The following is a 140,571-nucleotide window of genomic DNA, read 5'->3' as shown; positions in this document are numbered from 1 at the left end:
CTACGTATTTGATCTTATCTTGACTATCATATACGCCTAATCTTCATTAATCTTGAATTTTGTGGACTCATCATATCTCTTCACTCACCATGTCCTGAGCTGCACCTAGTTGGCAGTTTATTAGGAACACCGAGCTGATTGTAGTCTAATACAAGGATCCTGCAATAACTCCAGATGATTATCAGGTTTAATGGAAACAGTTTCAGAAAGATGTCCTGTTAGGTTTGTCAGGTGACCTTAACCAGACAGAGTATCGACTCCTCGACTCGTGCGTCACTCGTTCAGATTAAAGGTTTTCAAATTACAAGTCTAGAGGAGGGATGAGTGGGTGAAATGAATGGGGACTGGACTTTTCCGTCGCTGCCATGGGAACATCAAAGCGGTCCTAACTGGACAGGAAGTGAGCGATGGAGGTTGAGTTTGTTTGTTCTCAGCCCTGTTGTTATTACCACTCTAGTTAGGACTCCACGTTTCGTTTTCACCCATTTCGGTTTTTGACCAGGTCAAAGAGAAACCTCTATTCCTTTATTATATAATCAGATTTTTTGGTTTATCTTTATTGATGATTATAAAAATGAGATTATCAGACTAGGGATTTTCCAATGGTACAATGAACTACAAAAGTAGTCTGGATAAATACCTCAATATCAATATAAAAATACCACTAGGGCTGTGTTTTATTGGGTGTGACTCATTCCCCCTCATTCATGAAACATCCAGACGTGTTTACTCTGCAGGGGATGAGGTGTTGCATCCTCAGCTCCTCCTCATCGCCTCAGTAGCCTCGAGGACGTTTCCACTCTTTCGCGGTTAACTCCCACTTTTATCTGTAATTACTGCTTTTATCCTGCGTCGGTCTCGAACTCGGCGGCCCTGCCTGAGCCGGGCGCCTTCGGGTCCGATGAGACAGAAACAGACGAAACACCAGATCTCTTCACAGCAGCAGCAGGAAAAGACTTTAAAAGGCCCAGGAAGGCAGCTGCGGGTGCTTTCTACCTGCTGCCAGCTTTTTCAGGGTGACAGAGGAAGTGTGAGCTCCGGCCGAGGGGTGACGGGATGTTTTGAGGGCCCGTGTTCCATGTGTTGTGTCTCCGTCACGAGGAATAAAGGCTTAGTTGTTCCAGCTGCAGAGCTTTGAGGTGGTGATAATGGGAGATAACGGCGGCGGTGGGTTTCTCCCACCTGCATCGCCTCTTTCACCACTCGTCCACAAATAGCATGCAAACGTCTCGCTCGGTTTCCAGCCTCTAAATGTAGGAATCAAAATCAGGCTTCAGGTCCGAGCTTGGATTTTTAGCCTCCTGTTACAGAAAGCTTGCAGATTCAAGTTTCAACCTACTTCATATCTCGTGAGGGATTTATTCAACGCCTCTTCATTCAGTGTCTATCTAGATAAGGACAACAGCTATAAACTTGCAGGAATATCTTGCTGGCTCAGCAAACTGCAGCAATGAAAACACTGTCAATGTTATTTTTCTGCCTGGTTTAAACTGTGGCTTTGGATCATTGATTTATACGTATTGATCCAGATTCTGCTGCTTTAACAAAACATTTCTTCGGAGAGAAGGATTTTAAATCAGGTCAGAAGACAAATGTTTGGATATTTGCTGTATTTTCTTTTCAAAACTGTCTTATCTCACTTTATCTTCATTTTGATATAACACTTCAGGCATGACAAAGAGCCGCTTGTTAGATACAAGAGTCGTCCGAAGCTATAGTTTCATATAAACGTCCTGAATTATCCTCCATGCACTTGAATGCACAATCACAGGCCGTGGCGCCAAACAGAAAAGCTTTTTGTTTGCGACTGACAAAGCCACGAATCAGTCGATTTATTTCATTCTAGCTGACGAGAAAATGCGTTACAGTGAAACGTGTGTGTGTTCAGACAGAGCTGCCCTCAACCCGGAGCAGAGGCGACCCCCCATTGTCGTCGTTTCCATTCAGCCGGCGACATGTTTTGCAGGGAACATCCCATCGGTCTTGAAGAGCACGGAGACAGTTACATGAGGAGGGAGGGCTCTTAATCATTCCCACCACGGAGGCCGAAACAAGGCTCTGACACTCGTATCACCCTGGTGGGGGGGGCAAAGTCAGAGGCCACGGACCCCTGATTCACGCCGCTGTAAATCAGCCGAGAGGTGGCAGATTCACGCCCCCCCCTGATCTTGAACATGTCATTGTCGGTTTTGCACGTGTCAGTCATCAGGGTCAAAATCTGCAGCTTCACGCTTTATGAAGAGGTTTGCAGATCCTCGAGTGTCTTAACACAATGTTCAGTCAAAAGTGGCCATTATTAGATTTATTCATAGAGTGAATCCAATCTGCTAACATGGAGGAGGTAGGGTTTACACTGCAGACCGCCACCAGGGGGCAATTGGGATGCTATGGCCTCACTTTTTGATTTGAGATCCCTAAACAATAATCCAATAAAATGAAGAAGATAAAAATGGCCATAGGTGTAAAGAACCAAATAGAAAAAAAATGGTATTCAATAAAAAAAAAAAGTGTAACAGATTTAAAAGCAAAAAACCAGAACCTTGTCTCCAGTTTCCTCAGTTTATGTCGAGCGTCACATTCATTTTTCAAAGAGCAGGCTTCAGATAAATGATCCGTCTGATGATAGAAGCAAACTGTACACACAACCTTAATTTAACCTCAATGACAAAAACGGTAACTTGGAAGTGATTTACCACTTTTGCAATTACACACTATTTAGCAGCTGCTCCAGTGAAGCGCTGCAGGGAGGAAGTCTCATTCGAGCACAGGTGTGAGGGTGTCGGGTTTTTCTGCTTGTTTCTTCTTTTCCTGTGACACTTTGAAACATTCGCTGATCCTCGATTAAACGTTAAAACACGGACGATCCTGAAGAGATTCGCCTCCGAGGTAAAAGGGAACCTCTGTTTGAAACCTGATGTGTTGCAGGGACACAGAAGCTGCTCTGGATGAGCCTTTGTGGTGTTTGCCGATGTTATGGACAGTTCGTGCCCTCGAGTACAGGATCTTCTCGGCAGGAATTTCAAGGTTTCCCCTCGGCGCCGAGGCCTCACGTTACGAGGTCTCTTGCACTCCACTCGAATGTCAAGTCTCCTCAGACTCATGCTGCAAAAATGCACCTCTGACAGGTGAGATCAGCTAAAAGTTAATTTTCCTCTGCTCACAATTGAGGAGTAATCCCTTCGTGTCTTTCTGGAACAGGGCCTTTCATTTATTTTGGCGTTTTCTCACATTTTGAAAAAAAAAAAGAGCCACCACATTCAATTCCATCGCTGCCACAACAAATGTTCCCATTCAAAGGGGATTCTCCGCACAAGGAGCCGACTGTCTCGCTCCCATGTTGCTCAATTCAGGCATTGACGCTGGATGAGGGGCCGACAAGAGGAGCCCCTCGCCCTCTTGTCTGGAAAGGCTCTGTCTGTGCCAAGAAACACCCCATCTTCAACATACCGATATAAAGGAGGAGGGCGGAGGGAGGAGTGTCACGGGGGTTGATTTCTGAGGAGCTTCTGCCAAGATGCCTCACGGGAGACTTCTTCTTTGTCTTTTTCCTTTTGTCTTTCTGTCTCTTCGCTTCTTGGATTTGAAGAGTATGAGTGAAGTGATGACTGGAAAGCAAAGCCATGACAGATAGATTTCTATGAAATAAATAACAAAGAAACAATAAGAAACTGCTCTTTAATGCATATTAATACAGATTTTTTGCAAGGGCTCTTTTTTGCATGTAATTCAGACTTTAGACAGCAGGTGGCAGCATTTATTCTTTTTCTTCCATCTTATTCTTTGGCGGCTCCATTAAAACTGTGCAGTTTTTGGTTTTTAAATGGTATTTTGGATTAAAACATAATATATTAATATGCTTGTCACTCAATTGAAAGAGAATGACCAAATTGAGGATGATGAGATTTTTTTCAAACAAGGTTTCAGTGTTTTTTTTGCTTTTTTTATGAATGATAATACCTCAAGTGCGTTGTCAGAATTGGATTCAAACAAGTCGTTTTCTGTTTTTGCCCCTTTTCGTATAAAGTATTGTTGTGTTTCCAGCTGCAGGAAAACACTGTTTACATTTTACAACAAGGCATATCTGCAATATGACTAGAGAAATACATGCAGCTTCCAATCTTTGATTTCCTGGTGGAGTCGTTGCAAACAGTGAGATAATAAACCTCCTTTTAGATGGATACAGTAACTAGATCTGATCCCTGCAGCCTCTGTGCGTCTGCCATCTGCTGGTTTACCCAAGTACTGCAAGTGCATGAGTAGAAAACGACATTTCCACGCTCCCAACTCCCTGCTGACAGCATGTGTGTTCCCTTACCAGTGTTTTATGGTCAAACACATACATCCTAGCATGTGAACTGCGGGGTATCCCTGTGGCAAAACTGTAACATGATACCCCAATTAAACCCTGAGGCGTTGGAGCTGCCCGGCCTGGGAAACCCCAGCCGGGACGCCACACATGCACACTTGCTCAGATTGTCCTGCAACTGTACAGTTATTTAGATATAAGATAGAAAATGAGACAGTGACAGTGAGATGTGCAGGTTAAATGAGGCAATTGATGATGAATAGCTCTAAAAGCAAGTCAACCCTTAAGTGTCTGCTCCTCACCGTGTCGGAGAGAGACAGCATCTCAGAGGCAGAGATTTAATCACCTGCAAACAACTCGAGAGGAGAACTCTTTAAATACGAATGCTCAAGTCGTAATTTATCTGCATTCTGTCTCGGGAAGGATCTTGTTGCCATGGCAATATCTGATTAGCCGAGGTCGGGGGAGATTTAGTCCTTCCTCTGGTAATTTAGCACAGCTGCAACTCATACACTCCCTCCCTCTCTCTTTCTCGTCCACAAATATCCCATAATTCCGTGTGACGAAATGACACATCCTCCCTCACTGTTAAGACTCATTCACAGTTCTTCCATCCATCCCGCATGGCCGTAAGTATGTGGACACCCCTGGGCCTCGAGAAATCTGCAAGGAAAAGTTTGTCACGTTCCGATTTGTAACTATTTCCTTTTAAAAGTAGCGCCCGTGTTAGCTGAGAGTTCTTTTGGTCCTGGAGATAAGGATTTGGGAAAAAAGGAACACAAAACATCCCGAGGGGTTCCTTCCAAAATAAAATCACCATGTACGGGCCATGCACGTTTTCCTGGGGCACTTGAAAGGCATGCTGGGAAATGTGAAACTGGGCCGGTTGCAAAACTGATGTTATCGAAGTGTTTAAGAAGGAAATGCTTTCTTTAAGGAGACACGTTCCCGCCGGAGCTTTAACATGCAGCTGTAGTAGTATATATAATTGCATGTATATGTACATATTACTGTACCGAATGGAAAGCACCAGGTGGCCCCATGAAGTTACATTCACTGACTCACTGGAGCATGTAGCCGCGGTGTGTTTACTTACCCTGCTCATGGCCCTGTGCAGGTCGGTGCAGCTGACAGCTGATAGTGATGAAAAGGGCTGGAAATGCAGGGGGGGGGGGGGGGGGGTGAGCAGGGCCTTTAAGTTGATATATTAACTGGTATGTGTCGAACACGGTGTCGAGGGGAGAGCTTGCACGGAGGAAAAAGTCCTACCTGCGCTTTGAATCCAGATGTGTTTTTTAAAAAAGTCTACTTTGAGAAGAAAAAAGCAATTTTGTTTGACATGTTGAAAGCGAAAAGGAAGAATCCTCATGGCAGGATGAGCTTTGCTAAAAGAAAACAACTTAAAGGAAATCAATAACCGCATATTTACTAGAGATACCATCTTCCCCTTCCTGATACCAAACTTATATAACGTATTTATACAGCTGTATGCTACTAACCCTGTGTGGAAGTGAGGACTGTACCATTGTTGTATGACCTCACTCAGGCTTTTAAAAACAAACACAGAGAATGATGCTATAGAACTTCCTCTATTATCTAGTTTGACTCTCACAACCGAGGAAGAAGACAATCAAATCAATCAAGGAATACACAACTATTGATACATTTTATGGTACATGTCCCCGTTTTGCTTTTATTCGGGCGAAACTAATACTTTAAAGATGTAATATTGAATTGGTATATAGATTTGCACACTTGCACACAGTATCGGAGAAAGTATCAGTTTCCAAACATCTGTAATCTTTATTGAGGCACTTTTTAATCTATTTGATTTCTGTAGTTACCGATTGATACACAATATTCAATTAATAAACAAGTTTTTTTAATTGCACTATAAAACTTGCCTGTAATACAATGCAGATAAACCGTTACCACTCATTCATGTTCAGTTTTGGTGTTGCTATTTGATTTAGTAGAGTGTGTTGGCTTTGTTGTGATTTTCTGAATGGGCATTGTTGTGGTATCCCGATGAGATAATTGTAAAACGACCATTTTAGGATTTCAAGTGGAGATGCACTTGATCAAATTGTGCACTGAGCTTTGACTGGGATTGGTGACCTGAGCCAAAACTCTTGATCTGACACTCACACACTCACACACACACACACAGACACACACACACACACACACACACACACACACACACTAAAGCATGCAGTCCGGTTTCCCAAGCAGAAAAGAAGCCCCTCTTTCCCCTCCGTCCCGCTCAGCGTCTGCCTCCGGCTCACACGCTGACAGCAGGAGCGATGGCGGATGAATGCCCAACTGATCAAGATGCAGCCGTCTCCAAACCTCCACATGTCACATGCAGCGTGGGCGTGGGAGGTCTGAGCGCTGGAATGTGTAACAGCTGGATGTCCTAGCTTGGCAGAGGAGGCGGGTAGAGCTGGAGGATGGGGGCACTCAGGGCCGTGTTGAGGAGGCGGAGGAGAGGATCCCTTCTTCCATTATCTGTGAGAACTTGGAGGTGGTGCATTTTCCGAGGGTTTTTCGCGATGAGGCAATGGAGCCGGCCCCCCCCCCCCGGGAGAGAAGCTTAAGCTGCTGATCCAATCAGACGCGTCCTCCCTGGCGTCCCCGCTCCCTCAGCTGCTGTCTTTCATTCATTCCCCTCACTCGCCGTCTCAAGTTCACTTTTATCACACTTTTTTGTTTCGCCGTGTTTGCTTTTCTGTCTCATCACCGAGCTGTTAATCACCGAGGGGAACAGAGTATTCCAGTGTAGCAGAGAGTCTGAGTCTGTGGTGATGTAGTCGAATACAATATCGCTTGTTACTGTTTTGGTTTTTCCTCCGTTTAATAAATCAGAGCGACTTGTCATCATTGTTGTCACTGAACCTTTGTCTTTTTGTCTCTACTTGCATCTGCTGCAGGTCATTGACCTCTGCATTATAACCTGTTGGCTGCTTCTGGTGGTTTGGTATGTGACCCCTTTTCTAACAAAGCATGAGTTGCTCCACAGGTACAACTGCACATCAATTCAGTTGTACCTGTGGAGCTTTTCTCCAGGTACTTCCTCCCACAGTCCAAAGACTTGCTGAGTATGTTTAGGTTAATAAGAGAATCTACATTTTTCTCATATTCTGAAGACTGCTTTCCTGCATACAAACTTCAAATCCCTACAGATCATTCAATCCATGGGTCTGCTAGTTCCTGAACAATCAAATCTATTCTATACAGCATTGCCTGCTTATGCAGTCTCATATCTGTGGTGTCTAGGGAGTGAAGGCCTTTGACCTTCGCCAAGCACTCGCTCTTCCCCAAACACGACAGCCAGCTGCACTACGCCCCAGAGAGAGGAGAGGAGATAGTCTCCGAAGATTCCATAACAGTAGAGATAATGGGTGAATGCAAGCAAGCAAGCAGGGAAGCAGCCTTTCTACCTTCCTTACTTCCTTCCTTCCTTCCTTACTGTTCTGGTTGGTGGAGGCATACAACCGCAAAGCAGTAATTCTACTTTTATTTCTTATGAAACATCACATGATAGTTGGTACATGAGTGAAGAACGAGAACATAATTATAGGAATAATCCGACAGCTTTCTGTTAGCGGTAGATTTATGCTTTAAATGTCTAGCGCTTTAAAAAGTGTCTACGTCTAACGCTCATTAAATGAACATGCTGTATCTTGTTTAATAAACCTGGTGAGTGCGGCGTGGATCTTAATCTCATGTTCTGTTATTTTATTGTTATCTATTTAATGCTTATTATTGTTGATCCCTTTGCTATGTCTGCACAGAAACTTGTTTTTGCCTTGTGTGTCCGTGAATGTGACAAATAAAACTCTGGAAAACTGGATTTGAAGGATTGTGCCAGAACAGCTCGAGGTCACGTCTTCTAAACATCTTGTGTTTGACAGCTTGGAATTCAGACTGATCCTAATCCGAACCAAACCTGTTTATTGTGGTCAATTTATGTTTTTAAAAACTCCATATTTCTTCCGTGCAGGGTGGGGGGTGTGTCGCTGCGGTAACAGGCACGCTCGCACGCTTTCTCTCACATGTGGTCGTAAAGGGTCTTAGGGGAGCCGCTCTGCAGCTCACACAGGGGAGGAGTGTGTGTCGGGGCAACTCTTGACTAACCAATGACTTCCAGCAGCACCAGTATAACATGCCTCCCCCACACTTCTGTCCCCCCCCCCCACCCGTGCATGTAAGGGCTTTTTTATTTTATGAGAGAGTTTGCAGCAGCGTTGTTCCGAGTCCTGGAGGGAGGGTCTGAGAGTGAGGAGTTTTCCTGTCTCTGCTCTCGTTCAGTGGATGATCAGTGGCCCCTTGCACGGCTGGGATTGAACTGCTGACCGGCTGCCTCACAGGTGGAGCTCACAGGGGGAAACAGTGAGGACGTGAAACACTTGGACGGAGCGCTGCAGGAGCCGGCAGCATGTGGAGGATCCAGACGTGGCTGCTTGTCACGGCCCTCTGCGCTGGGAGCCTGGAGGCCTGGTTTTGGAACCGAGAACCAGTTCCCACCACAGAAATCCCCACGGAGACGACGGCAGTGACAGGTGCCGCCGTGACACCCAGTGGCACGGAGACGAAGAAGGTGGAGGAGGAGGAGGAAGACGACAACCTGTCCGGGGTCGGGGAGGAAATCATCAACGTGGCCACGGGAATCCGTCAGATTGTCGCGGCGTGGGACGGGACCCCGACCACCACGACTACTACCGCGGGCCTTACAGAGAAGGTGGCGAGCGTGACCCCGAACATGACGGGTAATACAGACAGGCTCAGAGGGGAGAGGGCGGAGGAGGGGTCTCGGGTGGGGGCAGGGGATGGATCTGGCTCAGGATCAGCGTCCACAGATGATCTTGAGACAGATCTCGAGTCGGTCTCGACAGGTGATAAAGTCCTGCTGCGCAATTTAACCGGCGATGTTTTAAAAGTGAACGGAACCCTCGGGGGTGCACTGGAGTCAGAGCCGACCCCCGCCGCTAGTCGCACCCAACCGTGTCTCCCGGTTCCCTCCGATTGGCCCGTCTGCTCGGGCAAACAGCCAAAGCTTTTCACGCTGCCCAACTTCTTCAACCACACGTCCGTGGAAGAGGTGGGGGCGGCGCTGCAGGAGTGGGCGTGGCTGGGGAGGGCGGGGTGTCACCACGGCACAGAGTGGTTCCTCTGCCTCCTGCTGGCCCCCAGGTGCCCCTCGCCCGGCGCCCCTCCGCTCCTGCCCTGCCGCAGCTTCTGCCACGTCCTGCGGGACAGCTGCTGGGCGTCCCTGGAGGACGGGCGTCTCCCGGTGGAGTGTTACCTGCTGCCGGAGAGGGCAGAGGAGCCCTCATGCGTGTCAGTTAGTAACTGGAAAGGTAACCCCGGCGGGTTAGAATGTATCAAGTGTGCTGATACATTTTGAATCCGATGTCATGTCACCTTTTTTCGTCGTAGAGGCTGCAGCGCTCGAGTCTGTGTGTGTTTGTGCAGTGTTTGTTGTGGTAACACACACGTCCAAGCATATGATTGTCACTTTGGAGATCTTTGCTCGTCACAAATGGGAATTTTGCATGTTTTTTGCCATATTTAAACACCACGCTTTTGCATTATAACTTATAAAAAGGCAATTTTTTTAAACCTACCATGGCACCTCCCATTGAAAGAGTCAGAATATCAGTCTGCAGGGACTTCACACAGGTGACCCACACTTCATACCTGCTTTTATACACAGGTATACAACACATATTTACCATGGCGTAGAGGGATTTACTATTATATCCACATACTGTGTATATCCACCTATCAGTTAGTTATTACATTAGTCCCACATGCAACTACATAAAAGATGTAATAAATAAAAGCAATTAGAAGGCTAGAAACAATAAAAAGAAGACTGAGATAAGATAATAGCCACAGTTTAACTTCATACTTCGAGAATAGCTTTTCTTGAAAAGGGGTAGAAGTTTTATGCAAAATACACTGAATATGAGTTTGTTAAAAGTGAAATGGCCCCATAATGTTTTATTATTGGATTGTAATTACTGATGCACTTACACAATGATGCTCTATGTCTTAAATCAAGCAGGTATCGAGTCTGCACAAGCCTACGATTACAACATTAGAAAGCACAGGATGCCTGGGAGGTAGAAGCACGGTGGGCAGAAATGTTAACGATAAACAATCTGCAGCTAATGGTTAAAACATGCAAAAAAACGCTCGGCGTAATCTTTACAGTCGCTGCCGTTGTGGTGTCGCTCTTTGTGTCCGCTGCACGTCCCGAGAAAGGCTCTCGTCGGCGCATGACGCAACACGGCGAACTCACGTCATTGTCCGCAGGATGCATGCGTTGCACGTTTTGGTGTGGTTGTCTCGTCACAGTGCAAAACCTCCTCGTTGTTGTGTGTGTGTGTGTGTGTGATAAACGTCAGTAATGGTCAGCAATGTTAGCTGCAGAGCTTCGAAACATGTCGTGAGTCGACCAAATGCATTACTCGGTGTTCCACTCACATTTTATAACTTTCTCCATGTACTCAGGGGAAGTACTGGTTCTAGTCCATTTATATTATGAAAAGTGCCCTAAATGAATATAATATATACAGTTTAGAAGAATTTCCCTGAGAGTAAACTCTTAAGACAGGAAATGCTCCAGGGGCCCTCGTCCAGTATGGAGGCTGAGCGTTAAACCCCCCTTTATCATGTTTTGTCCCGCAGGACTATTTAATATATGTTCCAAGTTTAAACAGGAGATAGTTTTGCTGCTTCCCATGTTCCGTATGCAGGGTTCTTGTTTGGATAACCTCTTAAACTGCACTTAAAGCCAAAGATTGGAAGCCTCTTTGCTATAAAACACTGATATGTGTGAGAAATGTGTGAGCGTTTCAGCCTGCGGGTTCGACCTTCTGCTTAAAGCCCAGCATGTGGTGCGGAATTATTTCTCCCACAAATCGTTTTCTTCCCCACAAGATACATTTGTTAGTTGTCAGGCGGCTTTTACTTTACACCTGCAAAGGAAAAGAAAAATGAGGGAATGAGATGTTTTTTCAGGGCCTTTTCTCAGGGATCCAGGATAAATGTTTTACTTCCATATATTGCGTTCCAGGATTCTCTTGTGATACCATCACTCTATTCTCTTGGCTGGAAAAGACAATTTATGGTGGTGCATAAAATCACTCTGTTCCGCTCGGGAACATCCTACCCCTGCATGCCGGTCACGCATTGCTACCTCCTTGTCATCATATTTCACCATTTCTGATCAGCTGGCGTGGAATGTCGTGTGGATTTAGAGGCGAATGGTGTCTTAGTATCTCCAGTCCTCAGGAGGGAAACAATCGGGCCATCTGTGGCCGCGATGGGGGGGCCGCAGGATGGCATTTATGATAGTGGCCGTGGGTGGGAGAATGCTCCGCTCCGGGGAAAGAGCGTGGCGATTGTGCGATGAGTTTGGGAGAAAGGGCAACGGTGTCTCGCCTGGTAACAAGAGAGCCTTGTGACCGGGGTGAGACAAGGCGGCTCGAGTCTCTGCCCGGGGTCAGAGGGCACAGCCAGTCGCCTCCACCCTCCGAGACCAGTTACACTTGATGGGTGGTAATTGAGCAGTTGGCCGACCATTAGAAGATACACAGAGAGTGGGACATGGTGTGAGAGGGACTTTCAAGACGACAGGGGAATTACCCGCTCTTTAACTCGGACTTCACATGCGCAGTGTTTCCAAAAACAAGCTGAATTTTAAGTTGCATTTTGGTCCAAGTCCAAGTTCAAAATCACCCTGAGTATTTTCCATTTGCCTTGTGATGAGCTGGTTGCAGTTCCTCCAGTAAATCCTCCAATTCTGCACAAAAGGTCACTTCACTAAAGCCAATGTAAGCAGTGATAAATTCACTAATGTCCGAATAGTGGCCTAATGTCTTCTGTGGTTGTAAATATCCTCAGCTCGAGCTTGGAGACCACACATTAAGTTTCAAAGTGTAGCTTCTGAAGTATTTACTGTACATAAACTATTTCAAATTAAGCTTTAAAAAGGACAACATCCACATGTTGCATATCTGCTGATATCTCAGCTTCCATTTCTCCCCTGTGGCCAAGAAACCCGGACTATTTCAAAATGTTGATCCTCCAGCGAAAGGGTTGGTGTGAAAACAAAAAAGTTGATCCACCCATCAGTCAACTTTAATTGGCTCTCAGCTCTCATCTCCTTCAGACACGGATTAAGGGTCTGACTGTGTGGCAGCTGCATCACCTCTCAGACGTGTGAAGTCCAGTTGTTTCGGTCCCAGGAGGACAAAGCTACAGCTAGGGGGGGTTAGTTCATGGATCAAGCCACCAGCCTAATTATCAGTGGGCTTCTCCTGATGGTCGAACCATTCTCCCGTCCCCTAAAGACACTCAGGAGTTATAGGCTAAACATCGTTTCTTTACATGACTTAAGATAAAGCAGCCGACTGTCTGCACTGTATAAATACCTCTGTTTAATTAGTTTGTTATTGCAGTGCTCACTTTTCCTAACAAGGACTGTAGATTTCTGGGTGAGGTAACGTGAGCTCTGGTTGAGGCATACTTTTATAATGGTGTAACTTTCCTAAACAGTTTGCATGCAACAAAATTGACAAATTAGAATTTGTTGCTCACGCACAAAAGAAGACCGACACGCATTTTGTGCATAAGGACAATTCAGGCCAAAGAGAAGACGAAAGTTATTGTAATTGCATCAAGTTAAGTTTCTTTAAATGCACCATAACAAAACTACTGCAACCGCATAGATAGCGACAGCACTCTGATATCTAGATGCTCCTCTTTGTAAAGATGGACGACACGTCTCCACTTCCTCCCGCTGTCCAGAAATGAAGCCAAAAGGCTGTGTTCATATTTGCTGTCATAAATTATGGTCTAGTGACCTTGTGGTTTTCAGGCCTCATTATTTTTAGCTCATCCTCCAATAAAATTGTATTTCTTATCCCTTTGGGAGTCGCCCTACCGCCTTAAACCTCTTGGAGGGGTCCATCTGTTCCACCATGACATTTCAGCCTGTTTTAACTGGCATTTTGACCCAACACAGATTCTCTCTCTTTGTGCTTCATCCCATCAGAGTCCCTCATGGTCCTTCTTTCCCATGGACATCTGACACACGTTTCCTTCCTGCCTCCGTCTGTCCGGGCCTCTCCTCACTGGCAGCATCTCCTTTTCCTCACACACTAAAACAGGCTGTGAATTTTCTCCATGGTTTCACGCTGGAAAATACACACATGAACAGAATACATGAGGTCATGTTTAAAACATTTTTTTTTGCATGCCACTGGTGTCAGGGCTGTGAAACATTGCCGTGCGTGCCATGCTGTTCCATGCAGTTGTTTCTGTCAGCATGGAGACACTGAGTCAGAGCGGAGACAGGCGCAGGGCAGGAAGCCATGAGCCGACATCTGGGTCGAAGCGATGATGCTCTCGCAGGCGAAGTTCCCACGTTTGGTTTTCGTACCAGCTTCCATCTGTTCCCTGGAGAACAAGAAGGAGCTGATCACAGATCTGATTGTAAATGAGCTTTTAATGGTCATTTATGCGTTGGGACCTAAAGTTTGCGACCGAAAGAGATCGCAGCTCTGATAAAGAAATTAGAAAAGTGTGTGTAATTGTTCTGTCAAGTTTTGGAAGTTCCCCTACTTGTCATTCGTCATTTGAAATATTTAGTCCTGCATACATAATCCAACCAACCTGATCTGTGCAGCAGCTGCAGCGGCTGTGTCAGGGTGAGATTAACCAATAGCAGGTGCCCTCAGTGGGAACTCGGCCACCCGGCTCGCGCTCCAATTGGCCGAAATCCCACAGGACGCAGCAGGTTGAGACAACACAACGTGCACCCTATCTTGCAGCAGGGACTGTGTATGTGTGTGTGTGTGTGTGTGTGTGTGTGTGTGTGTGTGTGTGTGTGTGTGTGTGTGTGTGTGTCTGTGTGTGTGTGTGAACATGTGTTTCGGATTACTCCCTAACCGCGTCGGATTGGCGAGTGCAGATGTGCAGTCGGTTATGTCACAGAACTATTGGGCCGTGAGAGTTGTGTGACTTTCCTCTCAGCAGGTAGAAGATGAGCAGCACACTCCAAACTCCTTCAGCAGAATTATACATTTAACAAGACGCACTAAAAGTCCAAAACACGATTCTGGATGACCTTTGAGATTGAGACCTGGATACCAGCTGCTCTTTTCTGAGGATTCGCTGCATGGGATAAACTAATAAGTGAGAAAACTAATCAGCTATTTTCACCCACAGCGTGTCTGTTTTTTATTTTATAAAGATTCCTGCATTATGGATTGGGATCTGATATGGGTCCTTCCCTGACCTCATACATTTTGCTTTCTTTGTTGAGAGGCTGACCAGACCTAACCAACAACTTGAAAACTAGTGAACATAAAGATACTATAGTATTATTTGTTAGTTAATCATTATAAACACATAGAACTGCAAATCAGTCACAGTGGGCTTATTTAGTTTGAGCGAGAACATTTTTCCTAAACTAATGATCACATGGATCAAAATCTCCTCAGTGTTTTAGTTTCATACTTGACTTTCACAATATTTAAACGACCAATGCAGCCTCCATTAGGAATGATGAATGATGTTATTGTTTTGTTCTGAAGGCGTCTCTGGTAGTTTTCACTCCGTAACCGTCTGTGACACTTTAACAAGCCGCGTTCGAACGCTTTCTCATCGTTTTTCTTTTCGGAAACGCGGGGGAACCCCCCACCACCGCTGACCTCCGTGACCCCTTAATGCACAGATTGTAATTTTTGGTCGGCTCCTCTCATGAATCTGCAATGACAGGCCGCCCTCAGGAGATCGCTGAGTCAAAGCGTCAGACCGTTTGTCCCTTGCGATGGAGATGTGTGAGAAAGTCATGGTAGCTCTCAAGGATGCCGACTCTTTGGGTATTTTAGTCGATGGGAACTGAATTTTCCATTAACTTGAGTCCAGCTTTATTCAGTTAGAGTTTAGTGGGTTTAATTTAAAGTTCACCCAAAAAGAAACAAAAACAGATTTTCTTACTTAACTCTTGTGAGGGATGTGTTCTTCCAGGAAACCAAACATTTTTATTTGGCTCATTTGGGAGAAAGGCAACTTCAGTAATCCAGTTTTGATGACGTCTCCAACCACATAGGACAAAGTTTTCTAAATGGACACACTCTGGGGGAGGAGAGGGAATGTGAGGCCCTTGCACTCCACAGTGATCACTGACTGAATCGGCGGTCAGCTATTTGACATTGTTTCACCTCTCACGGTTCAGCGAGTGTAGCCAGTCACTCGTTTAAGTCAGATTCCTGCTGTGCAGCATATATAACGTCATCTTAACGAGCATTAATGCACGCTAAAGTGTATTTTGTTTTGAAACTTTCCAAAGGTTCTTTAGTCAAAAGAAAATCCACATCTACTAAACATTCTGATATTAATCTGATTAGGACAATAATCAATAAACAGATAATAAACTGTATGTTCCCATAGCCCGATTAAGGTCATACTCAAAATTAAGACAGATTTCTACCTTGGTTGCATGATGTCGACATGTACAGTATACGGCTGAATCGTAAACATAATCGAAATAGACTCAATAGTCAGAATATTGCCGTCCATGTAATTGTGTTCAGTGATGGTGTCAAAATGTTTAACTTTCCAAAGAACTTGTGATTTGCTGATCATTTCTGTGCTTCAAACTGCCTCTGTCTTCATCCACTCATCAATTCAACATTTTAAGCAGACGTCACAGGATCTTTACTTTGCTTTTTTTGTGCTGCGCTGACAAAAGGTTATGAAGAAATGTTGTAGAAAACAGTTTCCAGCACTGTTTTACAGTCGTATGCAGTTAATTCTTATGTTTACAGCTGCACTTGAAGGCCGGTTTGTCAGATTTCTCTTTTAAAACTATGTACTCAATGTGTTTTTTTCCCTTCTGCAGAGGAGAGTGGTGTCTCCTTGCTCCAGCTGATAGGAGACCCTCCACCCAGTGAGATCGCCAGGGTCAACGGGCCGAGAGGGGAGGCCGCCTATGCCTTCTCCGCCGCGACGGTGTCGGGCCAGCCAGCTCTGGCCCACGTCCCCAACCCATTCTACCGCCACTTCTCCCTCCTTTTCCACATCAAGCCAACCACTCCCGCCGCCGCCGTCCTGTTCTCCATCATCGACGGGCCCCAGAAGCTCATGTACGTTGGCGTCAAGCTCAGCGCCGTGAAGGCCGGCCGCCAGATGGTGCAGTTCTTCTACACCGAGCCCGACTCGGAGGCTTCGTACGAGGCGGCCTCCTTCGACGTGCCCAGCATGGTGGACACCTGGAGCCGCTTCTCGCTGTCCGTCTTCGAGGAGCAGGTGACCTTCTACCATGGCTGCGACTCGGAGCAGAAGGTGGTGAGGTTTGAGCGTTCCCCGGACCCCATGGAGTTTGACACAGGGGCGGGGATCTTCGTGGGTCAGGCGGGAGGAGCCGACACTGACAAATTCCAGGTAAAGAAACTGTAAATGTAACAGGACTATAGTAATACAGTCCTAGTACATTGATCTAGCTATATTTACTAGTAATCGATTATCACCTGACCCAAATCCTTACTGATTTATTTGGAGGAGCCTTTAAAATGGTAAAGGACTTGAGACTTTATGATGCATTTTGGTCTCAAAAGTATTTTCCCAACAATAACTATAAAGCACGTCCGTCTTCTAACCATAAACTCCGGGGCACCGGCAGAGGAAATGCTCGAGTGCTGAAGAGATGTTTACTCATCGCATCCGAATGTCTCCCACGGGACCTGGAAGAGTCAGAATAATACACTGTGTGCTTAAAACACAGGTGTGTGTGTGTGTGTGTGTGTGTGTGTGTGTGTGTGTGTGTGTGTGTGTGTGTGTGTGTGTGTGTGAGTCTGACCTCTTTAATATCTCCCTGTGGCACCTCCTGGCAGGTTCGTGTGGGGGTCACTGGCAACAGGAAGTGAGCCCTCCTTTTCCCTGTAAATGTATTCCTTGACCTTGATCACCTTTGACCTCTGACCTTTAGCTTGTGACGTTCACAGGGCTTTTGAAGTGAAGCAATTAATATTATTCATGTTTAAAGATTCAAATTTTCTATGTTCGGTAGCACGAATTTGTCTCACCGGTTGAGCATCCTACATGCCAGCAGGCCTCAAAACTGTTTTAAATAGGAGGCCCCACACATGCCTGATTGCAAGTAAATAGTTTTGTCATCACGGTGAAGTAAAATGCATTTGCTGTGTGTGTGTGTTTAGGGGGAGATCGCCGAGCTGAAAGTAGTCGGAAGCCCTCGGGCTGCCGAGCGCTTGTGTGACGACGAGGACGACTCAGACGTGGTGAGTATTTGCGTTTTGTTACATTTTTGTCAAAGGTTCTGAAATATTGTGATTGACACCTTCTTTTTTCTCTCTCTCCCAGGCCTCTGGGGACTTCGGGAGTGGCGATGGCGAGAGGAGACAAACGGGACACCGTGTCAGGGTCAGTGCGTCTTTTCACTACACACAGAGGTCATTCAAACTGTGTGATAAACGTATAACATGACCCTTTCCACACGTTTGATGTAGACATAGTCCGTGACTCACACAGTCCCGGTCTGTAAATGAATGGCGCTTACAAATGCAATTGGATTCGGTCCAGTAGATCGTCTCCGCCTCGACACGGCTGCAGTCGCTAATGGAGATATTTGTTTTCTGCTTCATTCCACTGATTTTACCCCTGAAACTCAGTTTACTTATTATCATAAATCCTCCTGACCCTGTGGAAAGTTTAGATTTGGGGCTTAAAGTTTGGATAATAAAGAAGAATGCGCTGTCCGCTGTTATAAACTATGTTCTGATCCGTTTCCAGACCACCACTGCACCCTCCCGTCCGGTACCTCAGCCGCCGCTGATATCCTCAAAGGGAACCGGACTGAGGGAATCAGGTAAAAGACGTCTACATTACAAACAGTAGAATCAGTTAAAAGGTCAAATCTTCAGTAAACACGCTGCAGAAATGTGTAATGGAAGTTTTTAATCACACGGCAGCCGCTGCCAAAGAAACGTCATGTGTCATTGTCTCTGCTTTCATCCAGGAACATGTGCATTAGGCTTCTTGTCTGGACCTGAGTGTGTGCTGATTTGCTGCAGGGTTTGTGTGTTTAACTCAAGTCCAACAGGAGCCTCTTTAGCTCCCCCAGGTGGGAGATTAAAGAGCCTTGTTGGTTAGAAGCTAGGATTTGAGCATTGAACAAAGAGAAAATCAAATAAGCAGATTTTGACCTTGTGGGACATGTATCCAGTTGCCTCCTCCATCACGCCCCCCCCGTATGCAAGCCGAAACTTGCAGCCGCCGAGCAGAGCAGGTAACGGTGTGTTTGTGTTGACTTTAGATGTCGGGTATCAGTAGCCGAAGTCACGGCTTCAAGATAATTTCTGCATCAAAATCATCAGTTTTGATGCATATTCATAAATTATGATGCTTTTAATGAGATTACCAAAGCTATGGTCTCTCCCAGGTTTAGAAATTAAAAAAAATGTAATCATACATTAGATCTTGATGAAGTTGTGAAGTTATCGGCCCAATTGCTCTAAAAATATAAATACTGCCGTGATGGATGCACTGGCACTGATAGAGAAGTGTGTGAATGGAAGGATGAGGAGTAAACGAGCAATCTCAAAGATTTGTTTGTCCCCTGATGATGATTAATGAGCTGATATAGATTCTATAGATCTGTAATCTTGGATCCTTGTCACCGAACCATCCCAGTGCAAACACGAGTACCCGCCACTGTGGTTTATTAGCCGACAGGCGTGTGTGGTAGGATCAACACTGTATAATATTTACCTTTCTATGTAGTGCCTCTTTTTTAAATCATTTAAAATATATATTTCTGTTAAATTTCATAGATTGGGGACATCGAAGCTGAATTTAATAATCCTGCAGTTCTGGATGATTAAAATAAGTACAGGAGATAAATTCCCCCACAATCCATCGCACTGTTTTATAAATGAGGCCACTGGACACAAGCAGGACACCAAACTAGAGAAGGAGAGATTAATTGTCACCACATGTGAACCCGAGGTTGTCTTGCACCTGTTGTCACTTTCATTAGCACCGAAGCAGGTGAAATTGATTCTCAATCACTTGAGCTTCCTTAAGGGACAGATTGAAATCCCTGAAGTTTAACTGAAGATTTAGGTGTTTTTGAGCAATCGCTTCCAAGATTAGAACATAAGAAAATAAAATAAATCACAGAGAGGAACATTGTACAATTTTAAATAAATGTAAATGCGCAAACTTCCCATAACTAGTATGGACAGAAGGAGAGGAACTGGACCAAGGTACAGAGGAGAAATATGAATGAGGCTTTGTCGCCCTCTGCAGGACATATTGCTACACTGCTTCTATTGAGATTAGAAGCTCATTAGAGTGACTTTGGATCAAATGAGAAAACCTCATCTATGCTCTAGTATTCAGTCTCATTATCCTCTGTGCGGTGCATCAAAGCTTGGCCCAACGTATAAAATAACCCCACCATGGAATAAGTGATACTTGTTTCTAATTCATTTTCATGCAACATGTCCTTCAGGTCCCAGTGGTGGTCGAGGTGAGAAAGGGGACAGAGGAGAGAAAGGCTCTACGGGGGACAGAGGACCCTCAGGGCCAAAGGGAGATTCGGGGTCCAGCTCTGGCTCTGGTGTCTCCTCCTCCTCTCAGGGTGGAGGAGGAGGACAGAAGGTAAAAGACAACTTCTGATGTTTTCAGCTACATCACCTGACCTACTCGGATAAGTAATGAAATTACTGATTTGTCTTTTTCTGTGTATTTCAGGGGGACAAAGGTTCAAAGGTAAGTTCATAATTTTTCAATCCCAGAACTCAAAAAGAGTTCTAACCTCACCAGCTAACAGCTGATTTATCTCGTCTCGTCCCCACCAGGGCAGTTCTGGCTTCGGATACCCCGGCAATAAGGGAGAGCGTGGGGCTCAGGGGCCTGCCGGGCCCGCTGGTCCTGCCGGCCCTGCGGCTGAGGTGGTCCGACTCGGGGACGGCTCTGTTGTGCAGCAGATGTCCGGGCCCGCCGGACCCCCGGGGCGGCCAGGGTCGGATGGAGCCGCAGGAAAACCAGGAGACGATGGGGAGAATGTGAGTATTTCCACTACTGTTGACTTTTATTTTTTTTGGGGATGCACGTCTTTCACTGACTGTTCATCGTATTTCAGGGTGATCCAGGAGAGGATGGAAAGGCTGTAAGTTTCTTTTTTTAATTCAACACTTTGAAATATTGCTCTTTCTAAAAAAAAAACATAATCAGTCATATGTCCTTATTATGCTCCTGTTTCCAGGGTCCTGCTGGGCCACCAGGTTTCCCAGGAACTCCAGGAACATCTGGCCAAAAGGTGTCGTAGAGAATGGATTAAGACGAAATGTTGAAGTTCTAATTTAGTAGCGCTAACGTGTGGCCTCTGAATCTCTGCAGGGTGACCGTGGAGAGGGTCAGCCAGGACCCAGAGGATCCCCAGGTCCACCAGGACCCCCTGGACCTGGCACTGGTGATCGCCCAGTACGTGCACACCTCCTTTCCTTCCAGCATTTATGTTCTCAAGATTATTTCTGACTTTAATTTGCTAATTTGTGTTTTAACAGACGTTTGTTGACATGGAGGGTTCAGGATTCTCAGACAGGGTATGTTGATTGTCATTAGAAATCAATAAGATTTCACTTCTTAAAGTTGAGTGTTTACACAACGTTGTAATTTTGTGATTTGTAACCCAGACGGCCCGTGGTCCTCCTGGTCTCCCCGGTCTTCCTGGCCCTCCCGGGATCCCTGGTACTTCAGTAGCACTGGGATCCAATGGTCCTGTAGCCTTCGGACCCCCGGGACCACCGGGACAAGATGGAGTCCCTGGTCTGCCCGTGAGTAGTTTTACTCTGTCTGTCTGTGACTCAGTGGTGCCAGTAGTTATAATCTCATTAGTAAATAGATTACAGATTAATAAGAGTATAATATGAAATTGTGTCTGCTGTTTCAGGGCCCCGCTGGTCGTCCTGGTACTCCTGGTCAGCCTGGATTCAGAGGAGAGAAGGTGAGAATGAGCAGATTGAGGTGAACTGTTGAATGATTCTCACAGACACCGACTTAACAATGCAGAGGAGGGTTATATGAAAAGCCGCGAATAATATATTTAATCGTTGAGATGTTTTTAGGGAGATAACGAGTCTAAGAATTGTGTGTATTCCATTTGTTTTGCTCCAGGGTGACTGTGATCGGCTCGGTCTTTCAGGAGGATCTGGTGAAAAGGTGAGTCAAGTCTTTTTTTTTTATCCGTCAAACTCAAACACGTGACATGAAGGACAAACATAGATTCTCTCCTTCATTGTTTCTTGCTTTCCTCCAGCAAGAAACACAGGACTCCAACATTTTCACGGGCTTCTTCTCTTACTTTAAACCATCCCCTACGGTGTGTAATGGGTCTCAGGTACTGGGGGGGTGTCTCTCTGCTTTGGTGATTTCCTTTCCTTTTTTTCTATCCGTTTCCATTTCCCCCAACTCAACATGTTTCACATAATTAAAGTTGTGTTTCACTAGGACTTACTCTCCCTAGTTTAGTGAAATATTCTGCTGCTTCCTTTCACTTTTCAAACTCTCTCTGTATCTCATAAAGCTTCAACTCTGGTTTTCCAGCTCTGCATGTGTCTCTTGAATTCCTCCGTTTAACTCACTTATTATTCTTATTCTTATTATTCTGCAGTTATTTTCACTATTGCTAAACATATACACATTATATTTTTGTTCTCAGGGTTCTACGGGCGATCCCGGACACAATGGTGTACCAGGGCAGTCTGGGCTTGCAGGGCTTCCAGGTCCCATGGGACCAGTTGGACCTGCAGGGCCTCCCGGGCCACCGGGCCCATCTTACCGTGGCGGACTTGTGAGTATAGGTCTCTTAAAAAATCGGGATTTTTATATGTATGAATTTATAAGTCAAATACAGTAAATGCCGAGTCCTCTGAAGATGTAGCTTTTGACAACTACAGGAAGTTTAAAACATTAGTTATAAAGCCTATCATTGTTTGGTAAAGATTCACAAAACCTAGAATCTGGCCAATAACAAAGAACTCCTGTAGGAATCATCTTCCTCGTTTAAAATCTCCTCCTTACAGAGTGGCGGATACGGGATGACCGAGGGCTTACCTGGACTCGCAGGCCCACCCGGACCACAGGTACACATCTGCCCTACAAAGGACATGTCCTGTCCCTGTCACTGTACATGAAGGGTGTCTCACATTTCCTCTGTCATGTTTTTCAGGGTCCGAGTGGCATTGCAGGTCTCCCCGTAAGTACAACAAAGAGTGTGAATGTTTTGTGTTGAAGTTTTTGGTCTCAGGGTCTCAGAAATTAGTATAATAGTGTGGGGATATAATATTAAAGTTTTGCTGGTAATTTCTAGGGTAAGCCAGGTTTCCCCGGCAGCCACGGGGACAAAGGAACAGAAGGAGCACGAGGACCACCTGGGATGCCAGGCATTGACGGATTCAAAGGGCAGCCGGTATGTTGCTGGATAAACTTTGTTCCTTAAATTGCTTAGTATACACATTTATCTTATACATAAATAATACACTAGATTGCATTTTTTAATTTGTCTGTTGTCTTGGCATTAAAGTTGGCATGTTTGATTTCTAGGGTGAAAAGGGAGATCGAGGATGGAAAGGAGAGATCGTGAGTTTACATTTTGTTTATTTCTTAAATATACAAATTCGCTGACACTCGAAGCAGAAAGAATTGTCCGCAACCTTGACCAAAGTGGACTCTATGCAGTGAACGCTGCCGCTACTGCAAAAGCATTGTCTCTTTGTCTGTGTCGCAGGGTCTGCCAGGACGCGACGGAGGACCACCCGGACCTCCAGGGCCTCCCGGGCCTCCAGGACAGGTCGTCTCCGGGCAATCAAGAGATGTGAGTCCCGGCTCGAGATCAGAGCGAGATGCGCTGATCCCGTAAATAACTGTAATACTGTAAAACACATGCGTTTGACAGCTCGTCACGTTAACTGCTCGATCACGTAACCACTCCTTGATTGACTCATATTCACTAACCGTCACTGCTTGCTTTATTTGTTCACCTCCACACTAACTGACCTAACTTTGTCTTGCTGTAGTATAACGACCTATATTGGGACGAAGGGTGGCAGGTGAGTGGACACACCCTTTGTTGCCTTTAACCAATCTCACTACAAACCTTACTAAACTCAAAGTCTTTCATATTTAAAAGGAATATTTTACCTTTTTAATACCTTATCATTATCTCTCTCCTGCAGGGAGGAGCTGGTACTCCAGGACGAGCAGGATTCCCGGTATTTGTCGCTGTGGTCATCACACAGTTGAACGTGGACAAATCCTGTAAATGCACAGAAATAGGACTTAAATAATGTTGTTATGTAATGCGTCTGTTTCAGGGGCCCACAGGACCAAAAGGAGATAAAGGAGATTCAGGTCCTCCAGGATATGCACCTCAGGTAGAATAATCCACATTTTAATCAGTTCATTTTTCATTTTCCACCAAATGACTGGAGCAATTTTATATATCTGGAAATAATGAAACAGTGAAATCTTAATATTGAAAGAAAGATTATCTGCAGGTTGATTGTATACTAGCAATTTTCTTAGGGCTTTTTTCCCAGTGGGTGACACAGTGGAGCAATGGTGGTGAACTTTTTCTGTTCAAATGTTTTGTTCAGGGACAGAAAGGCGAGCCTGGCATCATCATGGGGCCCGATGGGACCCCAATGTACCTGGGTGGCCTGGGAGGACAGCCGGTAAAGACTTTAATAACATTCCCCATTTTCTGCATTATTCATACAGGACAGTGTTATTGAATGTAGCCTGAAGATGCTAAGTTTGTATTGTCTTCACAGGGTGAGATGGGACCCCCTGGCCCTGTGGGACCTGCAGTGCGTACCATAATTTTCACGTTTTGCTACATAACCCGAACAGAATCACATCAGTATGATAACAACCACATGATTACTGTGTTTTTCTTCAGGGCTCATATGGTCCTGAAGGCCAGAAGGGAGAGATTGGGCTTCCAGGACGACCGGTACGTTAATATGTTCATATCAAGTCATTTTAAGGTGGTATTGTCAAGCCCATGTTACAAGCTGAGGTTTTTAAAAGTGAAACTACACCACTTGAATGTGCTGTGTGTGTGTGTTTGACTGTAGGGGCGGCCTGGGCTGAATGGCTTCAAAGGAGATTCAGGCAGTGGATCTGGATATGGACACGCTGTGAGTATCACTCATTTTGGCCTATTATCCCATTCAAGCCTAATTTCTGTCATCTCTTATAGTCCGTCCATCAATGCGAATGCATACTTATCAATAAATATTGTGTCCCAGGGTCCTCCAGGTGCACCAGGCCCTCCTGGACCTCCCGGACCTCCAGCTCCCATCGACAGACTCGGAGTGAGTGGAGACATGAAATATTTAACTTTATATTGGAAAATACATTTGTAGATTTACCAATGACTTTAATCTTATCATAAAGTTACTTACCGTTGCTATTTATTTGTCTTTGTCGTTTCCTCTCAGGGACACATGGATTACTCCGGACACTACCCAGGTGAGATCAGGTCATGTTGTGGATGCAACATGTTAAAATCACTTTCTTTACGACAATAAGAGGACGAGAAAGACTATTATTAAGCTAAGCTAACAAGCTGCTGACTCCAGCGTCAGATATGAGAGCGATATTAAACTCCTCAACCAGAAAACAAGGTCAGGTATTTTCAAGGCTTTACTAAAATTACTAAAGTACTAAAATTATTTCTGATCTTCACCTTTGTTTAAAGCTCTTAAAGGAGAGAAAGGAGATCCTGGAACAGGAGGGGTTCTTCAAATTCCAGGTATTTCCACAATTTATCCATGTGCATAATTATTAGGAAACAAAATTTCTGCTTTAAGGTTGCTTTAAAACATTTTGTTTCTGATCCAGGTCTCGGGTCCAACTATGACATTTACACTTTAAAGGTAGATTTAGCAACCTCATAGACTCTCCAGCATGATCACGATTGTTTGGATCATAGATTATGGTTCAAAGTGTTGAGCAAGTAAGTACATTTTTGTCTGTGTGACGTTGATGTGTGCAGAATGAGTTGAAAGGGGACAGGGGCAATGATGGCTTCAAAGGAGAGAAAGGAGAACCAGGAGGAGGATATTATGACCCCCGCTATGGAGCCAGTGGACACGGCAGCCCAGGAGCTCCTGGACCTCCAGTACGGTCATCAGAAACACGATGCAATAATCTACACATCTACAGAATAAAGCTAAAATTATTAGATATATTAGACAGTATTATTTCTGTGGATCACTAAACTACTTGGAAGGATTTAATTTCACATGTGATATTAAACTCCACATACTGAATAGCTAAGACCTAGATTGTGTTATTCTACATGTAACAAAGTGTGAATTCTGACTCTGTTCCTGTCCCATCAGGGCCCTCAAGGTGACTCCATCGTTGGCCCACCAGGCCCTGAGGGTCCAGCGGGTCAACCAGGAAGAGGCTACGATGGGCGTCCCGGAGAGCCAGGGCCGCCTGGACCCCCAGGTGGTTCTCTATCTGAAACCCACAGGGGCACACAGAGTGAGTTCTGTTCATAAACACTCCCAAATATTCTCCAGGTTAAGATAAAGTGTTGGGTCTCATCCATGCACATGTGACTGTGTCTTTAATGACAGCGATCAATATTCCTGGGCCCCCGGGACCACCTGGAGTGCCTGGACTACCTGGACACACATCTGGGGTGAGAAAATCTCCGACGCAGTCAAATGTTGCTGCTTTACTTCCGTGTTATTGATTATGAAATACAAAAAAATTCCATGGCTCCATGAAGAATCTGTGCCAAAGTCTGAAAGCACGTCTGCTGGAATGAATGACGTATGAGTGCCCGTCCGGGGGAATAATTACCATTGCTTTAAGTAATTACTGATTAATAATTAACCTGAAGAAATAGATGACCTATAAATGAAATACCCATGACCAATGGAGCAATGGAAAAACTATAGAGAAAATGTAATAGATAATAATATAGATGATCAATACAATTAACAGCAAGAACACATTTGAAAGGGTTCATCAAAGTCTATTGTATAGAAATCTATTTAATAGCAGCTACAAAACACATGTTTGCAGGTGACGGTGTTGAGGTCTTATGACACCATGACAGCCACAGCTCGAAGTCAGCCTGAGGGCTCGCTGGTTTACATTTTAGACCAAACAGATCTGTACCTACGGGTCCGCGAGGGAGTTCGACAAGTCCAGGTACACATTCATCTTAATCATGAACATAAATAAGCCGGAATGGCACAAAAACACTTAAATAATTTTGGGTCCTCCTTTTTTTTTCAGCTCGGGGACTATATTCCTTTGCCCAGAGAGGATGTGAGTGTAATTTTTCCTTTTTCCCCTCCTCTAGACTAGAACATAGGACTGTGTGTTATAATTGATATCATGCACGTTATTTGCAGGGTAATGAGGTAGCAGCGGTGGAGCCCCCACCTGTTGTCCCCTACTCCCCGGATCACCACTCCAACACTGACTCCCACAGACACGATGACAGGCACCCACAGCCTGATGAGTCCCATGTGACGCACACAGACCCTCGGTACGCGCCAAACCCGGACCCCAGATACACAACCCGCCCTGACCCGCGGTATCAGCCAGATCCACGGTATCAGCCAGATCCGCATTATCAGCCAGATCCGCATTATCAGCCAGATCCGCATTATCAGCCAGATCCGCATTATCAACCAGATCCCAGGTACCCGGTGCCGGCAGATCCAAGATATCCAAGTTACACAGACCGACAAAGCCACCCGGATGGTAGATATTCCGTCAATACGGCCCATGAACGCTACCCTGTCACACCTCAGCGAAGACCTCATCCTCCTGTGGCCCAGACCCCAGCCCACCATCACACTTCAGGTCCAGGGGTAAGAGAGCCCACTTTTAAACAGTCACACTAAAGCATCTGAGGATATGTATAATGTTACCGGGTATTTCCACAGCTCCACCTGATCGCCCTGAACAGCCCCCAGACCGGCTCCATGAGGGGGATCCGCGGAGCAGACTTCATGTGCTTCACCCAGGCTCAGGCCATCGGGATGAAGGGAACTTTCCGGGCCTTCCTGTCCGCCAGGCTCCAGGATCTCCACAGTATCGTCCGCAGGGCAGACAGGGACCGCATGCCAATAGTGAACCTGAAGGTACACGTTCAATTATTCATTCAAGACAAAAGAGAATACACGATTAATTGTCAGCGGGTGTTTGAGCATACTGTTGTCTCATCTCTCTCAGGATGAGGTTCTGTTTGACAACTGGGACGGCATCTTCAATGATGGCCGAATGAAGGATAACGTGCCGATCTACTCCTTCGAGGGCAAGGATGTTCTCAGCGACAACACATGGTGAGTAAACCAACTCCTGGAGACAAACAAACAGAAAATGACTATAAAACAAGCTTATATCGTAACGAGAAATCCTGCTTTATCCCAGGCCAGAGAAGATGATGTGGCACGGGTCGACCAGCACCGGTCAGCAGCACGTCGACGGCTTCTGCGAGACGTGGCGTGTGGGCGACCGGGCTTTGAACGGCATGGCGTCGTCGCTGCAGAGCGGCAACCTGCTCCAGCCGAGCTCCAGCAGCTGCTCCAGCTCCTACGTGGTGCTGTGCATCGAGAACAGCTACATCTCTAAGAGATAAACACACACATACACACACACACATGCATATATAAACACAAACACACACAACACTGGACAAAGGGAAATCCCAAAGGGGTCAGCCAGGCTTTTGTCCACACTTATCTACAGTATGTGGTGCTTTGTAAATAACTTTATTTTGTCCTAAATAATAATTGGTTTTATGTTTGTTAGCCCTTCTTATAATGGTGCTATACAGGATTATCCCTACGTTGAACCAAAGTTGAGCTCAGGAGACACAGAAACTCACCCTGTGGAAGTCTGAACTGTAAAAAGCCGACCGTGTGTTGACCGTGCTTTGGCGTTTGTGTCTCATCGGCTCATAAGCTGATATAAATATTGAAATTCCTAAGCTCGGTGCTGACAAAGCTTCGTCCAAAACCACTTTTCTATTTTGAAAATAACGTCCTGGTTACTCTTGATAATGAACAGAACACACGCACTGATAAATGTTGTCTTTAAAAGGACCATTACTTTGGTAGAAAGTAGCTCCTGAACTAATGACAGCGTGAAGCACATTCTGGATTCCCCCAGTTTGAGCCTCTTATGCATGACTTTTAAAATATTAGTCAAAGAGCTAAGCATTAGATTTTCTATAGATATAATAATAATAATTAACAAAGACTACAATAGATAGAATCTCTACTTTTATTGACACCTGTAAATAGTTCATAAATTTCAATCATTTCTGATTCAATAGATTAAAAAAACTAGAATATTTGGGAATTCCAATTTAGTCTCTGTGTTTTTCTTAAAAACCTTTTATACGTTGTGACTGTGGCATGATGCAAATACATGGGGGGAAGTTATATCTCAGAGAGGGACACACCACTGTGATAACTTGTAGAAATGATGTCTTAACTACCATAAACGAACTGTGGAAAAAGAAATACAAATAGACTCCTCATGTTCCCTTGTTGTTCCTGCAGTGATATGATCATTTACAGCTAAATACCCCAAATAACATCGAAACAACGCTTCCTGTGTCTCAAATAACAATTACTGTTATATACTGTTATACATTTCCAAGTGCTGCTGTCATCAACACATTTAAATCTCCTTTTTTTACAAACTGTGCCTCTTCTTTCTATCTCAGCTAAAACGTGTGATGTGAACGCTTTCCCTAAGAATAATAACATTTCCAAATATATTCAGCACAAAGATGTTTAAATATGTGTGTCTTAATCCTGAGATTACAGTTTCCCGCTGATATAAAGTTTGTATGCACACAAAAAAATAAAAAATGCGTGTACAGTTATGTGGAAAGGATTCAGCCATAAATGTTTTGTGCGCTTGTTGCTTCTCGGTTGTTTTGCTTAAGGCACTGCAGCGGGTGTAGAGGAGTCTCTGTTCTGGAGACTTGAATGAAATCTCATGTACTAACAGATCCATGACAAACTCAGTGTATCAACTCAAACTCTGTCGTCATTTTATTACGTTTTCTGAAATGCTGCATCTCAGCGATAAATAAATCTGTGTGGAAACTGTGACTCGCCTTCTCACCTCACATTACTTTTTGGTTATCTAAACATAAAAGGTAACAAATACCACAAACATATCTGTGGTATTTGTTCTCTGCGGTTTCTTGTCATGTTCAATAATAGACATATATCTGTGACCTGGAAGCTGAAGGATAATGATTAGATTAATATCTATTGAATATGTCCCAGGACATCAAACCTCTCATTTGTCTTTATGACTCAAATTATTACATATCTGAGGGGTCAGAAGGTGAATAAAGACATAAAACAATGTTTTGCTTTCTAAATACTGCATACTTTGACCTCTTTAGGACTCTGAAAGGTGTAAAATTCCTCTGTGGACTCACAATGTCGTTCATGCTGGAAAATTTTGCAATGTCTGATTTTGACAAGTCGACACAGGAAAGAAAATCTGTAACACTGCGCTTCAAATTCGACTTAATTCTTATGTAGGAAGAGGAAGTAAAGGTTAGCGATTCCTTTTTGTGCTTTAACCTCCTCACATGACCCAGGGAAATATTTCCATTGTAATGACGCAACATTTCACACAACAAGATAAAGAAAATAACCCCCTAAGATATGAACCTTTACAAATCTACGTGTGTCACATTTGCAGAAGTGTTTTCTCTGAATGAGCGTGTCTGAGGAATGTGTAATGTTTATTGTCTCATCATGTGATGCATTCGTCTCCTTTTCAGGAACGCATGGCATTGTGTCAGAGCAGCCGCTTAGCTCTTAGCCATGTGACTCAAAACCAGAACTACCACCTTTGCATTAAGCAGTGATGCAAAGGGGTCGAACACGTTTTTTCCCTATCTAGGATGACTCAACAATTCAAAATATACTATGTACAGTAACTTCTATATTTACATTATATATAGATTGTTTATTTTGTATAATTATCTGTTTTTAAATTATAGATGACTATTGTTTTAATATAAAGTATATCATATTACATATTAATATGTTTTAGCTCCAGCTTTATGGAATATATTTACATGTTATAAAGGCCGTAAAAGGGAAATAAAATTACCCTGATGCCAGTTTGTATTGTTGAGTTATCTATTGATGGTTTCAGTTGACCTTTTGGTGAAATTATGTGTTCAAGAAGTGGAAGTTGCACTCAATCCAAGAGCGTGTGTATCACGTCTTGGCGCGAGTGATGACATCAAGAAGGAATGTGATTGTTGACGCAGATCGTAGCTCTCACTTCTCCACCTCTCCTCCGACTCCTGAGAGGTTTTTCATCTTTTATTTACCTGCTCTGCTCTCTGATGATCACCATTATTATCATTGGACGCCTGTTTCCATGGCTGTGTCTATTTTTTCCTTAGGGTAGAGAGCAGTTTTCTCCTGGGTTGAGTTGTTAGTGCTCAAGATAAACATGTCTTGAATTGCAACATGTCTGCTGCGAATTGTTGTGTTAGGGATTTGATCCAAATATCCTAAGGAATACAATTTCTTGTCCTTAATAGTATTTTATTGATCAGCCAATGGAGTTTATGTTGATAATTTCACTTTTAATAACCATGATTTCTGTCATTTTTTTATTCTAAATATGTTTAACACCTTTGAACAAACAGCATCGTTCATCAAAATCCATCAGGAATACCTTCATGTACTATAAAAAATTTAATAACTGCAATTTTATATTCTTTTGGAATGTTTTTTTATATTTTTGTGGCTGCAGTGGAACCTTTCTCATGTGGTCGTGAAAGAGGAATCATTAAATAAAGGAAGTACTGGTTCTAAATCCAAAAGGCAAATCTGAAAAACCAAAAACCTGATAAAGGATATGATGCCTAGATGTCAAAATATCTTAATTTAGTCACAATAACTAACATAAATGGAAGCATAGTAATCTGCCTCTGGTACAAATCCCATTTTATTTCATTTACTTAAATTCGGTAAGTAAAGTGAATCAAGGGACATTTAAATTTAATTTCCTGACAGGACCCTAGAGGAAAAAGGTCAGGGGTCACCGAAATGATGAGGGGCCAAATCCTCTTGGGACAAACACAGATAAGGGAGAAGGAGATGGAATGAAAGGAGGAGTTTCTCAGTGTGAGGGGGGCTGGCCTCAGGCTTCATGTGTTTTTTTCCACTTGTCAAAGTGAAACTAAGTTTTCTACTGAGTCGCACAGCCTCCTTTGTATTGTGCGTATTTCTTTGCCCTCAGTTATGCATTCCTGCAGAGCTCTACTCACTAATCTCACTTCAAACGGAAGGATTATTATCAATGCTTTTATCTGAGACACGCGTATGTCATTTAAAGGCATAAAACACCATTCTGCCTGGACCTCAGGGCCTGGACTCCACCCTGGAAGACGCCTGCAGCCTGAACTCAGGGCAAAGACACGCTCTCTCTCTCTCTCTCCCTCCCTCCCTCCCTTTCTTCCTTCCCTCCTTCAATTGCCATTGTCAGTCTGCAGCAGGACTCAAATCACCTGGGTGTGTCCCTGGAAGGTGCCAGGTGCTTGTGAGTCTGAGGATCAGTGATGTCATGCCCAGGGGACTCAACCTGAACCTGCCTGCGCCTGTTCTCTCTGTTTGACTCCTTTGTGGCTGAATTCTCATTGGGAAAGTTGGTGGTTAGTTTCACTCCTGTTGACTGTACCCCCCCTGACCAAGGTACAGTAACCAACATTTTCTCTTCTTCTTATTGTGTGTGTTAGTGGTCAGTCCTGAACAGGGTTCTTTAGGGGTTGTCTGAATTGTTTTTTCATGTCATTTATATGTTATATTAATAATTATACTTAAGTCTATACTTCATTAAATGTATAAACATCCTGCATTCAAAACAGCTGAATATGAGTGGCACAGGGTGTAAATAAATAATGGCAAAGTAATGTTTGTGCTCTGCCAAAGTACAGTATTATTACATTTTATGTTAAAAGCAAGTTTGAAAAAAAAAAGAAAAGATGTGGAACGAAACAAACAAAGCAAATACAAACAGAAGGAATTTGCAGTTCAGGTGTTTTGCTTTTTCTTGTATATTTGCATGAGAAGAGAAATGTGTGTGCGTTTCAAACAGTTCCTCGCCGAGAACTGGAACAGAAAAAGAAAGTTGTCTAGAGCAACGACAGAAAGTGTCTGCTTGTTGTCTCAGCAAATTGAGTGTCAAAACTGATGTTCTTTCATCTTAGACTGTCATATATATATATATATATATATACATTACGTCAAAGTTCTATAATGTTTCCTTTGATTTAACCTTGAATTTTACAATGCAGTTATTTTGGGGATCAGAATGCATCTTTAAAACAATAACAAATTTGATACAAAATGTTATGCAATTTTTTGGTACGATAGCTACCTGCACCATTACCATCATTGGCTGCTGCTGTGTTTTCCATGTTACTTTAACTTTTTGTTATTTCTGTAAAGGTTTATGCTTCATTATGGATCAGCCTGAGGGCGTCGATGGGGGAACCCTCCCCTCCAGAACCTCTCCATGTGGGGGACTTGACCGGACCCAAGCTCAGAGGTGAGGAGCACCAACACACTCATCACAGAAATAAATGTTGTGCTCTAAACTAAGTGTAATCTGGATGTGGACCGTAACTGGCCCCATGTGGTTAATGGTGAATATGACCCAAGTAGCACCCCAAGAAAATATGGGTCAGCTTTGGGCCACAATATTGCTATGTGGGATATGGCTGTAAACCTTTTTTTTGTGGTATTTCACATTGTGATCACATCCTCATTCTGAGTGTTTCTGCAGAAGTGTTCATCGTGACTTGTGCATTTTTCTGGGGGGTTTTTTATATGACAAAACACCTCCTAAAATAATTTCTTTCCCCTTTTTCATTGAAAGCTTCAAGGGGAAGTCCAGAAAACGGGAAAATCATCAGTTATTTTTTTAAACCAACATTTTTTCCATCTCAGGACCCATAGTAGGCATATTGCATGTCATACCCTTCCTGTTCTGTGTGTTCACGAGATTATTAAGTGTTAAAAAAAACTCTGTCTTGTTGAAGCTCGGGGAAGCAGAGGAAGCGAGCGGCCTCCCCCGCCCCCAGCTGTATGTCCATAAAGAGCAGCGCTTCGATGAAGCTACCTCTTACTTTTAAAAGACAGTCTTCTGGGACAGAGTAAGACAACACACTGTGTTAGCATTCTTCACCTGAGAATATGTTCATCATCTTTATAGTGAAGAGTAAAAGTGTGTGTGTGTCTGTGTGTTACGTTAAAGACCAGATCATCAGCAGCAGAGAGCAGAGTCTCCTGCCGAGCCCAACTATGTGTCCATGAGGAGCAACATGTCAATGGAGATACCTCTTACTTTTCAAATACACTCTCCTGATACAGAGTAAGTCTCTATCAACAAAGCACAATACATGCATCAGGAATAAGAACTGCACAGTTTATTTTGAAGCACTTATATAACCCCTTGTTCTTATATTGATCTCGGAAATTGATCCTGCCTTAAACATGTAGATTATATATCACTAGAGATTTTATTCTCCTCAAATCTGTGCAAAATTTTAATATATTCAGTTTTATGAAATACAAAATGAGGAAAAACCAGTGGCAATAGTGATTTATAGACACATTTGCCGGAAGAATAAATAAATCAACAAGTGGTAACCAGTATGAAAATCATATTTTGTATGTGTTGTCCTCTCCAGACAACAACAGAAGAAAGTTTGCAATGATCAGTGTGACCTGGAACATCAAGAAGACTTGGACTGCTTATTTATGGTGAGTACAAAGCACATTTAGATTATTCTCTTATTACTCATTATAATTTCTTACACATTGGTTTGTGTATCCTTGTCTCTAAGCGGCTCGAGAACAACATTGTTGTATTTATGAAGAACGAGCTGAAGAGGATGCAGAGGATTTTAACACCCGGGTGTCCGGGTGACGGGGGGATGATGTGCGGGGGGGAGGAAGACGAGGATATGAGGAGCGGCAGAGAGGCGTGTCAGAAAATCGTCCTGCTCTTCCTGAGGAGGATGAAGCAGGAGGGGCTGGCTGAGTCTCTGCACAGAAGTAAGACTGTTGATCAGGGCGAGGGCAAATGAAAGTGGTTTACAGATTCAAACTGCTGAAAATGGATAAACTTCTTAGTAGGTGTCTGTATAAATTGTATCTTGAGCAGCTGACATGAGGATCTGAACAAGCCAACAACTAAAGTTAATGTCAGAAGCTGTTGAATCCATTCAGTACTCCTTTGCTCTTGTGTTTTTGGTTTTCATAATCGAAGTGGATAGAAATGTGCATAGATTCACGTTTCTCTCTTAAGCTGATTTCTTGAAATGCAACTTGACTACTCCTTCTGTCATTTCTTTTAGCTGCAGTTGTTGTTTGATGTACCAGCACTTCCTCTTGTTTTTTTTCTATTTGTGCAGATTCTCCTGCCACGTGCCAGACTAAACTCAAATCCAGTTTAAAGCAGAAGTACCAGTGTTTGTTTGAGGGGAATGATAAAACGGAGAAGCCCACCCTTCTGAACGAGATCTACACAGAGCTCCACATCACGGAGGGAGGCACCGGAGAGGTCAACGACGAACACGAGGTCAGACAGATTGAAATGGCCTCCAGGAAACACGCAAGACCCGAGACGACGATCAGATGTGAGGAGATCTTCCAAACGTTGCCAGGAAAAGCTCGGCCCTGCCGGACGGTGATGACCAAGGGAGTCGCAGGTATCGGGAAAACCGTCCTGACACAGAAGTTCACCCTGGACTGGGCGGAGGGCAAAACCAATCAGGACATTCACTTCATGTTTCCCTTCACTTTCCGAGAGCTGAATTTGCTAAAAGGTCAAAAATACAGCTTGGTGAAACTCGTTCACCGTTTCTTTGGTGAGACTAAAGATGCCGGAGTCTGCGGCTTTGACAGATTCCAGGTCGTGTTCATCTTCGACGGACTGGACGAGTGTCGGTTGCTTCTGGATTTCGCCAACGCCGAGATCCTGACTGATGTCACAGAGTCCACCTCAGTGGACGTCTTGCTGACAAACCTCATCAGGGGGGATCTGCTTCCTTCCGCTCGTCTGTGGATAACCACGCGACCTGCCGCGGCCAATCAGATCCCTCCCGAGTGCGTTGACATGGTGACAGAGGTGAGAGGGTTCACCGACCCACAGAAGGAGGAGTACTTCAGGAGGAGATTCAGGGATGAGGAGCAGGCCAGCTCGACCATCTCCCACATCAAGACGTCAAGGAGCCTCCACATCATGTGCCACATCCCCGTCTTCTGCTGGATCACCGCTACCGTCCTGGAGGACGTGCTGAGGACCAGCGAGGGCAAAGACCTGCCCAAGACCCTGACAGAGATGTACATCCACTTCCTGGTGGTCCAAGCCAAACTGTGGAGCGTCAAGTATGGTGTAGGAGCCGGTGAAGATCCCCACTGGAATCCAGGGAGCAGGGAGATGGTTTTGACTCTGGGGAAACTGGCTTTTGAGCAGCTACAGAAAGGAAACCTGATTTTCTATGAGTCAGATTTGAAGGAGAGCGGCATCGACATCACAGCGGCCTCCGTGTACTCAGGATTGTTCACGCAGATCTTCAAAGAGGAGAGGGGGCTCTCTGAGCACACGGTGTACTGTTTTGTTCACCTGAGCATTCAGGAGTTTCTCGCTGCCCTTTACGTCTTCCTCACTTTCATCAACTCTGGCGTCAATCCGCTGTCTCAAACGAAAACCTGGTGGTCTAAGCTGTTAAAGGACAAATCCAAGCTGTCATATCTCTTCCAAATCGCCGTAGACGAGGCCTTACAGAGTCCAAATGGCCACCTGGATTTGTTCCTCCGCTTCCTCCTGGGCCTTTCACAGCAGACAAATCAGGTTCTCCTCGGGGGGCTGATGACACAGACGGGATACAGCCCGCGCTCCAATAAGGAAACAGTCGAGTACATCAAGAGCATGATCAGGAGGAACCTATCCCCAGAGAGGAGCATCAATCTGTTCCACTGCCTGAACGAGCTGAACGACCGCTCCCTGGTGGAGGAGATCCAGCAGTACGTGAGTTCAGGCGCCCTCGCCACCGCTGACCTCTCTCCGGCTCAGTGGTCCGCTCTGGTCTTCATCCTGCTGTCGTCAGCGGAGGAGATCGACGTGTTCGACCTGAGGGTGTACTCCGCCTCAGAGGAGGGTCTCCTGAGGCTGCTGCCCGTGGTCAAAGCCTCCAACAAGTCTCTGTGAGTGCACAGAAAATCATTGGACGCGTTTAAAACATGAATGTGTAAATCCTGGATTAATCTCGGCTGAGATTGATCGGGAATTAATGGGAAATTTTGCAAGTATTTGGGCTTAAACCACAGTAATGCACCAAATAAAAGGTTTAATCGTGGCACCAGGTCAGGGCAGCACTAAAGTTACTGGATATCGTCCTGAGGGGAACATGAATGCATTTACTAAATTTCATGGCATAGCTCTTGAGGCATTTGACCCCAAATCAAAAATTATTGACATGCCGGTGGACTGAAATGATTCAAGTCCTTTCAAATAAAAGGGAAGGACACAATTTCATGCAGGAGATGCTGACTGCAAAATGATAATCAACATTTCTCCTTTGTGCAGATTAGAAGATCTATAATGTTTTATGTTCCTCAGGCTAAGTGGCTGTAACCTGTCAGAGAAAAGCGGCGAAGGTCTGGCCTCAGTTCTCAGCTCCCACTCTTCCAATCTGAGGGAGCTCGATCTGACCAACAACGACCTGAAGGACTCGGGGGTGAAGCTTCTCGCTGCCGGACTGGAGGATCCACGGTGTCGGCTGAAAAAGCTGAGGTTGGAGTTTTATGCATTGACTTGATTAAATCATTGGACGTTAGGCAGTCCCATCTTCTTCTACTGACCTCTGACATAACGTTCATTTCCCCAGGTTGAACCAAAACAACCTCACTGAGAATTGCTGTCAGGGGTTTTCATCTGTTCTCAGCTCCTCTTCTCTCCGAGACCTTGACTTGAGCTACAACGACCTGCAGGACTCGGGAGTGAAGCTGCTTTCTGCTGCCCTGCAGAATCCGCACTCTTTACTGGAAACACTCAGGTCGGGAGGAATCAAGTTTTGTGGCAACAGTGACATTTAAATGTATTTACAGAAAACAGAACTGACTGTGAAGTTCTGTTTCAGGCTAGTTGGCTGTAAGCTGTCAGAGAGAAGCTGTGAGTTTCTGGTGTCAGGTCTCAGCCCCTGGACTCTGAGAGAACTGGACCTGAGTAACAATGATTTGCAGGATTCAGGAGTGGCGCTCTTGCTGCAGAGTCAGCTTCATGGTCTGGAAACTCTGAGGTATGATTATCACACGTGCATGTTGGTGACAAATGGCAAAACCCTAGAATAACTTCATGCATAAAGAAAACGTCTCCTCATTTCATCAGGTTGATTCGAACTGGACTGACAGAAAAATGCTGTCAGGAGTTCTCGACAGTTTTCAGCTCTGAGTCGTCCAGTCTGAAGAGCCTGGACCTTAGTAACAACCACCTGCAGGATTCAGGAGTAGAACTGCTGTCTGTGGGACTGGCGAGTCCACACTGTGCACTCCAAACTCTCAGGTTAGGTGGCATAAAACATCTCATATTTTGCACACTTTAAATACAATACAAAGCTTAATGTTTCCCGTCTCTTTTGTCAGATTAAATCAAACCAACCTCACGGAGAGATGCTGCCTTCACGTCTCATCAGCCCTCAGCTCCCAGTCGTCCAGTCTGAATGAGCTGGACGTCGGTAACAACCTCCTGATGGACTCAGGAGTGGAGGCGCTGTCTGCAGGACTGCAGAGTCCACGCTGCTCGCTGACAAGTCTCAGGTCAGAGTTTTACCTTCTCACAAAGGGCATATTTTGCCCCAAACCTTCGCCCTAATGTGTTTGCTCTCTTGGTCTGTCTCAATTTAATTTATTGTAGCCATGTATTTATAGAATACTCATGTTTTTCAACATCGCATTTGAGTTTCCTTCATCGCTCCTGACTCTTATCCAAACTAGAATTTCCGGGGGGAAATATTAAAAAAAAAGGAAATTATATCTACTTCCTATTTGCTTCTGCGGGTCGCACTTTCTACAATCATTTGCTCTCGCTTCCTCCTGACTCAATTTGATGCAACTTTCTAATTCAAAATCCAGTCAGGTTGAAGTTCATTTTAGTTTAACTAAGGGAGTTGACTGGTTGAAATCCCTCAGGCTCAGTGGCTGTAGGTTGTCAGGGAGGAGCTGCGAAGCTCTGGCCTCGGTGCTCGGCTCCCGCTCTTCAAATCTGAAAGATCTGGACCTTCACAACAACCACCTGCAGGACGCAGGAGTTAAACTGTTGTCTGCTGGACTGAAGAATCCAGGATGTGCACTGGAAACTCTCAGGTGAGATCTCAATCCAACGAACAGTTCTACTATGCTTGTTTGTTTTAAACTTGTGCAGAAATTGAAACACTTCCTTTAATTACTGTTGTAGGGTGTAGAGGTTATACATTGGATGTGTAAAATTAGAGAGCGGATAATTAAAATTGTATATTAAATAAGAAACATTTTCCAGTGCTTTTACTTTTGTCTGCAACATGATAGTTGTTATGATGCTTTAAATATCAAGTTACTGGAGTGCTCACTCGTTTTTGTTTTCACTGTCCCTAAAAAAGCAAAAATATAAATGTAAATGTTTGAATTTTTTAGGTTGAGTCAAACAAGTCTCACAGCAAAATGCTGTCAGGACGTGTCATCAGTTCTAATCAGTCTGAGAGATCTTGACCTCAGCAACAACGACCTGCAGGACGCAGGAGTCAAAGTGCTCTGCGCTGCACTGAGGAGGGAAAAGTGCCGACTGGAAACATTCAGGTGAGCGACACTCACTTCTGCTTGTCCTCATATTGCAAATCATTCACCAGCAAGGACCACGCCTCAACACACGCCCACACATCACACACGTGTTGCCTTGTATTCCTGCAGGTTGTCTGGCTGCTTGATCACAGAGGACGGCTGCACTTCGTTGGCGTCGGCTCTGAGGTCCAACCCGTCCCAGCTGAGAGAGCTGGACCTGAGCCACAACCATCTGGGAGAGTCGGGAGTGAAGCAGCTCTCTGCTGCACAGGAGGGTCGAGGGAGGAGGCTGGACACACTCAGGTATAGAGGGGGAAAGTATAGGAAGGTAAAATAAATTAAATTTATTGTCTTTATATGAGGATCTGACTTTATGATGTCTTCCAGTGTGGATCATGGTGGTGTTCAGTACTTGAAATCCGGTCTGCATAAGTGTAAGTGTAATATTTAATTCATTAATGTGGCATCCATCATGTACAACCTGCAGATTTGCTTCTACATTTGTTTATTTCTCACCATCAGATGTCTGTGAGCTGACGTTGGACCCAAACACAGCACACAAAAACGTCCTCCTGGCTGAGAACAACAGGAAAGTGATGCTGGCGATCGAGAAGCAGCCGTATCTCGATCACCCGGACAGATTCGACTGGTGCTACCAGCTGCTGTGCACGGCCGGACTGGCCGGTCGCTGCTACTGGGAGGTGGACTGGGAGGCGGGCGTTGACATCGGAGTGACTTACAGAGGACTCAGGCGGAGAGGAGCCCGTGACGGCAGCAGGCTCGGGTGGAACGAGAAGTCCTGGAGTTTGGAGTTGACTGATAAAGGTTCCTACGCCTGGCACAATAACATAAGGACGCCGCTTCTCGATTATAGCCCGGCGGGTTCCAACAGAGTCGGAGTGTTTCTGGACTGGCCCACTGGAGCGTTGTCCTTCTACAGCGTCACATCAGACTCACTCATCCACCTGTACACGTTCTACTGCACGTTCACTGAGCCGCTCATCCCTGGATTCGGCTTCTTGTCATTGGAGTCATCAGTGTCCTTGTGTTAGAAAAAGCAATAATTTCCTGAAATAGCCTCCATTTACCTTGATTAGTGTATATATATATATATTTATAACTAGAGTTTTTAAGAAGAGTTTATTTATCCTGAAGTGTTAAAATATTAATTAAACACAGCAAAGCTTTTTGTAGCAGCAGACAGGGATCACATTACTTTTACATATGCACTTTTGTATTGATGTTGCTGTTTTATTGTCTTCATTTTGTATTTATTATTATTATTCTTATTGACTGGCCCTTGGGGACTTTAAAGCTTTTCTCACATTACTGAAGCCACTGATTCATTTTTCAAACACTGAGCTGCAAAGAAAAAATCCCGGATAACTATATATTTAAAAGCATTTATTTGCATAGTGCATGAAAGTGTATATTCCAAACCTCTTAATTACAATGCAGTACAATACAATACAACAATAGCTATCTATTAGAAATAGAAAACATAAAAAAAGAATGCTAAATATTTAAGTGCACAAGGAAAACAACAATACTGTTTCTGAGTAAATACTTTTTATAAACGCATGCTCACAAATATGATATAAAAAACATCATAATATTACACATTATCATTATATATATTGTATATATATATATTCAAATGCTATATTTGTGAGCATATGTTTATTGATGCATTTGTTAACATCTTGTCCCGTGGATCAATATAATAAATGACATTACAGCCGGTTATAATAAAAACTGCTGCATATAAGGAATGTGCTTATTGCCGTTGCAGACGTAAAACATTTTTTTTGATGTGTGTAAACTGCTGAGAATTATTGCATAGTGGGACGTACAGTAACACCAGAAAATCTGAATATGGGCATTTTAAATATAGGAGTCACATATCCTGTGTAATGTGACAGGAAGGAGTGAAACAACCCAAATCCAATGGGACATATTCACATGATCGAGCAAATTTGGTGCTGTACGCTACAGTGTGCTGTCTTACAGTAGTTTCAGTTAAATACATTAACATTTGTATAAATGTTAAACTTGATCAAGACATTCCAGTGTAAACAGAATGAGATTCACAAGTATAAGTCACAAGGCATTTTTGTATGTGTGTAAACAAACCAAAAGGTGATTTTTGTACGTTGGAACTCAGGCACAGCCAGCGGCGTCTCCTTGTGTCCTGCAGAAGGGACGCAGCTTGTCGTTCAGACCGATCACCAGCGAGCAGAACTGACTGACGTCCACGAAGTCGCAGCAGACGATGTTGACCCCGCCGTCCTCGGGCCCCGGCCGCTGGTCGCTCGCCCAGCTCAGCAGCAACGTGAGGCCCTTCATCGTCATCTTCCTCATGGTTTGGAGGGGATGGAGGAGGACGTAGGGGGCGTCTTCGGTCAGGTTCAGGCCGCTGACGTAAAAACCGGCTGGAATAAGTGAAGGATGAGGAAGACAATTTAAGAAAGGCTCAGTCGATTGAACAAAAAACCACAAGATGTCTGTTTAGAGAGTAAAATGAATTTAACCATCAAACTCTCTTTAAAGTACATCAAATTTGCTTCAAATGTTATATTGAAGTATAAATGACATGTTATTGCGTCAAGATCAAACCGCAAGTAAGATAACTATGACATGGTTTCACTACTTTCCCTTAAATGAAACGTTGAAAGGAGGACTTTTATTTGTAACAGAGTATTTTCACCTGGGCGTCTTCTGTGCTTCTGGTCCTCGAGGAAAGCGATCACCTTCTTCGGGTCTGGGCTGTCTGCATACCTGGAGACCGAGCGCCACCATGAGGCCGGTCAGGTTAATGTTTAATGATCTCATTTCATTTTATCAATCTTCAGGGAAATTTGGGAGATGGGGTTTGTGTGGTGATAAATAAATGGGTTAATCCCGGAAAATGCTGCAGCCTAACTTGTGTGCCAATACTGCGTTTATGTATAACAATAGAAACATGGTGTAAAATGCAGGCAGTGTCGAATTAGAACATTTAGAAACTCAAGTTACCGGTAAGGTATTTCATCCCACAGCTCAGGGTGCTGCAGCACCACCTGCTGGTTTCCATAGGAAAGGATGACCTGCTGCCCTCTGGACCAACAGGAACGCAGAGTGGGGGTCTCCTGCACATATACACACACATCGAATTAAAGTAAAATTAAATTCACCAAAAAGGATTTATTCTTTTGTTTAAAACAGGGGTACCTAATAAACCGGCCACTGAGTGTACACACACACAATAATATAATTATTGACTGTATTCTAATATCACAAACACTCCCTTCCTACGTACAATGCAGCTACAAATGTCTCTGAAAAAATTATATAAAATTTGGTGATCAAAGAAATTAAGGGTAAAATTAATTATGCTCAAATATTGAAATTGAATTAGTATTAGACGTGAACTTCTCCACGTCAGTAGATTTAATTCTGTCCAAAAGTAGCAGCTCCAAGAACTGTGGGAGAGACAGTCCTCTCAGAATAACGACGCTCAACCTCTGAGCCTTGTAATCGAGTTGCGTTCACTATTTTAGCTTTCGGTACCATTCTAATTAGTTTAAATCTGTTTTCTAACCAACTAGCATTTATCAATTACCCAATAAGTCAATTTAAATGCCAATCAAAAGTTCCCAGAGCCCAAAGTGGAGTCTTTGAGTCTGTACGTGTCTGAGCGACAATCCAAAACATAATCATGTCAAACAGCAAATTCTCACATCTGACAAGCAGCAGACGTCTTTTGAATTATGAAGCTATTATTAGAAATATTCCCTGTGAATCCACTGACCTTTGAGGAGCAGAGTTTATCTCCAAACAGCGTGATGATGTTCTCCACCAGACGGGCGTGATCTCCGTCCGTCAGCGAATCGAAATGCGAGCAGGAGACGATCACGAACTCTTTGGGATGAGCGTCCAGCCAGGCAGCCAGTTCGTCCAGAGCCTCCTGCGAACAAACTGAAACCCTTATTACAGTGAATGCAGTTTCTTGCCTCTGATTACTGCGTTCGGTATGGTTCTCGTACCGTGACGGCCAGCAGCGTGTAGAGGCCGTGGGCGAAGAACAGTGCTCGGCCTCCCGCTGGCTTCCTTGCGATCCGCAGGTCCAAAAACCGAATACCGAGGTCACACTGATCGCTGAGGACCGACTGCTACACTCACATGCAGCAAGAGAGCGAGAGACAGTAGAAACAGAAATGATGTACAGTTTACTAACAAAAACAAACTTTGAATAATTGCATGTGTCCGTAATTCCAGTGCAACCAATACCTTGCTCAACGGCAATGGCAGAATAACTCCAGCTCCTGTTCCCTATATGCATGCTGGGTCATATTTGTAGTTGAACAACTTTAATATGATTTGAATTGAAAAGTAAAATAAGAGTCTTACATGTATGTATGTGTTTTAGTTGTATCCATAAATATTAAGAGATTTAGAAAAATTAGATAAAAATATGAATGCAGAATGAGTTGCTTTGCATTCAGTAAATGTTATATCACCTTTATACAGATTTAAGTGTAAAGATGAGGGATTGTACTTCCTGATTACTATGATCACTTATGTTTGTATTCCTCCAGTAAAAGGGTATGACTCCTAGCAGTCAGAAACATAATAAATAGAACAATTTGTAACTGAAAAGAATTGGGCCATGCATACAGTCTAATTTGTATTATTGCCCCTGCATCTGGCCAGTAGCACCACACGTGTATGTGTGTGTGCGTGTGCGTGCGTGCGTGTGTGCGTGTGTGTGTGCTCTTTAACCTGTGTCGTGGCCCAGCGGTACACACAGGGTCTAGTCCAGCAGGGGAACAGCCTGTCGAACCCTCTGAGGAGACAGGACTCTGATCTCAGCACCGGAGAGGACACATCCAGGCAGAAGGACATGCTGTCATGGCTCCCTGGGGGACAAGGGACAGTTTAAAGGTGACTCTATAATCTGTGGGTTCACCAATCAGGGTGATTTATGCTAAATATCCCAGTTTACCCAGTTCCACCCTGGTGGTGGCTTTACCTGGGAGGGCCAGGTTCCACAGCGGGACGTCCAGCAGTTCCGCGGGGAGAGAGGACATCCAGTCCGGGTTCCCAGCGAGCTTCTGCTGCTGCTGCTGCTCCTCCTGCTCCTCCTCCTCCTCCTCCATGTTCCTCCTTATCATCTCATCGCGGAGCTCGACCTGTCTCCTTCTCTCCCTGTTGTTCGGGAGATACTCGGGGTTTGTTTACAAAGACTTCCGGGTACAAAGCGTCGATCACAACAACTTTTCCGGGTTTTTCAAAATTGAAATCGGATAAAGAAAAAATGTTTCGCTTTCAAAATAAAAGCCATATTCACTTAGAAATAACCCAGTTAGAGGTTAACACTTTAGATCCAGTTCAATACAGTTAGTTTTATTTTCATTTCGTCATAAACAACGTGCGCATAATATACTATTCACAAAAAAAAAGAGAAAATCCACAAATTCGATCCAAAATGCTGTAGTTATCACTGCCCTGTTGCTAATCACTTCGACCACTAGAGGGCAATGTTCAGCCAATTTAATCAATAAACATATAATATTCATAATGATTTCAAATTAAACTACAGGCAGCTCACCATAACATTCACACTTTTATTAATACAACATGAAAAGATCTTTAATAAAGAATTAGTACCATGTTGATAATATCAGTATTTATGTTATTTATGTTAGCCACAGTTTGTGCAGTTACAATTTTAAATCACATGTGAAAAGAGCGTGTGATATTTACACCGTTTATTTAGGGTGGCTTCAGTCAGTTCACTGTAAAAATCTAATAAGACAATGAAAGAAATAATTACTGATAAGGAAGGAAGGCAGGAAACAACAATTTCTAATCATGTTAGAATTTCCTGGAAGTGTTTGTATCCTCCACTGTCCCCAGTTGTATGTTGTTAACTTCTGTGAACCAAAACTTTCCTATTCTCGAAATTCCAAATCCAATATTCACAAACATTTTCCCAGGAAACTTTGAGTAGTTATTCTTAGGAAACGGTTACCTCATCCTAAATACCTTCTCTCTCATGACATATTTTATAATCATGCATTTTATCCCACTAGAGTTGCATCCTCGAGTCTGTAGCTGCCTTAGTTCACTTGGGTCTTTGGTCTTATATAATCTATTATAAATATATAATCATACAAAAACTGCACTTCTTTTCCATTATGGGCTCTATTTGAATTAACCAAGTGCAATAATATTAAAGGAATAAGTAGAAATCATTCAATTGATCAACAGAATGATGTTTTAACATGTGTGTACATGTGAATGTATATTTGTATAAGATAAGTGTGATGTACATATGAGGCCGAGGCTCTTTGACCTCCCTCCTCCACATGATCCCCATTAACTGCAGTCGCACTATTAGATTATCCCCATGTGTTGCTGTGGAAAGACTCTGAAAACGCTAAAAATAAGAAAGGAAAAAAGCTGCTTTGCTTTCTCAACAAGTGTTTGATTCAGTCCCGACATGATGCAGCAGAAAATCAAATTCTCAATTAATCACATCAAACCGCCTGTCGTCAGGATTTTCCTTCTTTTCGAACGTGTACGCGCCGACCACAGGACATGTCCACACTCATTGGAGTCACCCGTGGACGAATTATTCCAGTTAAATGTTTCAGCAGAAGAAATGAAAGGCTAAGGACAAACGAGTGGCTGCTGTTTAGCACTTGTCATGCTGTTGTTACTCTGAATCACAGAGGACAGATTTCTTGCCGCGCAACTTCTAGCGCTCTCTAGCTGCAGCCGATGAAACTTATGGTAAACACATATCAATCATAAACATCACAGACAGTTTATCACGTGCACACTGCCGAGTCCAGTGAGTCTCCCCCCACGGAAGGAAATTCAAATCGAATCATTTCAAGTGTAATCCAGTCATTTTGTTTTTGTTGGTGGTCTTTTTAAGCATGTCTCAGTCACGGGATGTCTGAGTAGATTTAAGCATCATGGCCGCCCCCTCCCTGCGGGGGCTTCAAATCCGGTCCTCCTCCTCCTCTTCCTCCTCCTCCTCTGTTCCTGTCCTGTTTCCCCTCAAAAAATGCCAATCATTTTGGGTTAAAGGAAAAAATAAAATAAACAAGCTCAGTCACATTTAATCGAGTTACATGTTGATTCTGCTTTCCAATCATCTCGCGACCTTTGGAATTACGGAATCTTGTGACGGCCCCCCACACTCAGTATTAACTTAAAGGGAGGCTACAAGTTTCAAAGTAAGACGCTTTTCAAAGTGGGGGGGGAATTTGCCCCTTACTCCTTCTGTGTTCCGGTGCTTGCCTGACATCTATTGTCACAGAATATCATACAAATGACCTTTAAGCTACAGTCTACCTGCTCTGTAAGTTATTTGGGGAGCAGAGAAATGCAGAGAGAGAACACGGCCAGTCATCAAATCACAAGGAGGAGGAATGAACAGGGGATGATCATCTGTCCAGACAAATCGCTCGTGTTTAATGTTAATTTATATGGACCAATTCAACTTTCTGTCTCTCTCTTGTTCCGTAGTGTGTGCTTCTGTTCTTGATTAAGGAGGTTAAGCGAGTTCACAGATTTAACAAAAGATGGATATCTCCTCGTAAAGACTCATGCGAGTTTATAGTTTATTTGAGGTGAGGGATTTGGGCACCCTCAGCTTCCTCATTGGCACTCCATAGGGGGTATGTTACCATTTACAGTACATTCCCAATGTCATCTGCTGTCGGGGAATATTTCCATTCCAAAACAATCAGGATTTTTATCTTTTTTGTATTTTCTATTAATGTCAATTTAAACTATCTGACTTTACGCCCATATATATTATACTTAAGTATTTATCCCTTTGAAATCTCTGTATGTAGCGGAGCGCTGTTGAAAATGATCCTCAGTGATTCCTGGATTTTGTTGGATAATTTGTTCACACACACATGTGATTTGTGCTTAGAATTTGCTAAAAGCAGAAACTTTTTTGTTTCTTTTTTGTAGATTTTCCTGAAATTTGACTATATCAACATATATCTTAGCTCCGGGGAATAAAAACACATATAATAAAACACGGCTGTCGACATCCCAGTGAACCGGTGCTGTCACTTTCTAGAGGAATGTACCAAGCGTCCTTTTTGTTTTATTTTTAGGTCGCTCCTTTAATAGTGTTAGAGGGTTAATAGGTTTCTTTCAGCGACTAATAAACCAATGAACAAGAACTAAATAAACTCTGTGATATTAGCAGAGAAGAATTGTTGGAACCGTGGGTCGATTATTTATCCGAAATGTTTTTGGAGCCAAGTGGACTCATCGCCATCCTTCTTTCATGTCAGAGCCGGGCAGAAGCTCAGACTTGTTTCACACGAGTGAAGCAGATCCAGCACAATTGGAACCATTCACACCCGATCTGGGTTCTTCTCAGGTTGTCCCCATTCAATTAAGTGTTATTTTCTTGTTGTTTGCGCCCTCAAACTGTTATTTATTCTTGTTTTTCCAGGATTAGCCGTTTGAAAAGAGCAATTCCATGTGATACAAATTGGGATAATGAGAGGCTAAATGACATAACAGGATTGATTGAGTATTAGAAAGCCTTCGGAAAAGCACACCCCTCTGTTATGACAGAACAAGTTTCCATCCACACATTGATCCCAGTTTGCATAAGATAACACAAAGGACCCTATAAACCTGGATAACACGTCGCTAAGATCTTTTCTGGGCAGGTGCTACATCATTTAGTTGAACTGTTGCACCATCATTCTCACCGTGGTCAACCCAACCTGATGCTTCTGCATGTCCCGAGGTCTCGGTTCCAAAATAGAGGTGGACTCAATAGTTATGATTTAGTTTTATTCTGAGATTTACTCAGTATTAATGTTTGGATGGATTCTCATTTGATCAAAATGTCACAACACAGGAAAATACAGATACCGCTGCCAAACTTTTTGGAGTTCTGACCTTTTGCAGCTTGTGTGTCATCAAATTGATTGAGGAGAAAAAAGGGGGGGGATGAGACTTTCCACATGTTTTTTCTATTTGCACAAAACTTCTCCTCATGGTGCAGAAGGAAACATTACTGGGAATCCAAAATCAGGATGATCCCTCATGTGGAGTCAACAAATTACAGATTTAATGAGACAACAAATCCTGCAAAAATCCCATTCCTTCTGAGCTGGGAATACAAAGTGTAACACAGTGGTGCACTGCATTGTGTTGGGCTTGGTCAGGGAGTGGTGTTACACCTGTAACCAGACCCAACGCATATCACTGCAAATCTTCGAAAGGGTCAAAGTGGTTGGATGGTGATCAAAGTGGTATGACTTATTCTTTTTTATCAAAATCTGTTCATGCAGAAACCTGGACACATAAACAATGCTTCTCTTGTGTAAATCCAAATGAGGTATGCACTGTATGCTCCACATGTGATCACCCTTTTTCCTCTGAGCTGTGTGTGTTCTATGTTGATGTCCGTCATCGTGAGTGAGGGCTGATTCGAGAGTCGAGGAGTCGAGGATGCTGAGGTTTGTAGCTTGGATTTATAGCCGTCTTAATATAAAGTGACCTGCCCACTCCGGTCACACCACTGCCTCCAGCTTCCTGCCCCAGCGCGGGTCACTACTGCTCTAATTTTATAAAGGACATGAGCGACAGCACTCGGCAGACACCTTTTGGTCTCAGTCTGTGAACAGACTGCTACGCTGCAGGTAACATTGGTTTTACTACCTTGTCCTTGCTTTCTGGACATATGCTTTTTCTCTTTTATGTCTTTGTGTCTGATTGTTTCAGAGATCTGACTTTATTCCTGTAAAACATCTGCAACGTGATGTTTTAGGTTTAGAGGATTTTTTAAGAGCTTCTTGTGCTGGTTTTGAATTGATTGGCCATCATCTTCCAGACCTAGAAATGTTGAATGATTGACGGAGGTGTACAGATGTTTGAGAGAGGGATAAGAAGGGTTTCTTACGATGTTGTATGAATGGGTGCATGTATTCCGTAGGAAAGTTTTCATAGAAATATAGTGACAGAGGATTCAGAGGTGTCAAATCCATTCATTCATTAATTCTAGCAATATTTCTGCTCCTCAGTTTTATTCTCAAAATACCTGCTTACTTTCTACAGAGATTCTCACGATGACTTAACAGCCAATGTGATTGCAGACATTGAAAGTGTGTCTGATTCAAGGGAAAGAGGAAATAGATTTTTTTAATATTGCTGCATATCTTCAGAGTTTTCACTTGATGCCTTTACATTTGTTCAAACAGGATGGATCTCTGCCAAGATTTGATTTTCAGAAGTTGAATGAAATATCCAACAGGCAACTTTTATTTTATCTTATATAGCCCAAAGAACCTTATCTATACTGACAATGTTTGACCCACTGAAAATTAAAGATAAAAAAAAATGTTCTATGCTTTTTCAGCAGTATACTTGCTGCTTTTCTCTTCTCTTCCATTCATCCCTCATTCTTCTTGCTCTTTCTCAGAGCTGTTTCTTCTTTGAGCCAGTTAAACCAGATTTACAACTCACATGATACACATTCATATTTAAGTTGGAGGTATTGTTGTATGATACTCAATTAAATTTCCAGGGTATCTCAGACGGATTTAATTCTGTACCTCGTACATCATTGCGGTGTCAATTTATCAGACCATGTGATCTGCTGTAGTAATTTCTAATGAAACAATATAATAAGTCATCTCTCCAATTCCAGAAATGCAATCCGAGTTTAGAAAATGTCATGAGATGATTGATCTTGTGCATATTTTGGGAATGTTTCAGTGGAATTATTTTAATGTCATTGCTTTCTTTTCTGTGAGACAGGCCAGACGAGTCAGAGAGGAGATTTTTTTGTCGACATGGCTGAACGCTGCGACTGCACAGAGTGCAAGGAATCCTTATACGGCCAGAAATACATCCTGAAGGAGGAGGACCCGTACTGCACCAAGTGCTACGAGGCACTTTTCTCCCACAACTGTGACGGCTGCCAGACGCTCATTGGCTGCACAAGCAAGGTAATTGTTTTTGATATTCCGGCTCCATATTGACTGAAAGATCTCATTAGAAAATATTGGGGCCATAAAAGAAATAGTCCTGTCTGGGTGTTGAATGTGACATTTCATGTGAAATTGAACGCAGCAGAGGTACTATTCCCATTTTCAACAGTCCTCCTTTCATTTACAACCATTCCCATTCACCTTCCAGGAGCTGTCGTACAAGGAGCGCCACTGGCACAGCGAATGCTTCCTCTGCGTCACGTGCAGCCGATCTCTGGTGGACCGGCCCTTTGCCTCCAAGGATGACATGCTGATGTGCACCGACTGCTACAGCAACAAGTACTCTGCCAAGTGCAACATGTGCTTGAACACCATCATGCCAGGTGAGGAGAGAACAGAGGGAACTGCAAGGTTAGAGCATCTGGAATAATGGTGGACCATCCGAGGGGATTTATATATGTACACATTTGGTTACAAAGACTTTTTAAGACTTTGTCATATGTAGTCCAAACAAGATACTACGGTCGCCTTCACATCTTACAGTAAAAAGTTATATTTTCTAGGTCACAGCTGTAACAGAAGAAGCTCATAAAATGTTACTGAGATAGTTGTAAGATATAAGAAAGATTTTCTGCAGGAAGAGACCAAAATTTATGAGATGGTGAATATGTAACGATGGCTATTCTGCAAAGCATTTGCCAAGACTTTATTACAGGTAAAAGCAGCACATCAGCAGCACATGAACAGTTTTTGCTGACATTCAGGTTTCATTGGAATAAGGGAGAGAACCATTTGATAATGTGACAACCATCTTCCTCCCCTCACCAGGATCTAAGAAGATGGAGCACAAGGGCAACAGTTGGCACGAGACCTGCTTCTCCTGCAACCGCTGCCAGCAGCCCATCGGCACCAGGAGCTTCGTGCAGAAGGACGCCAGCAACTACTGCCTGCCCTGCTACGAGAAGCTGTTCGCTCTGCAGTGCGTCCACTGCAAGAAGGTACAGCGACGGCTCACTATGACTCACACTCTCACTGCTCACATGAAGCTCCGGCTGCATGTATGTTTTTCAACCAACTCCAGTGGCTGACAATTGAAGTAGATGCTAAATCAGAACATTTCTGCAAGTGCAACATGGTTTTGTTGTTGTTTTTTTTCTTCATTTCCTACATTTCCATCCAAAAATTTTAAAACTGCCTTGCCTATCATGTCCCTCACTTCCAGCCCATCACCACTGGAGGAGTGAACTACCACGACCAGCCGTGGCATAAGGAGTGCTTCGTCTGCATCGGCTGCAAACACCAGCTGGCCGGCCAGCGCTTCACCTCCCGGGACGACTTCACCTACTGCCTGGACTGCTTCTGCAACCTGTTTGCCAAGAAATGTGCCTACTGCACCGACCCCATTAGCGGTAAAGCCTCACCTGCGGTTGTGTCCCATGTCTCTTTATTATACTATCTCTTACTGATTCAGTCATTTATAGTGGATTTAATTCTGAGCCGGTGTAAGTGCTGCATGGATCAAGGTTTAGACAAGAAACACTCATTTGAATTGCCTCTCTCTGGCTAAATCTGGACTTTGAATGGCATTAACCTTGAGGTAAAACAGTCCACACTCCAAATTCCCAGGTTTAACATCATTACTGACTAGTTTGCTAGACTTACTGACGCTCCTGCAGAGCCACAGATACAGTTATACAAATGTTTTCCAGAGGCCTGTGTACAGGTCCAATCAGGACTAAACTGAAACCTGTGTGAACCTGAACAGAGACTGCAATTGTAAGAACGAGGGAAATAACAGTGCTGTGTAACTGCTGCATGCCTTAAGTCATCTGACACTAATGATAAGCCAAATGTTTTCAGGTGAGCTGCCTTTGAAACAGGATAAAATGAGTTAAAAGTGCACGTAGAAAAGTGCAGATTAATGACACTGCACCGTCCTGCGATCACATGCTTCCCTCTGCATCCTGTGTATCCAATCACCATCAATTACAGGATTATTGAATTACGGAAATCATGAGACTCTCCGCTTTTGTCGCAGGCCTCGGCGGGAGCAAGTACATCTCGTTCGAGCTGCGCCAGTGGCACACCAAGTGCTTCAACTGCAAGAAGTGCAGCGTGTCCCTGGTGGGCCGGGGTTTCCTGACGAGCAAAGACGACGTCCTGTGCCCCGACTGCGGCAAGGACCTCTGAGTGAACTCGGGAGCTGGAGGAGCCAATCAGAGAGCATCAGTGCTATTCTCCTAACCTGCTCTTTGTTGCCTTATCTTGCATCATTTAGTGGTTTCTCACACATTAACCAGTTCCTGCTGCTGAGTGTGTTTTCTGCATGCGCTGATGATCCTGTGTTTTATATTAATCAGTTGAAGCCTTTATTCCAAAATGCAGTTTTTCCTGTTTGATTAGTTTCTTCAAATCTTTCAATTGTATATCCTCGTTTGGAATGAAAGTTTATAAGTGGCATAACAACAGCCAATATTGATAGATACTAAGAGCTTAATAAAAGCTCCTAAAAATGTTTAATTGATGGCACAGTGGTATCAATTTCTCTTAACAAAGTCGATTACTAATCCAGTTTCTTCTAACTTCATACATTCTTAGAATCTAATATACTAGGCACAATAAAGATTTTTTGATTTGATGAACGCACCTCTCGCTCGATGATTTGATTTCTTGCTGAAACAGAAACCTTCTCCTACGTCGGAGATAATGAGGACATTGTGCATGTATATATCATGAGTTGTTGGCAAAACTATGAACACAAAACTTAGGTTATAAGTATTTTATCAGTGCTTTCGTGATCAGTTGTAAGGCTTTAATAACAACTTGCTTTGGGTTGTCAAACTGCAAGCTTTTGGATTATAATACAACTACATGGTGGTATAAATATGACAGAAGGCCTAAATGGTCATGGGTTTTTCTCACTGATTAACAAGCCACCAAGTCTGCAGTTCTACGTGTCCCAAAAAGAGGGATTGTATCAATTATTCTACAGTTTTAATGTTTAATAAGATGTTTTAAATAATCCACTTTCGTCAATTGCCAAAAGTTGCTCTTAATAATGGCTTATAACTTATTTATGAAGCTTGAATATATTATTTATTATCTTTTAATAAACCCATAGGACACAAGTCAAAAACAGTGCTCACCTTCGAGCATTTGCACATTTTCTTTCAAATCTACTGAAGCAGTAAAAATATATATATAAATGACTAGTTATTCTCGAATAAAGATTTAATATGAAAAAATAAAGACCCAGACCACTGGTATCTGTTGCGGTTTCAAGCATCAACATTAATCATAACTAATCATGCACAAATAAAGATTTAATGTGAAGAAATAAAGACTCATACCAATAAGTTTCATGCACGAGTAAAGATTTAATATGAAGAAATAAAGACCCAGACCACTAACTTCATTATTAATATTGCTGCTGGAAACAGCATCAATTCTTAATAGCCGCCTGACCATGTTGGATACTGTCCACTGACAACTGATATTAATATTCAGCTCCATCCTGTCAAAAGCTGTAGTCAGGAAAGTGTACTTTGAGTATTACAGTAGATGTATTACAAGTAAATATTAAATATTTGGCCATGAAAAGAAGTAACACGAAGTAAAATAGCTCATATTATATTATATTATGGTACCAATGGGCAAAGATCGTCTCTTGTATCAGTAACTGGAGGAATAATACAAGAGCTCCCACTCTGCCCAATTTCAAGATATGACCTCCCTCCCACTGTGGAGATTAAAAAACACCAAATCTAAATTTCGTCTGTTAGCAGTCATCACTGTTCGGAGACGATCTTTGGTTAGCGTACCGGATGTGGGCAGCAGGTGCCACCGGAAGTGTGCTCGTCCATCCCTGCCTGCAGAGAAGAAGAAGCTAGCGGCTCTGAATTGGCAAAAAACCCATTGATTCCTCGCAACAGAAGAGAATTCACTGAAAATGTAAGACGGGTTCCTTGTATTTTCACTCTTGAATCCTCGCCTGTTCATCTTGATATTTGCCTCGTCACGGTGCAGAACCAGGGAACCGCCTTAGAGCCACTGCGGCAGCTAAAATAGGCGGCTAGCTAGGTTAGCATGGCTTTGTTAGCCACATTGCTAACCAGAACTCCCACCGCTGAGGAGACGAGAGGAAGATGCTGGTGGGGTGTTTCTGTTCAAATAGACAGCGTGTGTTCGTGTAAATATATCGACATTATGTTTATAGACAAACTATAATTTAACACGTATCTGTTTTTAAATGCTCCCTCTGCAAAGATGTGCAAAATCTGGGTGATGTCTGCAAGTGGTTTGCTCTTATATTTATAGTTTCTGTCACTCGTGCATCGGCTAGACTTGGTTTTATCTGCTTTGGATTCTTTTATTTATTTATCTGCAGCATCTTTATCTGCAGCTCGGTCGATAGGAGATCGCAGACAGGCCTCTGGGTTTGGCCAAGGCCAGACTCCGATAGAAAAAGGGATGATCCAAGATGTGGGATCCTCTGTACAGCAAAGGATCCCCCCCCACCCCACCCCACCCCGAATAGTTTATTCTCTTCACTTCTCAGTCATCTCTGGTGGAAAAAGAAATTCACTGAAAAATAGTTTATTTCTTTTCTGCAACATGTGGTATTTTCTATTTTTGATATATATTTGAAAAATATATCTAAAAACGCTTGACATGATCTTGATTAGTGATTTTTAATATGTTAGACATCATTATTATTGCTTAATAGTTGGAGTATTTTGTGTCCACAGCTGAAATGAGCACCGCCCTGCCCAACCACAGAAAGACCAAGCCTGGAGGTAAGTCCTCTCTCTTTAAGGTTTAGAGACAGCATGTATAATATGTCAACAATGCCATTAGACAATTCAACCCTACACATATACTGATGCATTTAAAGCCGTTGTGGCTCCATCACCTGTGATACTTGTAAAAAAAACTGTAAAACTACGATATTTCTTATAGAAAAACATCAGAACCATAAAGTACTTGCTGTGTACTGTGGATAACTTTGCTTACAAATGGAGCCACGTACACTAGCAAAGCAAGCAGGTGTAATTCCCAGTTGGTTGCAGGCATAAAGCCCGGGCCCGTAACCAGCGGCGCGTCTGGGCCGACCTCCCAGATCCCCGGTCTGTCCCAGAGTGCTGATGAAAGCACTCCGGCCGAGAGGTCCAGCGGACGCCGAGTCGGGATATTTGCCTCCGACTCGGAGTACGTCAAGCTTGCAAAGCAGGGAGGACACAAAGGTAAAGGATACTTAATACTTTGAATTAGTAAATTTCAATTATTACCTTGTGCATTGGCTTTTATAGTTTCTTAAATGTTCATAATTGCTGTGTTTTTATACATCTTTTTAATATTGTTTTCCCCCTACAGGGCTGTTGAGTCATGATAATGATTGTGAGGAAAATCCGGTGAGGGCCTACAATCCAGCCAGCTGGTTTGGAGACAATGAGACAAAGAAGTAAGAAGACACTGAAATAAGCAAGTGATGAGGATGTGTCGTCTCATGTTCAGACGATGGGTTTGTGCCGTAGAATGAGAGCTTAAGTGTTTGTTCAATAAAAACTAGTCATCGAGGAGAAGACATGAAATTGATTGTCTGACGATCTCTCTTTTTCTCACGAGCCAGCTGGAGTTGTAAAAATGCTTCTCGATGCATCTTGATGCAGCGTAGAGCACTTTAAGACGTTTCCCACCGAAGCAGTAAATTCACACCGTGTGTCACCGTGGTTTTGTGCTTACAGTGGAAGCAAAGCAACGTCTCCCGACAGCCAGATGAAGGGGGGCAGCCTGCCTCTGGCTGCACCGTTTGGCACTGATAACAGTTCGTCCTGGGAGAGAGAGGCTGATAGCTTTTCCAATGATAAAGATAAGGTGAATGGACCAAAGTAGCCACCCCCCCAACATGGCCGCCATGCCAATATCCTCCATCTTTTATTAATTTAGTTTTTAACCATCACCTCTCCTTTTATTTTCACATTATTTTTGCTCCATCGCTGCATCTGCATTTTCGTTAAATTTCATTTGAGTTCAATGCTCTGCTGTGGCTGTCCGGTTATTTTGGGTTAATATAGATTTAACTTTCAGGTAAGTGATGCTTTGAAGGAACTGATAAAACAAGGCATTTATTTAAGGAACTATCATTTAAAGCCTCTAAAGTTTCTCTTTTATATAAAAACAGATTCATTCCCTTAATATTTTGCATATGTCTTGCATAAGAAGCTTTTCCAAGAAGCAGTAGCACGTCAAATGTAGATTTTGCAAACCATGATTGCAAATCTAGTGCAGTATAAGAACGTTTACATGAGAAAATAATATATGAAAAGCACCAATATTTGCCTTTTGAAGAAAATAAAACCTGGATACAGCATATTTATCAAATGTTAAAGGGTAAAACACATGATGTAAATGATTTGTTGATGTTGGTGCTTGAGAGCAAAGTGAGAGAATTGAATTCATGTTGTTTGTTGCTGTTTTGGTTTAAACAGTTTCTTCACTCATCTTCATTGCATGACTCATTTCCCCTGAAGTTCTCCTTCTCCCCCTCATCATCTCTCATCATCTGCTGTATCACTTCGATATTGTTTTTATTTAACCTAAATATTTGACAGAGTGACTCGGTCTGGCTGTGATTCTGCAGCTTAAAGATTCGAATTGCCCTCTTGTGAATTTGTTGTTTAACAATGACAGTTTTGTTAACGCTCTCATCCTGCAGATGTCTCCTGATGATGCTGCCGATGAGTTGGAGGATCTGTCCTTAGGCGGCATTCACAAGAAAACGTGAGTTAATCTGTTATTGTCCATCTTTGAACAATGTGCCACCAAAAATTAAACTTCCTATCTTGATTTACATTTATTCTTTGGTAATTTGTTCACCTAAGGGCAAAGTAAAAACCTCGGACACGCGTATACAGTTTGAGTGAAGTCACAGTGACGGTGCTGTCTCCTGTCGCCTATTCAGGTGTCATACTAAGGGGGCTCCGCCAGTCAGCATGACCAAGCTGCTGAGTCATGGTTATGTGGAGCAGAAGAAGTCTCCCAATGATGACGATGCCTCAAGTACGTGTACTGGCTCAAGAGAAGAGATGATTTGCTCGCCAATCCTATCGTGCAAATAACACACACATGAGAATTACCTGAAAATGTTTTAAAATAAATTGTTAATACACAGTTTTATCTTCCTTAAACATTTTAAAAGCCACCAATCAAACATATTTAACACCATTTTGCCTCTTAAGGCTCAATCTACTTGATGCTCATATTAATAAGAAACACAAGAAATGACTCCAATGTGCACAAGTTGGATGTTTGATCATAGAAAGAAACGTTTTAAATATAGGATATTGAATTTATTTTTGCTTCAAATGTTGATTTGTTGATCTGTTTGTTTTGCTTTCTAGGTGTGACCTCAGAACAGACCAGCACCATCGCGACGGAGGACGCGGACGTGGACGATCTGGAGTAGTGTGCACAGGTCCTCACCTTGAGGGAGAAGGGGGGGGTGTCGTCCTAACACTGGTTCATGGGATCGCAAACCCACGAACACGCCACTCCGCCCGTCACGGATTCACTCACGTTAATTGTACATCCACTGACTCTTAGGTTTTGTACTCATGTTTATGCAAAAGGTACCGTCCTATATGTTTTGCTTTAATTTATAAAAAAGGAACTCACACAGGTGTCGTTGAGTAGACGTGTCGGTGCTCGCAGTATACTTTTCCGTTCAGTGTTGTCGTTTCTCGGTTTGAAAGACGAGTCGTGCACAGGGCAGGAAACTAACATTTTGGTTCTGTTATTTTACCAGCTAGTTAAATTTTTAGAACTTAAAGCACGGGACAGCCTCACCCGCTTAATTCTAGACTCTCGTGCGTTTTGCCGGTGGCTGTTGTTAGTTTCCCTCCCTGGTTGTATGAAGTTCGAGTTAGTGAATTTGTATGAAGTGTTTGTGCTAATGAATTGTGGTGCCAGTGACGTGAAACATATTTTGTTTTGATCAAGGGCTCCGGCTTTATGAAGGCATGTCCGCGGTATGCGTGTTTTCGGCTGCGGCGGTGGACATGATCATTCATTGAGACCGCACCCCCGCAGCCATGACCACATGCCAAAGGGCGTACTGATGGCGAAAGCCGCCGCGGTTTGTGTGGTTGAAAAAGGTCCAAACATGATTTTTAGGTTGCTGCTCTGCAGAAGGTTGCTCTTCTCTTCTTTTCCCCAAAAATCTTGTTTTTTTTTTTTAATAGTGAAACATGCAAGAGCATAATCTTTTTGTGCAAGCTGCGTTTTTGTGAATCCTTCTTGTCCCCCTCCCCCCAAAAACAAGTGCATTCAAAAGCGAATGCATCTGGAAAAAAAGGAACAAATTGCTCGAATAACTCAAGTGACGTTTGCCAGTTCCAATAAGAAAAACCAGCAGGTGCTGCAAATTAAATTCTCTCATCAGTGCCTATAAATTAAGACGCTCATCAGTAAGTCAAGAACTGTGCCAAGTGCTGGATGCTGGTCCAGATATGTCAGACGCTTGCCAACGATAGAATTAGATATGTTGCGTACTGCATGTTTAAAACTTCGCAGTTTCCCACAGCCTAGCGCAACAAGGGATAAAACATTCTGGGAAGTTGTCGGAAAGAAACCGCCTTCTGCAGGCCCACGACCCGAAAACCCATCCCAGTGTAATTCCCTGTGAAGATTAGAGGAGGTTTTTGAAAAAGTGAGTTCTGAACATGCCAACCAAGCAGTTTTTTCCCTGCTCACATGCAGTGTTTTGACCTAGTAGACACCAGTAGGAGAAGTTAGTTGGTGCACAGCCTGGTCCCAGCAAACCCTCCCCCGATAAACTTCTATTCTTTTCAGATTAGAGAGTTTAATTAAAGCTGCATCATTATTTTTTTTTTGCATATTTAAACAAAGCCAAGCACGGGTAAATCTGAGCACTGCAGCAGCTGCGTGGGTACGATTCCAGCCCGGACTGTTCGCTGCATGTCATCTTCAGTCTCTTGTTTCCTGCTTTTCCACTGTCACTACCATAATAAAGAAATAAAAAAAACAACAAAAGATACTTCACAACCAAACTTTGCAGCAGTGAAAAATACATTTCCTGGTGTTTTGAGAGATGACACTAGAGTTTGTGGTTTGATTCGTGCCATAGTCCTCACACCTTTCCCTTGTTTCCTGTCTGTCTCTGTCCTTTAAACTTTCAATGAGAATGCAAACATACGCCGAGCATAAGGGTGCATAAAACTCCTAAATAAAAAGCCAAATTCAAGAAAAAGGCCTTAAATTAACATACCTGTAAAATAAAACACTAAGGAATAATGGTCTCCACACCAATATAAGCGAGTTTATTTTAGTCGAGAAATAGATCCTGGGAAATATGGTCTGAACACGGAGTTAGCATCAGTCTTATATGTTTATTAGTAGTAAGATTAGTGACTGAAATAGAAACAATAAATTCTACGGAGAATTTAAATGCCACATAAATCAAAAGGAAGACCAGGATGCATGAACAATCGTTAATTTGTGTTTATTGCCAAGATAATTGCAAGAAGGAAATGGCAAATAATAGGATATGCATCTTCAGTATCTGCAGGTCTTAAAAGGCCCTGAATTTACTTTCCTTCAGAGCACATTTAAAAAGAGTCTTAAATATTTCCTGTTGTCTACTGACGGCTGTCGTTTTTAGTTGTTTAAATCTTTCTGGCAGCCAGGAGATGTTGTGTATCTTATTTTTTGTGAAGCACCTTCACAACTTGCCGCCGACACTCACTACTGCTGCTACAGTAGCGAGGAGGTTCATCATCTCCTCAAGGGCATGCGCCAGTTTTTTGGCAAAACGTGAATAATTTAATCGTTTCAAAGGGTTGTTCCAATTTTAGGTTCGGTTTCCTTGAATAAGATCAACTATAGCAGGAGGAATTGTAGTTACACTCTGCTGAAAACGGTGCAATATAAAGGTACTGATAATCATTCCCCCTGGTTATTAATATTTGCGCTGTATTACTGAAATACGAATTAAATTTGGTTAAGTGTGCTTCTGAAAACTTCTTAAAAAGTATTAAATGAGTTGTTGGACCCTACCGAGACCTCTGGAGACAGAAATGTGGCTTTTGAAACACTTTGACCTTTTCTGTTACTGAAAAATTAATAGAGGTCAAAGCGGTCAAGTAAATCTAACCCCCAAACTTTGAAGTTTGATGTGAAACCCTACCCTCCTCCTCAGTGTCTCCAACTCCTCCTCGGCTGCTTGCTTGTGCGATTGCAATTTGATTGACAGTTTGGCCTTGAGTCATCTAACGGTTCTTTTTGAAAAGTAGCTCCGAAAACCGAGGCGCGACACTAAAACTCCTAATCCTGCCGGGACGTTTGTCTGGTGAATGAAACGCTCTTAAATTGAAAAGGACGGGGGATGTATTTGGGTTTGAGACTTTAAGCTCTGAAGTTTGTCCCGATAAATCCAAACCAATTCACTGGGCGCGTCTCGAAATGATGCCGCAGAAACACACTCGTTGGAAACGGTTTTAGTTGATGTCATGTTCACACAATATATTTAAGCAGCGATGCATAACTCATCTGTATTATCTGTAGTATTCAAAAAAGTGTTGTTCTAAAACTATAGACGCTTTACTGTGCTTAGTGACACTAGATATTATTTAGGAGTACCACGAATGGAGAATGTATCCTCTTTGGTTATTGTTTGTTTCAAAGAACGGGTTTATTCCTATTAAACTGTTTAAATCTTCACGTACAGTATTTCTGTTTTAGAACTTAATCCTCCTCCTGTGAGTTGGTGCTGTTATCAGTTTATAAACCAGTAGTGGGAACCTTTTATCGGCTTAACTTTGCAAAGTCCTCCCCTGAAGTCTCATAAGTCTTTTACCTGCAAGTGTTAAAACTCTCCTCTACCAGAGAGAGAAGATTGTGTTCGTAGTGAGAAACTAAATCCACCAGATGCACCTCAATGTAAGACCAAGCTCAATATGATGACTGCACACAAGACTCTATATTATCGTTTGAATAAATGGGCATGTGCACGTGAATGTTTCCTGTTTTTTCTACAACATGAGGGAACGTGTTACTCAGTCGTAGAGGAAGTTGTACCTTCTAGCCTGAAGCTACTTTATGTAAATTCTGGGATATTTCTCTACAGAAAAAAAATAAAACGTTAACTCCAAGCTGAGGCACATCATTATCATATTATCAGGCTAAGGAACGAGCCGGATTTCTTCAGGAAAACTAAGTTAAGAGTGAATTAAATTTCAAAATCAGATCAAGGCTTCAAATGTAATCGAAAGTGAACAGTAATGTTACAGTTTAAGCAATAACAGAATTCCCATAAAGGGTCAGTTCACTCAAATTACTACCTTGAATTGGTAATTCAAATGTATGAGTAAAATAAAATAGTCGTCAATTATGCAACTAATCGTTTTTGTGAATTGGTGTCAAATTTCTGATTGTTAGTGTCAAAACTTTGACTTGTTTGGCCTAAAAAGCCTTTATCTATATAAACATACCTCTCTCAACTTTTATCTGCAAAATGACAAACTTTAAACAACTTTATAAATAAACAGATTACAATTGTTCACTCCACGTTATGTTTGCAGGTATGTTTACCTAGTGTCTCATCATTTTGGCTCAACATCCTTAGTTTCTTTGTAATAATTCCAAACTTAAAACAAAAAAAACTTGGCACAAGTGCGCTTGCGTGCGTTTGAAACCATTTCCACTGAAGTAGATGTGCCACCTGAACTCTGCTGTCACATCACCCATCGGGAATCCCATAAGGATCAGTGAGGCTCTTCAGCAGTGTCGAGCACGAGCACGCACACACACACACACGCACGCCGCTGCAGGCTGCATCCTCTCCCTCCAGCTGCAGCTCCTGTGCATCGGCGGATGATCGATTCCTGTATCTTGGAGGGGGGGGGGGCAGAGAAAAATAACAATCCACAGCCGCATGGTGACGTCACGCCGCTGAAAGGTAATCGTGGCTGGGCGTGTTGGTTGATGGGGTGGGGGGGGGGGGGGGAGATGTGGTCGGGTGCCGCGCGGACGCCAGGGGTAGATGGGTGCATTGAACCCCCCCCCCCCTCCTCCTCCTCCCCCTCCTCCTCCTCCTCCCGCTCCTCCTCCTCCTCCTCCTCCTCCTCCTGCTCCTGCTCCTCCTCCTCCTCCGCGCGCACACGAGGAAAATAAACACCCCGGGTTGCGCGATCTAGTCTTGCTGCGCGACGCGTGCGTGTGGACGTGCACGCGGCTGTTCGGGGCTGTTTGTTTGTGTTGACTCGTCGCGTGTGTGTGTGGGGGGGTGGGGGGGAGGGAGTGCAGCGGCTGTCACGGCAGCGTGCGGGGGGGGGCAGGCGGAGGATGGACGCGTAACGGGACGGATCCATCCAGCTGTGGAACTGCAGCTTCCGACGGCAACATCTGGCCCCGGTGAGTCGCGGCTCGGCTCCTCGTCCGGTTCGAGTCCCGCTGCTCTCTCTCTCTCTCTCCAGCCCCGTGAGTCCATGTGTGCCCTCGTCCTTGACTGACAGGCTGCTCGCTGCGGGTGACCTGTGATGGAGGCTGTGTGTGTGTGATGGAGAGAATGGACTTGACGTGCTGGGCAATGCATTCCGTGCACGGTGCATGCAAACCTGCGTATGCAATGCATGAGCTATTTCTGTTACTACTGTTTGTGCCAGTGCATGCATGACTGGGGGGGTTAAACCCTTCAGGAGATTCATTATATGCATGTGTATATATCTATATATATATGCATGTGAAGGCGGTGGACTAGTGGCAGAAACTTGGACTATGGGCAGAAAAGGTCTCTGGTTCGTCTCCTGTCCAAAAAGGATCCAAGAGGATTCTCCCTACCCTGTCTAGTGCCCCTGAGCAAGGCACCTTACTCCCCCAACATCTGCTCCCCGGGCGCCGTACATGGCTGCTCACTGCTCTGTGTGTCCTGCACCAGATGGGTTAAAAGCAGAGGTTAAATTTCCCTCCTTGCATGAGTGTGCGTGTGCATGTCTGTGCATGTGTTTGGGACAAATAAATGTATCTTATCTATAAAAAGGGAAAGCACAATAATCTTTTCATTGAGCCTCCTTATGAATCCCTATGGAAATCAATACTACAGGCGCACGTGAGTCTCCTTATAGGAATATTCTAGCGCTATAGGAAGGTCACAGGGGTGTAAGAGAGCTTTAAAAACAATATCTCCCAGTTTAAGGTCAAAGTGAATCCGTGCTGGATTATCATAGTGGGTGAAACCCAGTATGGTCACAGCATGGTAAACACTGATAGCTCCCTGTGATTCTCTGTGCATGGTTTCTGTTCCTTGTCCACATCCTGACCCGCTTGTAGTCCTTCTGCAGGGTCAGAGAGGGCGCCTCTGCAGCCAGCCGGCCCCTAACTGTCGCGGGGGGGAAGAGGTGGAGGCGATGGAGGAGGGGGACGCGGAGGGAGAAGGGCCCATGGCGGTCAGAGAGGGGCCGGGCGACCGCGGCCTCCCGCCGGACGCCAGCACCACGACCACCACCACCACCCTCCTGGCGTCTGTCAAAGAGCAGGTAAGGAGCCACCTCTCCTTCTCTCCCTCTCCTCTGATCTGAGCTGCTGATTCCCGTGGCTGCTCTCTCTATCTTCTCTCAGAATCAAGGATCTTATCTTGTGCAGGATGTAATCCACGTGTCCCGCTCTCCCTGAGACCCCACTGCACTCCAACACCTGTCTAATTTACGAGGCTACATCCCCAAGGGCAGGTGGGGAAGGTTGCGAACCACAGATAAAAAAGATTTGCAGGGCTGCATTTGTAAAACGTGCCTTGTACCAAGCTGCATGTTATATTTACGGTATTTAAAACTTTCAATATGCAATATGAAATGAGCAATTGCTGCGAATGAGTCCAAATAGCACTCGGCCATCATGAGACAAAGGGTGCGAGACCCCCTGATGTCTCTGTGGTGTCTCCGTACTCCCCCCTGTCATCATTCCGTGGTCATGTTCAGCCTTGCTGCGCCTGCTTGGCATCTCTTTGTAGTCATTTTTAGATCGAAGCCTGTGACTCACCCAAATTTACCGAGCAAATCCGAGTATTATCTCCAGATGAGACCAAAAAATGCGAAATTGTGGCCACGCTGGATTTGCAGAGAGACGACTTGCAGCCGATCACATGAGGTCACCAGATTGTTTTTATCATCCCTGCGTGAATGGAGTTCTATATGAACTGACAGCGCCTGTTATCAGAGTGTGACTCAGTTCTTGTTTATCACACATTCCAGTTGCAGTTTGTCGTCTTCTGGTTCTGATTAAACCGAAGCACCCCCCCCCCCCAAAAAAATATGTTCTCTGTAGATTCTGTCTTCTACAGTAACACGCTGTAAAGTTAAATTAATGCCTCAGAAACACTGACACATTGGATTGGAGCGTGAAACGTTGATATGAACTAACAGCCAGAGATGTTTTCTGCCAGAAACTTTTTTGGTTATTGAGGCCAGAGACACCCGCAGCCTCCGTCGCTGTTATTTTTATGTTTCTTGTTTTTCTCACGGTCTGTATGTTCCCCCTGTTCTCATTAATGCCTGGACAGCGGCCATGTTCTCAACTTAGTCTCCCTGTGTGTGCCTCCAAATCAGGTGCACGGCTATTTAAAGAAAGAAGACTCTGACTTTTGAAATCTGCAATTTCTTTTCTGCAAATGGACACTGGTGACACACGGTCTCCGCTGGTGTGAAACTAAGGGAAGGGTCTTTTCGGCTTCCTTGATTTCTGCCGTGGTTCCTCTGTCAACCCCTCGATCGCCCCTCGCTGCCTCGGAGTCTCTCTCTGCAGCTGGAAACGTTTCTCATCTCACCTGTGTGCGTGACTGACGCATCGGTTTCCTGCAGATGCAGTGTGCTGCAGAGCAGGAGTTGCAGTTGCTGGATGTGTTTGTTGCTTGGCGGTCTGCTTTCCTCCTCGTGATGGAAACACACAGAGCTGTAGAGCGTTCATGCAGAAGCGGATTCTTTAAACATCTGTATGTTTTTCCCATCAATCATTATTGCTAGGAGCTCCTTGCACGTAGTTTTCCATGATTGATCTGCATGTTCTCAGGTGAGGTGTAGATTTGGTGGAGTGTCCCATGCATTTCACATTTTGTCGAGGTCCCAGTTAGGGTTGTCAGTCCATTCAGGGGTGTTAAAGAAGTGGAGGCAAAGCAGGGAAGTGCCGGAGGCCCCCAAGCTGAAAGGGGGCCGATTACATTTGTCAGCAACAGCAGTTTAGTGGGAATATGCTTAAATTCTATAAAAACTTACTTACAGATGGTTCAGGTGGTTTGATGTAAAACCTTTCCTCTTTACTATTATTGATGTGTATGCATTGCATTTGGAGATTGGAATGATGTGGTTTGGCATCACGTGTTTCCCCTGGTCCTGTTCCCCTAGGGCCCGAAAGTCCCCTGGAAGTCCACCTGGATCTTATAGATAAAGAAAGTGTGGTGATAATTTGTTCCTCCATCTTCAGGAGCGTATAGTTGACACAGTAGCCACCTACACGAAGCACGACTGCGTTCTAAACTTGGACGTTGACGAGAAAGCAAACATTTAATCATGTAGACTTGCTTCCAGAAAAATGTAATCAGGTTGCTTTACCTTTCTCTTCGTTGGAATGCAGGTGGCAGCGCCGCTCAGGCGTCAAATCTACCGCCTGCAGTTCCTCCTCAGGAAAGTTCAAATTAGACATGCTAAATGGAGCACATCACTTATTGCCTTCCATTGTGTTCAGGCCCCTGATGCTTTTTGCTTTGCTTTCGTTTAGCCCGTTAAACGCGGAGAGCGATAGGCGCGAGCAGGGAAATACCAGAGCAAGCTGGAAACCCAAAACCTGCCCGGTGTCGGTGCCCAGTTGAATTCTGTCACTTCCTGAGCAAACATGGTACAGATTGATCAGATGTTGAGACAACAGCCTGGCAGCTGGTCCAAAAGGAAAGAGGAGACGTGTGTATCTGCTCTCTGCGTCGTTCTGTGAAATCAAGACTGGAATATGTGCCTGATAAGAGCTGAACAGTTCACAGGTCCGTCCTCTTTTACTACAACAAACATTCTGTGAGTTTGGGTTAACGCTGATATTTATCCTTCAACTGAACATCCCTGCCGACTTTGGCCAGAAACGATGGTCTGATTTTTCTTCCAATTTGGACCAAAGCCCATTTGACATCCAAGAAATAGATTTGTGAGAAAGTGTTGGTAAAACCCTGAGGATGGTTTTAAGTGCAACTCCCCACAAGAATACAAAGATGGATTCTTGATCTCGGTTCAATCTGTCTGTTCAATCTAAGGCCACAGGAAGGAACCCGTTAGTTGAGTGTAGCTCAAAGATGATTGCTTGGATTTACAACATACAGGAGGGAACCTGTAGGGAGTTACTGCTCCAAGTCCAAGAAATTGTTAGCCACACATTTTTTTATGTCGCATGAAATATTTAGACTCGAGATACAAACTCTGGCCGCTGCCTTTTTTAAGAGCACTGACAGAAACTTGATCAGATCTCGCTGCAAGGAAATAGCTGCAAATGCATCAGGTCAATATATCGACTCCTCCACTGTATTTATTACAATATTTATGTCATTTAAAAATACTTGATAGATTAGTTCCATCTCTAATAGTATATATAGAATCACGTATGTTTTCATGTCTCCACTTCCTTCCTTTATCCAGAAATGAAGCCCAAATACGAACGCTGGCAGTTTGTCATTTGGAAACTTTATCTTTTGTGATTTATAAAATACATTTTTCTGGGGAGCTTCTGTCAAAATGTGAGGAGGCCTTGTTAGGCTTCTGGCTTCTGGTGATGTGTGTACAGGCCAGGTCCCAGTCCTAAGAGCAGAGTCCCGCTGTGTGGATGTGACGCATGGCGCTCCTGAAAAAGAACATGCACGCTCAGCAAAGCTCTCCCCAGGATGGAGGGAGAAAACAAAAAGCTCAATAAAAAACGACAACAAACCCGGGCCACGTCAGCGCTCTGCACGCTGATTGATTTTGACAATCAGGGCCAGAAACCGCACATGCATCGTCAAAGCAAATTCTCCGAGCGGCCGGATGATTGACAGTCCTGTGGGTTCTGCTGGTTCCTGCAGAAGGATCGACTCAGACGAGCCGCCGGGTCACAATCTGAATCTGAGGGGTTAAACCAGCTCCTTCAATCCAGTTGCGTCACCGCCTGGCTCTGCCTCTGATGACACCCGAGCCTCTAAACTGTTGCCGTCTGACTTCTGAATCCGAATGCCTATTCTCTGTCATATTTCCGGAAAGGCAGAGCGTCTGTTGTTTTTTGCGGTCTGCCTTGTTGACTCCGGATCACGGCTGCCCCAGGTTTGCCTGTCAGCGTTCGTGGTTCTGCTGCAGAGTCACAGTGTTGGAGGAGGAGAAGGCTAATTTCAAATGAAACAGTAGCATCCACCCTGGGATACTGTTTCCGACCCCGTCAGTGGGATGCTCCTCGCATTTCCAGGAGTTATTTACTCTCCCAGTGAACCCTGCGTTGCCTCCGCCTGCCTCATCTAGTTAATGACTTCCACCGTCTCCCCAAATGCCTTTTGACAGCCCTCGGAAAACGAGCACTACTTGTTGCTTTTTCCATAAAGGTGGGCGTTCGGGTGTATGAAAAGAGCGAAAGTGTTTTAATCCATCTATGGGTTATGTGAGTAGGTGGAGGGAGCAAGAGAGAGAGGGAAAAACAAAGGCTGGATGTGCAGCCCTCTGATCTTTCAAGGCGAATGTGGGTGTATCAGGAGCTCCTATCTGCTCTACTCCCTCTGATGATTGCTCGGCATGTGATTGTTGATCTTTGGCGCAAAATGGAGGCAGAGAGAGAAACGGAAGACAATCACACTTCAGTGAAAAAGTTTTCTACTAAAAAAAGTAGGTTGAACATTTCAGGGATCTCACAGATGTGGCCTGGATAGAGTGGATAAACGTCCTGGGCTAAGATTAGACACAGTGCGGAGGAATAAGAGGTCTGTGGATGGTGTCACTCGATAAGATGCAGAGGAAACGCTTTGTGACGGCGCACAATAAGCCGCGGCGAATCGTCCGGCGGCCCCCGGCTGGTAGGAGACATCGCCAGGCTTGGACTCGCGTTGGCCTGGCAGGGCTGGGCGAGTTATCCAGACATCACGAGGCGACGGGCGCATGGCGACGCTCCGCCTGTCCCCTAGAGGCGTGCCGCAGCGTGGCGAGGCCGGAACAAGGAGCGCTGTGTGCTCCCGTCCTGTCTCCATGCTGCTCTGAAGTGATATAAGCAGATGCAGGAGCAGAGCGGCGCCGAGTCAGCAGCGGTGACACCGTGAAAGAGTGTGTGTGTGTGTGTCGAGCACGTTTTGAAGGCCGTGCCGTTTCAGCGGCACACTGCTCGGTCCCCTGACACTCCTCAGCCTGTCGATAAAACATCTGAAACTGTCACTCTCTGCTCCGGGGGGGGGGGGGAGGTCTCGCTCATTTCCCAAGGTTTCTACCTCACATCCTCCTGTGTGATTAGAATTGTTCTGTTGTTCACCGATCTCGCTTTTTTATCACCTTGGTAACCCAGTCACTGATTGCAATGAATAGGTTTTCTGTCTCGCTCGGAGGTCTAGTGGAGCGTATTGTGATATTTTTAGGTTTTAAATGCACTTGCTGTCTTTCGATACATGTTCCTGTGTGAGCACCGACCTGAAGCTGCAGCAGTACGATTCATTTGATCCGCTTGATAAACAACGCTTGTTTAGTCCACCAAAACATTGGGTTCAATCATCTTCCACTTATCGGAGCTTGGGTCGCGGATGGAGCCGACCATGTTCGGTATTCCAGACGCCACTCGTAGAAAAACAGTGATTTGATTATTTGACATAATAGCTGCGCCTATGTACAATTTTTCATCTTGGAATAATGTCGCAGCCTTTTCCTGCAGTCGAACAATTCATTTAACATTCCGCCATACTTCCATGCAGCCGCCTCGGGGCCATATCAGCCCTAAAAGTGGACAAACATCTCTCCAATTAACTGGGAATAATTGCCGCAGAAAAACCAACACTAATTAACACGGCCGAATTAGCTCTGCGTAGCCGGGCTCCTCGTGGGAATCATTAAAGTTTCATGCGGTCTAAACCAAAGCGACGCTGTATGGACGCTCCGGTGTTTGAGTGTGTTTCGCTAACTTCTCAAGGTGTTTTCAGAGGCGGACTCATGGCGTCTGAAACCAGGCCAGTTCCCTTTACTTCAGCGTCTGCTTCCAAGTCTTCGCTCTATAGCGAACGAGACGCGAGCAAACAACCCACATGATGGGACCATTAACTAAATCACTGTACACCATCTGACTAAAGAGGCTGCCAGGGCTCCATGCATCACATGGCCAGAGCTGACCCAAATACAACAGAGGTTTTATCAAGAGACGTAAACAGATGAAAATCTGCCAGCGTGGATTTAAGAGTCTTTTGTAGTTTTTAAGGGATTATGCTTTGAAGGACGATTCCTCTACTGTACTAGACAAATGTTGGTGTGGACAGGGTGGAAGGTCGGCAGGCAAGTGATGATATCCAACATTTTAAGGCATTCAGTTGTTAAATGGATCTATGATGATGATTTCAATTTCTGCTGTAGTTCACTGTTAATGAGATATGTAAAGAAGAAGAAGAACAGGCTTTAAATTGTCGTAATAAAGTTTTTATTGAATTAAAATGAGTTTAAATGACCCTCGGATACTGCCCGAATCAAGTGCGTGGGCCTGATGGGTGTGTGTTTATGTGCTCGTTGTTTTCTAAATTAAAACATTAAACCCCATATGGAGGTGGGATGTGAGCCACCGTTGGCACCGGAGCTCTTTCAGGTCGCGGCGCCGCTCTGGGACTTCGTTTAAACGCGTTTTCTTTCATGTAAACCTGACGATCTGCGGAGAAAGAGTGAGAGGGAAGATGAAAGCGACAGCTACAGTGATCCACCAGAATGTGAACTAAAGCGAACAGATGTGCCTGCAGACACATTTGTGTGATTTTCACAGTTCAGCACAGATTTTGAACTAAAAACAGAAACAACAAAGAATAGTTTCTCTGTGGAGCGTTTGGAACAGGAACCACTCCCAGCTGCCACACTGTGGTGGGGCTGCTCCTGCAGGAGTAACGCTTGTATTACCACAGAGGGACATGATCAGGGACACCTTAAATACATATATAGCAAATAACAATACATGCAAAACAGTGAGGATGAGGAGGAACTACAAATGGGTGCATAGTGTTATTTTTGATAGTGGAAATATTCCCTCAAAACAAAGGGATCCAAACATACAACTAGCAATCCGTTTCTTTTATTGACTCCAACTACAGGAATGAAAGAGATATTAAATCTTCAGAAACGATAAACAAGGCAGTTGTCCAAGTCAACACAGTGACCTTGTCAGAATCCTTCACTTTGACACTTCCTGAGTCACTGCACAAAGAGGTTTCCTGGGAAGCTGCGCGTCTTCCAGCCAGGTGCTTATCTTTTTTCTTTTTTTTTTACATTTACACGTTATTTGCGGACAGCTAATTCTCCCGCGGACCTCCATGATGAAACCAGCTGTGGTTTTCTGGAAGATTTATGAAGCAGCTGGCGAGCCTCGGTGTTATGTAACAGAATACAAATGAGAGGGTGCCAAAACTAGCATCCGTCCAGGCGCACTCTGCAAAAAAATAAAATCTGTTTCACTTCCACACTCTTGAAGGAATTGGGTCCCCACCAGCACTGCAGGCTTAAGTAAGAAGCATTTTTTTTTACTACTGTGGTGTTTAGTTCGTCAGAAATGACACGAGTGGGCACTGATGGTTCAATTCTATAGATATTTTGAGACAGATATCACATTGTTGTTAGAGCTTCGTTATCGTGAATATATTGGGTTTGCAGGGGAAAACGAGAGGGTTATTTAGCCCATTTACTTGTGATTCATTTAAGTCATGTAAAGAGCTGACGAGCAGCATCTGATTCCCATTAACCTACAGTACACATACTCATGCACAGCTTGTTCTCTAGGTGGTACAGACTTTGAGGAGAGCACAGGCACAGAAAATCAGGCAGACCTAAAAATGTTGCGTCTCTATTTTGACGATCTTAATTACTGCAAGTCTAACCTGTACTATTTGTGCTGTCATCCCCATAAGGCCCCATAGCTTCTGCAGGGGCCTTCAGTTGTCGGAACGATCCCCCACAATCCATCACACCATCCTCTCACTCCCCTAAATTTGTATACCGACCCGGCCACTCCCTGAAAAACACTGAAACCGCTGAATGACTAAGAGCGAGTCGAGAAAGATTACAACAGAGGCAACATGATGAAAACCTCGGAGCGGTGACGTTGTTAAATAGTTCACTTCGCTGTGATTAATGCACTGCGATGATTCTTAAAATAAAACAAGCGATGGCGTCGCTGTGCGAGGGAGAGAGAGGACGCAAGTGATGAACGATTGAACAAACGATCTGTGCTTTTCAGACAAAGTGCTGTTGGATTAACTGTGAACTCGCAGAGTCGAGACGGATGCGGCTGAACTGGATGGATCTTTAGAAAAGCAAGAAAACCCAGAGCGTAGAACAATCATTAAATCATTTTAGAATCACTTACAAGAGCAGCAGGACCGGTGTAATTTGGATGTGAACCTGAAGTGGCCCATGGGGAGGATGGCCCCAAATTGCACAAAACAAATTCAGGCCACTTTTGGTTGACAAATCTGGGCCAAAACAACTTTGCTATGTAGGCATCTTGCAATTAAAAGAAAGTGGCAGCGGTGGCGCCGTGCGAGGGACTGATAAGGGGATTAAATGATGGCAAATATGAGAACAGCAGACCCACTGCAGACTCCACTCTGAGGTTTCTGCTTTTTACATCTCAAGATTTGACCCAGAAAATCCCAGAAGAGGAGAACAACCGAGCCAACAGGGAGGCCGTGCATTGCTTACGCACCTGGATTGTTTTAGATATTGGACATTTTAAAGGGTTTGGTCTCACTTATGTTAAAACACTTTTATCACCGACTCAGGATTCATTCTTTCTAATGGTTATTCTAATGCTAAGAGTGAAGGAACCTGCAGTTTGCTTATGATCTTGCCCCCGAAATCGCAATTGAACCATTAGCTGCTCAATCATCGGAGCTTTGCACTGGTATTCTTCAGCTGTGTGTAATTACATTATCTGAGCTAAAGTCCATTAAGAGGTTGTGGACACAGTTTTAGTGTTTTTAAATCTCATATCCACTTTAACAGGTTTAAAAAAAGGCTGCCGTCCCTCAGCGAGCTCTCAGCCGGTGAGAAATCAGTCAAGTCATGCAGGCTGAATACAAAATGGGTTTTACATTTAATTCTAACTGGCATCAAATAGGTCTTTAAAAGGAGGCTTAAATTGCCGTGTCATGGCGGATGTCGGGTTATAATCACCGACGTAAATGTCTTGCCCGTAGGAGCTGCAGTTTGAGCGGCTGACTCGGGAGCTGGAGGAGGAGCGGCAGATCGTGGCCAGCCAGCTGGAGAGGTGCATGCTGGGAGCTGAGTCGCCAGCGGGAGACAGCAGCAGGTGGGTTTCTCGCACTGAACCACAACAGATTGCACCTTATTGGTTTTTGTATCTCAATAAATGAATGCACATTATTTTTTAACTCCGCCTGGATTACGCAGAAACTACTCGACCGATATCCATGACATTTTGTAGAAGGGTGAGCCATGAACCAACAAAGATCCCGATAAATGTTGGTGTTGATCCAGATTCAGGATTTTTTGATTTCTCACAGAATAATGAATGAATCTAGATGAGAATAATCATGCATTAAGCGAGTGATATGTATGAGTGTGTGCAATTGGATGCAGATCCAAATAAAAATCCGGATCTATCCCGACTTACCAATTAGCTGAAACTACTAAGAACTAAGTCATTAAAACAAAATTAACAGGACCTGCAACATTGCTTTGCTTGGGCACTGAAAGTAAAGGAATCTTTGATACATAAATATATACATATGTACTGTAGATGCACAGGAGTAGTTTTTTCATTCCAAACACTGTCTTCTTTCTTCTCCCTGGTCTTATTGAATATAAAGTATTGGTCTGTGACTCTGATTTGATTTAAGTCTCTCTCTGCTCTTGCATCTCTCCTCCTGAAGCTCATCGGAGAAGTCGTTTGCATGGAGGTCTGCAGGTAAGAGTTCCTCCTTTTCACCGCTGATGTTTTATTCTCATCTCAAATCAAACAAGTGAGCTGAAGGATCGGTGCCACAGGTGTCAAAATGAAGTGTTTTATTCTACTGTTATTAAAGGAAAATACCTGTTAAGCTACGTAGAGTTTTATACACCACAGCTTGAAATGAGATCAAATCCATAACACTTCTAGAACACTTTTCTCCCGGTTTAAACCTCCAAAGGGCCGAGAGTTGCCAGAATGCAGCGCAGAGCGGTCAAGCAAAACAAAACGGTGTTTCCACCGGTTCATGTGGGCTTTGAATTTACTGTTCTGCCACTGACTCCTCTCCTCCATTTCCTCACCCATAGCTCACTGTCAGTGTTCCAGTAAAACAGATGAACAGCGATAAGATGCTGCAATTTTCCGTGTCAAAGAATTGATATATTTCACTCGTAAGATTAAGAGGCTCCTGTCTGCAGAGGAGATGCTGCTAAGTTGTTTTCCTACAGACTTCTTTATCGACAGATTATCAGGGGATGTGGTGTCACTTTTTCATGTACATTCACCTAAATGATTGGCTGACAGTCTGTCTTAGACTTGCTGAATGCTTTTAACTAAACGACGGACACTTGGCAGGTGGAGAGTCGTTGGGCGGAGCCATGGAGGCGTCTGGACGCCACCTGGAGGCGGAGGAGGGACTCTATCCGCCCGAGCAGGACCGCAACTCCCTGAATGACAGTGAGGGTCTGTTAAATGTACACTACCTGAACAAAATCACTGCTAATCAAAAAACTACATTTTTAGCTGATGTGGTTGGAAACATAATTTTCTTTATTTGTAGAAAAGGCGGCATGCAACTTAGATTGTTTTGTCGTTCCAATTACTTACTTATTTAATTATTAACAGCATTTATTAAAAATAATTCAAGAGATAAGGTCTAAATTACATTCTTACTTAATTTCTTTATTGTTTAATAGACGCAAGCTACACAGTAGAGGTCAGAACATGAGTCACAAGACTTGTAATCATAGGATATTTTTAGTCCAAAGCTCCTGCCTACCTGGCTTCCAATCTTTACTATGTCTCAATAACATTAAATACCTCATAGTTCATAAAAGATTGCACACTCACTTGTTATTTATTAAGAATTTAACACTTATTGTCAGTTAATCTGCCACATCAGGACTGTTTGGGTGTGGTTTAAAAGCGTCCTGGTGACATAAACATCTCTTTATTTGTCTGTGACAATCTGCGAAAGCGTTTTATGAGCTCTTGTCTTGTAAACACCCCCCCCACTCCTGGCAAGAAACCACATTCGGTGACAGAGAAAACATATAAAATCTACAGACAACACCCACGATTTGTGAGTTTTCTTGAACCCGAACAACAAATCCCATGAAGCGGCCAAAACCAATAACGTTTTAGCCTCTCTCTCTCTCTCCCTCTCTCTACAATTTACAACTTTGCCATCCTGCATCTAAAAGATCGGAATCTTTTAAAAGCTGATCACAAATATCCAAACAGCTGAGTATTGTCATTTTTGGCAAACAGGAGGTTTTTGTGCATTTGCCGGAGGGACTATTTTCAGCAGGGGATTAATCCACATTTGGTGCTCTAGTGAGCATTTGGGGCAGCAGGACGGTGTGTGTGTGGGAGTTAAAATAAACCAGTGTGTGTGTGTGTGTTTGCTTGGGGATGAAGTTAGATGTCACCCACTGGGTCACTGGTGTGTGTCAGGACGACAATAAAGATTCAAGTTGCAGAGGAATAAACTGCAATTTATTTTTAATGTTTATGTTTTGGTCTTTTAATGGGATTTGCTGACAGTAGAATTTATATAGAATAAGGGAACTGTGTTTAAAGAGCTTTTATTTTGTATTATTGAACTCTAAAAGTGCTTTACAGTACAAGGTACAGTCTCCCATTCACACACACATACATATGGCCACTGTCTTTCTATTAACACCGTTCATGCACGTTTTACTTAGGGCCCGACTTTGACTCAGGAGGTAGAGATGCTTTCCCATTAACAGGGAGGTTGTTGGTTTGATTCCCGGGCTCCTCTAGTCTGCATGTGTCTAATTTTGGCAACAACATCTCCCGATTCGGATCAGCTGAAATCGCCCAAAACATAAGATGTGTCTCTTCTTTGCTGTCTGATCTGAAGTCTCTTGTTCCGCCTGTATTCACACCTGGGAGCTCTGCGGTACAACCACCAGCCTGTCTCTGTTGGACATTAGGCATCTTCACTGGAGCGGTTGACATTCGGGTCCATCAAGCTTCCTCAAAGTTTGTGTTAAAACCGCCGCTGCTGCTGCTGCTGCTGTGAATTCAGTTTTTCCATTCTTCTTGGATTTTTCTTGGACCGTGCTACAGAAACCGATTTTCAAATAGATTTTGCTTTGCAAAGACTTAAAATAAAAAAAAGGGCAACATTTCATCGTCATTAGTGAACATGTAATTCCTGAGGAGCTGTTTGAAATGTTAAAAACAAATTTTTCCTTTGGTCTTATTTATATTCCTTGTTGTTTGAGTGGTCGGAGGAACGGTGTAAAAATATCCGGCACATGTTTCCCCCCCCCCCTTATCCTACAGGAGAAAGTAGGCCAGCCTTATTGAAGCAGATTCAGGAGCAGCATGAAGGCTTAATGCAGATAGATCCATGCCTATGTATTGATATGCATATTGCCTTTTAACAAGTTGAAAGGCAAGTAGAGATAATATGCAAATCCGCAAACCGCAGTGACGGATGGTGATGGCGGTTGTGCTGATGGGTTTGATCGCACATCCCACTGCTCCACTGGGTGGGAGCGATGAAGAGAATGTAAATACGCAGGAGTTTCCTCACCCGCTTTTGTCTTTTGTTTCCTCTCAGACTCGGGAGGTCACTCGGCCCACATGACCACGTACTCGGACAGCGGGTACCAGGACAGCAGCGTCAGCTACTACAGCAACCAGAACGTGGTGCGTTCGGAGCCCCGGGCCTCGATATCGAGAAGCCCGAGGGCGGAGGGCCAAGCCTCCGGGCAGGTAGGGTCACACCACTAGTCACATGATCTTCATCACCAGATGGAGGTGTCCTGACGTCTTCCTCCTTATAAGTCCTTAAAACAATTGATTTGAAACATCTCACATTTATTGAAGTGTGGCTGCAGATGAAGATCACATGTAGCGATTGAAAGCTCCAGTGCAGCTACGCCACTGTTTTCGAGGAATCTCATTTTTTGACTTCCCGTGTTTTGACTATTTGTCACCCCCGTTGTAGCCTGAAATATCTTTTTCCTTTCTGCCGTGAACAATAATAATCCACATCCCTCGAGTAATGACAGCCAGCGATGGTGAATGACGAGGAGCTTCATCTAACGGCGCACAATCAAATCCAGTCTTACCTTTAAATCGCTTTGACTCAAACTCTATCAGCTAATAATGACACGCTGCCTGCTCGACAGTAGAAGCAGGAGTGACAGATAATGGTGAGCCCATTTGAATTCCCTCTTGATTTATTCCACACCCAGCAGCCGAGCTGGATGGGTTTACATGTCTCGGCTCTTAATTCCCCTCCGCGGCGTTCCAGGCGTGGATGGATTAAGGCGCCACAGATCAGCATCCAGTTGCTCAGTCTGTAATTGAGGGGCAGTTTTACATTTGGTAATGGGGACTAAAAAGCAAATGTTTGTCCCCATAAATATGAAATGTTCTGTCAAGTCTTCCCCCTGAAATGTGATATATTTACGACTCAGCTAATGAATTTAGACATTTATTCAAAGGCACGTTCAGTTACTCCGACAGACGATGAGGATAATGATGCTCTCCGTCAGACGTGATGAAGCACCCTGCTTCGGAGTGTCTTCTTACTGGTAATTGGCAGGTGTATTTGCAAATGGAAGCAGCACGGTGAGCACACGTCAATGTTTTTAGGTCATTTAATAATGACAGTGGAGATTTAATTTAATTTCACAAAGTTTGGAGCAGTAGGTGCTTGGCTGTCGTGATTAAAGCGGGTTCTCTTCTTCTGTATGATTCCTATTATTCTGTACATTGCTTGTTTTTATAGGTAACACTAGATGTTCTGATAAATAGCACTGATCTATTGACATGTAAAGGTTTGTGATGCATTTAAATAGTTTTGCGCTTATTCTTCAATTCGTTTTTAAGCTCTAAGTTCTCCTTTATCATTGAGTTTGGTTTTGTGTAGTGTGCCTACTCATGATTGTCGGCCTCAATGCATTTTCCTCGACATTAAACACATGCTTAATAGCGTACATGATTCCATTTCAATGGTATTTGCACAAGCATAACGACCTGTGGAAATAAAAAGGGCATTTTACGAAGCTTTAATAAAAACAGATGCCTTCATTAACATACAATTGGTGTTATTTGTCACGTTTACAGTCTCTGGAAGCTGTAATTTGTCTCCCCTCTGCTCTGCAGGCGTCCAGCCGGGTGCTGCGGAGGATGTCCTCCCTCCCCTCCAGGAGCCAGTCTCCTGGCGGTGGCACCGCCGGCACCGTGTCGCCCTCCCGCATCTCCCTGCGCACATCCCAAGGCAGCACCTACGACTCGCCCATCCTCTCCGAGCCCAAACCTCTGGCCGCCGTGTTCGCCGGCACCCAGATGCCGCTCTCCTGCCCGTCGCCGACCTCTCCGACCCGGGGCATGCAGGCCCTGGGTCTTGGGGGAATCGGCGTCTTAGGAGGAGGAGGCAATGGCGGGCGCCTGGGCTCCACCCTCTCTCTGGTGGAGGGGAGGGTTTTGACGGGCTCGCCGCTGCGCTCGGGGATGATGGCGGTGCCGCAGCACTACGGCTCCACACTGCCCAGACAGAGCCAGCCGCTGGCCTACGGAGCTGACCCGTACGGCCTGTACCAGAGGAGCGCACTGCCCCGCCCCGACAGCCTCATAGGTCAGTCTGACAGTTACATATCCTGCTGTTTGTTGGTGTGGTCCACATTAGACTTCAATCCACTCAAACTCCAATCCCCTCGCTCTTGTTTGAAATGGATCGGATTTCCCAGATGTTTCTGTATTTTTCTGCACATGTAAAACATCGTGTCGGTATTTAGCACGCGTCTATAATTAATGAGTCGACATCCAGATCCATCAGCGGCGCTTCCCAAACCTTTTGGGCTTGGAAGCCCTCCAGTGAAAACAAGCTGCACTTGCCAAGCCTCATCTCAAGTGTCACACATTTTCACCTCTAAACTGTCTCGTTTGATCAAGTGTCGAGATGCTAAACTGTACAACAGCTCACAAAGAGGCAAAGATTATGCATAGTTTTGAAATAATACATTCAGATTGTTGTAGAACGCTACACAACACATTCAGTTCGATGGCAATCTGTCATAAAACTGTCAAAGATGCGTAAATATGTATAGAATAAACTGAATATATGTGCATAAGTATCTATATTATTGGATTGGAGCTGTGGAAGGTGATAAAATGAGCAGTTTCTCTTGTGTGTAAATGGTTTTAAAAAGTAAAACCTCTGGGATCTACACATTTAGCATCCTCGTAATGGTGTTTGGATATCATATTACTCTACACATAGACGTGAAGAACTTTTGAATCAGTCTCTAAACTGCAGCTCTTGAATGAGTGAAAATATTAAAAGTCGGGGAGGTCAGTTTGCATCGTGGAGGGCTGCAGGGTTAAATCCAACCAGGTCAAACAAAATCTGGGCCAGAAGAGTTTCCTTTGAGCAGCTCACAGTTCTGCAGTAGACAAAAAAAAGAAGATTTGAGTGTTTGCAACATTGTGTTCTCAGCAAAATCTTGTAAATAAACAAAGCCATGCTCCGCAGCTTCGACGCCACCTCTGTAGATTTAATAACCTTTCCTTTGTTGTGGTGGTGGTGGTGGTGGGGGGGGGGGGGGACTCAGCACAGCTCCCTGTATCTCCGGGAAGCAGCGGGAATCATTAAATAAAGCCGCGTGTTGAACAAAATGACTTTCATACAACTGCAAGCTCGGCAGAGATTTTATCTCGTAGGGAGTTGATTTCATGGAGGGGTTTTTTTGTGCACTGGCAGATAATGCCGCCTGCTTTGATGGAATTGTATAGTGATGCACGCGGGTGCGGAAGAACAAGGATTCTAATCTTTCTCTTGTACCAGGTAGATGTTTTGAGCTCGGGCTCAACGAGAACTTTTCAGTGCCGGGTGTGATTGATGTGCGGCAGCGTAAAGGAAAACAAATCAGAGAGAGAGAGAGGAATCTACAGTATGAAGGAGGACGATACCAGTGGATCACAGCTGTTTAAGTGCTTCCACTACATTTTCCTCTTGTTTCCCGTAGAGAAAGTGTCATGCAGCTGCATCATAAGTCCACACTCAGTTGCACATCGGCAATTCATTATTTACACACAAGCAAACATGTAGCGATGTTTTCTTAATAGGCTCCGACGTGCCTAGGAGCTCATTTCACATTAAACCACTTTTAAAAGCACTAATCGCCTAATAAAACGTTAATAATACGATTTAATAGCTATAATCAGATGTAGGAGCATGTCATGTATTCTCACCAATGATAATTCATCCTATGAATTAAGCTTGTGTTATATTATATTAATTTTCTGTTTATACATATACCAACAAATACCATCCATACCAATGTGTGTGTGTTCATTGTAAGGCTAATTATGGCATTTTATAATAAAGTGTTGCTTGTACTTTAACATGCATGAATTGTATAGTAGAGAGGGTAATGGTACAGATGATAAACCAAACAATTATTCATTGAACTGATTCAATTATAGGAAGATAAACCCATAGTAAAATAATTATCCATTGCAGCCACAGCAGCAGCAGCTCTGCACTTTAACAACCTTAGCTGCACTAAGCATCAACCAATAAGCAGGGGCGGGTTAGAGATTGCAAGTTTATCCTTCAGGGCTGCAACTAATCTTATTTTCCCCTATTGATTAATCTCACTTGTTCATGTTTTGATGAATACTCGTTAATTAATTCTGTGATTAATGATACTGTAGGTAGTGAAAAACGGCTTCACGTGTTTTGTGTTTATCTCTAAAGATATTCAATGGACTGAATGATGGAAAACAGAGAGAAGCAATAGATATATCTTCATATATTTAAACATATAGTTGTGGTGCTGATGCTGCGGCGACGCAGATTCATCCCTCCGTCCCGCCCCCTGTCACTTCACTAAGCCGCTCCCACTGACCCATATAGGGTTGTTTCCATCACAAAGCCCCCGGGGGGGAGCATCAGCTTGTGATTATCAGCTGACGGCAACTGAAAAGCTTTATAATGCCGCGATCAGAGCTCGGCTGCTTTAGTCTATTTCCATATGATGCGTGTCCAAACTGTGTGCGCATCTGGAGTAGAGGGACGTTTGTGTGCATGTTTATGTGTGAGTGTGTATTCAGGAGGCCGACGCAGTGAACTGTGCGAAACGCCTCCTATACACCCGAGTCACTTGTATCGTGCTGTGCTGCTAAGTGGCCTAACACGTCGCTTTAAGTCCTTATTCCCAGTTATCTGCAGATCTGACATAATCCCAGATTACATGAGGGAGATAAGCGATAGATGGATATATACGAGATTAGGCTATTACTGATCAGCAACACTCGTAGCTTAGGTAGTGAAACCTGGTGAGCAGCCAAGACAAAGAACGTAAGCTGCAAGAGGATGTCACTTCTTTTTTTTTCATAAATTCGTTTTTTTTTAAATGGCAAAGTCAGCACCAGGTTGAGGTTTTGATTTCAAATAATAGTAATAGTGCAGGGATTTGCTATATATAGACAGCTGTAAAACTCTAACTCCATTGACCAAATACTAACTGTCCAGAATGAAAAGAGAGAAATATGATATTATTAACAACTGAGTCTTTCTGCTTGTCACGGTCAGACATTATTCTGATCATCGCTAGGAGAGGCTGTGAAAAACAAGATCGTGGCCAACACCACATGTCCTAACGCCGACTCATCCCAGCTGCTGCTGTGCTGGCGAGAAGCACGACGGCTGCGGCCACTCGCCATCTTACCCGTGTGCGCTCGCCGCCGTTGTCGTCAGCAGCGACTCCAGCGTTCAGAGCCGAGGGTTTTTCCATCCTCCAATCTCACAGCAGATCAGTTCAAAGAGCGCTCTAATTATAAAGAGGCTCGAGGGCACGAGGGGGGCAGCCGCAGCGGATCTGAAGCGCACAATATGCAAAGAGCGCTGGTGATGACAGAGCTAAACTGGTTGTTATTTGACACCCTTACAAATTCACATTACAACTGCACCAAGCCTAATAATCCTGCCAACACTGTGGTTGTACCTTTTAAATTCTCGTAGACCCCAGTGACGCTTTGTTTTTAAGATCAATTAAAACTAATTTAATCGGCTCCGCTCGTCAATATCTCTTTTCATTTTGTTGCCATCTAAATATTGTTTGTACCCTCAGGGCTCCACAGCTCATACGCCGGCCACGTGGGGCAGATGGATCCAGAGCTGAGGGCGGCGCTGTCTCCAGACTGCCACATGACGCCTGTCTTCGACGAGCGATCCTTCCACAGCCCTCTGTACCATAGCCCCTCCCACGACCCCCAGGGCTCCCTCTACAGGACAGGTATTGCACTCACACAGGTTCTTCCGTACAAGCGACGGAACAAGACTGTTTAGCTGCTTTAGTATCGTCATGAGAGAAGATTATCTCTCTAAAAATCTGTGGTGGGAAAATGGAAATCACAGTTTACAGCGACAGCAAACTGTTGTTATTACCGCTCCCCGAGGTCAGAACTTAATTAGGCTGAAACCTTTCATGTAGCCTGCCGCTTCTTAATTGAAGCCTTGGCAGAGTCATTTCAAGCTGAGCGCTTGGTGGGGTTTGATAGTGGAGGATCTGAGGAATCGTTTTGGTTTCGTTTAAGACGAGACGTTAAAACAGATTTGTATCGAGGATTTTAACCATCTAGTTCATTTAATCACTTACGGTATATGGCATGGTATGATTTCCCCTTTGTGTTTGACCTTGGCTGTGTTTTGATCTGCATATCCTCCAGCCCTGACGCTGCTTTTCCTGGTTTCTTTCCCCTCAGGCATGGGGACACTCCCTCGGGCCACAAGCCATTGCGGCACGCTGCCATACCAAAGAAGCAGCTACGGGCTGAGCACTGCAGCTCTGTACGTCGACTCCTACAGGGCGCCCGGCGAGCCCGGCTACTCGCACCGGCACTCGGGTCTGATGGACCGGGTTGCTACACGCACCCCGTCCATCGAGAGCATCCATAAGGACCCTAGGTATGCACATAACCACGCAGGCAACGTCCACACTAATACGATTTCATTTACACACACCGGTTTAATGTTGAATCTCCATAATGCACACGTTCCTCTTTCTCTCTCCGATCAGGGAGTTTGCCTGGCGGGACCCCGAGCTGCCAGAGGTCATCCACATGCTGCAGCATCACTTCCCCTCCGTCCAGGCCAACGCCGCCGCCTACCTGCAGCATCTGTGTTACGGGGACAACAGGATCAAGGTGGAGGTAAGGTGACCGGACACACGGGACAGACATGAGTCAGTCCTCAGGTGGAGGGAAGGGCTTCCTCACTCAAAGGTTTCACTCCTGAGCAAGGAGAGTTTACCTATCATCCTTAACATATATCATTAAATTATAATTTGATGAACTTATATATTATGATTAATTAATATATACGTACATCTCAAGTTGTTCAAGTAAAATAACATTTATCTAAATTCTTGATATTTTTGATAAAGGGATTGTGTTGCTCACTAACTCTCCAGCAGATGTCCCCTGTTGTGTGTGTGTACATTATCTAACAAGTGTACATGCTTTGAAATTGCCTTCTTTTTTTCGATCGTCACTGCCGAACTTGAAGCCGAAGCACCATCTGCTCCAACCAAACTTAAAGTAACGCCGGTGCCAAATGTGCTGAAGCTCCGACGCAGTGAAAGGATGCATGCTCTCTCTTTCCTCGGCTTCCTGTCCACAATGGTGCAGCGTCTCACCACAGCCACTTTTGGTGCCATTTGGTTTGTCTGTGATTTTAATCAGCCTTTCGGAGTGGCCTGGACCCGCGCCTGCTCATTTAGCCAGAGGAGAAGGTTCCCGGTGATGGTTTGAAGACAGAATGAGAAGCAGACTGGTAGCGTCTGCTGCTCTCCTGAGACCAGTTTGTTTATCGAGATGACACAGGGAAGTTTTTGAACATGTCACAGTGACGCTCTGCAGGTTTCACTGCAGGTTTCGTAACAACATATCTCAGGAAATACGGCATCGCCAAATGAATCTTTTCTTTTTTCCTCTCAAAACTGACAGCTCTTTCAGTTTGCTATAATAGTTTGTGTTGGAAATTTAAATTGGAATTTTGAGACCCTCAACTGCTTGCTATCCATAATCACCTGAAACAAACCAAAGGATAAAACTGTGTCATGTAATTTGAATTAAAAACGATGCCAATTTTTATGGGAAATGACTTGTGCCATGGAATTAATTGTCAGAAACAGATATATGATTGACAAAATATTTCTCACTGTATTTTCCAATTATTTCCTTCCTAGAATTTATCAGGATTCAATAAAACAGCTGCATAGATTCTATACCTGTGGTCATTATTAAAAAGAGCTTCTCATCAGGAGTGTGAAGGTGACCTCCTGTGGATCTGTCAAAACATGATTTGTGACAGTGACGCTCATCCCTTTGAATTTGAAAGACATAAATCCAAAAGTGACTGGCTGCAAAATGCATTTTCCGTTCCCCCCCCCCCTCCGTTTCTTTCGCATGATTACATTTCGTTTCTGTGATCTGGAATTGGAGGAGGGGAAGCGCTCTGCTCAGTGTCTAAACGTGTCCTGCGACGTCTGGCTGCAGAAATTTGAGGCAAGATGGTGATGAACATTGGCCACAGCTTCAATTTGCACAGAATAAAAACTGCTCTGATTAAAGACTTGAGGACCCAAAGAGACAGGAGTGTGTGTGTGGTCATGTAGCTCAGCTTCTTAGAAGATGGAATCTCATGAGAATCAAGGCCACTACTTCAGATTGCTGAGTCCATCCTCTATCAGACTAAGCAACTTGGTTAGGATAAAGAACGTTCTGGGTCCAAAGCTCATTTAACTAGTTTTCTCAAGTGAAAATGCACTAAACATATAAAACGTCCGTCACTACCATTCCATCCTCCTTCTGTAGCGTAGAGGAAAGGCTACACCTCTCAATAGCACAATGTTCTTGGTTCAAAACCCACTGAAGTTACCTTTTAAGTTCTCTTGTGAAAATCCCCTCAACATATACAACGTCCGTTAAAAGTATTCCATTGTCCGTCTGTTGTGTGGAGGAAAGTCTACAGTTCTTGATAGCAGAAGGTTCTTGTTTCGAAACCTGCTTTAGTTAGCTTTAAGTTCTCTTGTGAAAGTTGTACTCTACATATAGAACATCCATTAAAGGTATTCCATTGTCCTTCTGTAGTGTGGATGTAATGCTAAAGGTATTTGGACCAGAAAGTTTTTGGTTCAAATCTGACATAAGACAGTTTTCCATTCTAGCATACTCCATGCAATAAAAAAAAAAGACTTTACTAAATTTTGAAGAAAGCAATGACAATTGTCTAGCTGAAGGGCTCTAATGGTTAGAAGCCTGCCTCATAGACCCTTAGCCCTGGGCTCAAGTCTCTCAGTTGGAGGATGTACTGCTACATCTGACAATGTGGGTTAAAATAGTCAAAGTTTCAAAGAAACTTCATGCAGCTGTCTGATGCAGTGGCTCAGACGGTCCGATTGTGGGCCATTGGTTCAATTCTTGCATCGGCCAAGCAATTTTCAATGCCAAAACCCAACGCAAATAGTCAAATGTTCAAAGAAAGCATAGACGTTTGTCTAGTTCCATGGCTCAAATGGTTAGGAGCCTGCCTCATAGACCCTTGGACCCGGGTCAAGTTACAGGATGTACTGATACAAATCGGAGAATGTGGGTTCAATATTTATTATTATTATTATTGTAAAGTTAAAAAGGCCAGAAGAAGCGATTTAAAAGCGAAGGATGCTCGGTGGCGTGAGGGCTTTGTGTGCTGGCTATTGAGCCAGCCAGCCAGGCTAGGAGAGGCTGGTTCAAATCCTGCCCGAGTAATTGTTTCAAGATATGGGTTTAGAGGAGATAGTGGGAAGAGATTTTAGTCAGAGTGGTATGTTTCAAAAAGATTTTTTACAAAACATATCTCTGTTTTACCTTTCTACTCTGGCCCCCTCTCCTACATTAAGCTCCTCCTACTCTTTTTACTAATCTCTTCCTGTATTATCAGATTAACACACACACTCACAAACACACACACTCTCTCTCACACACCAACCCACACTGTGTGAGCGTGTGTGCCACTCTGACTAACTTTATCAGTATTTTTTTTTGACTACCACCTCTTCCCTTTAAAGACTCCTCCCATTTAAAAATCCTCCCAATCTGACTATGAACTCCTCCTCCTATTCTAACTACCTCCTCCTACTCTGTATACCACATCCTCCCACTGTGATCCACTACGTCCTCTAGTGATATGTCGTGCATCAGATACTCAGGCAAGGTTTGAACAAGCCTCTCCTGGACTGGCCGTCCGGCTCCATAGCCGGCACACAACGCCCCCACGCCACCGAGCATCACCAGCATTTGGAACTTCTCTCCTGGCGGTTTTAACTTCTTTTAAATTCTATTGTCCTTCTGTAGCGTAGAGGAAATGCTACAGGTCTCGATAGCAGAATGTTTTTGGTTCAAAACCTGCTAGAGTTAGCTTTAAGATCTCTTGTGAAAATTGTACTCTACATATACAACGTTCATTAAAAGAATTCCATTGTCCTTCTGTAGCGTAGAGGAAATGCTACAGGTCTCGATAGCAGGATGTTCTTGGCTCAAAGCCCGCTGAGGCTAGTTTTAAGTTCTCTTGTGAAAATTGTACTCTACATATACAACGTTCGTTAAAAGAATTCCATTGTCCTTCTGTAGCGTAGAGGAAAGGCTACAGGTCTCGATAGCAGAATGTTCTAGGTTCAAAACCTGCTGAGGTTAGTTTTAAGTTCTCTTGTGAAAATGCACTATAGATGTAGAACATCTGTTAAAAGTAATCCATTGTTCTTCTGTAGTGTGGAGGAAATGCTACAGGTCTTTGAACCAGAACATTCTTGGTTCAAGTCTGACCAGAGACAATTTACATTCTCCCACTCAAATCCATTCTGGGGCATTTTGTATTAGTAACATGTTACAAATGAACAAGACAAATAGAACATCTGTTAAAGTCACAAAGGAGACCTCCGCTAGCCTGGAGGAGATGCTGTGGGACTTGGCTCCTGGAGGTTCCTGGGTCAAATCTGCCCAACTGGCTTTGGCTTTGGCTGTGTAGGGGAGCAGGGTGTCGGCAAGCAGGTGGATGATGAGCGAGCAGGTGGATGATGATAAGACAGATGAAAGACTCACCTCAGGTGAGTCCAGAAATGTGTGTCTGGCCGGAACTGGGTTCTCCAGAATAGTTGCCTTCTCCCATGCTTTGCATGGGAGAAGGCAACTATTCAACTACCTTAAAAGCGTTCTCCCATGCGATGCGAAGCATGGGAGAACGCTTGTAAGGTAGTTGAATAGCTAGTTGAATATACATTATAGTATTATAAGTATTTTAAGTGCTGAGTGCAACAAAACAGTCTCTTTTAACTAAGTTTTTTTTTTAATTTTTAATTTAGTTAAGCCTTTTTTTAAATTGCATGGAGTATGTGAGAATGGAAAACTGTCTAACGTCCGATTTGATCCCAGAACCTTTTGGTCTACAGACCTGTAGCATTACCTCCACACTACAGAAGGACAATGGAATATCTTTAACGGATGTTCTATATGTAGAGTACAATTGTCACAAGAGAACTTAAAGCTAGCCTTAGCAGGTTTTGAACCAAGGACCTTCTGCTACCAAGAGCTGTATACCACAACCTCCCACTCTGACCCACTCGGGCAGGATTCGAACCAGCCTGGACTCGCCGGTTGGCTCCATTGTACACACACAAAGCCCTCACGCCACAGAGAACCTCTCCTGGCACTTTTAACTTTACACTCGTTATCTTAATCTTGATAAATATACTGCAGCACATAAATATTGAACCCACATTACATCCTTTAACTGAGAGACTTGAACCCGGGTCCAAGAGTATATGAGGCAGGCTCCTAACCATTTGAGCCATGCAACTGGACAATCTTCTATACTTTCTTTGAACCTTTGACTATTTGCGTTGGGTTTGGGCATTGAAAATAGCTTGGCCGATGCAAGAATTGAACCCAGGTCCCACAGGGTCGGGTTCACCTTCTAACCGTCTCAGCCACTTCATCAGACAACTGCTTTAAGTTTCTTTGAAGTTTTGACTATTTGCGTTGGGTTTGGCAGATTTCACAAGAGAACTTAAAACTAACCTAAAAAATTAACCTTAAAGCTAACTCTAGCAGGTTTCGAACCAAGAACATTCTGCTATAGAGACCTGTAGCCTCTCCTCAACGCTACAGAAGGACGATGGAATTGCAGTAATGGACTCTCTATATGTATAGTGCATTTTCACTTAAGAAAACAAGTTAAATGAGCTTTGGACCCAGAATGTTCTTTATCCTGACCAAGTTGCTCAGTCTGATAGAGGATGGACTAAGCAGTCGGAAGTGGTGGCCTTGATTCTCATGAGATTCCATCTTCTAAGAAGCTGAGCTACATGACCAGACACACACGAGTCTCTTTCTTTGGGTTCTCAAGTCTTTCATGTGTATACCTTCATAATTCCACTCAGTCTCAGTGAGGAGGACTTGAGAACTCTGAGGGGTAGAGTGGTCGTCCTCCAACCTGAAGGTCGACAGTTTGATCCCAAGTCTGACCCATCTGCATGCCGAAGCTTTGTTATGCTGAACCCAGAATAACAAAGTGCTGCGAATAAATGCACTGTATGAATGTGTGAGTGAATGTGTGAACGTAAAACTGTACTATAAAGCGCTTTGAGTGGTCATAAAAGACTAGAAAAGTGCTATATAAACACAATACCATTTACAACACAAAAGGACAACAGCCTTACAGCCATGATATTATTTTATAGCAATTTAAGAAATATAATACAACCAGAATAAAGGTAAACTCCCTGTATAAACAGCAGGGCTGAGTGAGCATATGCTGTAAGTATAAAAAAGTGCGCAGGTGATGTCTGTGTGCATAACAGACTAATCCTTCTGTACTAATGAGGGAAGACAGCAGACTCTAAAGTTTACTAGACCATTGATGTCACAGTGTACTGACACATTTTCAGCTGCTGCTAACTTGTAAAGCGAGTGTGTAATTTCCTCTTTCATCGGTCCCTGGTCCGCAGGTGTCTCACCTGGGCGGCATCCAGCACCTGGTCGACCTACTCGACAACAAGGCGGCGGAGGTTCAGAAGAGCGCCTGCGGGGCCCTGAGGAACCTGGTGTACAGCAAGGCCACCGACAACAACAAGGTGGCGCTGAGGAACTGCGGCGGCGTGCCCGCGCTGCTGCGACTCCTCCGGAAAACCACCGACAACGAAGTGCGCGAGCTGGTCACAGGTACGGCAAGTCAGGTTACATTCATGGTTTTCTCCCAAACTAAGATGAATACATATCCTACCACTTTGAACACCTTCACAACTTTAATAAATCTTGAATAGAAAAATCTGTAATGTCAAAAATGGGGGTTGTATATCACTTGCCCCGCCCCTCTTCCCAATAAGCCAATCATCTGCTTTGAAATAACAGGAAGCACATGGATCCAATCCCTACACATGTCTATAAGAAGCATTTAAGAGACCTTATTTAAACCTTTTCCTGGGGCAAGATTGCCAGACTTTTTAAGCAGTTTTTTTTATCAGATTAAATCAGATTTAACACACGTGCAGTTTCTATTTGAGTGAATGTAGTCCCGGCTCTATCCCCATCTCTTCAGACGGGATCCTGGTTTTGTCAGCCTGAAATCTCTGCCCGAAGGCGCGTAACCATGGCTGCCAAGTGGCGAGACGTGTCTTTAAATAATACAAATGTGGGGAAAGTTTGCATCTGTACATTTGTATATCTCAGTACGAAGTTATAGAAATACGTGTAGGCTACTTTTGTTCTTTGTTCCCCGAGGGGTAGATTCAGGTGAAAGCTGCACGCGTGTCGACAAAGACAGATTCTGAATGCAAAATGCAACGCGATGCATTGTGAGTGGGTGTTTGCCTGCTAGCGAGGTTTGTTGTCTGGCCGGCAGTGTCTGAATCTGAATGTCGGCTGTTCTGTGGGAGGCGAGAGCGGCGGCGGCTTAAACAGTCGGCGCGCGGCGTTGACAGAACCGATCTCGGCACAGTCCTCGGGACAGATGCTAGAATAAAGTGCTTTGGAAACAGGATGCTGCCGACTGTGTCTGCAGCCACACATACTGTTTAATACCAGGAGATGAAGCTGCTAGACGGAGCAGATACCGAGATAACGAACACAGGAGAGGCCTCATACAGTTTTTAAACTCTGGGAAAGTTCCTGCCTTTACAGCTCAGGTGAAGACTATTAAAGCTTGTCTGGATCCACCATATCCCTACATGAAATACAATACTTGATAATCAGAAATATACCTGCAAATGTACAAATACATCAGTATATAAAGAAACTGTAGAACTGGACATTAGTTCTGCATTAAATCAGATTTTTACTATACGACAAACAGTTTGGGATGGAATCACATATTTGAAAATCCTTCGCCCCCTGCAGGTGTCTTGTGGAACCTCTCCTCGTGCGACGCGGTGAAGATGACCATCATCCGCGACGCCCTGAGCACGCTGACCAACACGGTGGTCATCCCCCACTCGGGCTGGAGCAGCGTCTCCCACCGCGAGGACCACAAGGTCAAGTTCCAGTCGTCCCTGCTGCTGCGAAACACCACCGGCTGCCTGAGGTGAGGAGTCCAGCACAGATTTCTGAACAGTTTAGAACAAAAGATAAATCCTGCCATTCGTCTTGTTATTTATCAAAGTAAATAAGGAGCTTTAACGAGCACATTTGGACAAATTAATCAGCACTTTGCTACAGATTTATACAAGTCCTTATAGTCAGATCTGTCCCAATCCACATTAATCACTTCTCGTTTCCTCATGAAAATACATTTAACAAAGTGTTCTGCCTCCTGAGCTTCATTAAATTGATTTTCAGTTTTTGAAATGCAAGGGCAACTTTTGAATTTATTAGTCGTCGGCACTCCTGTTTTCCTTTCTGATCTCCATCTTGGTGATTCTGTAAACCCACAGCACATTATCACGCTCGCACAATCCGTCAATGGGAGGCTCCCTAATGGAGATTTTATGCAAGCTTGAAGTCTTCAGTGTGCGTCTGATCACAGATCTTAAAAGAAAAGCACTGACTGGACGTTTCAGTGTGCAGCTCACGAAACTCAACTGACCTGAGCAAAGCATCACACCCCCGACTAATCACGAGTCAGTCTCTGCTGGAGGTTTTGGCATCATCATGAGATGACAGAAAGTAATATTTCACATGTAGTTTGACTCTTTAGTCCCATTATTTAACATGGAGGAGGCAGTATAGGAGTCTATACTGCAGCCAGCCACCAGGTTGAGATTGAGGCCCTTTGCCAAAGTAACTGGAGGAGGAGAATTTCAGATTTTTTTGATCCAGCAGCAGCAAGTTCTCACATTTAAGAAGCTAAAACCAGCAAATATTTGAACCTTTTGCTCTGAAAGTTGTCAAAGGAACTATTTTGCCGATTATCCTTTTTCTTTATTGACTATTAAACAAAGCCAGGTTTGATTTTCTCATGGAAACACACAGAGTCGAGTAGCAGAGATGAGACGTTGCAGCTTTGCTTGCATATAAATGCCATGTGGAGCTTGAAAGCAGCGTCCAGTGAGTGAATTAGACAGCCGTGCTCTGCAGTCCTGGGCTCTGATTGGCCCACGCCTCGGCTAAATCAAATTACTTAAACCTGCTGAGTGGAGACTCCCCAGTTCAATTGGGCTTGAGAGGAACGGGTGTCGTCACAAAGTCGTAATCATCATCCATTTCCTCTGAGGGACTCTAAACAACGCTCCTGCACACGGGAGCCTCCGGCGTTTCTCTACCCTCCCACCGAAGGAGGCTGTAGATTGATGGTATAGAAATGCATTGTGGGAGCGCGGGGCCGTTGTGCAGTCGTCTCATGTCAGCTCGCCATTAGCAGCGGCTGAGGGTTCCTATTGGAGGATGGGCTCCGTCCTTTACTGTATCCAGGCAGGTTTTCAGCCGCCCTGTGGGGAAATCCACGCACTGCACCTCACATCTCAATCTGTGTGTTTGTGTCTGTGTGTGTGTGTGCGTGTGTGTGTAAGGAACCTGAGCTCAGCAGGGGAGGAGGCGAGGAGTCAGCTGCGTTGCTGCGAAGGTCTGGTCGACTCCCTGCTCCACGTCCTCAAAGCCTGCGTCAACACCTCCGACTACGACAGCAAGGTGCTGCAAACCCCCCCCGACACACACAAACACGTGCACTTCTGTTTCATATACAGTTTCTTGCCTGAACCTAAATCCAGCTCAGAATGTGAACCATGTCATGAAAACACAATTTGATCATATTTCAAGTTACTGTTAATGTTGCTAATCTGACCATTACTACATTTCTATTACTGGAACTATTATAACCCAGTTCTACTAAATAGGTAACTATGGCCATTGTAGTTGTATCATCAATGATTGCATAATTATAATTAGTATTTCCAGGTAATCACTAAATACATAACCAGCTCAGTCCTATTTATTACAGGGATTCTATTTCCCTCCTTCTAGCGCCACCTGCAGGCTCACTCTTCCTTGTGTCCCCTCAGATTGTGGAGAACTGCATTTGCACCCTGAGGAACCTCTCGTACCGGCTGGAGGTGGAGATGCCCTCCTCTCGTCTCCTCGGCAACCAGGAGCTGGACACCCTCCTGGGCTTCTCCTTTCCGGGCAAGGAGCTGGACTACCTCTGCTGGGGCAAGAGGAGGCGCGGCAGGAAGCGCGGCGGCTGGCCCGACGACAAGGTACAAACAGGAGGGTGGGGGTTTTCCAGGAGGTGTTCAGCACCTGGAGAACCTTGAATTTATGGAGATGTTCCAGGTGTTGATTGGAAGTTTGTTTGTGCAGTGGGACGACGGGGGGCCGATCCCAGGCTTCTCCCAGCCTCTGAGAGGAGCCGAGCTGCTGTGGCACCCGATGGTGGTGAAGCCGTACCTCAACCTGCTGGCCGAGAGCTCCAACCCCGCCACGCTGGAGGGGGCCGCCGGGTCACTGCAAAACCTCTCCGCCGGGAACTGGAAGGTAAAGCTGCCAGATTGAGGCCAGGACAAGTATGTTATAGAGATAAGTGAACAAAGGGTTAAATTCTTGGCTTCAAATCCTTTAGAAAAAATGTTTCAAAGGTAAATAATCACGATTGGATTCCGTCAAGTTAAAGAAATTAACAAATGAGACTCGAAACCTCAACTGCTTAAGTTACCAGCTCAATCCTGAGTGGTGCATGATAAATGACTTCAAATCATCAAGGGAAGCAGCAAGAAAAAAGAAAACACCGAAATCTATAATGTGAAATAACCAGAGAATCCGTGTGTGTGCAGTTCTCGGCGTACATCCGGGCGGCGGTGCGGAAGGAGAAAGGTCTGCCCATCCTGGTGGAGCTGCTGAGGATGGACAACGACCGGGTGGTCTGCTCCGTGGCCACAGCGCTCCGCAACATGGCGCTGGACAGCCGCAACAAGGAGCTCATAGGTCCAATCACACGCTGAAACACACATGCACCCACACACCCACACACCCACACCCCCCCCAGTCAACAGATTGATACCAGTTCGGCTGAGAAGCTGAGAAAATACCATTTTCACACTTGGGTAACATCATCAGCTCATTGGAAATAGGTTTTCATATCAGAGGCCAGAATGACACGACGTCCATTCATATCAAGCAGGCTCAGGTTTGACAGAGTGAGAACACGGCGCCCCCTTGTGGACTAGAGTCGGAGAGAAATCCTGAAGAAGCTTCCACATAAAACCAAGTCATTCATTAAAGTGCCTGATATTCCTATTTTGTATCATTACAGTGCAATATTGTTTTGGTTTGCTGTCACAGTGAAAAAGCCACGGACTTCAACCTGCCCATTAGCAAACAGCAGACCGACCCAGTTAGAGAGCAGCTGGTGAACATCATGGAGCATTTAGCAGCTAAGGAGGCAGATATTTCCCTCAGGAGTTGGTAGAGTCCAAAAACAGGGCTTAGAAATTGGGAAATATTTGACTGAACGTACTCGACACCACTCCAAATGAATGCTAATGTTTCTAGATAACCGAGCCAGGCTTTTAATATTCCCGTCAGTCCAAATCAAGCATTATTTTGCTCTGTCTTCCACTGCAGGAAAGTATGCCATGCGCGACCTGGTGAACCGGCTGCCCGGCAGCAACCCGTCGGTGCTGTCGGACGACACGGTGGCGTCGGTGTGCTGCACGCTGCACGAGGTCACCAGCCGCAACATGGAGAACGCCAAAGCTCTAGCAGACAGCGGCGGCATCGAGAGGCTGGTGGACATCAGCAAAGGGCGAGGGAAGGGGTAAGAAACTGCAGACCAACGTCGACCTTTAAACTTGAATTACTTTTGATTTTAAAACAACAATTTTTCTGTGATGTTATATTTCTTCTCAGGTACTCGATGAAGGTTGTGAAGGCGGCGGCTCAGGTGTTGAACACACTGTGGCAGTACAGGGAGTTGAGGAACCTCTACAAACAGGTCAGCACCAGCACACAAAGGCAGTAATACCTCACAACATAATTCACGTATGTGGTCGAACAATAAAAGACACACGTGTAACCACAGACAGGATGTTAAACTTGCATCTTATTTTTGACTGGGCCGATGTTAACTGTGTGCAGGACGGATGGAACTACACCCACTTCGTCACTCCCGTCTCCACCCTGGAGCGAGACCGCTACCGCTCCCAGCCGACCCTGCCCACCAGCCCTCTGCAAATGTCTCCTGTTATCCAATCAGGTGAGAGATCTGGCGAGTGTGGTCCCAGATCTTCCTTTGCAATACATTTGGAAAAATCAAATGAGAAAAATATACTTTTGTGTTTTTTTCATCAGGCGGTAGTGCAACATCTTCTCCAGCGATGCTCGGGATACGAGGACACAGTTCAAACTATCAGAGGGCGCAGTCGTCTATGCAACTCGACACCTATTACGGAGACAACAGTTTACACAAGCAGCAGTACACAGGTTTGCATTCATTAGCCTTTACAGATTGCGTCTCTTAGGGATCTACGTTTGGGCCACTGGTGTTTTGGACTTATGTTTTTCTCCCGTCTGTGCTCAGGGTCTGAGAAGAAAACGCCGTATTTCATCGGGACATATTCTTCCCAGTCAGGGGAGGATCTGAGAAGATCCCAGGTCAGAACTTTCCTAACGTTTAGCCACATTTTTGTCGGTTGTCGTTTGAATCATTCGTTTTAAGTCACATTTTATGCAAACATGGCTCTAGCTTCTTAAATGTCAGCATTTGCAGTGACACAATCATTATTCCCTGGTCAATAAATCACCTCTTTGTTCCGGTCCCAGCACCCGGAGCCATTCTACGACGAGCCCGACAGGAAGAACTACAACAGCTACAGAATGTACCTGTCGTCCCCTCAAGGCTTCGGGGAGGAGCAGTACGACGACGAGCCGGTCCACCTGACCCCCTCCTCCCCCGACGGCTACGCCAGCCAGTCCCTCCGGTTCAAAGCCAACACCAACTACGTGGACTTCTACTCCACCACGCGGAGGCCTTCCAACAAGGCCAACAAGTTCACGGGCTCCCCCGACTCCTGGGTGTAGATACACAAGCGCGTACATCGCGCTTTGTCGTCTGTTTCTGTGGGTGTTTGTGTGTGGGGGGGGGGCGGGAGGGGGGTGCACACGGGTGCTGTATGAAAGGTGGAGGATGCATGTGTGCGTCTGTGTTGCAACTGTACTGTCTGACCAGGGCGGTGTTTGCCATGTGCGCAATCATGCAGATAAATTCAAACTGTCAATTTATTTTTGATAGATTAGATGATAGACATTTCAAAACTTAACAAATATTTAAAGTTTACTTAAACAATCACCCTTTAACTTGACCAAATTGAAGATTAGATTGTTACAGACCGCCTCCCGTTGAGTGCAGGTCGTTCAGAACTCCTCCCACGTCACTCTAACGCCTGTCACATGACCACCAGGTGGGCGACCCCTCACTGACACTCAGCTGTGAACGAACCCTCAGAGGTTTCCAACGTGGGAATAAAGGAATGAAGTTTTTTAAAAGAGGTGAGGAACTGAAGAAAGTGCAGTTGCCCTTTGAATTAAAACTAAATCTCCAAAACATATTTATATTTAACATTTTGAGCTTTTATCTGCATCATTGTTGATTTGTGGGCACGGAGACGGACGTAGTCAAAAGATGCTTCTTGAGAAAACCCGGCCCTGACCATGTTGTTTACCAGAGTGTTTGTTACCGTCAACTGATTTTGTTTTTCTCTGCAGTGAAAGTGTGCAGTGCGTTGGCTTTATAACACAAACACCGTCCGCCAGCATCACGTTGAATGCAAGCGAAAAAAGAACTTATCCCAGCTCCTCAGCTTGGATAAGTTCTGTAAAGAAATGTGACACCTGGGCAAAATAATATTTACCAGTAAGTAAGAACACAGGAGGAAATTCTTATCTCTGAAAATTACTTAAATATTATTCGACCCGAGGTTTGGAGAAGAGAAACTCGTTAATGATAAGTATCCTCACTCTCGGTGAACCGTTCAAGACTCAGAGAACCGAGGTTACGCCGTGTAACCCTTCGCCTCTCTGTAATGTTGGCCAACTAGTGCAGTATATCATAAAGTACGTGAAATATGTGACAAGAACATGTGAAAATCTATTTGTACAGATACAATGGTCTAACCGTCCTGTTACATTGTTGTATTCAATATGTAGAACTTTATATGTGATAGTGTGGAGAAGAGTTTTTCTATTATTTATCGATTCTTTTTATTAATTTACTCGTGACCTGACCAAAATACCCCATCTGTGTGTTCTGTCCAAAACCTGATGATGACGATGATGTGCAATGTTACAGAGGGAGATGTATGTATAGGGATTAAAGATTATATCATGACGACATCTGGAATCTTATTTAAAAGGAGACAAAAAAATGAAAGTTAAATAGATAGATCTTTATTAGCATCTGTTTTAGGTATATTCAGATATGATGCCACAGCCAAAAGAAACGAAGGTAACTGAAAACAAAAACAATTTGCAAACTCCAAATGTATCTCGTATACAGTTCCCCCTCCCTGAGCATGCCTTTCAACACGAGCTCTACTCCATGCAGTAACATTCACTTGTTCAGGGCGGACGTGGCGGACGTGGCTGTCCCGACAACCTCCCACCAATGATTAGACATCGAATGAGGAGGGAGATAATCTGGCTCAGAGTCGTGATGTTGGGAAAGCAATTAAACTGAAGCTCTGTCGCCTTAAGAGCCGCCCGGTGCTAATGTACATTCAGAAAACATGCTCAGCCGGCAGCACAAACAAATCCTTGACTAGAGGGAAAGGGCTCTCGTTCATAACAATCTTTTGCTTTTAGGAAGGTGCAGGGGGCATTTATATGTTAGTATATTTAATATTGTTGATTCTTGGTGGTCCAGGTGTTTCCAAAGGCACAATGTGTGGCAGAGTGTAAAAACAGACTTTTCAGCCAATCAGAGGGCAGGAATTTCAAGATGGGGTGGGCTTTAATTTGTCTGCTTTTGTTTTTTTTAACTAATTTAGGGGTTTAAGTCCTCTGACTTGCTGATCGGGAACTTTCCAGTGTCATAAAAGTCAATATAGGACTTCAATTAGAGATTTAAGTACAATTTAAATAGGCCTTCTCCTACTGTCCAAGTCCGAGGAACATCTGATTGGCTGGTCAGTGTCCCTGCAGGGCTACAGAACAATACAAGCAGGCAACAACTTATAATTTAAAAGTATAACAATTTCATAACTTAAAAATCCTGGAACGCAAATAGACGATAAAATGACAAAAACAAATCCGTTAAATTCAATCTTTACACTTTCTTAATACATGATTCAATTTGTGTCTTCAGGGGTGGGAAGCTGATGTAAGTTTGGATTTAAAAAAACTTTAGCGATATCCGAGGGTCATGAGATTTTATACAAACAGCACAGATTATGAAAATACGTTCTAAAGCTCGATGGCGTTTTTTTTTTGGACGATTGTCAAAAAGGACACAGCTCAATATATTTGTACAGAAATCAAACAGAGTATTTTGAGTGTGTGTGTGTGTGTGTGTGGGGGGGGGGGGGTCAACACATTACGAGCTGCATAAAGTAAGTGAATTTCATTTCCGCTTTAACTTAAACTCTCAAAGACCACATCCCCATCTTTTTAAGAAAGCAAATAAGCATATTTCCCGAAAGTAGTCTTACAAATGAATGAATGCTGGTTTAGGATTAAATTAACAATCTAGAGGTTGGTCTGTTTCAGTCGTAAGTGAAAAAACAAAGATGCAACAAGTCATCTGCTAAACTTTAACCTGTTGCATAAAGTTAGAAATGAGGCCTCTGATATCTACGCTGAGCAAACGAAATCGGTGTGTTGTTCAAACGACAAACTGTTGTGATGCTCTCCCGCTGGTACTGTAAGGGGCGGGGCTTGTGACTCCAGGTGGACTGGTCGGCATGCGTGGAGTCGCGTGTGGTCCGTCTGCAGGAAGGAACCAGAATAACATTAGAAAGATGCAAAAACAACAGTCTGCTGTTATATATCATGATTATTAATTATGTAACAAAAGGTTTTTAACGACATTTGAAACGACAAAGCGTACTCACAGGGTTAAAGTTGCTGTTGTGGTTTTAGTGGGTGTAGATGCCTCCGGCCTTGATGCAGCTGCTGATGGGGGATGACAGGGGATGGTGGCCTGGACGGATGGGCTTTGCTGAAACACAAAAAGAAAATGAGGATTCACATTAAAAAAAATTTGTTTGAGTGTGAGAGTCAACCACGAGAATCAAGAAAAGAGATATTTCCTCACCGATCTGTGCAGAGTAGCCCCTCCTGGCCATGTTCTTGGAGCGCACAGCCTCTTTGATGCGGTCCACTTCCTGCTGGTAGCGCTTGCGGTCCCTCATGGCGTTCTCCTTGGCGTCCTTCAGCGCATTCTCCAGGGCCTTGACTCGCTCGGCTGTGGCCCGGAGACGCTTCTCCAGCTTGGGCAGTTCACAGCGAAGGTCGGCGTTGTCTCGGACCAACTGGTGGGTGATAGATAGCAAGGAATAAAGTATATTTAAAAGACTACAATTCTCTTTATTTCAAATGCCCATGAAATAAATGTATTTTAGTTACTTCACCTGCTTGTGAACCTTGGTGAGCTGCTCCAAGTTGTTCTCCAGGAAGGAAATCTTCTGTTTCTGGGCACCGTTGCCAAGTCCCTCCTCACAATCCAGCTCCGCACTCTAAAAAGAAAAGAAGTGAGGTTTAAATTTTGAACTGGCATTTTGATTAAAAACGACACTTAACAGCAGAGGATGGTGAAGTACCTTTTTGACCCGTGTGGTGAGGTCCTGGATGAACATTTTGCGGAGGTTGTGGAGACTCTGCAGCTCCTTGGCCTGCGAGGATAGAGAAACTTTTCACTTCCTTAGCCGGGGATCAAACCTACGTTACTGTGCAGCTATTCTTAGGTCGGGGAATTTAACTGGCAACCGAAGCTTTCAAAACTCACCACAGTCTCCTCCAGCCCCTTCAAGTCCTCTCTGGCCTGTTCCCTCTCTTCATTCAGCAGACTGGACAGAAACCACACACACACACACGTTATCCCAACACTTGCATAACATCTTAAGCTATAATGCATGGGTACACTGGGACTTACATTAGTTGCTGCAGCTTGGCGTCCTTCTCCTGCTCTTCAGCCTTCACCTTCTCGTAGTCTGACATGAGTCTCTCCTGCTCCAGTAACAGACCCTGGTTCAGACTGAGGGAAAGAGAAATCCCAGGAAATCAAATGCTGGTGTCCTCACCTCGTTTTGACCTCAAACTAAAAACTGCAACTAGTGATTACTCAAGTATCTCAGATGTTGTAAGTGCTGCTATTAACAGTTTAGTGTGTATTGTGTACGCGTGTGTGTGTATTGATTCCCTACTCGGTCAGTTCATCCAGCATCATCTGTTTGTCTCGGAGGCGGCTGAGCAGCTTCTGATGAGCCTCCCTGTGGTTCTCCAGCTGCTCCTCCAGTGTCTTCTGGAGGACGGAGACATAAGGACACATTAGAGACATTTAGTGTTTATAGATTAGTTTGAATCATCAATAAAATGCTACTTTATAAATGTGAATTGAGGGGCCCTGCTTGGTAACATACTAATGTCACTGTAGGAAGTATGACATTAGCTTCAGCTTGTGAGGTATAATTTCTGGGGCCGGCTCTGAACTGACATAACGTAATTTGACTGCAGCTGTTCACCTTGATGTCCTCTCCTCCGTCCACTCGGCCGATGTCCTCCTTCTCCAGCCCCGTCGTCTCGTGTCTTTTCTCTGAGAAACAAGGGAGACAACAAATTAATTCAGTTTTTGTCCTAGATGATGTGAAATTATGCAAATTAAGAGGTTTGTTTAGAAGGGATTTGTGGTGCGCTGACCCTGAGCCTGCAGTTTGGTCAGCTCCTCAGTCAGAGCATCCTGACTCTCCTCCAGCTGCCTCTTCTTCTGCTCCATGTTCTGCATGTAGTCAGTCAGAGACCGGATCTTGGCCTGGTGCTGGACACAATGTGAAACCATGGATGGTCATAATTCAAATCATATTGTTAAACATTTAAGGGTAAAAATGACCCCAAGATGCCACAGGATAGCAGTGAGGTGAAGGTTACCTGGGAGATGAGCAGCTGACAGGATGACAGCTCCTTCTCATTGGCCTGGATCTTGCGGTGGGAGTCGGCCTGAGCGCTCTCCAGCTGTTTGCTGCGGTTGACCAGCGACTTGACCTCAGACTTCATCTTGCTGATGTAGAGGCGAGCGACTGTGAACTCCTCCTCCATCGCCGAGCCGTTCCCGTTCGTCTCTGAGGACTAGGGAGGGGGAGGACGCAGAGGTCAGACTGGGGGAATGATGGGAGTATATGTGTTTATACTGGTTGTGTGTTCTTACCTTGGCGTCGCTGGTGCCAATGATGGCGCCGATGTCACTGAGGTCGCGCAGCAGCAGGTTGAGGACCTCGGCGGCTCTCTTCCTCTGGAGCCCGTTCAGCTCCTGCAACTGACCGAGCTCCCTCTGCACCGCCGACAGCAGCGCCTGATGACCACACACACACACACACACACACACACACACACACACACACACACACACACACACACACACACACACACACACACACACACACACACACACACACACACACACACACACACACACGTATGCGAAATTTCACTAATGAATGAGATCAAGTTTTGGATTTTGAGCCCTGATAATAAAAATGAAGAAAATATTAACATATTTCTTTGATTATACTGTAATGTCAACAAAGTTTGAATAAAAGCAAATTGTCATATATACACTAATTGCTTCTTCCACAGCAGTATAAAATGTGACCTTTACGGAATAACTTAACAAAGGAGGGTTTATCTTCCATTTTTGCAAAGATTCTAGATATAAATTGGCTTATAAAAATATTTATTTATAATCTTTCCCATCATACAAATCAAATGACATCTTTAAAGAGACATGCTTTAAATACTAGTTCAGGACACATACTATTTAAGTGAGATATTATAAAGGGTCTACCGACAGGCTTTCTGGATTTAAAGTTATAATTATCACATTAGAAGTTATTGTGTAGTTAGTGAAGACTTAAGATTTGAACTCTGCTTTATGCAGGAAGAGAGAGTTAAATAATTGTGCTGGTACTTGTTGCACTATCCTATCAAGATCAGATTAAACACTTATAAATATGTACAACCCACCGTCTTCTGCTGCAGCTCCTCAGCCAGCAGCATGTTGATCTGATCCCGCTCCTCCACCTCCTGGCTCTTCTGGTCGTAGTTGACGGCCAGCTCCTCCAGGGCCTGCAGCACCTCCTTCACCTCCTCTTTAGCCAGCTCGTTCTCCGCCTGCAGCCGGCACATCTCCTCCTGGATCTTCTCGTAGTCTCGCCGCGTCGACGCCAGCAGCTGGGAGGATGTAGGGTGTCGGTAAATACAAGGGGGAAAAAAAGGTGTTCACACAGATACAGACAGAAGTATTTAACCAACCTCTTCCTGATCCAGCATCTGTTCCTTGAGTTTCTCAGCCAGCTGACTGTGTTGGTTGATCTCATCATCCTGTAGAAGGAATTTTGCAAGATCAAATCATTTTCTCCTCCGTGTTTGATGGTGAAAGACACTTGACCAGGGGATTATTGTGGAGGAGCCACCTCACCTTGTCGTCCAGCTGCTTGTACAGGTTGGTGATGTCCTCCTCGAATTTGCCGTGCTCCTCGCCACAGACGGCGACGCCCCCCCCAGCCGGCTGCAGGTTGTCGATGACGGGGGTGTTGTCGCACTCGATGCTCTTCTGATCTTTGGAGCTCAGCTGCTCCTCCTCCGGGACGTTCTCCCCTGTAATGTGCACTCGTGTGTTAGAGCATTCACTAATAAACATGCTGAACTACTCGTTATAGAAGTCTGATTTTATAGGGATTTATTCCAGCAGATTTGTTGTACAAGAAAAATGTAATCCAAAAATTGTAGATGTTTGAAACTTTAATAAGACAAAATGTCGTTAGTGGGAAAACGTCTCTTTCAGCTGCTTTCATCAGGCTAAGCTGGAAGGAGCTTTGATAGCGTTTTCCTCCCACATCCTCTCTGAAGGAAGATCAGAGGCTTGTCTGCGTTTTGACTGTTACCCAAACTTGCCGAAGTCAACGATGCAACATTTCAAGTGAGGGAGGAGCGAGGTGAGGCTGTAACTCGTAAATATTTCATGTGAACAGTGGAACCAGGTGGGAGTCTCTGAACTTGAACCTTTATACCCCAAGTACGCAGCACTTTTTCCTAGTAGCCCAAACCGTTAGCCTTTAGGCTGATGGGACTTCAGTTGCCTGTAGGTGGCGCTCTAGGATACATCAAACTTCAGATTCATTCTCAGCAGCCTAGCAATATACAATTCAAATAACTATTTCATTTCTTGGGCCTGAATAATAATAATAATTAATCCAAAAATATAAAAATTACAAAATATCATGCAGTATATTTGATTCAGGGTCTTCAGTGTGTCCGCAGCACTGTGATCCGAGCAGACAAATAACTGCTGTCGCAATAAATTATTGGCTTCTTAATTGAGCTTTTCTTCAACACTGACGAAAGCCAACAGCAGATGAGATGACGGAGGAGGAGGAGGAGGAGGTGAAGTGCTGCTCTGGATGAAGGGCTCGGCACGGAGCCGGCAGCTGAGTCACGGCACAAGCACCGCATCAGCACAGTGTGTGTGTGTGTGTGTGTGTGTGTGTGCAAAGAGTGTAGGCTGATTTGTTGCTAAGGTGGGGGAGTGTTATCAGCATCCACTTGGGAATTGAAAAAAAACAACCCAACGATGACCAGAGAGAGAAAGAGGGAGAGTAGAGAGACGCTAACGCAGAGAGGAGGGGTGGGTGGAGGCGGGGTTTCAGTGGTTACCATGCAACAGGGATGGAGAAAAGGCGGAGGGGATGCTGTGAAGCAAACACTGCAGTCTCAGAAACACAGAATGAAAACAGACAATACAATGATGAGCGATTGTGTGTATACATTATCTAAACATATATAAGGTACAATGAGGAACTTGTATCCTCATCTGCTATCAGCATAGACGGACAACTTCCTCCCACTATCCAGAAATTAAGGCATTAAGGCCATAGTCCGGGCAGCAGAGAAATGAGCACTTGAACATATATCAGTGTGATGGGAGCTACCTGCAGTTAAATGGCAGAAACAGTCTTTGAGAAAAATGGATTTGACATATTTTTGGGCCATGTCCCATCTGCTAATAGGGATGAGGCCGGGTTTATGGCCTATGCTGCAGCCAGGAGGGAGCTAGGGAGCAGTGAACGGTTTGATGAGTACGTTATGGTCCTTCTTTATCTCAATCAGGATCCCAGAAACCTCGAGGATTTACAACCTCTGGAAGACAATAATTTCTTTGAGTTTTTCCCTCACCGTTCCTCCAGCGGTTGAGCTCGGCCTCCAGCCTCTGGATGACGCTCTTCAGGCCCTTGTTCTTGTCCTTCTCCTTCTCGTATTTCTTCTTCCACTCCTCGGCCGTCAGCTCCAGGTTCACCGACACCGTGTTCTTGATGGTCTTGGCTCTGAACGGTCGCAGACGGAGCAGAGTAAGGTCGGTTTGAACGCCAAAAGATTGTTTTTAAGATGGGGCAAGCTCTTGTCTGCCCCATCTCTACACATGGAGTTAAGTGACTTCATAGTGGAGCTGAGGCTGAATCACTCTGGATCCTCTCATCTTGTTTTTAAGCAGGAATATGGAAAAACTACTTTACAGATTACCACAAAACTCAGACTGATACAGTGTGTATGAGGGAATAACTCATATTTTGGAGCGGTTACAGAATTTTAAATGATACAAATTGTGCAACAAGAGAAGGAATATGTCCTATTTGTGCAGCTTGATTGAATTTAAGGAGAATATTGAGCCTTGGTGGAGATATGGGCTCTACTGAGGGCCATTATAGCTTAGTATGTTAAAAAGAATTCATTTGATGAGCTTCATTTGTCAGTAGAATCTACTTGAACACCCACGTGCTTTTCACTTCTTCTTACTGCTAAACTAGCGCACGATTCAAACATCCTCACCGAGATGTTTCCGCAGATCGTTCAATTTGAAAGGATGCAAACTGTGAGAGGCTGCCACGTTGTTATCTGCCAGAGGAGCCTTTCCACATCTCCCCCTCTGATGAGGAAAAATCTCATTTGAGCCTGATACCCTTCATTTCCTGGGCACAGAGGGCAGATGGCTGCACAGCACTCGCTCATCAGCCTCGTCCCATCACTGCCGCTAACGCTCGATTACATAAGCACTTTGAACTCGGACACTGAGTGAAAGCAGTTCGGTTTTAACACCGAGTTTCATAAGGCAGGACGAAGACGTAAGAGGTTTTCAAAAAGCTGCATCGTAGCATCTCTATTTGAATTAATGAAATGAAATTTGTGTGCATGAAGCAAACAACAATTCCAGAGGGGGAACGATGCAATTTTGCCAAACACCACAGAGACCAACAAACAAACAAGGTGTGCCGGGTTTCACCGTAGCGATCTATAAATAGGAAGAAACCCGGATGCACAGTGTGAAACCCGGAGCCATCTGGCTGCTGGTGCTCAGCACTGACATCAGCCATTGCCCTAATTTGTCTCACTTTTAATTTGCTTACAATAACAGAAACTATTAGAACCAGAGGTGGTTGCATCTTTCTCTATATTTAGACTGGAAATGATGAGTTAAGCATTCAATTGTTGAAGTTGTAAACAAAACTCTTTTGTATTTCATCTTTCAATTCTCTGAGGAGAAGAGTCTTTAGTGAGGAGGACGGATTAATTGCACCACAGAGGAGCAGGAGGAGTTTTCCTCTGAGAGCAGGATGAAGCTCAGAGCCACAGAAGAACTCGTCTATGTCAAACCTTGATTTGAGATGGTTTTTTTAATCTAAATATGTGCATGTCTTGGATTTTTTCATTCTGAAAAGTGGGAGTAAAAACAAATAATTCAAATATCTCCCCGATATTATCAGACTCACATATTTAAATCTTTTAATTTGAAAATCACCAGAGGGGCAGTGAGAAACTGTCACTCATGGACCTTGCCTACTTCCTGTTGATAGGTCCGTACTGAGGAGCTGAAAGATGAGTGTGACCGGTACCTCTGTCCGAACATGAGCGTGGACTTGGTCTCGGACTCGTTGTAGACGGACGGCGAGCAGCAGATGATGATGGTGGTGCGGCAGTTTCCTCCCAGCGAGTCCTGCAGGATCCGGGTCATCTTGCTGTCCCTGTACGGCACGTGGGTTTTCTGGAGGAAATAAAAAGAAACTGTCAAGATGAGGTGACGCCACACTAATGCTCGTGGAAGCTAGAGACAGAACTGCGATGGACTCAACTGTTCCCTCGGCCAGAGCGGAGATGACGTTCCCCAGCGCCGACAGAGACTTGTTGATGTTCTTGGCCTCGTCCAGCACCGCTCCCTCAGCTCCCGTCTTACTCACCTGTTCAAACATTCCACTCACAGCGTTATCAATTTGCCAATTCACAAAACAAACCCTTAAACCAAACATTAAATTCCATTTGTTTTCTGGTTTGACCTTCTCGCTGCCGGCCAGGTCGACGAGGTAGAGCTTCCCCGACAGCTTCTTCTCCGTCTCGATGTTCTCCTGCTTGATGTTGATGAGGAAGATGCTGTGGCTGCGGGAGCTGTGCTCGTTCATGTCTGAGGAATAAGGAGTTCTTTTAAAGTGGCAAAACCTCGAAGCCATGAATGTCTGTAGGAAATATTACAATTCTCTGTGCAGCAGCTGTGGAGATGTTTCAGTCTGGAGCGACAAAATGATACAGCAACATCTCCATTTACCGACAGAGACATGAAATACGGGTGCAGGGATACGTACTGGTCACCGCCACGTGCCGATTGTCTTTGCCCTCGTCGATAACATCCATCACCTCCTCTGGACTGGACACAAAACGTTCAGTACAACCCTGAGAGAGGAAGATCATCTTTCAAATGGATTTCCTCACACTCAATTGAGGTTTTCACGTTATATGGAATATTATTATTACAGATATAACAGTATTAAATGACATTCGGATAGTTAATCAAGCTCTGTAGGGCCAGTTCACCGACCTTGACGTAGGGCACTTTGTTTTTGTCTTCATGCACCGAGAGGTTCGTCTTCGACACTTCAAATGAAGCAGAAATCACACAAAATTACTTTTAAAAAACAAAATAGCAACTAAATAACACAACACAAATGTGTATTGATTGTTGCACACTTACCATCGAGCAGGTCTCTAATCTTGTCCAAGTAGATTTCAAAATAAGAGACCTGCACAGAGAAATTGAACAGGCAATCAAATTCTCAATATAAAAATAAGACTTTCACCTCCAAGACCCAAAAGACCCAGGTTATGAACCAATATGTTTTTTTAAAAGGTTTGTGCACTAACACAAGTTTTTTCTTTTCTTTTACCTTGATGTGAAACTCGAGGTTCTCGTCCATGGAGTAGATGTGGTCGAAGATGTCGTGGGCGATGCGAGGGATGATTCCCATCAGCTGGGGGTCATGCAGTTTGCCCTGAACACAGCAGCGGATATCGTACGAAGATTTTAAACATTTAGAAAAAACTAAGAAGCCAGGAGAATTAAAAAGATCCTTTAGTGGATTAGTGCATGAACTGACTGAAGGAATTTGCTGGAGTCAGTTTGTGCTTTTTCTACTTCAAATCTGTGAACGTCCCTTCAAAGCGAACCCTATGAACCTTGACCTCAGGGTCGGTCTCTGCTATCTGGCTTTTCATTCCTCGAACCTCAACATCTGTAAGAGCTTGAGTGGATTTAGTGTTCTGCAGTAAGTCTGTTACACAATGACTGTCGTGCTCTAATCCCCCGACTGGAGACGGGAGCTCATGATAAAAGGTCAGTGGCCGTCTTCACACAAAGACTCAGACTCCCATCGATTGGCTGATAGCTTCTAAGATCTGGCTCCAGATTTTTTTTGCACTGTGTGTTTTGGTGTCAGTGGTTTTGAAGCTGACCGAGCGAGTCTCTCACCTCCATCGTGTGTGTCTTCCCAGACGACGTCTGCCCGTAGGCGAAGATGGTCCCGTTGTATCCGCCCAGCACATCTGGAACCATATAGAATTCAATTTTAATTATGGAAAATGGTAATTCCCAAAGTCAACTACAACAACACACAGTACTGTGGGTTTCTGAGGTAGTAAACCTTCTGTTTTGCAACTGAACATTCAATAAGAATATACAAATGTTAATACTACAACTATTTTTGTATTACAGACAACGTAATTGCTATTTACTTTCCCCTATTTACTTATTTTATTACATATGTAAAACTACTAGCTTCAGTTTCTCTTACTGATACATCAGCTACAATTAGCAAGAGGAAAATTCAATCCTAGGCTCAATAAGATAGCAATAGGTTATGAACAGGGTAGTTCTGCAGTGTGTAGACTACAGCTGTATAAAGAGTATGCTCTATGTCTCCATTATGTAAAGTGACAATGAAAAACAAAAGATGGAGGACGGATTAAGTCTATGTGCAGAGAGACAATAGATTAACGTTACATAAGAGCAACGGTTTCATCAGTTTCCCTGCAGCAGGTTTCAAATTCAAACCTCCATGTCGTACCTTTCACGATCTGCTTGGCACACTGGTCGTACACTTGTCCCTGCGACGTGTTGGGAGGCAGCACGCGGTCGAACACGTACGGCTTGGCCTGCAGTGGTCAGACCAGCACAGGACACATCAGGACAACAGGGACAGGACAACACACAGCAAGAATACACATCTTCATAAAAAAGCCTGTAAAAAAGGTATTGTTTCCGTCACGCTGATGCATCAAATGAGGAATTCTGAGCTGGAAAAGCGCCAGTAACTTCCAGGATGCTTCAGTGTGATCATCCATCACCCCTCCTGCCCTTGTCCAGCTAGGAACTCTTACTCTGGGGGGGGGGTAAAAGCCTTGTCGCAGTGAAAAGCAGCCGTCAGCACTTGGAAGCAGCAGCAGCAGCAGCACTCTGACTCTTAAACTGAAGCAGGGAAACCATTGCCACAGGGTCAGAGCTCCTGGGCAATGTGCTTGATTGATGGCACTTAGTCATGGTGGAATGGGGGGGGGGAGCAGGTGCTGCTAATTAGACAACACTGACACTTTCTGTGCAGATAAATACAAACGCAGGAATTTCACAGTAGAAGTGTTCTGTTCCCAAACACGAGGCCTAACCCCCTATTATATTATGTAGCACTTCTGTCGTTTCTTCCCTAAGTTCCTGCATCAGCACTTTTTTAAAGATGGTGACTCAGCGTGAGCACAACCTTTGACCCCCCCCCTCCTCCTCCAAACTATTACACCCTTAAGATGCTTTTGATGGAGGAATACAAACGTGTCCCTCTGCAGGCGGGGGGCGTTACGACAGTCAAGCAGGTGACTGCATCCACAACTATTTTTGTGAGAACGCCCTTAAATTCTATGATCAGGAAACAAGGTCCCATGTCGTTATGCTTTCTGCAAAAAGCTTATTAATTTGGTTGGTACTGGTTTGGTCTGGTACGATGTTGGGGCCCCACTTCCCTTTTGCTTCCGGCCCCCAAAGAGCCTTGATACACCCCTGTCTCTCCAGATCATTTTGATATGAAAGATTAAAGACAACTGCTATTAGAGGCTGTTTTCTCTTCTCTTCATACTGTAGGTTTGTGTGATTGTCATTTAGTTTAAGTAAAGTAAACCTTTGGTGATACAACTGCATCTTCATTTCGGTATCGAATAGAAGTATTTTCTATGAATTCCTGTTTCTAACGTAACTAAATTAGATTTAGATGACAGGTTAACACATTACAGTCGTATCACGGTTTGGTTTTGTTACTTTTTGTCTCTGAGCCGGTTTCAACACTTTAACATCGTTATAACTCGTGAAATGAAGATTGTCTGATTCTTTTTTCATAATATATATTGATCTAATCTTGAATTATAACTTACAAGCTGTATCATCTAACAGAACATGGCTAAAGACATGTTTTGCATTGGGTCCTGATGCTGTTTTAAGAAGAAGAATCCTACAGGGGAGGATAAAAGTTTTAGATGACACTATCTTGCTTAATACTCCTGCATCAAACGCTACATCTTTGCAATATTATATGAAATCATTTGAATAACATTATCAGAATCTTGTGACATCTACAGTATTGGATGCTTATTGCGCACTTTGCATCTCCAGCCTGTCTGCACGGATCCAGGAGACTTTCCTCTGAAACACTGCAGTGTTTGTGTTGTGCCCCTCACTCTCTCTCTCACACACACACACACTCTCCATCACAACAACAGGGCGCACACGGACTCACCGTTATCACCACGGTGTCATCCTCTTTGAATTTGGGGATGTATTTGTCTCCTCTGTTGATTTCGGCCTCGTTCAGGGGCCTGAAGCGACACATCACTCTCACCCCGCACTCCGCCACATCCACCATGACTGCTGCTGATGCTGCGGACCCGTGATCCGGATGCTGCAGGAACCTATGGAGGATTCGGTGTGTGGTGGTCCAAGGGGGGCTCGGGGACCTCAGGTGGGGCCTCGGGGTCCTGGGTTCAGTTTCCCCTGCAGCAGAGACTCAGAGCATCACTTGCAGAAGAAGCTGAGGTCAGTTGAGAAACCTCCAGTGCGCAACGCGTCCTTCATCCAAGCCGGACCCCTCGGCTGCGCCATGTCCAGAACCGGATCCCCCGCAGCGCTGCGTCCCAGGTCGGTGCACGGGCCTCAGGGTGCAGGGGGGGCACCGGGACACCGGGAGGACAGCGGGCTGGTCTGTGTCTGTGGGTGGTGGTGGAGGGGGGGGTCGGTGCCGGGTGTGCAGGGGGACAGACCGGAGAGCACGCGCACAGACAACCGCATCGTCCGGGACTGGCAGTGGAGGCGCGCTCCCGGCAGGATGACGCGGCGCGCCGCCGTGCCCTGCATCAGCCGCACAGTCACTGAGATGCTCGCGTGCACGCGCTTTAGTTTAGTTTCGTTCAGCAGGTAGAAAAGCATGAGTTATTATATCTCAGCAGTAAAAAGCATTAAGAAATAGATTCCACTGTCCAAAGTTTTATTATTTTAAAATCAACTTTTTAATAAAAATATGTATGGTCCTATATCCCATTCACCACAGAACACCAGTGTGTATATAACCGACATTTCCACATCATTAATTTTGATAGAACTAATATTTGAATGATTGATAACAAAAAGCCACCTCAGCGATTGAGTGATGACGTTCAATTCTGGAGCTTTTGATCTCATCGCATGATCTTCATCCTTAACAGATGAAAAGCCAAAAAAGTCCTTAAACTGCATTAGCAAAAAAATATATATACATTAATATATAGAAATGTATGATTATATCTAAATTACATGATTATAAATTATACTTTACCTTATAATCCTAGGTAGAGGATACGAAATCAACCCTGCATTAGCCCACATAAAATGTGTGCTATCCTATTTGCCCACTAGAGGGCAGTGTTGAACAAGGAAATACTCCCTTTAAATGCACCACTGGCACTTTGAGCTTGATACATGATTCATCACATTTTAAACTCGAATAAAAGTTAATAATCTGGGAACAATCCGGAAACAGGAGATGTAAAAACACATGACACCAGATTATTCAAGTAAGAGTGACCATGTTTTTAATATCTTAAACATCTGTGCAACATTGTTCAAAATGTTACATCACTGCATGACCTGTAATGTTTCACAATATTTACAAAAAAATGCTGCTTACATCAAACCATTAAAAAAAAAAAAGTCCAAACAATCTCAAAATAATGGACTGACAAACTATCCCTAGCCCACATTAATGCAAAAAGAAAACAAAATAAACAAGAGCAATCAAGTGCACATCATACTTCACGCAAGTCTATTTTCTGTAAAGTATATATTAGTGAGAAAATATATACTTAATTACAAGTTGAAAAAATAAAATACTGACTAGGAAAGAGGGTGGGAGAGGGAACGGAGATTCAAAAGAGCAGAAAAAAAAACCCACACACACCTCAACACGCTCACACAATCACAGGCGTGAGGAAAAGAAAATAGACGGCACACACCAAACACACAAAAATAAATGCTTTGAACTCTTGACCACAAATAACATGAAACTGATATAACAGATCCAGAACACATGGGTTCCCAACACGAGACTGGGCTCCTGCATGTCATTGCACAAAAAGAAAACGGGAGGCGGGGGGGCGAGGCAGAATGAACTTTACCGAAAGAGCTCACGTGGTTCTTGTTGCCAAACGGCACATTTGAGTCCGATATTTATCAAGTAATACTGATATTTTTGGAAGTTTTTAGACTTTGCAGCTACAAATTTGTAATGTCCGTGTTTTCTTAGCGTGCACAAACTGATCGGTCTACAAATAAGTGAGATCTCATCTGAAAATACAGCACAAAGGACTTAAAGGTGAAAACCCATGAACAAAGTAAGACCTGTTGCAACTGGTTGTACGATTCAGTGAGCAAATCCAATAGTTGTGCATATTTTTAGTAATAGTAGTGTTGTCATGTTTGAGCTGGTGAGAGGCAGAAGAATCTTGAGTACCATTCGATTTTAAGGTGATCAAACATGGGATTCTGGAGATAAATGTAGTTTATTCCTACTGAAGGGTTCAAGTATTTAAATGGGACTTTTATCTCGGAGGGTGTGTGCGTCGGATATTGATAATGCTGAATTACTTCAGGACATTTGAAAATAAAATGTGAGTTAATGTGTAAAGGTAAAGCTACAAATAAATTACTACTTCATGGGTCTGAGGTTAGGATGCCGGAAAAGGATTAATAATGTAACACCCCCCCCTTCAAAAGAAAGAGAGTACACGTCAAAGGAAAAAGTACAGCCCAAGTATTTGAAGGTGCGTACTAAAGAAAATCAGAGATGCAGTGTTACTAGAACGGTTGTTCTTTGCCATTGACTGGTATATTGCACTTAGTAATTCTGTAGTGAATTCAGGTTATTAGTTGATCTGGAGGAGTGTGTGTGTTTGTGTGTCTGTGTGTTTATCCCGATACTGTGCGTCGCTGACCTTTTATGATTCGGCGTGAAACTTCTGATAAGTTTGTTAGTGTTCACAACTGCATTGACTACCAACATAAAATCCCGTCTGCCGTTCAGACGAGCATATTCATAAATATTATAGTCTTCTCTTGAGCTGAGAAATTTCCATGAAAACAATCTGTAACAAAAACTGGTAAAGCCTCGCTGTAAGATTTAAAAGTGTTAACTGTAATGCTCGCTTCTTAAATAAAAGGGAACACAACCTCTGTAATGAACTATGAATACATGATATTTTCACAAAAAACATACATATACACATATAAGGCTTGAGTTCTCAACTCTCGGTAGTATTATTGCCATCTAGCATATTTGTAAAGCTTAAAATAAATATGAAGTACTGTACATAAATAATTTACAACAATAAGAAAAAAGAAAGAAAATACACACAAGGCCCCTAAATGTGAGAAATGCTTCCACTGCTCTTGAGTTAGTGTTCGTTTTCATGATCTAGACTCTGAGGTTGGTTACTGTACCTAAAGCTATAGCCGTGGCGAACATGACTAGAATCATGGGAGGAAAGAAATGTTAAAATTACTGTACAAACGTAAATCACAACATTCAAATGACACAAAGGAACGAATGAATGAACGCAGCCTGCGATTCTGGGTTTTCAAAGAAGGAAAAATCCACTGTTAGAAAGGAGATCGTGTTGCATTTCAGGATTAAGATCATCTCAGAAGAAGACAGAGACAATTTGTACCGGCTTTAAATTTAAGTTGAAGGAGAAATGCTTCATATATATAATGCATCTACACATGTAGGCCTGAGTGCAATAACGACACAGGCCGTGATATTAGGAAAACATGCGAGAAACGTTGTTTAATATCGCTAGGACGATATATGACTTGCGATAAATAAACATAAACAATCCCTGGCTACGGACTCAGGACCACGGACAGCTCCACCGACAGCTCTACCTATAGTGTTAATTTGGAGTCTATATGTAATTTGTAATTCACAATGATATAAATTTGATACAAATACTGCAAATCCTCGAATGTGTGAATCAGGAATAAGAGTATGATTACATTCATAATCAAAATGAGGGGGAGATTATTAATTGTCAATGACACTTGATACAGTAATAAATGTGTGACGGTGGATTTTTCCTTCTCAAAACGACAGGTAACCAATTTTCTCTCGTCTGCCGGTGAAACTAGAACAATTCACCCGCTCCACCAGACTTTTCTTATTAATTCATTAAACCACAAAATCACGATTTTCCTGTTAACGAGCAGATGAAGATTTACCAACGATGATCCGACTGGGGGGGGGGGGGGGGTCCTTTCCCGAACACTGAACACTTTCTGCTGGTAAAGTTCATTCTGTGTTTTTAAATCTTATCAGTACAAATGAGCACAACTGGAGTGAAGTGTAATAATGGAAAGAACTCATATACTCGTGCCTGTTCCACTGCTGTTCCCTTATTCCAAAAAAGGGGGGAAATAATAACAAAAATGAAATTAAAATTAAAAAAAACAGCACGTCTTACAGTTCCTCATATAAAAGCTTTAGGCTGTATTCTTAATTATCCTATGCATGCGGCCGTATGCAGCCGCACTTCTGAATAGAAACCAAGACATTGGTACACTTCTTCTGCTTTGTTTTTGTACAATAAAAGATAAAATGTGCATTAGGTACGCTTGTACATGACATTGTACAATATTTACATACATTTCTTGATAGCATGAAATTTCAGGATTATCTATATACATATTGAAAATGTATCAGAAATATTTGGACTGTCTATTTTCTTAAATATGTAAGGTAATACTTGTAGCTTTTTTTTTGTTTATTTTACTATATTATACTAGAAAAAAATAGTTAATTCAGTGAGCAGTAGACAAATTGCAATCGTTTCTGATGTTTTTCTCAATTTCTTTCCCTCTTCATTTTTTTTTTGCTTTCTACCAGTAAAACTGTTTCGGTGATTGGAATTTCCAGCACCTTCTGTGGTCAGTCAACAATTCTAGTTCATGTCATGGAGCAACGACGTACCACTGCATGTCCATGTGTAGCACCTGTTAGAGAGCTCAGATCACGTGACGGCTGAACGGACAAGTCTGCTAAGGCTTGGAGGACGTTCTCCGGCCGACACATTCATTCAATGTTATCTGGATATTTTCCTCCTCTTGGGCTTCGGGAGCTTCACCTGACGATCCCGCGATGGGATCTGGAGACGGAGAGAAACGTTATGGCGGAGGCCGGACAGGGAGGTGGAGGGAAAACAATCCTACATGGAGATAAATCTGTTTTAATCCATCCATCTTGAGGATCGTGGAAAGTTGCAAACACTCACCGTGCCTGACATCTTGTCCAGCTCACTCATGGCCTCGTGGATAGCAGCTTCCAAGTGATTATTCAGTTTCCCCGGTCTGCTGGAAAACATTTACAATTTACAATATTAACATTTGGACTGATGCAAGACAGAGGGAATGCAAGCGTTTTTTTGCTTTAGGACTTTTGGCTGCTGCAGGAACCAAAACTATGTTTCAGGACATCATCTTTAAACACCAGGTTTCTGACTGTAAAGCGCCTAAAGTCAGAATCCCCACCAACACCCACTTAATGTTGTTTTGGCTTTTGTCTATAATGGGAATGGATACAATCAGGATTTACTCCTGGGTCAGCGGACTCTGCATTAGACAGGTTCTTATCAGCTCTGGCTGTAATCAGCAGTGATGGGAACATGACATCCATGTGAATGCTCTCATTTCTTCTTCTGTATTTTGGCAGTGGAGGCTCTGACGCTGAACCTTTTCTGGCGAGACATTATGACGTATATAGAGCTATCAGGCGTAAACAGCCTTGAACATTTGTGTACATGTTATTCTGGGAACAAAGAGCAATGGCCCTTTCTTTCTTTGCATCGTTCAAGATGCAACACTGGCAAGACAGCGAAGTCAGTGAGCCCGTTTCCTGTGCGTCTGTGACGTTGAACATGACTCACTGGGAAAAAGGAACAGAAAGACAAACTCCTCTACTGGCAATGGCCAAGGAATCATGTAATGATGTAAACAGAGGAAACACTGTTTATCTGCTCTAGGATGCTTTGTTAGTGTGCCTGGCTCACTGGTTTATGACATATAATACCAACCTACATTAAAAATCAGGAGTTAATATCGTGTATTATTCATATATCTACACTTTATTGTGGGATTTACAGTTTAAAAAGCCCTGTTCTAGAGTGGACATTCATTGTGTTGGAGCTGGTATTAAAGCTGATCCTGGATTATTGCATTATGGATCCCAGGACAATATAATTTCATAACAACAGATTTACTTACTTCAGGCCTCGTTTAGCGGCTCGGTCAAGTGCCTCCAAGTCGTGAGTTAGTGTTTTTAGCTTCTCTGGCTCTACCTGTATGGACGACAGAAAGATATTACAGTACATTCAAGGTTGTTAAACAGGAGACAGAGAATTCCCTTCCAGAATTTGGACAGTAGTATTTCAGTTTGTCATGTGTACTAGTAAATTTGGCAAAATTCGGATTTGGCTGTAAAATGGTGAGTTTGGAGCATTTTGGAATCCATCTGCTGCCATAGCCAGGGAACAAAATGTCTTGCTTCCTTCTGACTTTTCAAAGTTGCAATCAAGTCAAAATCACTCATTTTGACTTGAAAACAAGCATCACACATGGTAATCCAAGAATCTACAAAACTTGTAATGTTTCTATAGAGGGAACATTGCTGGCTGGTGAGTTGGTGCAGTCACTGAAATCTGTCGTCAATCTACAAACTTATTTAGTAAAAAATGTCAAGTTGGCTAGTAAAATGATGGCAGGTGGTCCCAGACTGATTTCTCACCTTCGCCTGCTCCCGCAGCTGCATAGCAGCGCTGTGCACTTGTTCGTCCCCGGCCAGCTTGGCAGTCCAGGGCGGGAAGCCCTTCAGCTGTCCCCAGACCAGCTCCCCCATGTTGAAGGTCCTGGATCGGTAGTGAAGCAGATCTGAGGAGGGAGAGTCTGGCTGCCGCAGGTCTTCCTCACTGCTCAGACTCTTTGTGTCCGAGGGACTGGGTGCCATACCGTTGAAGTGGCCGTTGTAGTGGCTGTAGTCTTTGGCTGTGGCCAGGGGACCCTCCAGGCTCGTGGAGGAGCTGGGCGACTGGTCATCGCCCGTCAGCTCTTGTCGTGGGGGACCTAGGACATCACCATAACCGCGGGTGTTGAAATGGGGGGTGGCACCGTTGATATGGATGCAGCGTTCCACTGTCTGCTCGAGACGCTCCTTGTAGTTTACAGGAGTCCGGCTGCAGTTATTAAAGCGATATCCATCATCAGGAAAGGCCTTTTCGTGGGCCATGGCCAGGCCATGATCATGGGAGCCGTCAGTGGGGCAGAGAGGAGCGGGAGCCAAACTGGCGGGTCGCTCCATGCACGGACTACTCCTAACTTGGGTTGAACACTCTAGAAATTCCTCGCCGCCCCAGCTGCTGTTGTTGCTGTGCGTGTCAAACCCTCCCCCGTGCTGTGTCTCCCCGTCCCACTGCCCCCTGGGAGTACCACGGCCAGGAGAACGGAAGTAATCATTGGCCTCCGGAGTACATTCTGGAGTCATCTTCCCAGCATCCATGTTCTTCTGACCCCGTCCTGGCCTCACCTGCCTCGGCCTGGTGTGCAGGGGTAGCTGCTCCCCCTCCTGGTGCCCATGCAGGACTGCACTGACTGCTTGGGGTAGGTTGACAGGTTCCCCTATAGAAGCAGTGAAGGCACTCATGGCGCTGAGGGCAGGCACCGGACTCGCCTGCGTGGTCCCGCTCACTGTGGTTGTTATCGTAACATGCATGCCCTTGCTGGCGGCGTCGACCACAGCTCTGTAGATGGCGTCCACCGACTCTGGGCCCCCGCCGGGCCCCCTGTCAGAGCTGGGTGGACCTGGAAGCCCCTCTCCCTGGGGCTGCTGCCCCTCCCCGAACTGTGGGTGCTGCAACATCCCCTGCTGTGGACACAACAACAAGGTCACACATGATGAAAATGTTTTAAGAATCTGAAATGCCATCTGAAATGCCACTGGCAACTCATCCCACCTGGTAGTTCTGGTAGAGGCAGGCCATGGAGCCAGCGTTGACCATGTTGCCGTCTGTGTAGGGTGTGTTGTCAGAAAAGTGCTGCTGGCCCTGGTAGGCCGGGTGGGAGGCCACCACCTGCTGCATGCCCTGGTGGACCTGCTGCTGGTACATCTGACCTCTGTTCACATGTGGTGGCAGGCCTCCCACACCACAGCCAAGGGATGATGGGTTTCCTGCAAAACCAAGAGGACAAAGAAGTCAAGTGGTTGTCAATGCAGCCTTTTTCTACTACCTTTAAAATAGTAAAGCTGAAATCAGTAAAGAAACATCTGAACTGGAACTACCGAGTCGGACATAATGATCAGTATATTGGGCATTTCTTTAAATTGTGTTGTTTTCACATAGCTCACATTTAAGAAAAACTGACACTCTTGGTATTAGGTTTGCGCTTCACAGCTTTCTCGAAAAAATAAACTCATTAATGGAAAACATCACCTAGAGTTCAAATTTGCTGAGTCACAAAGTCCCTGAAAGAATAGATTTTCAATTCATACCAAAAAATACATATTTTAGTACATAAATGAAATAGGACAGCAATGAGACCATCCCTTTTTTGTGGTTGTCGAACTAACTTAGAATTATTTAATTATTTTATCATAACACATCAGTGCACAATAAGAGCAGATTGTGCATCATCAACTGCATTTCCACCTAGTCTTTTGCGATCAGTGCACTTTATAGTAATACAGAATTACAAGAAAAATGTTTTCAAACAGGTTTTAAAAAGCTGTCGTCCGGGATATACCACTGCTCTGTCTGCTGAGCAGTTTGTTAAAATGTATACCTTTCCAGATTCACTGCGCTCACCAGAACATGAACAGCAAGGCTGAGTGAGTTCCTCTCAACAGACACATTCGCAATAAAACAAAAAAAGTTGCACATTAACAATCTGTTGCAGCCCAAACTAGCAGACACACAGCTGCTAGATGTGGAGCACAGACCTGTTGGCAGAGCACACAAGGACAGAACATGAAGGGAATTCATCAAGGCCACAAATGTATCAATGAATGAGAAAGCCCAGCAGCAATGTTATGCAGACAAAGCCGACGCAGATACAAAATCTCAGAGGCCTAATGCTCTGTGTGTGTGTGTGTGTGTGTGTGTGTGTGTGTGTGTGTGTGTGTGTGTGTGTGTGTGTGTGTGTGTGTGTGTGTGTGTGTGTGTGTGTGAGGGAGCAGTGACTGGAGCAGCTGGTGCGATGCTAGGTAGCTGAAGGGCAGCTGTGTGTGTTCTCCATTTTTTTTTCACCTCTTGTCTTTCTTCCCCTCTCTCCCTCTCTCTATCTCTCTCTCTCCTCTCCAACGCTGAGAGCCATGACTCGGCCAGCCCCCTCCCCCTTTCTCCCTACATCCTCCACTACTGCTATGATATAGTGACGGCTGTTGCCAAGGGAGGTTGCCATGGGAACCAAGTGATGATTGGTGGTTCTGGCCACTGCCAGGAAGCTTGTAGGGGGAGTCGGGTGGGTGGGACAAGGGGGGGTTACGAGGGTCGGGTGGTGTGATTTTTGCCTGCTGGGGGATGGGGGGCAGTCAGCTGGGTGGCAGGGCGTCTGGGTGGGGGGTTACAATGAACTTTGGAGTATTTGTTGATGGCAAGAGTGGAGGTGGGGGTGTTCAAAGCTTGCTAGCTTTCTAGAAACAGATGGTATGAGGCTAATGCTAAGAAGCCACTGACAAGGCCACTTTCAAAGAGCTTTCAATGCTCTTAAGATCCCTGACATGTCATTCAAATTAGTTTCAAGTAGGGGACAACGCACAGAGTTACTCTGCAGCATAACATCTGCCATTTGGTGACAAAATAGTCTTTTATCCCCAGAGCCTCTAAGAGCTTAATGCTTATGGGATCGTGTCACCATTCTGGTAAGCTGAATGACTGCACTGAATTGGGTTCATTTGCTGTACTGGTCATATTGGGAGGGTCTGAATAGTCTCTGGCAAACAGCAAAGCCTTGCAGGTTTTAGACGACTTTATGCACTGCAGAGAAATGTTTTACTAAAATGGTCCCCTGTTCGTCTTTATGATAGTTATCACACAAAGCTGTTCATGAATTAGCACATTTAACCATCAGTATAAGTGTTAATGTACCATACATGGTGGCGAAGCAAAAGAAAACTAGAAAAGTGCAGGTTTAAGGACATTAGGAAGAATCCTTAATGCAAACATAAAAACAGGATTCCTAACAATAGCAACTAAGCACAGGAGCGTAAACATCCCAAAAAAGTATGAAGCTATAATGTATGAAAAGCAGGCAGGTGGTCAGTTTTCATTGTTGTCGGGAGGCTTAATATGTGGCTAAAACAATTAACTGATTATCAACATAATACACATGGTTGTTAATTCCCCGAACAAGCCGATGATGCGAGTTGGCGGTGACAAGGTAGACGGCTCCAAAAGGATTAAACACCGGATATTTGTAGAAAAACACCAGAGGAAGAGATTAGCAACCACATAAAAGGGAAAAATAAAATTGACAACACAAGCAACAGGAGGATGCCACAGGTTGCCTCACTTCCTCCTGGTGTTGTTCCTGTATGTTGGCTCAGTTATGAGAAATTATAACATTGCCATGGCTGTATTTGGGTCAGTGGCATGACGCATATTTATCCCCCTATGGTTTAGTTTAAATTTACTTGATTTAATTTTAAAAATAAACGTACAAATAACTTGCATACGTTCTTTTCTTGTGGACCTAGTCTCACATTTCGGGATTTAATCAATTAAGAGAGAACATTTGGGTACAAATGTTATTTCAAATGGCATGAAAACATAACTACAATATATACATTTTAACCAACCATTTATTTTATGTTTTAAACTTAAGTCCAAAATAGGGCATTTTTCTTTGATTTTAGACCACGTTTGCAGACTCAGAAACAAGGATATGGTCCTGCTGATGGAACTGAGTGTTGAGGATATCAAATATATATTAACGTAGAAAACAATTTGTAATGATTTTTCCTCATTGGCTCTACCCCCTGACCCACACTGGACCACCTGAATTTCAATGACTGGACTTAGGAGAAATACAGAAGGCACCTGGTGATAAGAACAGGTGGCCTGCAGCAGACCTTGGTGATATCTCCATTATAAACCATATGAGGACACACAGATGCATGTTGAATACATAAACCCATTGCCCGGTCCGCAAGCAGGGGAGGCGGGGGAGAAAAATAAGATCTAGGTCTTTTCAGTGCTTTCAAAACAAATGCAAACATGAATGTGCCTACACACACTCTCACACACTTACAGTCACACAAAGTAATTAATATGCACACAAATGAAGAGAAGGGCACATACACTGTAGTACACAAGTAATGGCAGACATGTACACACAGTCATTCAAACACACACACACACAGGCCAAAACCCTCATCAAAGGCTTCACTCCGGTCTCTATTCAGGGTCCATCGTTACTATAGCGACGAGCTAGCAGGGAGAAGCTCTAAAGAACACCCTATCTGGGCTGCTTCCCTTAAAGCATGATGCAGATCCCATTCCCATCTTCTAACACCATTGACTCATGCCAGTATACAAATAAAACAAAGAGAAACACGGGTTGACTGACAATTAGCTGAGCTTCCAAAGATGAAGGGCCTGCTCATTAGCTCAAAGATGCTTGAGCTACAGCTACACTGTCCAGGCTTGGGGCCCATCACCTAAATCGTTTGGTTCTGGCTTACTCATTACCGTAGAAACCACATCTTCACCAGTAGCTTATCACTGAGATGGGAGGGGAAATGCACAGTCAATGAACAAATCTGACTCTGAAACTGGCACAGGAATACATTTTGTTGCCATTTAAAAATGAAAATCTGTAGCATGATGATGATATTAGTGATAGTATTTAAGCACTACCAGCAGACCTGATGTGCTGTAGTGCTGACATCTCACCTGAATCAGAAATGCTTTGTGGACAGCCTCCATCACCCCCTCCATGTTGCATCACGACCATGTTAGTCCGCCCCATACTGTGAAGGAGGTTCTGCTGTGAAGGATGAGGGCTAGGATGGGATAGTGGCGGGGGATTGGTGTTGATGCGTCCAAGGGGCATGCCATCAGGGCCCACTGGTCCACCACCTGGCCCCATTGGCCTACAGTTACTCATGGAGGAGGCCTGCATTTGGGCCATTATGTCAGGGAACTGGCCTGGACGTGTGCCCAGATGGCCTCCAGAGGAGTCCATGTTCCGGCAGTGCTGCATTACATCTCCTGGACCCTGCAGCCTCTGCTGAGCATGCAGATTATGCTGAGGGCCACCAGGGACCATTCCCATGCTGTCGTTGTAGTGCAGCTGTGGAGCTCCTTGAGGACCCTGCCCTGGACCAGGGCTAAGACCTAGACGATGGCTACTCCCAGTCAAGTTATGGGAGCTCTGGGAGCTCATGGACTGGAGAAGCTGGGCCATGGAGGCGTTTGGGGGAAGGTTCCCAAGTCGGCCCACTTTTCGCAGCTGCTCAGTTGCACTGGGCCCTGGCATGTGGGGTCCACCCATGCCTGATTTATTAAGCATGTTGTAGACCATGTTGTTACTGTTATCGTGGGTTACAGCAGCACCACCGGACGACTGCTTCCGTTTGCGCATGGGGTCCCTCTGTTGGGCCATGAGTTTGTCTCTGAGAGCTGCCCGACCACTCTGACCCTCAGGAGTATTGAGCAGCATGGCGGAGTTTGGCGGGAGCATGGGATTTAAAGTGCTGTGTCCCTCCATGCCTCGAGGGCCGGTTATAGAGCCAGGGTGCCCACCACTCCCTCCACCACCCGCCCCCATGACTGCGATACCAACTCCACCACCAGCCATGCCAGTAGTGCTGTTGCCAGTTGCGCTGAGTTTGTTTTGATTTGCTAGCTGTGCTTTGGCTGCAGCTGACAAGAGACTGCTGGCGGGGAAGGAAGTGGCGTTCTGTGGGTTGAGGAGCTGGTTGAGGGGCATCCCCAGGAGACCTGGGTGGCCCTTCTGGGAAGCGCTAGGGGTTGCCAGAGAGGAGGATGATGAGGAGGAAGAGGTGGGTGAATACATGGGGTTACCATGCTGCTGGGTTCCAATAGAGTTTACCATCCCGGGCAACAGCTGGGAGTCTTTGTACTGGTGGAGTGGGTCTGTTTTGTTGGTGGAGGGGCTGGAGGGCATGGCCGGTCTGGGCGATCCCATAGCGGACCTGGGGGAACGAGGAGGGATCTTCATGGTGCCACATGGGGCCTGGTGCCCAGAGGGCATTGCAAAGCTTCCATGATCAGACGAGGTGGAGGATGAGCGTGAGCGATGAGGAGAGGCCTCCATTCTCGCAATGGCAGGCCCAGTCATGTGGACAGGGGAAGTGACAGGGGAGGGGGACATGGAGGAAGCTGGACCACCCTGTTGAATCCTCTGACCATGGCCACCATGCCCTACAGGCCCAGGCTTTGCTGTTGGTAAAGGTAAGTTGCTTGGCAAGGGAACAATGGTAGGAGGGGGTATGTTTACATTCATCATTGGTACCTGAGAGTGGATGTTAGGCTGGAAGTTTGAGGGGTTTTGGACGTTGGTGGGAGGCTGGTTGACTTGTTTTCTGGGAATAGGGTCTAAGATGCCTAAGGGGTCTTTTTCGGAAGTCAACTGCCTTTTTTGAAGGGCACAGGATGGTGGTATGGATGGGGTGGGTGGCACCGTATGCACAGGCGGCTGTGTTTTATGGTGAAAAGCCACACGGGACATATCCATACCCGGGGGGAAGTTGCCCCGTGGCACGTTCATGTTCATGACAGGGCTTTTGGCAGTGGCCGTTGGGGAGAGGGGCGTGCTAGTCCTCCCTGTCATGGCGCAGGATGGCTGGCTCGCAGGGGAGCCATGGAGCATCACACTGGGTGGGGAAAGAGGCGTCCTAGTATTCCCATGGATGGAGGCTGAGCCGGGACTGCCAGCTCCTGGAAAACCACAAGGATTGTTCCTTGGAAAGCCCTCAGGACTGCCCAGAATGTCCGCACTTGGAGACTGTGATCCATCTCCATATAGCTTTGCACTGGAGGGAGGTGGGCTCAGCATACCTCCGTACCCAGCCCTGTATGGGGACTTGGGGCATGGCTCCCCACTGCCCAGCCTCTGTGGCCTGGGGTACCCAGAGTAGAGCTCCGGGTGCTGGGCTCCACCCATCTCCTGGGGTGAATACAGCCTGTGCTGCTGTTGTCCTACTGCCATCATCATCTTGAAATGACTCTTGCAGTCAGGGCCAACAGCATTGGACAGGCCGTCGTGGGGTTTATTTCTTATTGCTCGTTGAGTCGTGGAATGCGCGGCAACCACATGTGATGTACCTTGAGGCAAAACAAAGCACATTTGACTTAACACATCGGACAAAATATTTGGCAGGACAGTAAAGTCATTAACTACAGTAGCTACAAGGGCTGGGACTACTACACTAAAGTACTTAATCTCTAGAACTGGTTGATTACTGTGTTTCTTTACAGAAGAAGCACATACAATGTTGTAGATAGGAGCACCAGCCACCTGACTTACCTCAGCATGTTTTACTTTGCGTGTCTGAGGGCCACCGACAAACTGAATTTGTGTATTGAGCTCAGCCGATTTGTAATAAATGTATTTATAGGTACTCGTACCTCTTCCTGGACTGGTCAGTGCCAGAGGTGGGTGCGTCACCATGCTCTTGTGCAGCGTGGCCACGGCCAAAAGCTTCCTCTTGTGAATGCAGAGTTTGGTGACATCGTCATCTGCTCTCACGTCCTCCGCTGTCCTCTGCTTGACAGCCGCCCCTGGGTCGAAGCTGAACACCTGAGTAACAAAAGGAAATATTTGTGCTTTTTAGATACATGTCAATTTGACTGAATTCTTTATTCGAGTGAAATGATCATGAATTTAACAATTATAGTAAGCTTTTTATCAGTGGTTGGAGACTAATCTGAAGACCTTCAGGAATGCTGTGGATCCAGGATAGGGGGGGGGGGGGGGGCTGGTTTAGTTATTAAAATGTATTGTTTCAACACAAACTAAAGCCTAATTTTAAGAGTAGCCTGTCAGAAGTTGTGTGCACTTTGGTTTGACTAGTCACGAGAATTCCTCCTCACGGACTAACTTCTTCCTCATTCCTCCCTCTATCTCCTTCTATCCTTACTACCTATGTTCATAAATGCCAAATATAACACATGGTGAAGTAGCTGGAAAAATAAAATATGTCAAGGTTGAAAAGTTTAAATCTGTACAAGGCTCATGGAACATTTCTTTCATTTTTTTGAATCTTCATTTTGTAATAAAAATTGTCGAAACCTCTGCAAGCTATGTCTTCACTGACCTTCACTTTTCCTCCAAGACAAACTATTCAGGCATACCTAAAAGAGCATGGACCAGATCCAACATACGATCCCCTGAACTAAACCAAAATCCTGTTTGACGTCATCTGCTATTGCACTTTTAAAACAGCTGAAGAAAGAAACCTGTTGTAAAAAGTTTTTAATCTGTTTGGGGACCTTGCTTAGCTCCAATTTTTGGACGACAATCTTTTAATTCAATTTGCAGATTGTGACTTCCACCTTTATCTTATTAATTATGTTATATTCTGGAGAGCCAAGTTGACAGGAAGCTGGAAAATCAACCAACCCAAAAAATAGATTACCTTGTGAAGGATGAGTGGGCACTCCAGGCCACATTTGCAGGTTCCATCTGTCAGCAGGTAGGTCTTCACCTGCTCAAAGCTGGACAGCACCGAGCCACTGGGACTGCGCACACACACAAAAAAACAAAACACAACAGCATTAGGCCGAGGACAGACTTCAGCTGGTGTAGCTCCAGAGCACAAACACCCTTCTGTGAGATAGTATGTTTCAGCAATTATTTGCATTGTAACAAATTAAACCATTCAACATTTATTTTTAAGGTGGGTTACAAGCTTCTTGAGGCTTCTTTTACAGGCTTGCGACCATGAAATCATATAGTAATATAATATAACAAATTTAGCTTTTATATTTTAGCCCTATGAGAATGAAACTGGGAGAGATTGAATGTTTTGTGACCTAAAAAAAAATCCTCCTGTGGAACATTTCAAACCTGCCACAGATGAAAGAACAGTCTGTACCATTGGTTGTTTCTATCGAACACGTGCAGCAAATGGATATTTTAGAATGTTGTGAATATGAGCAATACAAAGTGTGCTGTGACAGTACCAGGCTACGGTCACAGAAGTAGGCAGGATTCTTTCCAACACCCAAAATAAACCTGACACCAGCCGAGTGCTTTAGATCATTGTGGCTGGTAAATACACGCGCTGGTGTTCATGTGCCAGGAAGGACGACTTTAGGTCCACATCAAACTCAGACAAAGTCCCTGATGCACCAGCTGAGTGGATTTTCTGACCGAGTGACTTTATTTATTTATTAAGGGGGAGATGGGAAAATAAATTCCTGTGAAAACGTGAGCAGCACTTCACCTGCTACAACAGTAACCTACCAAAGTTGATTATATTCTAGAATAATTGTATAATAGAAAAATACTTTTCTAAACCTGGAAGATGCTGCTGTGTGAAACTAGATCTCCACTGCAGCTTCAGCAGGGCAGTAAGGAGAATAACCATGAGTCCTCACAGTGAGCCACATCATTACATCAAAGAAACACCAAAAACACCACGTTTGTGTTGATACCCTGCAGAGGTGATCCATTAAGAGGAACCATCTGTGTGGAGAAGGTGAACAAACCTGTTGGTGCTCTGGTTTTTAAAGAATCGACAACAAAAGCAGATTTATTATTTTTGTACTATTGTATTCATTTATTTCTGGCTACACTGGAGATGAAACAGAGGCGATAATAGAAGGTTTAACTCCTTTATTGTGCCAAAATGTGGATCAATCTCTGGTTCTGGCTTCACAGATGTGTCAATTTGCTTCTTTTCTGTTAAATAATATTGTAAATAAAGTCAGAGCACATCACAACAATGCAAAGTAATGTACGTACTTAAATCATGTGGCTTTTCTTTGTCAAATTTCAAGAATATCAACAATTTAAACAGAAATGAAACCTGCAAAGATTATTTTTTGAAATGATCAATCTATGAAGTTCTTACCTTAAGTATAAGACCCCTCTGCCACGCTCTGCCTTGCGCTGCCAGCCAATGGGGACCTGGACAGGGGCGGCCTGCCTCTCATCTCCTGCCTCACAGTCCTTTCCGCCATTCATTGCTCCACTGGATTTATGCTCAACACCTCAAAGGTACATAAATCAGACATCAACCAGCGTCTTCGCAATGCTCGTCATGTTCGTCTTCCAAAGCGATGGTGGCGGGTGGGTGGAGGAGATGGGTAGGGCTGCAGGATTATGCTTTAATGTGGGACTCTGATGGGGTGGTGGATGAGCGGGTGGTCGGGTAGGGTGAGGCGAGCTCACGGCAGACCCTACCCTTTGAGCTGCTTCATGGCTACAGAGCTGAACTGCCCATGGACTTCCATTACTGCCTCTTGTCATTCAGAGCCATCCAGCTGAAGAGGTGAGGATCGGGAGTTGGAGCGCACTGTGCTTTACTAGTTTTTTTATCATTTGTCTTCGGACGCCTAGAAATCCGTCCCTCAGTCGGACAAGTAAAATATGTTCAACATATCGGCTCCCAAGCGCAGTTGGGCAGTGGTATCCCCATGGTTCCTGTGAGGGCAGAACAGAAGAGCAATTAATGGTCAATGCCATCAATTTTCTGAGCAAGAGCCTAAATCGATAATTTAATCTGCTCTGAGAACATAAAGACATAAATTGTACAAAAGCCCCTTCAATTTCTGACATTAGTGTTTTCATTAAAATCCAATTATTTACATCGCCCTGCTGAAAGGAAAAATGCAAATCGTTAAAAAAAAGTTGTATTTAATTATTTCACTACAATGACAGATACCAGACATCTTACATTAAAGAAGGATTCAAAGACACAAAAACATTGTCTAACAAAAACTCAATCTATTATTTCAGCTGCTGATGTTTTCACCAGTTTAAATTGTGTGGTGAGGAAAAAGGATTCAATTATTACCAACATAGTGATGAGCAGAGCGGCGAAGAATAAAACCACAGGCAGATTAATCGATCATGAAATAATAATGTGATTTTTTCTTCCAGATTTCAAATACATAAATGTAAAAACAACCAAACTCGGCCTGTTAAAATGAAACAATCATGCACATCACGTATTTCATCCTGCAGAGACTTATCTGACAGTTGTATTATGATACAGATTTATCCACTAGCCCAGTACATGCCCCAATAATAAACTGATTACACAGATCAGGTATCATTGGCCAATCTTTTCATCAATGTCATTATAGACAGATAATCCGGTTTAAGTGCTACGTCGAAACCTGACCTTGTGTTACCTTAAATCAAAATGGTTTCAGTGAGCGATAGCTGAATGTTTCAGTAAACAAAAACGACATTATCCTATATAACTTAAAAAGGACAAGTTCTCTGCCTCACTGTATTCTGTCAGCAGTCAGATTCAGTGGAAACATTCAATCAACATTCACTGGATAATAAAGTGGAAGTACCGAGATGTAGTTAACTTTACTTTCACTGTGTTGTTTACCTTTTTACTTCTATGGCTTCTGCCGCTGCAGCACAGCTCCCATAGGGGGCGAAATGAGCGAAGGCAGGGTTAATGAATGTCACAGTGCACTAACAAAATGTGTGATTAAAAACCTACAACCCCTTCAGCACTGTGGAGTCTCCGTGGTTTAGGTTTGATGGTTAATTACTATTGCTCATATTAGTGTCAGTATCACATTTGTCTGGTAATTAGTCCCTAAATCGCAATTGAAATGTTATTAATGCGATTTGAGTAAACTAGATTCTCAAATATCAAGTTAGAGCTTTTGCTGTGTAACTGCGCTGAGTGAAAAGAAAATAGCATCAATCTTTATTTCTGACCAAAACTCTCAGTATCAGACCCCAAAAATCGATATACCAGTCTGGCTGAATGGGAAATGTACAAATAAATCCAAATACATACATTTAGAAAAGATAACACTAGTAGAAACCAGGTAAACCAGGCTGAATCCAGTCTGCGAGAGATGGAGCGTCATGTAAAGCCTCCTCTCTGCTGCTGACTCATAACTGTCCTGTGAGTGGCTGAGACCAACCCCAGCGACACCACCCCAGACGAGAAGAGGCGAGGAGGGCAAGGCTGTGGCACGGTTAGAATGAAGCAGCAGTTTAATGTCTACTGTTTATCTGGAGATACGCAGCGGCAACAGTGGCACCTCATCACCTCAGGAGAGGCATGCTGCGTCCTATCAGAGCAACGGCCTCATCGTTAAAATCTAATTTCCAACAAATGCATGTTTGGAAAATGCAGAGGTTACAGAAAACATAATTCCAATTGTTGTATTCTCTCCGGAGGTAAAAACAAGTTATTTTCCAAGTGCTTAGTGCAGCGTTGGTGTTCGTGGCAGGGAAAAATATTTCACCTCCATCTTTAAGGGTAGTTTTCAGTATTTTGTCTTTTCGATTTGGTTGGATCAGGAGTGATAGAGCAAGACCAATGGACAGATCAGATCAATAATGATATCGATGAAATTCAGATCGACCATCATTTTGTTGAAGAATTACATAGGTGTTGAGCTCCGGCAAACCCAGCACTCCCTCATATAATAAAAGGAGTAAAAACTGAACCATTTTTCTGCCCATCTTTCCCTGCACATTCTCTGACTCATAGCTCAACAATTGCCATGTGCAAATTACTGACAGTACTTTCTAATCTCAAACCTTTTACTGTGAACAGATATTTCCTTTTTGAAAATTACTCTTTTGGCCTCTTTTCCTTTATTGTTGACAGCATCAAGAAAAGACAAGAGAGCAGCAGAGAGGTGGTCAACCTCAGGACATTGTGGATTCATAAGAAAACTGAATTAAAATATTTCTGCCCCGAAAACGGTTAACAGGGATATTTATTTTTAAGAGTGACACGCTAAGGTTTTCTAACGACAGAGCTTTACCCATGCACATAGTTGAGGTCATAGTTCATGTCCACCACCGTCAACTACATGTTGGGGCTACATCGGCAAAGGACAAGCTACAAGCAGGACATATGAACTGGGATTTGTAAGCTGAAATACAAGCAATCCTTATGTAAATATATGTGCAAAGCACCATTGCTCCATATGGCAAAGTGAATGAAAAACACTATTAAAGCCCAACATGGCCTGAGCACATATGATAAATGCGTGAGCACGGGTGCCAACGATGCATGAACTCAAACATTGAACAACAAATCAAAACGGCACAAGGAAGGTCTTTCTTCAAATGAAATCCATGTGTATTCTTTAAGGTTAATATCAATAAAACTGAACTTAACAATACAAAAAAAGCCACTGGGTGCTGCATCTATGGCTTGTACACATTTGTCGGATTCATACATTTCAGAAACTGATATATGTCAGCTTCATTGGCACAGAGGACATTGAATGCCATACAAAATATTTGTTATCCTTATAAAAGCTGATTTCTTTTTTGGCAGAAATATGGAACTTGATTAACCGACATCCTGTTCTTGTAAAATGTGTGACGCAGAACTAAACAAGTTACATGCAGAGCTCCGCTGCAGATTATTCTGCTGTTCCATAGAGCAATGCTTATGTGGCAGGGGCAGGTTGAAAACAATAAACATTTGAATATTTATAGGAGGCTATGATCCAATTATCCTCAAAGTGAAAGCAACATATCATCTAAATTACTAACTCTACAAGAAAAAATCTCATTTAAGGATGTATACCTGGATGGCAAAACAGCAGTTTGGGGATACTGTGTGCAATCACTGCTAAAATTATTATAACAATTATTGTGCAGAAAAACACCATTTAAGTCCTTCTGTAGAATGTTGGTGCAAAAGCCAGATACCTGTGATAGAGGCAATGGTTGTACTATGATAATATTTCATCAGCAATTGTTCCAGATCAGCTGCATCAATAAGGGAAAAAAACAATATATAGAAATAGATCAGAAATGCATCGTGAATATAATCTACACTGCTGCACTAATTCTGCCCTCCATCACAATCGAGGTAAAGGAGAAATGACTTTAACCAAATGACAAAGGAGAGAAATGTGGAAACGTCACTGCAGTCTCTGATGTCTGTGAATCTGAGACACGACTACAAAAACGGAGTGAGCTTCATATATCTTCCGGGGCCTGTGACGGTAAATCTGATTTATTTGATAAGGTGAAAGTTGAACCAATCAAGAAAAAGCTAAATGATTTTGCACCTTCCTCATAGAGGAAAAAGATGCAGCACTGCTACAAACATATTTTGGAGGAGAAGAAACTGTTTCTGGCACATGTGTTGAGGTAAAGCAACACAATCCAGCTGCAAACTTCATACAAGCAGTGCGTGAGAGGCAAAGGACTCGCAGTAAAGAAAGATAATGCAGAAGAGGTCATAAATACAGGCACTGGAGAGTTACAGCAATGCAGTCTAAGAAAGGGGGGAAAAAAGGATAAAAAAACAAAAAAGAAATCACATCAAAATGGCAAGTGGGAGACACAGCCAAAGGTTCTTGAGTAACTGAGTTTGCAGTCCATTAAGGATGGCAGCTTATGTAAATGAAAGTGTTCCATCCAAAATCTATGTCCAAATATTAAAGAATATGATCAGACTAAGAAGCTTGTGTGCATTTTCATCTCATGGTTAAGTAGTAGTTTGTTCATTTATGACCTAGTATTATTAAAGTGGTTCACACAGGGATATTGTTTTGCATGTTTTACAGGGAAATAAAATCATCATAGCAGCTATTTCATGGGAGGGATCATGGGAGCTGAAAGTCTGGTATTCACATTGTCTGTAAACCCAAAATTCACCTCAACGTCCACGACAACAAACTGAGCTTTTATCAACCAGCTGTTGCAGCGGCTGGTAAACTTTAACCATCGACTCGTGACGCAGATCAGAAAACAGCCACTGCAAAAGGGACACAACTGAAGCGTAACACAATTTGGATTGTCGTAAATTCTCCACCTAGCCCTGTACGGATGGTGAGCCTAAATTCTTTACAGTGTCAAATAGACAACGTTGATTAAAAACAATAACAGTGAGGGGACAGTATTTGTCAGGCCTGCAAAAATCAAGGAGACGTAATCTCAGCCCACCACGACCTTAATAGACAAAAAAAACGTGCTGAACCCGAACGTGCACCAGAGAAGACCAGGTCTTAACGTGATTTAATGTCCGGTCAATTTGTCGCACAGCAAACATTATGTGTATCCATATAAAGCCTGAGTTTAGAGACAGCTGAGAGAAGCAGGCAGGTGACACCAGGAATCAAACATTATCTCAGGTGTCAGCCACACAGATAAAGTAAAGCTGTTATCGTCACCAGTGTTTGGGATCTCATTCCATGTATGATGCACAAAGTGAAAAGTTCACAGCCACAACTGTCCCTGAACCAATTCTGAGCATGAATCCTAGTGCATTTCTATGCATTTGAATCTGCGTTTAGAGCTGTATACCTGTGATCAGACCCTTGGCAATGCATTTAGTGCTTTGTGAGGAGGGTCTGTCATATGCTGTCATATAAAGCAGGGGTTAAGTACGGGTAGCAATGCCTGCACAGGGCATGTACAGTCTGTGGAGCATGATCAAAAAAGGGGAATACACGTATAGCTAAAACACTCAAGGCATGTACTATTGCTCCTTTAGCAACTAGCTCCACTAAAGCCACTGATTCTCAACCTAGCCTTCCCATCTTGCTGTAACCCTATGCTACAGCCTGGGCTAGCTCAAAGGGTAAATTAGCCCTAATGTCCTGCAGCAGCCTTCAAAGTTGACAGCCGTACAAGTTGGCGAGGAAGAGGCCACAGGACACGACTCCCTCCCCCCCACCACCACCACCACCAAAGCTGGAGAGCATGACAACCAGCGACTGTGCACACAACCAGTGCGACCATAGGTGCCTGAGAGCTGGGATGATGGGCTAATTAGCTTGGTGACCATTAGCCGAGGCTGCCCATCAACTGTGCCAAGTACTGGTTCATTAAGGCTTTTGGCAACAACCGTGTGGCGCACGGGGCTGATCGGTGGAATACCGGGGGAGACGTGCACCTCGAGCCCCCTCGCCTGCGGGTCTCCGGGTGGGGAAGGGACCGTGTCAACAAGCGACGTGGGTCCTGTCTCACTGGGCTTTTTGATGCATTGGACAGAGCATCCGAAATAGCTGGGGGGTTAGCATGCCAAGCGTCAGCTGTCTAGCTCCCGTTAGCCAGCCAGCTAGCTAGCTAGTTAGCCAGCTAGCTTGTTGTAACGATAATGAATAGGAGGAGGGGAGAGCTCGGCTACGCTAGCGACATTTCGGGAGTTCAATTGGGGCTGCGCACGTCCAGGGCCCCGCGGTCCCGGTTCCGTGCTCGAATTGTCGAAGTGAAAAGCGTCCAGGCCCCGCGCAGGGGCTCGGAGCCAAGGGGGCCAGGAGAGGCCAGGGCCGGGGCCGAGTTAGCACGGGTTAGCTTAGCATGCTAGCTAGCAGTAGCCGTGCAAACCCGTTGCGTTCGCAGGGAGCGAGAGAGAGGGTGAGAGAGGGAGGGAGAGAGAGGGGGGGAGCGAAGAAGAAGAGGCAGAAGCGAGAGACGCTTTTCAGGCGCTAGCGTTTCTGTCTGCGTCAAATCAACCCGGGATCCGTGCGTCCTTACCCGGGCGTCCCGGCGAGCTCGTCCCGCTGCTGGAGCCGAGCGGCGAGCGAGCGACTGGGTTGTGTGTGAGCCCGGGGAGAAAGAAGAAGACGAAGAAGAAGAAGAAGCCTACCCATTAGTTCTCCTGCCTCCGCTGGTTCTCCTACACTGGGAGATTGGGAATGATGGAGAGCCGCACTGCGCATGCGCCCGGGCAGGAGCAAGCCCGCAGATGGGTGCGAGGTGATGCACGTTTCTCCTCCGGGGGCTCGGTGACACATGACCCCTGCGCAGCCCCCCCACATGAACATGTACCTCCAGAGAAAGTACTGTCCTCTGAATGTACTTCGTTGTACAGTTAAAGTTTAGGTAGTCGAAACAACAGTATAAACACGTGAAGCACATTCGATCTTTGTTTATTTCCTGCGAAAACTCTTAAAGCTCCAGTGTGTGAGATTTAGGTGAAAATGATCTATTGGGAGAAATTGAATATAATTTAATCCTCATGATGTTTGCAATAATCCTAAAAATGGTTTCCTTCACCCTACAATGCGTTTTTTATATTTACATTGGGAGCAGCTCCTCTCTATGTAGGCCACCATGTTTTTGTTTTTTTACAAAAGCCCAGACTGGACAAACTAAACACCTTTTGAGTTTTTTATGTTTTTTGGAAGGGGAGGGTGAGGTGAGGGGTATTCAGCTGCAACATGCAACTTCACCACTAGATGTCACTGCATTCTACACACTGAAGAACCTTTAAACAAGATTGGACTAATTGGAATTCTATAACTGTAACCCTGGAAGAGATTAAACTCATTTAAACCCTCTTACTGAATGTAAATATTCATTTCTAACTTTCTTATTGTATAATTCTAATTAGTAATAACAGTATGCATGAACATGTATACGTTTATTTCAATATCTCATACATAATGCACAAATACAGTTACAGGTACTCCTGCAATCATCCTGGGCCACTCCACTTTACTCAAGCAAAAAACCCGTCTGCAGGGAAATGTGTTGTACGGACACATACCAGCAGTACGATTTTTAAAGATACACATCCACCAAAGCGGTTCTTCAAACACATTAACCTCCTTATTAAACAGACACATAATTTCTACCTGACAATGTAACATTCAAATTGAATTCTCACACGCAGAGCTTTAAATAACATCCCCTAATTATTGTGATAACACTGATTAATATAATAATCCCATGAACATTGGATATTTTGCTAATAGCTTGGAGGTATTGTGTCACGTTTAATGAGGCACAATGTGTTAACAAGGTGATTAAACTATTAACGGCAAATTGTTGTAATGTTAATAATTAATTACTTTAACTGGAAGGTTTTACAACTTTTATCACCGGCTGTAACACCTCGAGTCTTTTTAGTGTTTCATCGACCATCACGATACAACCCTAAAATAATTAAAGCCAATGAACAGATTATCAAGAAAAAACGCCTTCTTTCCTTTTACAGGAATATTATAATCATATTAGGTAACAAACAAACCAATAATATCCAAATTATAACTAAGGAATTCTCAGTCAGAGGCCCTTCAGCATTAACTGCTGTATTTTGATTATTTCCCAGATAAGTACGTTTGTTTATCAACTCTGTTTACATGTATGACAATCTGAAAATACTAAAACAGATGCACATCAATGTAATTTCCCTAAAAGACAGTAAATAAATAAATAAAACACGTGAATTCAGTGATGTGGAGTGAAATGAAGATGCAACTCACTGTGCAAAATCTTGAATTTCTGTGTGAAGGTCAAACCTGAGGAGATGTTCAATTAATCCTGTGTATGGCTGCTGTAAAAAGGGCCGCTTCATGTATTTTTAAGGGCAAACACGGAGCCGAATGTGCGAGCGGAGAGTCGTATCTCAGAATAATGTGACAGGCCGAGCAGGAGCGGAGACTGGGAGACGATTTGCGAGATATCTGGTGGTTTATTGTGCTTTTTTCATCAGTCAACCAAAAGCCACGGGAGGCGTTTAAGTATCTCCAGAGCTTCATCATCATTGTGGGAGAGTAAAAGATGTTGATCTGCAGGCGAGCCGCGAGCCATTCAGATGAAACATGCCTCCTAATTGTACCAAAAACCACGGCGGTGATGGCAGTTATGGCCCCTTGAATTTTTAATACATCTTATTCCTAATTACACATAATTACCACCATTAGAGGAGCCATTTTTAATGCTATGCATCACATCTTCACATTAAGTCACAAAGACATAGATATTTCCTACAATTGTTGTTCTTATGTCAGTTGATTGAGTCCTGATTGGATTAAGTTTGCCCAAAGAAAGTAAAAGAGGTTGGAGATGAGATATAAATCCTGAATTACAAATAAAATAATGTACATGGACAACAATTAAATTATTTAAATGGTGTGTGTGTTAATTAGTTGGACAATACTTTAGACAATTAAAATGTAGGCCCACTTGTTGGGAGTCTTTATATGGCAATTTCAAATAGGTTTTTAAAGACCAATAGGCTACATTGTTATTTTAAAAGCCACCAGCTGATGAAGACCATGAGTTGATGTTGAAAGCTCCAAAAAAAGATAGTATGTAGACATTTAAAACTATGAAAGGTGAATTATTACTATTTCTATTCTGGGCAGAACTTTACATTTAATTGTAGCTGAAATTATTTACCTCCTGTATTTGCAACTAATTTCTAATCAAACAATGAGGCTTAGGCTACTTGTTAGATGAAGATTTCTCAATAAAGGACACAAGCAAATGTCATATTTAAAGTTTTATTTTAAAGGCAAGTTAAAAATATAGCTTCTTCCTGTTTTATTCTCCATTCCGCCCCTCAGCCAATCAGCGCAAGGAGATTACTCAACACAGGAAGTCGTCATCGCTGGCTGAGCAGAATTCCCGCGAAGACTCGGACGTCTCAGTACGTAAACTACTGTTTTCTTTAAGTTTGTGTCTTTATTATTCTTTGTGTAAACGTCGTTGAACGTTAACGTAACATCACGATCTGAGTGATTTCTACTAATGTGCTTCTGTACCGTCCGGGCGACATCGTGAAAAAGTGATACCAAACTCCATTCAGAAATTATAATAGATTAGATTCTCTTTGCACTCTGTTAAACACTGCTTCAATGCTGAGTACAAAACGCGATTGCTTCCGAATTATAACTCTTTGCCTGATAATTCGGCATTAATAGCATCTGGTTAGGCTACAGGAGTTTGACTTGATTGTCCAACTGTATTATGAACAAACCGTGTGCAGCATCACCCAGATATTTAAAGGGAAATGGCATCGCAATTAATGTTTATTGCTGCATTACTCATGTGCCGAATTGAATGGGGCTTTGTTCTTATAAGTGACAGGCATGACGATGTGACACAGCATTGATGTCTAGTTGTAAAAATCGAGATTATATATTAATTTGACGAATACTGAAAGGGAGTTTGGTGGAAATGTGTCAACGTCCTGCATATAGTCAGTAAGAGGAGCTGAGGCGGTTGCAACCACTGGGGGGTTAGTGTATTTAAATGGCAATTTAAGTGCAGTCAAGGTTATCCCTCCATCTGAGATTACATTAATGATTATATCTTACTTGCGAGGGACAGAAACAATGACATAGAAAGTTATTTTTGAGATATTCTTTACATAATGTCTTTAAACCGATGAACAACTTTTGTCGTTCCCAGCATCATGAGTAAGAGGAAGGTGCAAGATGCTCATCTGCCAGTGGGAGAATGCATCACAGAGGTTGGTATCATCCAGTATTTATCCTCTGTTTACAGTTATTCCCACACTCAAGTTCTACCACGGAGTAATACATTGATCATGTGCCACTGTGATGACTTAACATGGCTTCATTTACAGGTTCAGAAGATTTTAAGGGAGCGTCTCTGCCATCAGCGGCTCCCTGACAAGCCGGAGGGAGTAGAAGCTCAACACAGGTAAGTGTATTTACGTATGAAAACTGGAGTGTTGCTTAAAAGATTGTATTTCCTTCAAATCGTAAAAACGTAAAGGAGAATAGGATGTGGTGTCGCTAAGAAGGTTCATCACAGAATCAAAGAAAACCTCTTGAAGGCTAAAATAGAAACTGTAGTAGAAGTGTCATCTATATATATATATATTAAAAAAAAAGAGGACGTGGAGCTCAGTGACCCAGTTCAGTCTTACCTGGCTGACAGCACTGTCCCAGTTTGCTGGTTGGAAAAGCTCCCAGACGACTTCTTCACAACACAAGCATCCGGGGTGTTGCTCAGGGAGTGAAATCCACCTCCAAACACTGAGGATTTAACAGTTAGTGCATTAAATAAAGCAGGCGGTTCAATTACTAATTCATATATTGCAACTGAACTGTCTCTTCAGGCACCTCCTGGAGCTGTTGAAGCGGACGGCCATCCACGGGGAGAGTAACTCGGTGCTAATCGTCGGCCCCAGGGGAGCAGGAAAAACTATGGTGAGCCTGGCTAGACGGCTTGAAATGGGATGATGAATTGTTTTTTGAAAGTTGTTCAAATCCCAGGGGAGTGGTTATGTCTGACGGCATCCCTGTTTGTGTGTTGTGGGTCTGCAGCTGCTCAGGTGTGTGTTGAGAGACCTGCTGGAGGACAAAGAAGCACAGAAGAGCCTGCTTCAGGTTCATCTCAACGGTACAGCCGCCTCACCACACCTCATTCTATTTAGTCACAATTTAACGACTCTAAAATATGTGAGTATATATGATCTGACCTTTTTCTCTGTAGGTCTCCTGCAGACCGACGACAGAATAGCACTTAAAGAGATAACACGACAGCTCAACCTAGAAAACGTCGTCGGAGACAAAGTCTTTGTAAGTAGGAGAGAGTTTAGTATGTTCAGCAATTTATTTATTTTAATTTTATTAACAATAAAAACACGTCGCTGCTTCTTTTCAGGGGAGTTTTGCAGAAAATCTGGGTTTCCTGCTGGAGGCACTGAAGAAAGGTGTTGTTTTAATCTAAATTACAGACATTAAAAGTATGATTTATTGTTTCAGTACATGACATAAGGTTGATTTCTCCGATCCCGTCCAGGGGATCGCAGCAGCAGCCGCCCGGTGCTCTTCATCCTGGATGAGTTTGACTTGTTCGCCCACCACAAGAACCAGACCCTGCTCTACAACCTGCTTGACGTTTCCCAGTCCGCCCAGGCGCCCATCTCCGTGGTCGGCATCACCTGCAGACTGGTGCGCCTCTGAATATTCTCTCATTTCCCCCAGGCTGACTCTCCACGATCCCTGAAGTACATCTGTGATCGTTTGCTTTTACTTTCAGGATGTCCTGGAGCTGCTCGAGAAGCGGGTGAAGTCGCGGTTTTCCCACCGTCAGATCCACCTGCTGAGCAGCGCCACGTTCCCTCAGTACGTGGAGCGGGTCCAGACCCAGCTCAGCGTGCCAGATGATTTCCCCGACACGAAGTTCGCTCAGGAGTGGAACGACAGTATCGAGGTGAAACAAGGAACACACAAATGGCGGAATGGTTTTAGCTCTGAAGTCTTAAAACATCAAATTCCTAAATAAAAGCTTTATCAAAGGTTAAAGGTGTATATGCTGCGACCTGTTCTACATACTCCATCTTTTCCCTGCAGGTTTTGTGTGGGGACAAATCAGTCGAGGAGGTTCTACAGAGACACTACAACTCCAGCAGAGACTACCGGTCAATGCACATGCTCCTGGTGAGAGTAACACACGCGTTGTAAATACCATCTGCTATTTGCAAGCAGGTCAACACTATATTTACACGAAACATCTGTATTTCTTATTCCTTTATTTGTCTCCCAGATGTTGTGTCTGAGTCGAGTCTCAGTCGCCAAACCTGCCATCAAACCTGCCGACCTCCTGGAGGCCAGCAGGCTGTGTTTCGCCGACGCCAAGGCCAATATGCTTCATGGTAAAACCCTAACATGAAAAGAGGACTGTCTTAAGTGACACTTTGCAGTTTGCATTGTTATTAATACTTTCCCCCCCTTCCTTTATAGGTCTGTCCATCTTGGAGCTGTGCCTGATCATCGCCATGAAGCACCTGAACGACCTCTATGAGGGCGAGCCGTTCAACCTGCAGATGATTCACAACGGTACAAGGGCATAGTTTTTGGTTTGTCATTAAAAAAACATAAATGTGTCCAAAAGATCCATTCTAGATCCATTCTAAAATGACTGCTGGGGAAAATAGATAGTAAAAACTACAAAAATGTATAGCTTATTATTTGACCTGTCGACTCCACATCTTTTCATTCAGAGTTTAAGAAGTTCCTGCAGAGGAAGTCAAACTCCATGTACAACTTCGAGCAGCCGGTCATCATGAAGGTCTGTATATGTCAAATATTTTCTTCATTTAAATAGATTTAGTATCGATATTTTATATGAAAGCATCAAACTCCCATCACTTATGCCTTTCTGCCCCTCAGGCCTTCGAGCACCTGCAGCAGCTGGAGTTGATCCGACCGGTCGACGGCTCCTCGGCCAAAACCCAGAGGGAATACCAGCTGATGAGACTCATGCTGGACCACAGTCAGATCATGGACGCTCTGCAGAAGTACCCACAATGCCCCACCGAGGTCAAGCAGTGGGCCATGTCGGCGTTCGGTTAGGACGTGTGGTTTTGCCGTGTCATCAGCCCCGGGAGAGAAAACAGGAAATTACACCTCGATGTTTGGAAAAGTGGATCTTAAGGAAGACAGCCTGAACCAAGCACTGGAATTACAACTGACTGTGTAATCTACTCAACCATTTCATTTGTTTCATGTCAGGAGTTTTCTTAATGTATTAAATGATCAACTATCACTGAATGAAAAGTGTAAAGTCATTGATTTGCAGATGAGGAAGTAGGTCAAGTGCATCCCATTGGCTGGAAGGGATTTTGGAGGGTTTATCTGCTCAATGCTGCCACCAAGTGGGGGATTTCTGCAGCGGCCACTAGCCTAGTCAGGGAGGACAAACCCTGAGAAAATATGGAACATACTGTACATATATGCAGTAAGCATTTCTATTAATAACAGTCAGAGCACCAGGCCTGTTATAGGAATATGTTGAGTTCAACTTGCTTTAGTTAGAAAAGACAACACAGCCTTAAATTCAATTTAAGTAATTCTCTAATAACATCCTCTGTTATATTTAGATATTTACTGAATGGCACCTCACACTCGTCAGAGCTGCTATTTAAAATGTACATTTTTAAAGTGCACATCTTGCAAAATCTTGTATGACAGTCAACAAACTGTAAGAAAGGATAGATTCTAATAAAATGAAATAAAAGTGGCACTACCACCGTATTTAAATATAAAAACACCATGTTAAGTAATTTGAACTCCTGTTTTGTATTTCATGTAGTTCCTATGCATTTCTTTTATTAACCTTTATTCATCCTCACTCTTCTGGTACATTTTCAAGTTACTTTTGTAGAGACTTCCTCGAAGAATGGTGTAATGAATTACTATATAGTTATAATTTAGGTGAGTTTGATTAATGAATCAAAATGAATAGCTATTGAAACCTAGAGTATCACTGCAGAAGATGACCTGTAGAAATATGAGTTATTGTAAAAGTAAAAATAAGTCCAAAGAAAATTGTCAAATCAAAAGCTTCTTAGCTGCAGTTGTCAAATTAACACAAGTACGAGTCAGACAATGTGTTCAAGTCAGTGAAAAAAAGCAAAGCATCAACATTCACAAT

General features: G+C 44.0%; 9 protein-coding genes across 10 annotated transcripts; 6 read left to right on the top strand and 3 right to left on the bottom strand.

The window, feature by feature from the left end:
- The first annotated feature begins 8,747 nt into the window (after positions 1–8,747).
- Positions 8,748–28,028, top strand: LOC132997013 (collagen alpha-1(XVIII) chain-like). The gene is made up of 43 exons (XM_061067383.1): positions 8,748–9,669; positions 16,230–16,771; positions 17,545–17,625; positions 17,708–17,767; positions 18,137–18,212; positions 19,860–20,008; positions 20,102–20,119; positions 20,209–20,415; positions 20,493–20,519; positions 20,616–20,669; positions 20,750–20,833; positions 20,917–20,955; positions 21,046–21,186; positions 21,303–21,356; positions 21,527–21,571; positions 21,669–21,731; positions 22,071–22,202; positions 22,435–22,494; positions 22,581–22,607; positions 22,722–22,820; positions 22,955–22,990; positions 23,139–23,225; positions 23,428–23,460; positions 23,587–23,622; positions 23,725–23,784; positions 24,007–24,084; positions 24,184–24,219; positions 24,312–24,365; positions 24,490–24,552; positions 24,664–24,729; positions 24,856–24,886; positions 25,116–25,169; positions 25,259–25,293; positions 25,413–25,538; positions 25,762–25,909; positions 26,005–26,069; positions 26,459–26,587; positions 26,675–26,707; positions 26,794–26,996; positions 27,087–27,258; positions 27,334–27,531; positions 27,623–27,732; positions 27,821–28,028. The coding sequence occupies exons 1-43, from the start codon at positions 8,748–8,750 to the stop codon at positions 28,026–28,028; spliced, it is 4,941 nt and encodes a 1,646-aa protein (XP_060923366.1).
- A 4,050-nt stretch (positions 28,029–32,078) lies between these two features.
- LOC132996744 (NACHT, LRR and PYD domains-containing protein 3-like) lies at positions 32,079–40,450 on the top strand. The gene is made up of 17 exons (XM_061067098.1): positions 32,079–32,139; positions 32,896–32,995; positions 33,489–33,602; positions 33,704–33,820; positions 34,140–34,212; positions 34,296–34,506; positions 34,866–36,660; positions 37,076–37,249; positions 37,344–37,511; positions 37,596–37,754; positions 37,844–38,017; positions 38,098–38,271; positions 38,644–38,817; positions 39,124–39,285; positions 39,397–39,570; positions 39,655–39,701; positions 39,790–40,450. Exons 2-17 carry the CDS (start codon positions 32,910–32,912, stop codon positions 40,317–40,319), a joined length of 4,332 nt encoding a protein of 1,443 aa, XP_060923081.1. The 5' UTR covers positions 32,079–32,139; positions 32,896–32,909; the 3' UTR covers positions 40,320–40,450.
- Positions 40,451–40,767: 317 nt separating this feature from the next.
- Positions 40,768–44,493, bottom strand: LOC132996738 (PI-PLC X domain-containing protein 1-like). The gene is made up of 7 exons (XM_061067090.1): positions 44,279–44,493; positions 44,029–44,165; positions 43,293–43,418; positions 43,058–43,213; positions 42,283–42,395; positions 41,975–42,045; positions 40,768–41,699 (listed from the first exon to the last, which is right to left on the bottom strand). The coding sequence occupies exons 1-7, from the start codon at positions 44,418–44,420 to the stop codon at positions 41,428–41,430; spliced, it is 1,017 nt and encodes a 338-aa protein (XP_060923073.1). The 5' UTR covers positions 44,421–44,493; the 3' UTR covers positions 40,768–41,427.
- Positions 44,494–49,740: 5,247 nt separating this feature from the next.
- Positions 49,741–52,775, top strand: LOC132996753 (four and a half LIM domains protein 2-like). The gene is made up of 5 exons (XM_061067105.1): positions 49,741–50,252; positions 50,443–50,617; positions 51,063–51,232; positions 51,457–51,643; positions 52,273–52,775. The coding sequence occupies exons 1-5, from the start codon at positions 50,097–50,099 to the stop codon at positions 52,422–52,424; spliced, it is 840 nt and encodes a 279-aa protein (XP_060923088.1). The 5' UTR covers positions 49,741–50,096; the 3' UTR covers positions 52,425–52,775.
- Positions 52,776–54,094: 1,319 nt separating this feature from the next.
- Positions 54,095–61,267, top strand: c23h7orf57 (chromosome 23 C7orf57 homolog). The gene is made up of 8 exons (XM_061067217.1): positions 54,095–54,185; positions 54,983–55,030; positions 55,304–55,477; positions 55,608–55,695; positions 55,979–56,108; positions 56,950–57,014; positions 57,196–57,293; positions 57,635–61,267. The coding sequence occupies exons 2-8, from the start codon at positions 54,988–54,990 to the stop codon at positions 57,697–57,699; spliced, it is 663 nt and encodes a 220-aa protein (XP_060923200.1). The 5' UTR covers positions 54,095–54,185; positions 54,983–54,987; the 3' UTR covers positions 57,700–61,267.
- Positions 61,268–63,655: 2,388 nt separating this feature from the next.
- LOC132996695 (plakophilin-4-like) lies at positions 63,656–95,174 on the top strand. Its single transcript, XM_061067028.1, has 21 exons — positions 63,656–63,784; positions 72,652–72,764; positions 73,348–73,382; positions 74,001–74,108; positions 76,240–76,394; positions 77,796–78,267; positions 81,767–81,931; positions 82,401–82,602; positions 82,715–82,847; positions 88,679–88,892; positions 90,066–90,249; positions 91,673–91,790; positions 92,162–92,356; positions 92,460–92,633; positions 92,930–93,080; positions 93,720–93,912; positions 94,005–94,089; positions 94,233–94,350; positions 94,446–94,577; positions 94,675–94,748; positions 94,917–95,174. The coding sequence occupies exons 1-21, from the start codon at positions 63,656–63,658 to the stop codon at positions 95,172–95,174; spliced, it is 3,408 nt and encodes a 1,135-aa protein (XP_060923011.1).
- Positions 95,175–98,224: 3,050 nt separating this feature from the next.
- Positions 98,225–109,576, bottom strand: LOC132996764 (kinesin heavy chain-like). Of its 2 annotated transcripts, none has more exons than XM_061067118.1 (25): positions 109,451–109,576; positions 107,741–107,828; positions 107,146–107,219; positions 106,565–106,669; positions 106,372–106,420; positions 106,219–106,274; positions 105,986–106,073; positions 105,683–105,807; positions 105,482–105,586; positions 105,245–105,393; positions 103,533–103,681; positions 101,779–101,957; positions 101,613–101,681; positions 101,325–101,531; positions 100,510–100,653; positions 100,233–100,430; positions 100,005–100,122; positions 99,830–99,900; positions 99,512–99,615; positions 99,241–99,342; positions 99,094–99,154; positions 98,909–98,980; positions 98,720–98,824; positions 98,404–98,620; positions 98,225–98,307 (listed from the first exon to the last, which is right to left on the bottom strand). In XM_061067118.1, the coding sequence occupies exons 1-25, from the start codon at positions 109,574–109,576 to the stop codon at positions 98,225–98,227; spliced, it is 2,844 nt and encodes a 947-aa protein (XP_060923101.1). The 2 variants fall into 2 exon arrangements, with proteins under 2 accessions (XP_060923101.1, XP_060923100.1); XM_061067117.1 differs by having other exon boundaries at positions 99,512–99,609.
- Positions 109,577–110,776: 1,200 nt separating this feature from the next.
- On the bottom strand, positions 110,777–133,088 carry LOC132996838 (methyl-CpG-binding domain protein 5-like). The gene is made up of 10 exons (XM_061067198.1): positions 133,019–133,088; positions 126,323–126,894; positions 124,883–124,985; positions 123,873–124,044; positions 121,173–123,569; positions 117,237–117,451; positions 116,015–117,148; positions 115,495–115,568; positions 114,507–114,582; positions 110,777–114,380 (listed from the first exon to the last, which is right to left on the bottom strand). Exons 2-10 carry the CDS (start codon positions 126,433–126,435, stop codon positions 114,318–114,320), a joined length of 4,347 nt encoding a protein of 1,448 aa, XP_060923181.1. The 5' UTR covers positions 126,436–126,894; positions 133,019–133,088; the 3' UTR covers positions 110,777–114,317.
- A 2,679-nt stretch (positions 133,089–135,767) lies between these two features.
- On the top strand, positions 135,768–139,683 carry orc4 (origin recognition complex, subunit 4). The gene is made up of 14 exons (XM_061067227.1): positions 135,768–135,808; positions 136,573–136,633; positions 136,751–136,827; positions 137,249–137,339; positions 137,457–137,532; positions 137,626–137,711; positions 137,797–137,845; positions 137,935–138,086; positions 138,175–138,348; positions 138,489–138,575; positions 138,682–138,790; positions 138,879–138,974; positions 139,139–139,206; positions 139,308–139,683. The coding sequence occupies exons 2-14, from the start codon at positions 136,577–136,579 to the stop codon at positions 139,488–139,490; spliced, it is 1,305 nt and encodes a 434-aa protein (XP_060923210.1). The 5' UTR covers positions 135,768–135,808; positions 136,573–136,576; the 3' UTR covers positions 139,491–139,683.
- The last annotated feature ends 888 nt before the right edge of the window (positions 139,684–140,571 follow it).

The sequence above is a fragment of the Limanda limanda genome, chromosome 23, assembly GCF_963576545.1.
Source record: "Limanda limanda chromosome 23, fLimLim1.1, whole genome shotgun sequence".
Taxonomy (NCBI): domain Eukaryota; kingdom Metazoa; phylum Chordata; class Actinopteri; order Pleuronectiformes; family Pleuronectidae; genus Limanda; species Limanda limanda.
The sequence above is the reverse complement of the archived record's forward strand: the minus strand, read 5'-3'. Positions and strand labels throughout refer to the sequence as shown.

Excerpts from the sequence above, each read along its gene's own strand:
- LOC132997013 (XM_061067383.1), top strand. The coding sequence starts at position 8,748 with ATGTGGAGGATCCAGACGTGGCTGCTTGTCACGGCCCTCTGCGCTGGG. Across the intron at positions 24,366-24,489 it reads TTGGGCTTCCAGGACGACCG|GGGCGGCCTGGGCTGAATGG; the intron begins GTACGTTAATAT and ends GTTTGACTGTAG. Across the intron at positions 27,733-27,820 it reads GTTCTCAGCGACAACACATG|GCCAGAGAAGATGATGTGGC; the intron begins GTGAGTAAACCA and ends GCTTTATCCCAG.
- c23h7orf57 (XM_061067217.1), top strand. The coding sequence starts at position 54,988 with ATGAGCACCGCCCTGCCCAACCACAGAAAGACCAAGCCTGGAG. Across the intron at positions 56,109-56,949 it reads TTTCCAATGATAAAGATAAG|ATGTCTCCTGATGATGCTGC; the intron begins GTGAATGGACCA and ends CTCATCCTGCAG. Across the intron at positions 57,294-57,634 it reads CAATGATGACGATGCCTCAA|GTGTGACCTCAGAACAGACC; the intron begins GTACGTGTACTG and ends TTTGCTTTCTAG.
- LOC132996738 (XM_061067090.1), bottom strand. The coding sequence starts at position 44,420 with ATGATAAGGAGGAACATGGAGGAGGAGGAGGAGGAGCAGGAGGAGCAG. Across the intron at positions 43,214-43,292 it reads ACACGCTGCTGGCCGTCACG|GAGGCTCTGGACGAACTGGC; the intron begins GTACGAGAACCA and ends GTTTGTTCGCAG. Across the intron at positions 42,046-42,282 it reads TGGGATGAAATACCTTACCG|GTATGCAGACAGCCCAGACC; the intron begins GTAACTTGAGTT and ends CTCGGTCTCCAG.
- orc4 (XM_061067227.1), top strand. The coding sequence starts at position 136,577 with ATGAGTAAGAGGAAGGTGCAAGATGCTCATCTGCCAGTGGGAGAATGC. Across the intron at positions 137,712-137,796 it reads TCGTCGGAGACAAAGTCTTT|GGGAGTTTTGCAGAAAATCT; the intron begins GTAAGTAGGAGA and ends GCTTCTTTTCAG. Across the intron at positions 138,576-138,681 it reads GGTCAATGCACATGCTCCTG|ATGTTGTGTCTGAGTCGAGT; the intron begins GTGAGAGTAACA and ends TTTGTCTCCCAG.
- LOC132996753 (XM_061067105.1), top strand. The coding sequence starts at position 50,097 with ATGGCTGAACGCTGCGACTGCACAGAGTGCAAGGAATCCTTATACGGC. Across the intron at positions 50,618-51,062 it reads CTTGAACACCATCATGCCAG|GATCTAAGAAGATGGAGCAC; the intron begins GTGAGGAGAGAA and ends TCCCCTCACCAG. Across the intron at positions 51,644-52,272 it reads CTGCACCGACCCCATTAGCG|GCCTCGGCGGGAGCAAGTAC; the intron begins GTAAAGCCTCAC and ends CTTTTGTCGCAG.
- LOC132996695 (XM_061067028.1), top strand. The coding sequence starts at position 63,656 with ATGGAGGAGGGGGACGCGGAGGGAGAAGGGCCCATGGCGGTCAGAGAG. Across the intron at positions 74,109-76,239 it reads CTCCCTGAATGACAGTGAGG|ACTCGGGAGGTCACTCGGCC; the intron begins GTCTGTTAAATG and ends GTTTCCTCTCAG. Across the intron at positions 93,081-93,719 it reads CCGCAACAAGGAGCTCATAG|GAAAGTATGCCATGCGCGAC; the intron begins GTCCAATCACAC and ends CTTCCACTGCAG.
- LOC132996744 (XM_061067098.1), top strand. The coding sequence starts at position 32,910 with ATGGATCAGCCTGAGGGCGTCGATGGGGGAACCCTCCCCTCCAGAACC. Across the intron at positions 38,018-38,097 it reads TGTGCACTCCAAACTCTCAG|ATTAAATCAAACCAACCTCA; the intron begins GTTAGGTGGCAT and ends CTCTTTTGTCAG. Across the intron at positions 39,286-39,396 it reads TGCCGACTGGAAACATTCAG|GTTGTCTGGCTGCTTGATCA; the intron begins GTGAGCGACACT and ends GTATTCCTGCAG.
- LOC132996838 (XM_061067198.1), bottom strand. The coding sequence starts at position 126,435 with ATGAATGGCGGAAAGGACTGTGAGGCAGGAGATGAGAGGCAGGCCGCC. Across the intron at positions 124,986-126,322 it reads AGAGGGGTCTTATACTTAAG|TCCCAGTGGCTCGGTGCTGT; the intron begins GTAAGAACTTCA and ends GTGTGTGCGCAG. Across the intron at positions 123,570-123,872 it reads ACTGACCAGTCCAGGAAGAG|GTACATCACATGTGGTTGCC; the intron begins GTACGAGTACCT and ends TTTTGCCTCAAG.
- LOC132996764 (XM_061067118.1), bottom strand. The coding sequence starts at position 109,576 with ATGGTGGATGTGGCGGAGTGCGGGGTGAGAGTGATGTGTCGCTTCAGG. Across the intron at positions 105,587-105,682 it reads ACCTGGCCGGCAGCGAGAAG|GTGAGTAAGACGGGAGCTGA; the intron begins GTCAAACCAGAA and ends ATGTTTGAACAG. Across the intron at positions 103,682-105,244 it reads ACGCTCATGTTCGGACAGAG|AGCCAAGACCATCAAGAACA; the intron begins GTACCGGTCACA and ends GCGACCGTTCAG.